General features: G+C 35.3%; 15 protein-coding genes and 1 pseudogene across 19 annotated transcripts; 6 read left to right on the forward strand and 10 right to left on the reverse strand.

Annotated features, from left to right (window-relative positions):
• Nucleotides 1–3870: 3870 nt before the first annotated feature.
• Nucleotides 3871–5437, forward strand: LOC113723871 (BTB/POZ domain-containing protein At3g22104-like). The gene is made up of 2 exons (XM_027246834.2): nt 3871–4767; nt 5012–5437. Exons 1-2 carry the CDS (start codon nt 3871–3873, stop codon nt 5435–5437), a joined length of 1323 nt encoding a protein of 440 aa, XP_027102635.2.
• Nucleotides 5438–14849: 9412 nt separating this feature from the next.
• On the forward strand, nt 14850–22178 carry LOC113725870 (uncharacterized). Its single transcript, XM_027249272.2, has 3 exons — nt 14850–15122; nt 17920–18088; nt 19050–22178. The coding sequence occupies exons 1-3, from the start codon at nt 15009–15011 to the stop codon at nt 21917–21919; spliced, it is 3153 nt and encodes a 1050-aa protein (XP_027105073.1). The 5' UTR covers nt 14850–15008; the 3' UTR covers nt 21920–22178.
• Nucleotides 22179–28721: 6543 nt separating this feature from the next.
• LOC113725871 ((3S,6E)-nerolidol synthase 1-like) lies at nt 28722–32335 on the forward strand. The gene is made up of 7 exons (XM_027249273.2): nt 28722–28964; nt 29061–29325; nt 29497–29875; nt 29973–30191; nt 30580–30718; nt 30844–31098; nt 31915–32335. The coding sequence occupies exons 1-7, from the start codon at nt 28782–28784 to the stop codon at nt 32191–32193; spliced, it is 1719 nt and encodes a 572-aa protein (XP_027105074.2). The 5' UTR covers nt 28722–28781; the 3' UTR covers nt 32194–32335.
• Nucleotides 32336–45742: 13407 nt separating this feature from the next.
• On the reverse strand, nt 45743–46921 carry LOC113723872 (small ribosomal subunit protein mS86 (rPPR1)-like). The gene has a single exon (XM_027246835.2). It carries the CDS (start codon nt 46919–46921, stop codon nt 45743–45745), a length of 1179 nt encoding a protein of 392 aa, XP_027102636.2.
• A 478-nt stretch (nt 46922–47399) lies between these two features.
• LOC113725872 (small ribosomal subunit protein mS78 (rPPR3a)-like) lies at nt 47400–48922 on the reverse strand. Its single transcript, XM_027249274.2, has one exon. It carries the CDS (start codon nt 48769–48771, stop codon nt 47650–47652), a length of 1122 nt encoding a protein of 373 aa, XP_027105075.1. The 5' UTR covers nt 48772–48922; the 3' UTR covers nt 47400–47649.
• Nucleotides 48923–50550: 1628 nt separating this feature from the next.
• On the reverse strand, nt 50551–52087 carry LOC113725873 (uncharacterized). Its single transcript, XM_027249276.2, has one exon. It carries the CDS (start codon nt 52011–52013, stop codon nt 50868–50870), a length of 1146 nt encoding a protein of 381 aa, XP_027105077.1. The 5' UTR covers nt 52014–52087; the 3' UTR covers nt 50551–50867.
• Nucleotides 52088–54321: 2234 nt separating this feature from the next.
• On the forward strand, nt 54322–55924 carry LOC113725874 (transcription factor DYT1). The gene is made up of 4 exons (XM_027249277.2): nt 54322–54711; nt 54895–55071; nt 55194–55370; nt 55577–55924. Exons 1-4 carry the CDS (start codon nt 54547–54549, stop codon nt 55646–55648), a joined length of 591 nt encoding a protein of 196 aa, XP_027105078.1. The 5' UTR covers nt 54322–54546; the 3' UTR covers nt 55649–55924.
• Nucleotides 55925–60960: 5036 nt separating this feature from the next.
• On the reverse strand, nt 60961–62177 carry LOC113721907 (uncharacterized). Of its 2 annotated transcripts, XM_072074275.1 has the most exons (3): nt 61633–62177; nt 61452–61505; nt 61109–61272 (listed from the first exon to the last, which is right to left on the reverse strand). In XM_072074275.1, the coding sequence occupies exons 1-2, from the start codon at nt 62075–62077 to the stop codon at nt 61462–61464; spliced, it is 489 nt and encodes a 162-aa protein (XP_071930376.1). In that variant the 5' UTR covers nt 62078–62177; the 3' UTR covers nt 61109–61272; nt 61452–61461. The 2 variants fall into 2 exon arrangements, with proteins under 2 accessions (XP_027101387.2, XP_071930376.1); XM_027245586.2 differs by lacking the exon at nt 61452–61505 and having other exon boundaries at nt 60961–61272; nt 61633–62176.
• A 14022-nt stretch (nt 62178–76199) lies between these two features.
• LOC113725875 (uncharacterized) lies at nt 76200–77731 on the reverse strand. The gene has a single exon (XM_027249278.2). The coding sequence runs from the start codon at nt 77369–77371 to the stop codon at nt 76340–76342; it is 1032 nt and encodes a 343-aa protein (XP_027105079.1). The 5' UTR covers nt 77372–77731; the 3' UTR covers nt 76200–76339.
• A 1199-nt stretch (nt 77732–78930) lies between these two features.
• LOC113725876 (DAG protein, chloroplastic-like) lies at nt 78931–81452 on the reverse strand. Its single transcript, XM_027249279.2, has 5 exons — nt 80956–81452; nt 79897–79994; nt 79686–79751; nt 79426–79605; nt 78931–79225 (listed from the first exon to the last, which is right to left on the reverse strand). The coding sequence occupies exons 1-4, from the start codon at nt 81330–81332 to the stop codon at nt 79433–79435; spliced, it is 714 nt and encodes a 237-aa protein (XP_027105080.1). The 5' UTR covers nt 81333–81452; the 3' UTR covers nt 78931–79225; nt 79426–79432.
• A 4357-nt stretch (nt 81453–85809) lies between these two features.
• On the forward strand, nt 85810–88100 carry LOC113723873 (uncharacterized; annotated as a pseudogene).
• Nucleotides 88101–99785: 11685 nt separating this feature from the next.
• Nucleotides 99786–102987, forward strand: LOC113725877 (transcription factor bHLH112). The gene is made up of 7 exons (XM_027249280.2): nt 99786–100372; nt 100640–101267; nt 101587–101697; nt 101820–101885; nt 101979–102044; nt 102170–102220; nt 102318–102987. The coding sequence occupies exons 1-7, from the start codon at nt 100038–100040 to the stop codon at nt 102465–102467; spliced, it is 1407 nt and encodes a 468-aa protein (XP_027105081.1). The 5' UTR covers nt 99786–100037; the 3' UTR covers nt 102468–102987.
• Nucleotides 102988–107725: 4738 nt separating this feature from the next.
• LOC113725878 (NAD(P)H dehydrogenase (quinone) FQR1-like) lies at nt 107726–109774 on the reverse strand. Its single transcript, XM_027249281.2, has 4 exons — nt 109641–109774; nt 108891–108984; nt 108227–108489; nt 107726–108122 (listed from the first exon to the last, which is right to left on the reverse strand). The coding sequence occupies exons 1-4, from the start codon at nt 109661–109663 to the stop codon at nt 107891–107893; spliced, it is 612 nt and encodes a 203-aa protein (XP_027105082.1). The 5' UTR covers nt 109664–109774; the 3' UTR covers nt 107726–107890.
• A 10521-nt stretch (nt 109775–120295) lies between these two features.
• LOC113725879 (U-box domain-containing protein 8-like) lies at nt 120296–121955 on the reverse strand. The gene has a single exon (XM_027249282.2). The coding sequence runs from the start codon at nt 121754–121756 to the stop codon at nt 120650–120652; it is 1107 nt and encodes a 368-aa protein (XP_027105083.1). The 5' UTR covers nt 121757–121955; the 3' UTR covers nt 120296–120649.
• A 9360-nt stretch (nt 121956–131315) lies between these two features.
• LOC113725881 (calcium-binding protein KRP1-like) lies at nt 131316–131660 on the reverse strand. Its single transcript, XM_027249289.2, has one exon. The coding sequence runs from the start codon at nt 131658–131660 to the stop codon at nt 131316–131318; it is 345 nt and encodes a 114-aa protein (XP_027105090.1).
• Nucleotides 131661–133582: 1922 nt separating this feature from the next.
• Nucleotides 133583–136556, reverse strand: LOC113725880 (thioredoxin-like fold domain-containing protein MRL7 homolog, chloroplastic). 4 transcript variants are annotated; one of them, XM_072074278.1, is made up of 7 exons: nt 136291–136537; nt 135845–135966; nt 134857–135737; nt 134586–134670; nt 134284–134395; nt 134081–134194; nt 133583–133965 (listed from the first exon to the last, which is right to left on the reverse strand). In XM_072074278.1, exons 3-6 carry the CDS (start codon nt 135627–135629, stop codon nt 134091–134093), a joined length of 1074 nt encoding a protein of 357 aa, XP_071930379.1. In that variant the 5' UTR covers nt 135630–135737; nt 135845–135966; nt 136291–136537; the 3' UTR covers nt 133583–133965; nt 134081–134090. The 4 variants fall into 4 exon arrangements, with proteins under 4 accessions (XP_071930379.1, XP_027105088.1, XP_027105086.1 ...); XM_027249287.2 differs by lacking the exon at nt 135845–135966 and having other exon boundaries at nt 134857–135734; XM_027249285.2 differs by lacking the exon at nt 135845–135966 and having other exon boundaries at nt 136291–136536.
• Between the last annotated feature and the right edge of the window lie 5968 nt (nt 136557–142524).

Consider the following 142524-nt stretch of genomic DNA (forward strand, 5'->3'; position numbering starts at 1 on the left):
TGGGCCTTGACAGAAGGAAGTACAGGTGAAATATTGCTGGACTATGCACAAGCTCTAAAACTGGCACTGAGTAAAGCATTGCAGGGAAGTTAAACTGGAAATCTCATCACCCAAGCTGCTACATCTTTTGAAGATCAAGAAAACTAAAGACGTCAGACTTTTTGTTCAACTGGAGGACATTTTACAGTTCAAGGTTGTTGTTTTTGAAATGCTCATTTGTTTTGTCCTCAAATGAAAGTAGTATAAGAAGTAGAATGATTAGCAAATATGCTGCTAGTTTAACACAAGACGAGGAATGTTGGATTCCGCCGTGTAGGGGTGGCAATCGGGTCAGAAACGGGTTGGCAAGTCGAGTTGAGACCCAGGTTTAATAGATAATCTGTTGATCCGAACACAACCCGTCAACTCGAAACAGGTCAAGATTCCTAGCCTGAATCCGAAAATTTCGGGTTGGCGGGTCAACCCGAATGACCTGAAACATAATTTTAATTTACTAATTTATCACTGTAGTTTCTAACAGAACCAATTTCGTACCAAACTAATTACATAATCAAGTAATAAAAATTTCGATAAAACAATCCCAAATCAATCTGAAATAAATTAAAACACTGTAAAAATATTTTATCCCAAACTACATCTAAAATAAATTAAGATATTATAAAAATAGAAAATAATGTAATGTATCATTTGTCCAAACATAATAATTCCAACTTCATACAAGTTAAATAAATTCATTTAGGATTAAGTGGTTAATACCTTTGGGGAAAAAAGAATAACTTAGTTTAGTTAGATAAAATATTTTTATATTTATTAAATTATTTTTAATTCATAAACGAGTTATTGGGTCAACTCGTGGATGACCTGAATTCGACATTTTTTTTCGGGTTCATCCTGATTCTGACCTGACGGAAGTCTCAACCAAAATCCATTAATTTCGTATTAGGTTCGCGTCGTCTTTTCAGGTCGTATCGAAAATTGCCACCCCTGACTCCGTGTCATAGTAAACGATTGTAAAGGTCAACTAGAGCCTTTGCTCAAGAATTATACAATTTAGCTCTTCATCAATAAAATCTATCGTTTTAGTTAAAAAAAAAAAAAAAAAAGAAAGAAGGAATAGAGCTGTAGAGATATCTGCTCATGTGTAACAAAATCTCTAGGACTTGGGTCCTAGGTGGTTGCCTTGCATTTGCATATGAAGTTCTGAATCGAAAAAAGCTTGTAAACAAGTAGCTTGCTGAACATTAGAGTTGGTGTATGGTTATTTATGGGTATGTTCTTGTTTGATTATTTCATTTGATTTTAGATGATCAATTTTTTTTTTTTTTTACGTTTTAGTTTGCTTTTACGTCTAAATATTTATTTTTTTAATAGTCAAAAAAAAAATAAATTCCAATACCTATCAAAGAGTAAAAGCTAATTCTAATTTTCCATGACCAGTTTTTGCAATATCTATAGCAAATGACACTAGTGAGACAGAAGGGGTTGAGGCTATTCGACGGGGCTCGTTCCTTTTCTTTTAAGAAGAGAATAAAATGCGTGAAGTTTGATCCTAAAATAGAGTGAGAGTTTTCACTGCTAAATGTTTGAAAGAGTAAAACGCTGAGATGCCAGTCCCATGAGCAGCAATGTTGGCGTACTAAATCAATGCTAGAAGTATGTACTGTATTTATTAGTTTTATTGGAGTTAGGTTTTTAGTAGTAGTTGTGCAATTTAGGACTTGTGTTTTATTTGATAATTTTTTATGCAAATGGTTTCTTTTCCAACAAGTCTAAGTAGATTACAAATAAGACATATTGTTCAAGATGTTTTCTAGAGAGAGACTATAGAATAATTTGTCATATTTTGAACGGTGGTGGCGTGACTTTCTTTTATTATTTGAGATTTCAATAATATTATTATAAGTTGAGTTTATTATTTTCTTCTCAATCTCACATTTATTTTGAGTGTCTATTTTGTTTTGTCCCTACAATTCGGTAACCCTGAACGTACCCTAAAAAAAAATTTGGGTTTTACAATCAAGTGTTTAAGATTAGAATTTCAGAAGTACATCTGATCTTTTTAAAACAGGCCAGCCACAGCCAGAGTTGAGTCGCAGTTCTGTTCATCCATAGCCCTTCTCAACTCTGTGCCATGGCATCTAAAACTTGTAAAATGCATTATTTTATCAAAGTAATAACCCAATTACAAAGCTACAGATCGATGAGCTCTGCAGGCTTGCTTGTTTAACTTTAATTAGCCGTTTTTCATTGTTGGGCTTCGTTATTGCAGTGGAAATAAATGAAAATTACTGATATCAGAGCAACTTCAGGGTGTTTTAATTAGTGGACTAGAATCCAATGGCGTTGACCTCAGCATTTCAGTGTGGAAATTACTCTTAATTGCTCGGTTCCTTTCCTACTCTAAAGGCAGAATAGTACACCACCTGGATCTATCTTTCTTGTACTTGTATTCTGGAAACAACTGTATCTTTTACATCATTGCTTCACCTTTTCATTGGAAACCTGGTATGGCTAAAAGTGAACCGAATTTTCATCGTTTGTGAGTCAAAAAAAGGCTAGTAATTGGGATGTTATCATCTCCTGATGATCATACTATTTTGATCCCCCAAAATTGACGGCAAAAAGTGAAAAAACTATCACTAGCTCTAGTAGACAAAATTGACCATGGCCCATGTACTGTACGATCACTAACATGTCCTCCTTGAAGAGAAAGAGAAAGGGAAAAAATGGTGTACCCGTACAACTGTGCATGCGTTGGGGATAACAGTAGACTGATTATTATTATTATTTTAGTAAACGGGCAGTCTATGATTTCCAAGCCTAAGGGTTTCTCTATGGTAGTTAGTCTAGGAGGCTTCTTATTCCTTCCATTGCCCCCACAATGGTTATTGACTAAGCAGCATTAGCATTCGTTAGAAGTTATATGCAGTACACACTTTATACGTCTGCTTCTTTAATTCTCTTTGCTTCTCTTCTCAGTTCTCAGCATTGACCAGTATCAATCAGCGGAGAAAATACCCTTTAGTCCACATAACCCATTCCTCCAGAGGATCCTGCATTGCAGTCTTGTATTCGCTTGTGCATCAGCTAATAGAAATGTGCTGTGATCTTGAAATTGATGTCAATAGCCAGGAGACGTTCCTCGTGGACAAGGTAGAAGTTGTGCCTGAATAGCTCTTCCTTTTGCTGTCTCTGCTTTTATTTGTTTTGTCCTGCAAAGGAACGGAATATAAGCATTTCCTGGCGGACAGCGTCTGAAGCTACCTTTTTTACCAATTTCCACTCTTTGTAATATAGTTACATCAAGTCCTTGTGCGTCCTTGTGTCTATCATTAACCATTCTTGTTCTGCAATCCTTATTTGCCATTGCCTCAGTTGTGTCATCTGACTTTTCAGGAAAATCAAATTTAACATGTCTACAGCTTACAAATTGGTAAAGAGTATGTAGCTGCAACATTGCTGAGAGTTAAAATTTTGCCTGCAGCATTTCACAGTTTTGTCATTAACTGCAGTCGCCTTATTGCACTTTTTGTTTTTTGCAGCAGTCAATGATTTTCCTTTAAAATTTTTTCAATATATTCATCTATTTTTGCATGGAACTACGGGTTCACAAAAGTGAATATATGAAGTTTTTAACCATCTCACAATTGCTCACAAATGCAGAACTTCCTTGCATGTTTTTCCGGTAGATTGAGAAAATTGTTCAGAAAGTTGACAGGCAAGAATGGTAGTCTCAAATTGATATTCCATGATTTTCCTGGCGGAACTGAAGGTTTTGAACTACTTGCAAAATTTTGCTACAACGGAGGCAGAATTAACATAACTCCCTCCAACATAATTTTATTGCATTCTGCTGGCACTTTTATGGAAATGGATACGGATATTCACGGAGCACCCAGTTTGATGAGCCAAACCAAAGAATACTTCAAGAAAATCCACCAATTTGCCTTGCCTGAGCTACTTGAATGTTTGAAGCAGTTTCAAGATCTGCAGCAAACCATGTACTCTTTAGATATGCTTGAGGAGCTTCTGGATTGTCTGGTGGAAAGGCTTTCCTTGTATTCTCTTATCATCCCGTATAGTTCATTGACGGACAGTTTTTGTATACAGTTTTCAGGCGACTTTAGTTGTCAAAGCATAGGCAACTCCAGCTCTCAAGCTTCGACTTGGTGGTTTGAGGACCTTGAATTCTTGAAAGTTGACTTATTTGAGAAGGTAGTGGAGACAATGATTGCGAAGAAATTGGACAACTACGTTATATGTGCATTCCTCTTACATTATCAGAAAGTGAAAATTACTGGTGCTTTACGAGCTGAGAAATGTAGAATCACCGAGACTGTCATCAATCTTCTTCATTTGTTGGATAGGAGCCTTATCTCCGTCAGAGGTCTATTTGACAATCTTCGGTTTTCTTTAGCGTTCAAAGTGAAAAGATGTTCCAAGAAGAAGTTAGAAAGCCTAGTTGGTTCCCTGCTGGATCAAGCAAAGTTGGATGATTTGTTTTTTCCATCTCCACCTTGCAAATGTTATGCATATGATGTGGATTTGATCCTAAGGTTACAGGAACAATTCCTGATTGAGAGCAGAGAGCAGTTTCTCGTGAATCGACTCAAGAAAGTTGCCTCTTTGATGGATTTTTACTTAGTTGAAGTTGCCCCTGATCCTCGTCTGGAACCTTCCAAGTTTGTCACATTAGCTACAGCACTACCCGAATATGCAAGAGACTCTCATGACATGACTTATGAAGCAGTGGATATATATCTCAAGGTATGATGACCCTGAACTGCATATTGTGAATTTTGTGAACTTAGATATAAGACTCCAATCAGATTCTACACAATCTTAAACATTGCACAGTCTACTACTTTTGGATGATCAGAAAACTCTCCAATTGTTTGCTGTTGCTTTTCTTCTTGCAATTCCAAAATCAATTAACAAACAAAGAAACATTGTTCAGTTTTAAATTCTTCTTTAACGTTATCTTGCCAACAATGAACTTCTCTTCTCATAGGTCCACAAGAAGCTTTCAGAAGAAGAAAAGATAAAGATTTGTTGTGTCCTGAACTTTGACAAGCTCTCAGCAAGGTCCTTGATCCACCTAGTTTACAACATGGAGTTTCCAGCTTGTGCAGCAGTCACTGCTTCTGTTTCTCAGCACTCAAAGCTTAGAGAAATCCCCCGGAAAACAGGCCATCTTGAGGTGCATGAGGATCTCAGGTCGCATCATAGTAGTGCGAAGGGAACTAGTGAGGATGAGGATCAAGTTGTTCGCATGACTAAGCTTGAATATCAAACCATAGATAACAGATTCAAAACTTGTACGCCAACAGAGACGTTTAACAGGGAAAAACAGACTAGATCAACATACATAAAGAAATTGAGTTCAATATTTCCAACCAATCTGGACTCCATCCTTGACAGGAAGCTACTTCATTAAAGTTTTCTCGAACATCTCCGAACATGTTGTATAGTTTGTGACAGAATGTCGATTGCGATGAGAAAAGTCATTCTTTTTGTGTTCTTTTCTTTTCCGGCAAAGGTTAAAACTGTGATAACATAGTGTGGAAAGCTCTGTTTCTTCCATTCAAAATATTAGGAGAAAATGCGATGAGGATCTGGGAAAAAAAAAATCCTTGCAATGTAAAATACGTTTCTATAGTCTGTATCTTGAGTTGCAGTACTTACCATAGTTGATTCTGCATTTCTGCTGAATTTAAGCAGTTTATCAAAGAAGCTACTGAATCCATGGCAATTGAGACAAAGCCATAAAAAAGACGTATAGATTAGTCCACTAGAGTAGGTCTAGTTACTTCGATTACATTATAGTAGCAAACACAAAATTCCAATGAAAATGTCAATGCCTAGTCTTCTCAGACTTGGTTTTCAGCAGTTTGTAGAAGTCAAGTGCTGGACCTGCTGGTGGTTATGAGTAATGACAAAAGGCACGAAAATTGTTATCTTCACAGAAGCATCGAACCCACTTTTCAAATATCAAAGTCTACACCAAAATCGAGGATTCGTGGCAAATGAAGCTGCAATTCAAAATGGCGCAACTACATTGAAATATAGTAGAAAACCAATGCTTCAACAATAAAGATGATGATCTTTGTCCATTGCCTTTTTCAAGAATCTGAAATGTGCATTAATAGAATCAATGGATGTTTCTAAAGAATATTTGTACTGAAGATTGAGCCAAGTCTACCACTAAAAAACACACTATGACAGCGATTAATGCGGCAAACAATTTGCACATTGAGGGCCATGCTAAGACGCATAGGAACAGAAATCAGTACCATTCATCAAAAAGAGAAAAAAAAAAAAAAAAAAGATACTGCACTTTATTTGAATGATAGCACTGATCTAGTCATCTGGGTAATTCAACTCCAGTTCATTTCTGCTAAAAAGGGCAGAAGTTGTGAAGACAAACAAAGACATTACTAATTCAATTCTGAACCAACATGTGTTTGAAAAGCCATCTTGATGAACCAAGACAGTTGAATTACACCCAAAATTGAGTCCAAACTGAAACTACTTTTCATTAGATCTGCTTCCTAATGTAATGTGGTAAGTGAATAGCATGGATCTCTTCCTAACAAGTTGATTTGATGCTAATAGTTAGCTGCAAACTGTAAAGTGAATTTCTAGTAGCAGTACAAAGTTCAAGGACTCTCAAGTAGACTGATTAGTTAGCAACCTCGAAGGTTGAAACAACCAACTACTAGTCTATTGCAGTAATATCTTAGGAAGAAAGGAAGGACAAACATTTTCGGGAACAGTAATTGTCTTTTTAGGCTTCCAATTTTGTTGAAATCTGGGTGCATTAATGAGTCAACGAAGTGAACAGCCTTTTCCCGATGCTTCTTTAAAACCAATGTGATGCCTAGGCATTTTTGCATTAATCTCTAGGAATCTTTTCTTCTAGAGTAAATTAAATACAACCTTAATCTTTTCTGGCAGTACGAATTTTATTTTGTTCAAGATGCTGGCAATATATATATATATACTCCCTCCGTCCCACTTTAATAGTCTGGTTTCTTTTTTCACACAATTTAAGAAAAAGTAGTTAACTTTGTTGGAAAAGTAAATTTAGATTACTATTTTTCTAAAATACTCTCACATTAAATATGGTACAACTTTATGGGAACTTGAATTGATGGTAAAAAAAGAATCAACTCTCATTAAATGGGGTAGATTTATAGTAACAACTACTTACATTGAATAAGGGTATTTTAGAAAAATTAAAATACAACTACATTCTTTAATTGGAAAGTGAACTACAATTTGGTACAGATGAAAAAGGAATATAGGACTATCAAAGTGGGACGGAGGGAGTATAAAAGATGTTCTTTACTGCATTAATCGAGACAAGGAAACATGAGGTTAACTAATGTATGCAACTAAGCTTGTTTGGATTGCCATTTTCCACCGAAAAATGGCTTTGTTTTCCGTGAACACATTTCTCTATCACCTTTTTACCTCACATACATCAAATCGCTACAGTAATTTTCTAACGAAAAATCCATGGAAAATGCAATCCAAACGCAACCTTAGACTTTCCATGAGAAAGAACTTTTGGAAATTTTGGCTCGCAAAAAATGAAATTTCATTCCATTTATATAGTTTCCTTTAAAGGACTTGAATATTCTCTCCGTACTTCTTTTCGATTGGCTTTCAGAAAAATAACAAAACCAATAAAATAGTGGTTGGTGATGTTAAAAAAAAGCTAGTACAACATTTAAACAGATGGATTTTGTTAGAAAATTAAGTATTAGCAGGGCAAATTAGGTGAAGTTAAGTCAAGGAGGGCAGCAATAATTGGAAGTCAAAGTAATTTATTAGTCGTTAAAGTTGATATTTCAAATCTTAAAAATCTTGAATTCAATTTTCCTACCTATTTTCCACTTTTTAAATTCCACCCCTCCTTACTAGATGACAAAATTAATATGGAACATGTTTGTTGTTAGTGTATATATATAAACAACTGTTCATACAAAAAATATTTATGAATGTTTCGTACAAATGAAATACGCTCTGAAATAAAATTTTGCTTGCAAGCATCTCTTTTACGAAAAGGACTTGTGATAGTACACCCAAGTTGTCAAATCCGAATTCAGGTCACATACATTTGTGTGCTGATATATAATTAGATACATTTACTATGCATTCAATGGGGGAAAGGAACAATACCAAGATGCTAGCAGTGGTTGTGGTTCTCAATCGTCATCATTGCACAAACAAACCAGCAACGATCTAAAGTGTGAAACCCAACATGCCTGAAGCCCAAGTCATATTGGGCCTATTTGAAAGAAATAAAGACCAACTTCATCTGTGGCACTTACCATGCAGTCATTTTCTAGACATAGTCCAACAAGTTTGTTTGGAGGAACACAAACTTTGTCAATTGGACTTTTCGAGCTGGATTTTGCCAACTTCAAACTCAAGCATCACTCACAAATCATTAGCAATTTTTGAGTTTCAGGCTTTAGGATTTTAAGCTCAAATTAAAAGGTTCAAACTCACCCACATTATTATGTGAGTTTTGGGTTCAAAATGGTTTTGGCCCAATGTCATAATGAAATAAATAATATATATTTATAATTATGAATTATCAGACTTTTTTGGATTGAATGAGTCGAGTTTGGGCTAATTCGATCCTATTGACAACCCTAATTTAGACAGAAGTATTTTTTAAAAAACCTGATCTACTGTATCATTTTAAAACACACACAAGTTCTAAAAGGGCAAAAACAAAAAAGAAATATGTCAAATGATGTACCAATGACTAAGGCGGATATAGCCATTGGGCGCAAGGAAAGTCTCCGAGAGTTATTCCGTGCAAGTTGGAGGATGAGAAAATTATTTTTTTTATTTGGGAAAAAATAGGGTGTTTTTGCCTTTTGGATAAACACTGATTTTTTAACCTCTAAAATAACTTCAGTAAGCTACCGTAAATTTAGAAAAATGCCAAAAAAATAACCCACAAACATAGGAAAAAAAAAAAAAACTTCCAAACGATGGAAGCAAACCTTAGCCCTTTTTTTGGACAAACTTTACTTAAAAGAGATTAAAAAATGTCTTGGTGCATAGATTCATAAATAGCTTGTATCCTATACTCAATAAGAGAGGTTGATTAGCTCTTCTTTCTCCCGGTGATTGTGTACTATTTTCTTCTATAAAAATATAAAAAAAATTCTTCTAAATGTAGAAGAGAGGTGAGGAAGAAGAGAGGCTTGCATATAATGTTTTCCCCTACCTTTCCTAGCGATTGCCTTAGTATTTAAACACAAAATACAGCCTAGAGGATGTGTTCTGTTACAACAGATATACCTATCGGAGACTAATTCTAAGCAGAACTAACTACCAGAAATCTAGGAGACAGAGCATCGGTTATGTTATCTTTTCATCCCCCCGCAAGATGGACGGTGGTGGAGTGAGTCCAATCTTGTTCAAAACCATGGTGAATTGTTGGCGAGACAGGGGCTTGGTGAGGACATCGGCAAGCTGATCAGAAGCTGAGACATAAGAGACTCTGAGGAGACCGTTTTGTACTTGTTCACGAATGAAATGATAGTCTAAGGCAACATGCTTCATACGCGAGTGAAAAACTGGATTGGCACAGAGGTTTGTGGCTCCAACATTGTCACAATAAATCACCGGTTGATGGGGAATAGAAATGCCAAGTTCAGTGAGGAGAGAACAAATCCATCGGAGTTCAGCGGCCGTGGCAGCAACTGATCGATACTCAGCTTCGGTTGAAGAGCGGGCAACAGTTCTTTGTTTCTTGGAGCTCCAAGATACAGGATTATGGCCGAGATAAACAATGTAAGCACTGGTGGAAGTAAAATCATCCTTGTTGCCGGCCCAGTCAGCATCGGAGAAAGCATGAAGAGTAAGAGATGACTTACGACGAAGTGTTATGCCATGATCTAACGTGCCACAGAGATAGCGAAGTAAGCGTTTGACAGCCGTCCAATGTTCATTCGTTGGTTGATGCATGAATTGAGAAAGTTTATTGACGGTGTAAGTGATGTCTGGACGGGTCAAGGAGAGGTACTGAAGACTTCCAACAATGGTGCGATACTCTGTAGGATTAGATAAGGGAGTACCAGCATGCAAGGTAAGAGGCGGACTTGTTGCTAGAGGTGTAGTGGCTGGTTTTGCCTCAGTCATCCGAGTTTTTTGAAGAAGATCAACAATATACCTTCGTTGACTAAGAAACAGACCATCGTCATGGGGAAGCGTTTCAACACCCAGGAAGTAGTGTAAGTCCCCAAGATCCTTTAAGGAGAAGCGCATAGAGAGTTGCTGAAGAAACTGATGTACAGCTTGAGCTGTGTTTCCAGTAACAATGATATCATCAACGTAAACAAGAAGATAAAGAATAACTCCTTGAGTGTTGAATATGAATAGAGAGGTATCTGCCGTGGAGTTATGAAAGCCTGAAGTGAGCAGAAATTGGCGTAATTCATGATACCAGGCGCGTGGAGCCTGTTTGAGGCCGTAGATGGCCTTGCGAAGCCTGCAGACATGGTGAGGATGATCACGGTCAATGAAGCCTGGAGGTTGAGACATAAACACCACTTCTGAAAGTGTGCCTTGAAGAAAGGCATTGTTGACATCCAGTTGGCGAAGTGACCAGCCTTGACTTATCGCAAGGCTAAGAACCAGACGCACAGTGGTTGGTTTGATGACAGGACTGAAGGTCTCGGTGAAATCAACCCCTGGGCGTTGATGAAAACCTTTGGCCACCAGACGCGCTTTGTACCTGTCAACAGAGCCATCAGGTAAGTACTTGATGCGAAAAATCCATTTACACCCTACCAAATTTTGGGTAGGATGAGATGGAACAAGTTCCCACGTGCCATTACGAAGAAGAGCATCAAATTCTGTGGACATGGCTTGCCGCCATTGAGGATCTTTCAATGCTTGATTGACGGTGGTGGGCACAAGGGTGGGATGGTGGAGTTCAGCATTGAGGTTGAGTTTTTGAATGGGTTTGTGAATGTTGTGTTTGGACCGAGTAATTATGCCTTGAGGAGATGAGGGCGTCGGGTTGGTGGTTGTGGATATAGTTGCAGCTGGAGTAGGAGGGGAGGAGATGGGTGGTAATCCAGAACTGGATGCGGGTTGCGACGATAAAGGTTGTCCTTGGGGTTGAGAGGTTGTTGGGACGGAGGGGGACACAGAAGGAATGACAGGTAAAGTCATAGAACACCATTCGGATGTGGTGGAGGAGGTGACCCGAGGGAGGGTAAGATTAGAGTTGGCAAAGGGAAACACAGACTCAACAAAACGGACATGACGAGAGGTGTACAATCGGTTGGAGGATATATCAAGACAGAGATAAGCACTTTGAGTAGAGGAACATCCAACCAAGAGACAAGGAGTTGATTTGGGTTCAAGTTTGTGAGAGGTGTAAGGACGGAGCCAGGGATAGCAGAGGCAGCCAAAACTTCGAAGTTTATTGTAGTTAGGGACAGTGCCAAAAAGTTTAAGGAATGGAGACTCATTGTTGAGAGTAGGTGTCGAGAGACGATTTATAAGATATACGGCTGTGGAAAAGGCAAAGGACCAATAGGCCAGAGGCATAGATGCGTGAGAAAGGAGAGAAAGTCCAGTTTCAACAATATGACGATGGCGACGTTCAGAATAGCCATTGTGTTCAGGAGTATGAGGAGGAGAGGTGAGATGAGAGATGCCATTGATTGTTAGGAAGGAAGAGAGGGCCTGATATTCGCCACCATTATCAGAGTAAAGCGTTTTGATTTCACAGTTGAAGAATTTTTCAACCAAGGCCTTGAAGGAAATGAAAACATTACGAGCATCAGATTTGCGTTTCAGCGGATACAGCCACATATATTTTGTGAAATGATCAACAAAGAGAATATAATATTTAAAGTTGTCAATGGAGTACACAGGTGAAGTCCAAACATCCGTGAAGACAATTTCAAGTGGAGAAGAAGTGAACAAGGTAGACACAGAGAAAGGTAATTTGTGACTCTTATTACAATGACAAGAATTGCAATGAGAGTTGAGAGAGGAAGAATTTGAGACATCCAGATTGAATGATGAGACCATGTGTTTGAGTGTCGGTAGTGATGGGTGACCAAGTCGGTGATGCCAGGCAGGGTATGTGGTCTTTGTTGTGGAGAAAGCAAGCAATGGTGATGAAGCCGAGGAGATGGGCCACTCATAGACACCATTTTTAGTTTGGCCTTGGAAGAGCATGGCTTTCGATTGAAGGTCCTTCACAAAGAAAGATGATGGTAAGAATTCAATAGAGGCATTATTTGATTTGCAGAACTGAGAAATGGAAATTAAATTACGTTTCATGGTTGGAGCACAAAGGACATTAGAAAGAGTGAAAGAGTGAGAAGAAGTAGGCAGAGAAGTTGAACCCGTGTGTGTGATAGGAATGCCAGAGCCATCTCCAATCATGATTTCATCTGGACCAGTATAGGGGTTGTGAAAGGAGAGGTTTTGAAGGTCAGTTGTAATGTGATGCGTAGCACCACTGTCCAATAGCCAAGGATCATGTGATGGGGAGTTTGAGGTAGCAACATGAGCTTGAGCTTGCCAAGGAGGGGGTGCACGAAGTGGCGGTGAACTGACAGCGCGTGATGGTGGTGAAGCATGAGGAAATTGTTGGCGGAAGAGAGTGCACTGAGGGACCACATGACCTTGACCACGGCACCACTGGCATTTGCCCAGAAATGGACGCATTGGTCGGTTGTAGTGGCTGGGAGCGGACTGCAAGGTTGGAGGACGAGCAGGCCATGGTGGGTGATTGCCCGGTGACCGCTGATTTGAGCGTTGTGTGTGTGTGAGGTGGGCAGAGGCTGGAAAACCTGGTGAGGAATTGCGCAAGGACAGCTCTTTGTTGATGAGTTTTTCATGGAGTTCATCAAAGGTGATGACCGTGTCGCGGCTGTTGACTGCATCAATGACAGATTGGAATGTGTCATCAAGGCCGTCCAAGACTTTCTCAATTAAGTCTTCATGATCAAGTGGTTTTCCAAGGGTGGCAAGTTCATCAGCTTTGGTCTTGATGGCTTGCATGTAATCGGTAACAGATTGTGATCCTTTGGAGATGTTCTTCAGGTTGTCCTTGATTTGTTTGATATGTCCACGAGAGGGACGAGCATAGGTGTTGGCGAGGGCTTTCCAAGCATCATGAGATGTTTTTGACTGAGCAATGAGCGGAACAAGGTTGGGTGACATCGTGCCCACCAGCGCGCCAAACAAAAGCTTGTCTTGTCTCAGCCATGTCTGATATGCCGGATTGGGGGAAGCTGCATTGTTGGCAGTGATGGTGGCAGGAGGAGACGGCTGCGAACCGTCAATGAATTTGTGCAGGTCATAACCTATGAGGATGGCTTCGATCTGAGTTTTCCAAGAGAGATAATTTGTGGAGGTAAGTTTGATGGAGTTGTGGATGGTGATCAAGGTTAGAGGACTGTTTGGGTCATGAGTATTTGGGAGAACAACCTGAGTATTTCCAGTTGCCATGGATGTTGCAGATCAGAACCTAATCTCGTATGAGATAGGCTCTGATACCATGTAGAAGAGAGGTGAGGAAGAAGAGAGGCTTGCATATAATGTTTTCCCCTACCTTTCCTAGCGATTGCCTTAGTATTTAAACACAAAATACAGCCTAGAGGATGTGTTCTGTTACAACAGATATACCTATCGGAGACTAATTCTAAGCAGAACTAACTACCAGAAATCTAGGAGACAGAGCATCGGTTATGTTATCTTTTCACTAAACTTCTTTTTTCCAAATTTTCTTCAGAATTTTTGGCTTTGCAGCTTAGATACCAGTTGATTGAAATAAATAAATGGATTAATTTCACTTTACACTTCCAAATTTATACCACCTTTTCACTTTATACCTTAACATCTTTTTTTAAACACTTTACACCCCAAACTCTCAATTTTGGATTTTTCGCACCCTAATCCATTTAACATCAATGATGATATGCTAAAAATGGTAAAATGAACCAAGATATCACTACTAGAACAAAAGGATATGTTATCGTTAATTTATACTATCTTTTATATTGTTAATTTGTTAACAATTTTATAATTGCGACCATACAAATCAATGATAATGTTTACAAAGTAGTCAAAATGGGTCAACTAGAGGTGTTAATTGGGTTTTAGCACCCAAACTCGACTCATAGATTATATGAATTTTTGGGTTTGGGGTTTTAAGGCTTCGGGCTCTCATATTAAAAGGATCAAATTTAGTTCACAATATTATTTGAGTTTCGAGCTCAAATTGGATTTGGCCTAAACTCATGATCAAATATATAATTATATGTAATATATTTTTATAATTATTAATTAATATATAAAATTATTAATTTTCTATATATTAATATATAAATTATAGAAATTATTATATATATTTTACATATATAATTATACTCATATGTGGGCCAAATTTTAACTGTGTTTGACTCTATTTTGACCCAAACTCGACTCATACTTAGTTCAAGCCTAATATTTAGGTCCAACTTCTATCTAATCCAATTAAAACTCAAGTTAGTGAACTTTTTTTTATTGCTAAACAGGTCGAGTTCAGACTGATCCGACCCCATTGACAGTTTTAAGGTCAACTAATTATAGATAAAACAAAATGATGCATTGTCATTAGTTTGCATAGTCCTCTATCTTGTTAATTTTGCTAGCATTATCATTGATTGGACTTAATAAGACAAACTTGAGACCTTAAAGTGCAAAGTGTTCAAAATTAAAATTTAGGGCCTAAAGTGAAAATGTGATATAAGTTTGAGGGTGGAAAGTGGAGTTAATCCTAAATAAATAAATTGTTAAATAAGGGGAAAGGCAAAACAGGGAAGTGGAATTAATAAAGAAGAAAAGAAAAAGTATTGCCAAAAGACGAAGAAGCTTCAAAGAAGCCAAGAAAAGAGCAGCTGATCTTCATTTTAAGTTCGTTCAATCAGAAATCTCCATTCAAGAGTCGAAGAAAGAAATCTAAGAAGATGTTAGAGAAGATCGGATTGCCTCCAAAGCCATCACTGAGAGGGAATATTTGGGTTGTTGACGCGTCACATTGCCAAGGATGTTCTGCACAGTTCACTTTCATCAATCGCAAGGTTTACTCTCCTTCTTTTTCGTTTCCTGTTTTGTTATATGGCGACTCCTTTTCTTAGTTCTTGATTTATTTGCTTGTTTTATCCACAGCCCTGGTGTAAATCTTTTTGTGTCTCACAAGTGTACTGCAACTTTTTCCTGTTATTATTTGAAATTATTATTTAATTCTTGTATTATGATTTTTTTTTTCAAACTTGGTTTTAATAGGTTGTTGCAATACCCTTGTCTCGAAATTGGCTCTTTCTGGTGTTTTATGGTTGAAGCTTATGATTTTGACGGGTTAAAATAATGAGTCAATCTATAATCTTGGCTTGTGATTGCTCCCAAAAAAAAAAAAAATCCTTGGCGTGTTATTGGTAATCGACTTAGTCTTGTAATTTTCGAAAATCAAAGTCCATGTTGCAAGACAATGTCATTTGTAGTCTCAGTTATTGCATCAGCTGCTGCATTTGGAAAAAGTAAGTGCTAATTGGTTTTTTCTTGCATACCGTATGTGCTTTAATCAATTTTAATGGAAATCAGACATGAATGACAGTGTTATCATCTTGTCATATTGGTGAAGGTGTATATTTTCATTTAATTAGATGTGGACTCGGTTGTTGTACTATATAATCCCTTCAGTGCTGATATTTGGGTCTACTGTTGAGAGTGATCACTCATTGAGATATATGTGTTAATATATCTGGTTGATAGGTGGTAGTTCTTCTAACCCTCGCTATATCTGATTAAAGAAACTATGTATTGTACATCTAACTGGTGTTTTTGTTGTTTTAATTGCAGAGGTGATGGTTCTTTGATTCTTTATTTGATGAGATATAAATTTATATGGTAGTTATGTAGGATAGTTTGTCAAAGAGTCCTGATTATCTTTTTCTGTTAACCGTGGAATGAAACAGCCAAACTTGATAAGTTGATTTTTGTGAAGTTTGTTTGATAAAAAAGCTAAGCTTTTGAATAGAGTTCTGAGTATATTTGATAATTTCTAAAGACATTGAGCTGAAAATAGATATTGACTCTTTAATTTGGCACAATGTTTATATGATGGAGTAATGCTGTGATTAATTAAAGTAACTCTAACAGTTGACTAAAAAGAGTCACTGCAGGAGAACATTTCTTAATATGTAACTTATCAACCAACATTTAACAGCCATTCCTTTACCTTACAAGAAATATTTTCCTCTGAAAAGAGTAAAGTAGGAAGGGCGGTCTTTAGTCTATTTGGAGTACATTGGACTAGCCTTTTATACACAATGCTTCTGCAGAAACTAGACTAATTCTGTTTCATACTGGATGAAGCAGCAACTCAGGGAATTAAAGTGATAATAGTACTAACTAAGGCATTAGGCATAACGCAGCTTTGAGAGCAGAGTTTGGCTGTGCTTCGAATTCAGCTTCCAGAATTCCCTGTTTTTCTTAAGAACTCAACATTATAGCCATCTTTCTTAGTTTATGAAAATGTTTATTTGTCTAGTTAAGATCTCTTCGTTGATCAACGTTGGTTTTGACATTCCTTCAAAGTTTGATTCTTGTTTTTTCGTTAGCTTTATATTTTTTGTACATTTTAGGAGAAAATTGACTATGGGTTATATTTTGTAGCCTAAGACATTCTCCATGTTGCATTTTGCTTTATTAACTTGATTTTTCGTAGCAGTGAATTTTAATTTATCCCACTTTTACTGCAATTCGTAAGAACCACATTTGGTTACTACTGTAAAATATCACCTAGACACCACCTTATCTAATTTTGTGATAAGTCAAGTGTACTTTGTTTTCCAAACAAAACACCTATAGGCAGGACAATGATTATTTAAGTGTTTCTTGTCTTTATCAAACATGGGCAAGGACAAAACACATATAAAAAGTTACCATAAAAGAATGCAACGAGGCATATGAGCACAGAGCCATTTTTGTTGAAGTAACTTGTGCCCAAGATGTGAGATTTGGATACAAAGAAATGCAAACATCTTTATAATCTGTGAGGTTTGACATATCTTAAAATTAGGGAAAATTGGTGATAAGAAGAGGTCTCCAGCTTTTTGCTTGAGAGAGATTCAAAGAATATGGAGACTGTACAATAATTTTACCAGACACAAACATTTTTTGACAGCTCACCAAATGGAGAGAGGTGATGCGCATGAAGATTAAGTGATAGTATTTGGGAGACTTTAGTATCTGTTAGCATATGGAAGACTCTTAGGATCACCTGAAAATCTCTAGTATAAGTCAGAGCTGATCTTGTAAAATTGTCCGTAATTGGGGTCACAGGCACTTGGAGAACTATTCGTAAGTATTAAGACAGACTATGAAATATAATCTAAGTTAATTGGTATCCCATCGATAAAAATAGGTGTGTTTTGCAGTTATCACTGTGATCCTTTGAAAAGAGTTTCTTTATATGTGAAATTTTTGCTAAGTTGCAAGACTGTGATTAATGTACGGTACTAAGCTTGTTGCCAAAGGCATTTTTATCACAATACTCTTGAAAACTTATTTAACTGTAATCATCTTAAGCTATTGTTAAACTCGAAACAAAGAAGTATTGCCTGAAGTTTTGGTCCAGGAGGTTGCAAGATCTAGATTCCCAAAATTTTCAGAAGGTTAAATGTGATCAAGCGCAAAATTCATTCTTATTGGAAGTTTGTATGATAAATGGTAGGAGTCATAATTATAATTTTATTAAGTTCTTTCTCTTTGCTGATAATTTCAGACTCATTTACTTTCAGAGGCACACCAATTTTTTATTTATATTGTTGTCCATCAAAGTCTTCACATCTTGATGGTCTCTATGTGGACTTTCAGCATCACTGCCGCAGGTGTGGAGGTTTGTTCTGCAACAGCTGTACCCAGCAAAGAATGGTGTTGCGTGGACAAGGTGATTCACCTGTGCGCATATGTGAACCCTGCAAAAAGTTAGAAGAAGCAGCACGTTTTGAAATGCGACATGGGCACAAAAATAGAGCTGGAAGAGGTATATCTAAGTGTAGATATGATTTAATGTTTTATGGTTTCCACTCCCCAATGAAAATTTATTATCAATCTCTTGACTTCTATTCCTCTGGGTTCTTGATATCACTTTTTTCTCTTCCATATCATGTTAATTGAGAGCTTAAGATGTTGGCAAAGCGCTGGTTGACATTCCAGCTTCTCTTTTGCATGCCTGTTAGCAGGATGCTATATTCTTGGCTTTTAACTTTTAGTCCCTTGCCTCCTTTAAGTCTTATCTTTCTGTTACTTTTTCCTGTCACCAGTGAAGAGCTTTTTTATCTTAATGTTTGGAATTGAGATGGATATTGTTTATTTCAATGCTTGAATTTGAGATGGATGTGGTCATTGTATTGCAAATACCATCTAGGACAAAATGCACTTGAAATATGTTGATTTGTCTACTGAAGCTGCTTCTTGTATGCATGTTGTTTTTGGTGCTTCTTTTCCGAGTTCACCTGCTCTTTTTGGTTGCTCCCTGTGAATATGAAGCACATAAATGGTGTATCATTAAAATGAAGTTGCTGTTGCTTAAATTCCAGGTGTTGTATTGAAGGTATACTTGTTGATAGTTTTGTTTCTGGGTGCCTTGTCTCAAAATTAATGGCCTGAAGAGTGTGTGTTCCTATTCTGAGGGAAAGATGGAAATGCTTTTGGTGCGTCTGTTTTTGCATAATTGACGAGCTTAAAAAGTGGTCTTGTCTTCTTTCTCATTTTGTGGATGATTCAAGGTTCTTATCTTTACAGCTGAACTCTTACTTTAGAAAATGACATTAAAAGTGTATTGAGTACAGCTGCAGTTGGGTTACAGTTTCATGTAATATTTTTCCGGTCTAATTGTTTTGATGCAATATTGGATGCACAAAAGGTAAAGTGCACTGCAGAATTGCAAAGTATAGTAACTAATAGGAGGTCTTGCTACTTATTCTCTATACTGCTGCTTGCAGGTGGCTCTAAGCATATGGCTAAGGATGAAGATGAAGTTTTGGGCCAAATTTTGGGCAATGAAGGGAAGCCACCAATGTCATCAAAATCAGCATCCATGATGGACATGCTTTCGAGTTCTCAACATCCAAGAAGTAGTGCATCATGTTCAAATATTCAAGAAATCTCCTCTCAGGATGACAGAGGAGACATGGATAAAAGCTTGTCCCATGATCAGCCTCCAGATATCTCAAGTTTGTTGGCTGATGCTACTCCTGAAGATTTACGTCAACAAGCTGTTGAAGAAAAGAAGAAATACAGAACATTAAAAGCAGAAGGGAAACCTGAAGAAGCCTTAAGAGCTTTTAAAAGGGGGAAAGAGCTTGAAAAGCAGGCTGGGGCTTTGGAGATAAGTATAAGAAAGAACCGCAGAAAGGCCTCGTCTTTCAACAATAGTTCTGAACTTTTAAGCAGCAAAGATGATTCTAAGGCATCTTCTTTGGATGATAAGCTCCCTCCTCAAAGGAGTCATGCAAAGGATGATCTTGCTGCTGAACTTAGAGAACTGGGATGGTCAGATTTGGATATCCGTGATGCTGATAAAAAGCCAACAACACTGAGTTTGGAGGGTGAATTATCAACACTCCTTGGAGGGGCGCCCCAAAGAGCTAATACAGAAAAGAGAACCCATGGCACTGATAAATCTCAGGTCATGGCCCATAAGAGAAAGGCTCTTGAACTGAAGCGTCAAGGTAATCTTGCAGAAGCCAAAGAAGAGCTGAAGAGGGCAAAAGTTCTTGAAAAGCAGATTGAAGAGCAGGAATTGCTGGGAGATGATGAGGATTCTGATGAAGAGTTTGCTGCGCTGATGCGGAGTGTGAATGTTGACAAAAATGATGATTTGTCAATTGGGTATAATCTGGATCATGGTTTTGATTTTGGTAATCTTGGGGATCTTGGTGATGAACATGGTTTTGATGGTAACCTTGAAGTCACGGAGAATGACATGGATGATCCAGAAATGGTTGCTTCATTACAATCATTAGGTTGGACTGAGGAGACCACTCATTTTGAGGAATCAGACGGTGGTATTGCACCTACTCATAGTGAAACTTTGTTGAATGAGATTCAATCTTTGAAGAAGGAAGCTCTTAATCAGAAAAAGGCAGGCAATAATAGAGAGGCGTTGGGATTGTTTAGGAAGGCAAAACTACTTGAAAAGGAGCTTGAGAGCTCTAATTCTCAAGGACCTAAGTCAATTGCCCTGAATTCTGTGATGTTTCATGAGAGTTCACCCTCCCAATCTGTGGAGGAACACGTGAAACTTAGCCATGCAGATGCTGGAAATGTCAATGAGAGGACTACTTTTAGCCTTAATATTGCGTCGAAGAGTAAAACAATGATCCAGAAAGAGCTTCTTGACCTGAAAAAGAGAGCTCTTGCTCTGAGAAGGGAAGGGAAGTTAGATGAGGCAGCAGAAGAATTGAAGAAAGGAAAGGTTCTTGAGAAACAGCTTGAAGAGATGGAAAATGTTCCCAGGGTAACACCCATGAGTTTTAGCAGTAAACAGGCTGGTGACGTGATGATCCATGATGATGGAGATGAAGGGGAAGTGACAGATCAAGACATGAATGATCCTTCTTATCTTTCATTTCTAAAGACTTTGGGTTGGAAGGATGATGATACTGAAAATCTTCCATCCATGTCTTCAAAAAAGGATGAGGCTGCTGCTGCACATGTTAATAGATTTTCTGATATTCAAGCAACTTCTAGATTCCAAGATGATGTATCTAAAAGAAGTAAGAGTGAGATCCAGAGGGAGCTTTTAGGTTTGAAAAGAAAGTCTCTTGCTCTGAGACGTCAAGGAGATGGTGAAGGGGCTGAGGAAGTCCTAAAAATGGCGAAAGTGTTAGAGGTGCAATTGGCAGAGATTGAAGCACCAGTGGATAAAAATATTCTGGCTGAACCTATTTTGCAGAGAGAAAATAATTTAAGCGATCCCTCTCTGAAAATTGATAGTCAACCTATTCGGTTGAATTCAGAAGAGGGCCCAATTCTGAATTTTGGAGGCACAGGTTTGGTAACAATTGAGAGACCGGAGGAGACGATTAGTGCAAATGAGAAGCGAAAAGTTTCAGAAGTAAACTCTGCTCAGGCTAATGTTTCTTCAACTGATGGAAATTCCCTTCAACAGGATATCCTGGCTCACAAGAGGAAGGCACTTGCCTTGAAAAGAGAAGGGAAGTTGGAGGAGGCCAAGGAGGAGCTAAGGCAGGCAAAGCTCGTAGAAAAACAGATAGAAGAGATCAAGTCTCAGCCTAGTACAAGTTCTAATGATATGCCAGGTTCTGACATCTCATATGTTGGGAAAAAAGACTCAAATCCTAGTTCAGGTGCAAAACCATTGTCCAGCCGTGAACGCTTTAAATTGCAGCAGGAGTCGCTCAACCACAAGCGTCAGGCACTTAAGTTGCGAAGGGAAGGCAGAACAGAAGAAGCTGAAGCGGAATTTGAATTGGCAAAAGCTATTGAAGCCCAGTTAGAAGAATCTGCTGCACAAGATTCAATGACGTCTTCTGCAAATGCAGCGGAAGCAGTAGATGAAGTCATAGTTGAGGATTTTCTTGATCCTCAGCTTGCGTCTGCCTTAAAGGCAATTGGACTAAATGATGCGAGCTCTGGATCCCAGGGCACTGAAAACCACGAGTCCAAAAAAAACCTTGCTGACACTGACAACTCTAATGATGAGAGAAGGGAGTTGGAAGAACGCATCAAGGCAGAGAAGGTAAAGGCACTAAACTTTAAACGTTCGGGGAAGCAAACTGAGGCCTTGGATGCTCTACGTACGGCCAAACTTCTTGAAAAGAAGTTGAATTCTTTACCTGCAAAATAACGAGGAATAGACGGTTGATATTTGTTTCAAGTCTCAGAAACTTTTGCATTCTCCCAGGACCCCAAAAAGACTTAGGTAATAAACGGTTCCTGATGTTATAGTGCAGATGAAATTCAGAAGATTGCACTTGGCTGCAGGTTGATCGGTTGTACACATGTTACACTGAGTATGATTTTTTTTTTTTTTTTAATGTCCAAACGCTGAATATTATGCTGCAGATGTACAGTCTTCATGTTTTGCAGTTCCTTGAGAAGCAAAATGATATATATATAAATTATATATATTTTTTTTAATTTCGAGGGAACAAAATGATGTTGAAGTAAACGAGCAAAAACGTAATTGCAGGAACTTTCTTTCTTCAGATTCGTGCGTCTTTTATTCTGGACCAGTATGAGAGTACGTGCCTTGCACATTATGTAGTAATTCATAGATAAATTTGTTGAATAGATTCTAAATTACAAAAGAAACATAAACTGTTGAGGTCGGATCAACTTTCACTATTTGATAAATCTCTAACAAATTTTCGTGTACGTTCTCTTTTTTTATTTTTGTGTAATTTTGCAATTCAGTACCTGTTGCTTTTGGTATGGATTCTAGGCAGATTGATCCAAAGAGATATATGAAAGTTAATGTATGTCTAGAAATAATAATAATGCAACTTAGCATTTTTTGAATTGGACAAATCCAATCAAATATTAGTCTGAAAATTTCAAATAACATGACTACTATTTCACTGCATGTGTGAAAGAAAACGACTTTAGAATGATACTCCCTCCGTCTCACTTTGATAGTCCAGTTTCTTTTTTCACACAATTTAAGAAAAAGTAGTTAACTTTGTTGGAAAAATAAATTTAGATTGCTATTTTCCTAAAATACCCTCACATTAAATATAGTACAACTTTATGGGAACTTGAATTGATGGTAAAAAAAGAATCAACTCTCATTAAATGGGGTAGGTTTATAGTAACAATTGCTTACATTGAATAAGGGTATTTTAGAAAAATTAAAATACAACTACATTCTTCAATTGGAAAGTGGACTACAATTTGGGACAGATGAAAAAGGAATACAGGACTATATGATGAATTTCACGTAAGAAGTTGGAAAATGGTAACATCAGCCTACTACGTTCAACACATCTAGTACAAGCAATCATTAATGTCAACAGTAAAAGTTATTAATGCATAAAATGTTTGGCCGGCTCCTCTTATGTATCTTAATAAATAATTTTGTTTAAGGGCCTAAGTTTGTTGTTTTTAGTTGGAATGCTAGTGAACTTTTCATTGACTGAGCATAAGATGACTTTGCTCATGAATTTCCTGTCACCTCGATCACCTTTGTTAAAGCAATCAAAGCCAACGCATGGTAAACTAATTTTCACATCACCTTTGTTAAAGTAATTTTCATGCAATTCTCATTCATGAAGCGTCGGAATGCAAATCAATGCATAACAGTAACGAACAGAGATTTGAGCATGAACTACAACCTTGGCAAGTTGAAATTTGAGATGTCAAATTGAGTTTTAGTTCCATTAGGCCGATAATGATTTGTGGCAATTTCATGCAAGAAATTTAACAAATTTTAGTTTGAATCAAGAGGAGTGGACCTTAGACTCCAAGAATATATGGTAGGCCAAACCCGTCCCATTCAAATGCTGGAAACTTAGAAAATTGGCACAGTGACGTAGGAATTGTCTGGTTATTTGCATACACAAATTAATAACGTGGTGGCGGAGAGCAAGTGTTCCAATGCGTTTTCTGCATGGCCATGAGCTTCAAAAATACGAAGCCGCTTAGCCTACTGAGAACCAATCATCACTGAATCTTAAATTGCGTGGAGTCTTTAGATTTGATTTGATAAATGACGATATGTCGCTGGGACCGATTAACAAAATTTCCGGCTTCAATGTAACCTAAATTATCGTTGTCTTTTGGTATTGGTCGATGATTTCTCTGACACATGTTTTGCAACGCATGCAACTGTTGTTCTGTCAACTAGAGAAGCACGTTAATAGGAAAAGATGAAATGCCTTTTAGACATGTAAAAATTAGATATATTGCTTCTCAAATTCAAATTTTGCATATGTGTTGTATATTCAATCGTGATAGCGTGTACATCATCAGTGTATATAAGATTTACTCTACTTCTTATATTAGAGTAGGTAAAAACCTGCAGATCTGCCTATTTATTTTGAATTAATCTTTCTTACACTGCCAGTGTATACATTAACGGGACTGGATGAATGCCACATCATTTGAATTTGAATTTATACATCAAATTTTGTATATGTGACATGCATCTAGACTTGTTATTTTTAGTGTATAAAAGATTTACCCATTTATTTTTGGTGGAGTTTTGATAAAGATACAACTAGTGAAAAAGTAAACAACTCTATTGCAACCTTTTTTTTTTTTTTTGGCTGTTTAAAGGAGAGACTCCAAATTTTGTAAGGGAAAATGGGCAAACAAAAAGTTTGAAAGTAAAATCAGAAAAATCATGGTTATTTAGTTAATATTGGACACTTGAAACTTACAAACGACAAAATAAATGATGAACGTTGAATTCATTTTAATGCCAAAAAATTGCAAATATACATATTTATTGTTAGTCACCAGCATTTCAAGAGTTTTGGCAAAGAAATAATTAGCAAGAAAAGCAATCAAGTTCATGAATTATTTTTTCTGATTCAAATGGAGATTCCAAATCTTGTTAGAGGTCACGTGGAAGAGGAAGAATTTCAAGATCACCTGACTAATCTGAACTCTTGAGACGCACTAACGGCCCAAATAAATGGTGGAGCGGAATCCATTTTAACACGCTCGTAAATGTCTTACACGCTCGTAAATGTTTTACACATTTTGTCGAGCCAATTGGATCCTTAGCTTTAATACCTTATGACTATTTTGGTCCTGTGAGCATTGCGGCGGCATGTAGGTCACTTTGATGAATCGTTATCAGTGACGAAATCTGCCGTCTCCTGTCATCGTCAACGTATCCTCTAGGCTCCAGTAAGAACGGCAAAGAATGCCCAAAAAAAAAAAAAAGTGTTGGCCCTGTCGACCGGCGCTGATGGCCAGCAGTAAGGAAGAAGATCAGTGATGGAGTGAGAGAGAAAAAGAGGAGAGGAAAGAAAAGGGGGAAAAAAAAAAAAGAAAAGGAACAAAAAAGTTTTATACATCTTAAAAAATTTTTCTATAAATTTCATGTTGAATTACAATAAAATTTTAGACAAATGTTCGAAAAATTCACTGTATGTATTGAGTACCACATTTTTCAGTTACTCCCACGATTATTTATGATGAAAAATGAATGTGTTTACTATGGTATAAGCAACTGCACAAAAAGTCATAGATGATAGGTCATTATTTATCACTAAATTTATAATTATTCTTTCCTTGATTTCAGCCAAATATTGCGTTAATTGATGGATTCTACTTATATTTGGTTAATGGTGTTAAATTGTAGAAAAAAGAGCAAAATGTGACAAAAAGGGGCAATCTTCCAATTAATTTGATGGTAACACGTTCGGGATCGATTTCCAAGTTTGATTCAAACTTTGGGCAGCTTTAGAGGAAGATTTGGAAGATTTGAATTCTAATTATTAGTCTTATGGTTGAATTAGAAAACTTGAAATATTTTCTTTTATGATTTATTTTTCTATTTAGGAAACTAGTTCTATTGGGTAGTAGATTTCCATTAGGCAGCTGAGGAGAAAAGAAAGCCAGATTTCCGTGTGATTAGGAGAAGCCAACAACGTTTTTCGTGTGGATTCACCTTACTTTCCGGGCGTGTGTGTGATTAATATTTGTTGAAAGGAGAAGCCAACAACGTTTTCGGGGGATTCTTATTATCTTTGCGGGTCGGCCGCAAAGGGGATGACGGCAGAGCCATTTGGCCTTTTGGCCAATCTTTTGTTCCCTCCAGGTTTTCTCTTATAAAACAACAATTCGGCTGGTACTTTTGGTTTTTGCTTTTGATTCGCGGGCCGTAGCTTGGTAGGCAAGTAGGAGAAAAAAGGAGCCGCCGTTATTGACTAGTGGCTCTGGCTTTTTACTCTTGCTTTGATACAATTGGAGGAGACAATCAGGATCACTCGCATGTCTTGGATGGGAAACAATTGATAGAAATAAAAGTCCCCGGTGGTTGGCGCCTCTTCCTCGGGACCGTCAGGTCCTGGGATCAAACCTCCGCAGTAACATCAGTTTTTCTATATTGTTATCATGTTAGATTTAAGTTGGGGCGTTGGACCGGATCGAAGTGGGATTAGTCGGATCGTCTTTACGGACTTGATCCGGTCACCTACTCCGTCGATAAAAAAAAAAAAAAAAAGTCCCTTGTTCGTTTCTCCTATTGGTGACCGAAATTGAGAAGTCCGATTCAGCGACTTTTCCCAATTCTCCACGTGCTGTTTGTCCTCCATTAATGGAGGGTTAATTCTCTAATCCTAGTTAGGGGGTAACTGACAAATTGATTCAACAATCACCGTAAGATCTAAATCTTTTTTAATTATTTTCTTCATTTTTTGATATTTATATGTTTTCTGCTTCTAATTGTTATAGCCCTTATGTATGATTGATTAGTGTGCAATAATTAATTGTTCATATAGGCTATTTTGCTAAATAAGGGTAATTGAATCCGTAATTATTCATTATCTCTATCTCAATAGCAACTGGCGTAATTGGGTTTATGTCAGGGGAACATATGATCTAATTTAAATAAACCCTCGTAGCGTGTTTATTAGTTAGGATTGGGCCTTTTTAATTATTAATGCAATCTAGAAATTAAATTCTACGGTCGTACCTAGGGTTGTTTCTGAGTTAGAAAAATAGTTAACGGTCGTACCTTAACTATCGAGAAATTAAGGAAATGTTGGTTGTTTATCGCGTGCATGACAACTATAATTAATCTATTAATAAATGTTAGAATTATTTGTGAATCGATGATCAGTGCATGAACCATTTCTGAAGTGTACCATTGGCTGGAGTTTCTCTAATTATTTTTTTTAATTAATTATTTTCTGCATTTAATTTATTTAGTTAGCATTTAATCCCAAAAACCCCCCATTAATCTTTACTTGCTACTGTCTACTAGTTAGTGAATTCAGTTAAATAATTAATTCAGGTATGTCGGATTAAGCAAACTTTTCGGGAATAGGATGAATCAAGCAATCCATTGCACACCTAGAGTCCCTACTCCAGTACTCGAATTGATTATTGACTGCTTCAAGTGGTAGTTAGGTTTTATTTATTATTATTGCATAAGTTCGGCACCTGTCAATAGACAAGAAAAGCGATTTGGAAAACGAAAAGCAGGATTTGGAAATATGCATGTCCAAGAAGAAGCATTTTTGAACTCTACTCGGTTGGTAAAGAAAGAAAGAGAAAAACCCACGTCTCACTAAAGTCGCCGACACTTTTTTTTTTTTCAGAGACGATAACTGTTGTATAATCTAATTTATCCTATAGGTGGGGGAGGGAGCGAATCTAAAGAGTTTCAAGGGTAATCCAAAAGGGATTGAACCATCATCGGACCAGACACCTGAATTTTTTTAAGCCTCAAGGTAGGTTTTTGAAATTATTCCAAAATCTAAATCTCAAGCCACCCATCACCAGCAAAGTATAAAGTTGCTTTAAACTTCTATATGCAGTACATGTCTAAATAATGGAATAGTATATTCATAATTATATCTGTTTGTGTTTCTGTTGATAGGTAAATATCATTATATTATCAACTGCACAGTTGTTCAGAAAGGGATAACTTGGTCAATTTATTATAGCATTGATGCTTATGGAAATGTCTTTGTATCTTTTTTTTTTTTTTTTGACAGTCGATAATAATCTATTCTATATTTACTTTAGGCTATTGGAAGGGGGTTTAACTGGACCAATGAAGAGATCGATGGAGAGTGAATCACTATCGAACCAGATGAATGCGCTACACACCTATCTAAATTTTGTAAAGAACCACATAACGTGTCCTTAAAGGACTTGGGCTGGTGGTTGGAAATGTCTTTGTACCTAAGAAGGCAGACTTACAGGCATCCAAAGTAGTATTGAAAGTGCTATAATGCTGCAATACAGTGCTAGGGTGACAAGTGTTAATCGAGAACAGTTGAAAGTGGCAAATTTAACCTATCTAAAATTTTTTAGAGAACCACATAACGTGTGTCCTTGAGGCCTTGGGCGGGTGGTTGGAAATGTCTTTGTAGCTAAGAAGGCAGACTTACAGGCATCCAAAGTACTATTGAAGTACTATAATGCTGCAATACAGTACTAGGGTGACAAGTGTTAATCGAGAATAGTTGAAAGTGGCAAATTTAATGCAACCAAATTCATTTTATTCTTTTTTTAATCGTTTTTTTGTTACATTTGAGATGCCAAATTGGAACTTAAGTTGGCTGGTTCCTTCTACAGTGTTATAGCACAAAAGCTAAATTGTCTAATTAGTGTAATTCAGTACCTAAATTACTTCACAAGTAACTGAAAAGCATGAAAAAGTTGTCGATTGTATAGAAAACTACATTGTGTGAAAGACATGCATATCTATGGAAATGTAGAAAATGAACAGTTTTTGATTGACTCTGTCAACTGTCTAATACATAGAATTTGTTGAGTATAAATGTATTTCAATTGGGACTTCAATAACGAGCACATGCACACGTATACGAGGACAGTTCCTCGTGGTGTGGGTATGATTGTCATCGGCACTTTACGGGTGGGGCCTTCTTTACAAGCTATATATATGTAGATCACGAAAGCTGAGTTGATCAATTTTTTCAAGAGACGAGAAAGATTTCAGCCAGGCTTTCTTCTAATTTTGCCTTGTTGAGTAAAAATTTCTCTCAAGTGGTAGCATCAATATCATGGCAATAAATTGTACCATTTTAGCTTCTTCGTATTATCGGACCACTAGAACGATTGGTGCACCAATTAGAGAGGTTAAACCGGCTCTAGTTGCATGTAGTGCAAGCAGACAAAGATTGAATGTCAGCCAATGTCTTAATTCAGCTTTTAACCCCTTAATATACCACGAAGATCTCGTTAATGTAAGAAAATGACCATCTATTCCTTGTACACATGTTTTTGTTTTTTTGGGGTTTTTTTTTTTTGCATTTCTTTTAAAGCAACATTTTCGGATGCAGGATGAATTGTACGTGAGACGTACACAGAAAATGATGGATGTGAGGCACATGCTCAAAACAGGAGGAGAAGATCGCTTGAAGGATTTAAGGCTGGTTGATGCAATTCAAAGGCTAGGCATCGATCACCACTGCCAAGAGGAAATTGAAGCACTGATTTGGAGGCAGCATGTATCAGCTAAATGTTGCTTCGATCAATCTGAAGGTCTTCATGAAGTTTCACTCTGTTTCAGGCTATTGAGACAAGAAGGTTACTATGTGCCTCCAGGTGGTTTTTAAATTGTTCTCCCTCAATTTACTTTTGCTCTTTCACGAATGGATTATGTAGTTACCATTTGGCTACTATTAGTGCACCGTTTGTCCTTCTCCACAAGTATTGAAAGAAAAAAATAAAGGAATTTTTGAGTCTTCAACTGACATCTAGTGTGTCATTAAACAGATGTGTTTAACAATTTCAAGGATGAGAAAGGGAAGTTCATGGCGAGTAGTGGAAAAGTTAATGTCAGGGCGTTGATGGAATTGTATGAAGCAGCTCAGCTTAGTATAGAAGGCGAAGATATACTTGATGATGCTGCGGAGTTTAGTAGCCAGCTCCTTAATGCATTGCTGAAATACCTTGATGAAGATAACGCTGCACTTGTGAAAAATACCCTGAAGCATCCTTACCGCAAAAGCATGTATAAATTTAAGGCAAATAACTTCATGGGATCAGAAGTTGAAGGTATAAATGGATGGGAGAATTGCTTGCTCGAGCTATCAAATGCTGATTTTTACATGGCACAAGGCATTCATAGACAAGAGTTGCTGCAAATCACCAAGTTAGTGGAATCATGAAATGTGTTTCATTTTGCCGCAGTCAATTCTTTCTTTACTTGAACTTTAAGTCTTAATCGGCATACATTTTCCTTATCTTAGATGGTGGAAGGATCTTGGCCTGGCCAGGGAATTGAAGCAAGCCAGGGACCAACCACTGAAATGGTACACATGGCCCATGGCTATGCTCAATGATCTCCGCTTATCTGATGAAAGAGTCGAGCTAACGAAATCCATCTCTTTCATATACATCATCGACGACATCTTTGATCTCTATGGGAAGCCTGAGGAGCTAACTCTCTTCGCAGAAGCAGTCAATAGGTAGGACTCTATAATGCATGATAGATCACTTCGTAGTTCAAAGAAGAAAATATCTGAATATCTAGGTAGAACCGATGTTGTACCATCTTTTTTTTAGCAGATGAGGGATGAAACTTAAGAAGCGGGGAGGGGATAGAGGGATTTGAACCCAGGGTTTCTAATACTAGGGTCTCAATTTTAGCCACTAAACCAATGCCTCATCAGTGACTTACTGTCTACCATGGATCGTGTGGAAAATGTTAGCTACATGGTTTGTGGGCAGATGGCAGATTACATTCATGTCTATTGAAGTATTTCCCTTTTTTTTTTTTGGAAATATCTGAACTCATAAACTCCAACTCTCTTAGGCTTAGGCTGATCATAAATCATGATGTTGAACAATGTGCAGATGGGATTTGGCTGCAGTTGACCAATTGCCAGATTACATGAAGAAGTGTTTTAGGGCACTTTATGATACCACAAACGAGGCAGGAATTAAGATCCATAAGAAACATGGCTTCAACCCTACTAAATTCCTAAGGAAGACGGTAATGTTGTTCTCGAAATATGATAACAGTAGTCACTACTCCAGTTTTGGAAGAGGAAATATTTCATTGCAATTAAATTACAAATTAATGCGCAATTAATGATAGATCCTTTTTAACTCTGGCAGTGGGCTAGCTTGTGCAATGCATTTCTTGTGGAATCAAGATGGTTTCGTTCAGGCTCCAGAGACCAGCCGATGGCAGATGAATACCTGAAAAATGGAAAAGTAAGCTCAGGAGTGCATGTGGTGTTAGAGCACGTATTTTTCCTCTTGGGATTCGGGGCAACAAACGAGGGCCCAATTGACTTGAGTGATGCATCTGCCATAATTTCTTCTGTAGCAGCAATGCTACGCCTTTGGGACGACTTGGGAAGTGCCAAGGTAAGCAACCTTCGTCGAACGGGTGGTCTATATTAGAAACATATTTTGCATACCACCAGGCACTCGAGTTTGGAACTGGAATTATTGCTTCCAAAGTGAATTTTTCCTTCAAATGTCCCTAACGAATCTATTGTTACCACTTGTAGGATTTTATACAGAAAAAAGATAACCGCTTTTTTACTGCTCAGGTTAGCTATTAATTAGTAACATCACCATCCATAAACACCGGAATTAATGGCTAACTATAATAATTAAGCATGGGTTAGAGACAGACTACTAATTTCCACCATTTGGGTTGAAGCAAAGGGAAAGGAAGGAAAGGAGAGAACTCTAGCGGAAAACAAAAAAAAGGAGAGTAGAAAAAATTAAATTTTGTGCATCTTGTTTGGATTAAATACAAAAACAAATGAAAGGAAACATTAAAAATATTATTTGGATTAGAAAAGGAGAGGAAACAAAAGGAAATTATGATGTAATGCTTACATTTTTATCCATATCTTAAAAGTATAATTTGCAAACGAATTCTAGGTTTTTTTTAATAAATTTTAAAATTTTCATTAATTTTGGCCTTTTTTTCTTCCATTTCTGCCTACTTTTGGTTGAAAAGTAGATTAATACAAAAAAAAAAAAACTAGATCTTTCAAAATAGAATACATCCAAATTTTGTCATTAGAGTGAGAGGGCCAAACGTCAACATATAGATCCTCATTCAATTGCATTATTAAAAAAAAAAAAAGATCCTGATTTCAATTGCATGCATGATCCTCTACGTATAAGAGTATAGACTAATTTGTGCGTGACTACATATTGTAACAGGATGAGGATCAAAATGGCCATGATGGCTCCTACATTGATTACTACATGAAAGAACACCAAGGAGTTACGTTAGACATTGCTAGAGAGCACGTTTTCAAGCAAATTTCTGAAGAATGGAAGCGACTTAACAAGGAATGTCTTCGTCTAAACCGGTTTTCGTCGTCTTTCCAAAGGGCTTCCCTTAATCTCGCGAGAATGGTCCCTCTCATGTACAGCTACGATGATAATCAACGCCTTCTTGACCTGGATGAGTTCGTCAAGTCCAGGCTTTACGACTGATTCATCATCACACGTACTAGCCCGGAGGACCGAATCCACGACATGAAATTGTATAATCGAAATGAAAAGAAAACTGCAATTACTTCATTGTCGATTGGGAATAGCATATCCATTACCCTTATCAGGTGCCTTGTTTGCAAAATTTGTAAGTTCGTCTACATTAGTATCTTCAATATGAACAGTAAGAAATAAGTGAAATGCCAACCAATGCCCAGCACAACCCGTCCACCTTTTCTTTTTTTTTTTTTTTGCTTTGTGGAAAGTACCACAGGTCTACTTGTTTTGTTTTCAAAAAAAAGAAAAAAAATAATAGAAGAGAAGGGATGTAATTTAAGAAGCACCAGAAAAGGATGAGAGATTAAAACCCAGAATTTTTACGCTCCGAAATCTCAACTTTACAACCCAATAGAACAATGCATCCTCAACTTGTTGAACTCAATTTTGCAGTTAAACGTTAAATCAAGAACTGATTGTCAGTTCAACCTTATAGTACTATTGTAATATTTTTGTTTTGACTAATAAATTAAAAGTTAGAAAGAGAAGAGGCTCAAAAAGTTTTCTATTTGGGATGTGGATTAGCAGAATAATTTCTATTGAGAACTGTTTATCTGAAAAATATTTGACCTCAATAATTAAAAGCCAATAAATATCTCCCATCATTTCGGCTATGATTCTTTTCGCTAAGTCGTTCTTAGTGAAGTGATCGTGGCTTTCCCCTGGCTTATGAATATATCTTTTTCATGGACCATTGTACCTTTCTGCATTATTCATTCAACAAAGCCAAAAAAAGGGAACGTGATAGTTTTTCTTAAACTGCTCCCCCTAGTCCCACTGATCGACAAGAACTTGGAAACTGAAAGGACTTTGCATCAATCTTCTTTGTTAATCATCTTTATGAATTAGGGGATTGCGGGGCCTTTTCTGGCATTGACCACATTTTAAATCTCACATGTCGCAAAAACTTACAAGCCATGATTGCGGCTGTCCGTCTGCTGCCTGAACTGAAAGGGATTTCACATGGCTAAGCACAAAGTATGTGTGGCCATCCGATGATCATCATCGACCTTGCTATTTAATCTGCCTTTTTTATGGCGTCTTGTGGGATGCAGCTTAAGTAGTCACACATAAAAGTATACATTCCTCAACGTCAAAAACATGCATTTTACCTCACTCACTTTCCAACCTATATTTTGCCTAGATTGCTTAGACTAGTCCTTTTTTGATTTATGGTGACCTTGAGAAAATTATGCAAGTGAACTACAAGTACAAGTAGTATGGAGGACTAGTTCTTGGTTTCCTTCTGTAATCTTCCAGCGAGAGTTAATTGCGTTTTACAAACAAGTGTTGAATGAGTTGATACGCCAAATCGACCACTTTGACATGATTAAAAGTTTTACAGTATGTAGCACAATCCATATTTTGATTTATTTGAGTTTTACGTCATGTTGCTTCTTAGCATGTAGTATTCAATGATTATCACATCTAGATTAACACGTCCAAATGACAATACTAGCATTAACATTCTATTGAAACTCCTGTTTATATAAAGGACGGATTTTATAATTTTTTTTTCCTTTTCCCTCCTTATTCATTTCTCTTATATTTTGTCAGAAAAAACTGAAGAACTATATGTTGTCCCTAATCTCTATTATGATTAAACATTAAATTAGTAACATTTTTTTGATAACTTTTAATATCATCTAACTTTTTTGTAGTTCTTTTTTTGTATCAAAATTAGGAATAAATCAACAATAACTTAGAAACAAAATCACTACCAAACAATGGTAGTTTCATCACTCAATTAGTCCACAAACTTTAAAAAAATCAATATGACACTTTACTCTCTAACTTAAAAAGAATTTATATCCCTTATAAAGCACTATAAAAAGTAATCTATTATAGTGATAGATTTATTATTATAGTTGATTATCAAACAACAAATATTAGTATGAAAAACTTCACCCTCATTTCTTTATAATTGTGCCAAATTACTTTACAATTATTTAGAATAATAAATTAAACTTCATAAGATAAGGGTATTTTAGGGTATTCATTAAATTTTTGACCCTATTTTAAGGTTTAGTTACTAATAGTGTCAAATCAAGGGAGGTAGATGTAATTTTTTAAACATTGAGGGAGTTAAGGGAAATAGTCAAAAACCTGAGGGAAGGTTTCTGAAATTATCCCTATTGATTATATATATATTTGGGTAATGATAACATTTGTATAACTTAATTTATCATATTTCTAATCTATCATATTCTACAGGTCTACAGGAAGAGGAAGCCTAAGGGACTGTGTAAAGGGCTAACAAGTGTATAGATCTAATTAGATCAAAGAAGTGTTCTGATACCTCATTTGAATTTTTTTCACTACAAGTGGGATTTGAATTCGAGACCTACCGTCTAAAAAGGGAGGCTAGCAGGTATGTATAGGGATGACAATGGGGCGGGGTTGGGGCGATAACATTTGTATAACTTAATTTATCATATTTCTAATCTATCATATTCTACAGGTCTACAGGAAGAGGAAGCCTAAGGGACTGTGTAAAGGGCTAACAAGTGTATAGATCTAATTAGATCAAAGAAGTGTTCTGGTACCTCATTTGAATTTTTTTCACTACAAGTGGGATTTGAATTCGAGACCTACCGTCTAAAAAGGGAGGCTAGCAGGTATGTATAGGGATGACAATGGGGCGGGGTTGGGGCGGAGGACCCCTCCCCCGTCCCCCGCCCCGTTGCCTATTAGTTCCCCCCGTCCCCCGCCTCGCCCCGCCCCGCTTCCCCCGCGGGGGCATCCGCGGGGTTAATAAAATTTTATTATATAATTTTATTATAATTAAATTTTAATAAATAATCAAGTATTAAAATATCAACACATCACCAAATTATTATTCATTGTAATTTTACAATTGAAACTCATAAAAACAATCAAACAGAAGTTATTTGAATACAATCCAATATGATGAAATAAATATAACTAAAATAGTCAAATTTTCACTTTTAGTACAAATGTAATCACTAATTCATCATTGTATTTGTGCTTTTTTTTTTTTGAGAAAAAAGTGTTATTCTATTAAGTGTAATTAGAAATTTAGTATAAATGTATTAGTAAATTTAGTATAACTAATTAATAAATTCTATTAGTAGACATGTATAATTATTCATATAATTGATAATATCAATTATATTACATAAACTAATATACATTATATAATACATCTAACTAATAATATCATTATCATAAGTTTATAACTAATTAACTTACATATAATATATAGTCATTTATATATATATTTATATATATATATTTTTTGTATTGCGGATATACCCCCACCCCCCGCCCCGTGAGCCTCCCGCGGGACGGGTGCCCCCATTGCCATCCCTAGGTATGTAGATCCGACTAGATCAAAAAGTGCTCTAACACTTCATTTGAATTTTTTTTACTGTAGATGGGATTCGAATTCCCGACTTACAGTTTAAAGAGGGATTTAGTTCCTTTTTGGTGGCCACTGAGCCAAAGTTGAATGATTTCCTATTGATTATGTACCCTGCATTATTTTGTTTCGACTTCTAATTCCAACGTTTTCCTCTCTAGTTTACTGTGCAAAATACAGCGCACGGTTGTTAGGACTTGGGAAGTTGGGATCACTCTAGTGGGGTGCTCTATTATCTCTTTTTTTTTTTTTTTTTGAAGGAACTATATTATCTCTTTTTCAAATGGCCTTTTCAGCAACTTGGAAACCACCTAGTAAAGAAGTGATAAGGATTAACACAGATGCCGCATTCTCAGCAGGAATGGACAAATGTGGACTAGAAGGGGTAGCAAGAGACCGGTAACGAGGGATAATCAAAGCATGGGTAAAAGCAGCAAGGAAAACCAATGAACCTCGGGTGGAGGAAGCTGTAGCAATCAAAATGGGAATGATAAAGACAAAGAAAGCTCAATGGAAGGCAGTTAGAACGGTCTACGGGGCTGGGTGGGCCTGAGCTCGGCTTGTTCGGTCCGATAAAAAATCCGATGAACCCCGACTTTTTAGTGAGCCGGTCTGAGTTTGAGCCTAAAAAATATGCTCGAATTAAATATGAGTCGAGCTTGGACCTTATTAGGTTCAAACCCGATATAGACCCGGCCTTTTAATTACCTACATATATAATATTTATATTTTGATATTATGCATAATTATATATTCAAATATATTATTATTAAATACTAAATATATATAAATTACAAAATACAAAAATACATCTAAAGACTTTTTCATGAGTTTTCTTGAGAGTTAATATTAGTAATGCATAATTGAATCTCTAACTTTTCTTATTGATTGAGTAAATTTTTGTATTGGCATAATATTGGTTGATTTCTTTTTGTCTACAAACACAAATCATCAAGCATGTTTGAATTCAAATCACAAGATTATAAAAAAGTTTCAACTTTTAAAGATGTATTGGTTTATGATCGCATGTTTTATTACTATTTTTCATGCATTTTGAACTAATTAAATATAAATATTGTTGAAAATTTTTTGATGTATATATTTTTTAAGAACTATTATTTGTTCATATTTAGTTTTAATATTATAGTCTTGTAAATGTTAAATTAGTTTTACAACTTAATAATTATAGTAATTGTATTAAAAAAATTAAGGAGTAATAAGTGAGTTTGGACTAAATCCGATTAAGGCTCACAATCCGAATATTATGTGAGTTGAGTATGAGTTTCATATTTATGAACTCGAAACTCATAATTCGAATCCCGAAAATGTTCCAAATTAAATGAATTGAGTTTCAACTTATAAAAATCTGACTTATTAAGCCCGATTGACAGGCCTAAAGGTAGTAGAGTTCCAATCAGATTGCAAAGCAGTCGTGGAAATGACAATGAAAGAAAGCATCAGGGGTTCAGAGTTGCTGTTTTACTAAAGGACATACAAAACATGAAAAGTTTGTTTGACAAGTATCTTTTCTTTTGTTAATAGACTAGGTAATGGATGTGACCACAATCTAGCAAAGTTTGCTGTCAAACTGGTTAGTGAAGTAGATTGGGAAGGAAACTTTCCCATGTAGCTCAAAGAGAGCGCACAAAAAGATCTGTTGCGTACAACTGAGCCTGTGGTATCAGGTTAGTAATTGAAATATATAAAAAAATGCTTTTTACCAAAAAAAAAAAAAGCCTTTTCAGCAAATGTATTTACCAGATTGCAACAACATTATTGTTTAAGTACAATATACAGAAGAGGGACCACTGATGGACTAATGAACTGCTGCCGTGGGTGTAGAATCTGAAGTGTGATTCTTTTGCCGATCTCATCAAGACGACAAGAACTTGGCATTTGCTATAGAAATCTGTGCCCTCTCTGGAATGAAGAGCGACCACAGAACTTTTTCTCTTTCTTGCTGCACATGAGGTGTTCAGCAATCAGCAGAACTGTTCTTGGGAAAAAAGACAGTGGATGACATGAAGAGATGTAGCAGGTTGGTGAACATGGAAAGGCAGAGCAAACTGGAAACTCTTTGTGTATTCACCAACCAAATTTGTACAAAACATGGTCCTGTTAGTAAAGTAACTCACTGTGAGAAAAGTCCGAAGTAACAATTATTATGGTAACAAAATTATTTTTATCTGATATAACAGATAAAAATATTTTTAGCGACCATTTAATTATCTGTTGTACTGGTCATCTAAATAAAATAGTATCTAAAATTTTGGTTAGTAAGTTTTACATAAAAAATAGTAAGTTAACTCAATAAATTAGTAACTTTTATGTCTCAAAAAGTATATTTGAATAAATATGGAACTTAACTTTTTTTTTGAAGTAAATTACCACTCTATATCCAAAACTTACTTTTTGGAGAGTAAATTTAGTTCAAATAATAGTAAGTTTTTATAGATTGATAGTAAATATTGTTGATAGAATAGCAAATTTGGTTAATCATCAAAACTTACTAGTTTGTGGCATAAATTTACTATTTTACTTAAAGAAACTTATATGAAACAAGTATTAGGAAGTTTATTTGAAATAATGTTAAGATTTTTTTATTAATAATTGAATCTTAGTGTTATAGTTAGTAATTACTCGTAATGTAAATGTATGATACACAATTATACGTATCATTTATAAATGTTATATGTTTTAAGCATTTTAAATATACTATGAATTTTTTTATTTTTTTTTTGGCATATGGCCTTATAAAATATGTAAGAATAATTTGTCATATTATAAATTTTGAATTATTTTTGAATTTGTAAAAAGTTAGAAAGTTGGATGACAGTAATAACAAATATTTCAAGTTATATATAGAATTGCACTTATCTATACATCACAATTTTCATATATTGACACCTATGAATATAATAAAATGGTACACAATTTTCATATATTAATGCCTGTGAATTTAATAAAATGAAAAATCTTAATAAATTTATTTTCTGGGTCACAAGTATAAAAATTAAAGTTGTATTAATATAACATAATCTTTGAAAATTATAGTAAAATTACCCATATGTTAGGTTCTGTGACTTTCAAACATATTTTGTATCATTTACATTATGGATTTGTATCCATATGTTTTCTATCAAACTATTTTTTTTATAGGAAAATGGTATGTAAATTATTATAAAATGTCATTTTATAATCATCATAATTTTTTATAGATAAATTTTATATAAACTGTTAAAATTATGAATTCACAGACAACTAAATCTGACTACTTTATGGCATATATTAGTCTAAATAACTAAAAAATTACTGTAATCATGTGCATGTTGATTGTTGATTTGAAATTTCTTTTATTACTAGTACAAGTTCTTCTAATCAAAGCAAAATAAAATCAAATATCTTTTCCTTTTGTATGCAGTAGTTATGCTTAATAGAAAATTATTAACCCATTTTTACAATACATAATTTCTCCTAAAATTAGTAACATTTTCCATGACCTCTAACCTTGTCAATAATACTAACCACCGACATGTAGATAATCTTAAAAGCAAAAGCCATCAATATGACAAAAAAAGAATGTTTTCATGCTGAACGAAAAAAATTGCGATTCTATATAGAATCGAAGAAATTTATCATGAATGAAAATGAATTGCAAAGTTATCACATTTCTAATTTCATATGTATCCAGAATTTCACGCAGCATTAGTTTAAAAGAACTTTCCTTTTTCACACTAAGGAACCAATCCCAGTCTCTACGTCTCTTTTATTTTTTCTTTAACCATTAAATGGGGTCAAAGTTGTTAGCAGTAAAATACTAAATAAATTCAATTCCATTTCAAACTCTAGTTAATTGTATCATAGTGTTTTACACCACAATCAATTGAGCACCAATTTCCTTTTTTTTTAAGTAGCTATTATTTATTTTATTACTTATGTTAACTATTTACATATAAAATAATAGCAATAAAATGTCAATCCTTAGATCAATGGAACTTCAATTATTGTTAATAAAATTAATCTTGCATTGATAAAAATTAGTCTACAGAATCAAAAGTCAATGGCAACAATTGCTAAAATATAGCAATTTTTAATTATGGGAAAATAAACAACTAAGTTCCCAAAATATTTCATTTTTATTGTTTAAAAAATCTCAACTTGTTGACTAAATTCAAAATAATTCTATTGTCAAAAATATTTTTTCTCAAATTAACTTTCATGATTAGATGTGAGATACAAATATGGTAAAGTATCCCTCATACGTATATCATGGATATTTCAGACTTTTAGTAAAAAAAATTTTTGTTGTTAAAATAACATTGTATCATAGTGTACTAATTATTTTAGGACTATTTTATACGTGAACTAAATGTAATTTAAATTCTACAATAGATTATATATGCATGTGATTTTCATTTATAATTATTGGATCCTATTCTTATGAACAATCTCTCAAGGAAAAAAAATCCAGATCATACTGATTTTCTTATATTAATTGTTATACATTTTGTCATTTTTATTATTATATTATTTCTCATTTGTTTAGGCTTTTACTCTTATTATTTCTTGTGTCTCAGATGTAAATTTATTAAAACTTTATCATCTTATTATATTAATAGGTGTTAAATTATAAAAATTTTGATATATAAACAAGTAATATTCTATAAATAACTAGGAAGATTTGTTGTTATTGTTATCCAAACTTTCAAACTTTTCAAAAATTGAAAATGATTAAAAACTTATAATACGACAAAATTTTATTACATATTTACAAGAATATGTGAAAATTCAAACTATTTTTCATAGTATTTTAAAATATATAAATAATTTTTTTAAGTTATACCTATAATCATGTATTATACAGGTATATTATGAGTACTTACTAACTAAGGTACTAAGAATTAATCATTAATAAAACATCTTATCGTTATTTCAAATAAATTTTCTAATACTAGTTTGAAATATGTTTTAAAGTAAAATAGTACATGTGTCCCATAAATCAGATATTTTGATTATTAATCAATTTTAGCATGTTATCAGTAAGAATTACTATTTATGTATAAAAAGTCACTATTACTTGAATTAAACATACTCTCTAAAAAGTAAGTTTGAGATATAAAGTAGTAATTTATTTATTTAAAAAGTAAGTTTAATATTTATTCCAATTTACCTTTTGAAGTATAAAAGTTACTAATTTATTATTGTTAACTTACTATTTTAGATGGGAAACTTACTTTCTTATTTTTAAATATTATCTTATTTAGGTGGATAGGCCTATCAAATAATCAAATGATCGCTAAAAGTAAATCAAAAATGGTCATATAAGTGTTATCCTATTTATGTCTCAAAAAGTAAATCGAAATAAAAATGAAAGTTACTTTTTAAAAAAAATAAATTACTACTTTATATTCGAAACTTACTTTTTTGAGAGTAAGTTTAGTTCAACTAATAGTAAATTTTTATAGATTAATAGTAAATCTTGTTGATAGAATAGTAAATTTGGTTAATCATCAAAACTTACTAGTTTGTGGCATAAATTTACTATTTTACTTAAAGAAACTTATATGAAACAAGTATTAGGAAGTTTATTTAAAATAATGATAAGATTTTTTTTATTAATGATTTAAACTTAATATTATAGTTAGTAATTGTTGGTAACGTAAATGTATAATACATGATTGTATGTATCCTTCATAAATGTTTTGTGTTTTAAGCATTTTAATAAATCTATGTATCATTTATAAATGTTATGTGTTTTAATAAATTTATTTTCTAGGTCACAAGTATAAAAGTTAAAGTTGTACTAATGTAGCATAATCTTTGAAAATTATAGTAAATTTACCCATATATTAAGTTTTGTGAGTTTCAAATAGATTTTGTATCATTTACAATATGGATTTATATGCACATTTTTATCAAAATTATTTTTGATTGGCAAATAGTATGTAAATTATTATAAAATGTCATTTTATAATAATCATAATTTTTATAGTTGAATGGTATATAAACTGCTAAAATTGTCAATTTATAAATGAGTAAATCTTATTACTTTATGGCATATATTAGTATGATCAACTAAAAAATATTAGCTTAATTAAGTGTACGTTGGTTGTTGATTTGAAAGTTGCACCCCTGTCACTATTTCATTATTACTACCAAAAGTTTTTCTAATCAAAGTAAAACAAAATCAAATATCTAATCCTTTTTATATGCAGTATTTATGTTTAGTAAAAAATTAATAAACCATGATTACATTTCATAATTTCTAATGAAATTAGTAACATTTTCTAAATAAATTAGAATAATTTGTGAAATATGTTATTTTTTCACCAATATAATCAAAAGAAATTTGCACTCTTAAAAAGCAAATGGGAAGAAAGGACGATGGCATAAGTATAAATGTGAGCAACTAGATACATATCACACCATGAGTTAGTAGATATAAAATGCATATTATTTTTTTGCATATGGAAAATACAATTTCATATATATTGACCATTAATAGAATATGTAGTTTGAACACGATCAATTGAGCTCATATTTCATTTGTTTAGTTATCATTTATTTTGTTACTTAGGTTGAATATTTACATTTGAATAGAGTATTGATATAAGAGCTTCAATTATTCCCAATGACACTAATTTTATGCTGATAAAAGTTGGTCTAGACAATTAAGTATCAATGACAACAATTGCTAGAATATATTTTTTAAATTTTTTTTTGAAAAATGACAAAAAAAATTACACTTTTTTTGTGAAAATATCAAATTGTTAATTCAATTCAAATTAATTTTATAATAAAAAATATTATTCCTCAAAGTAGTTGCTTAATTCGTATCTATGCCCGTACTAGTGTCTAATGGATAACTAAAATAGGAAATTGCAACAAAAAATAATGTTACAATAAAGGTGCAAATAGGTAGGACTTTTGCTAATTTTAACCCAAAATGATAAAAAAGATAGGCTTTTTTGTAGTTTTGAATTCAAAAGTGTCGTGGTTGTGATAGAATTCTTTGTTAAAATTTGAAACGGTTCAGAATTCCAGAGATAAGTAACAAGGTAAATTTTTACTTAAATATGGAAATTTTTTACTTTTAGTATTAGTAAGTTTAATTTAAACAAAAGTAAATTTTGTCAAATAATAAGTAAGTTAAATTACTCAAAGTGTAAATTTCTATTTCTGACTAAAACTTATCTTTCAGGCATATACTTACTAGTTTTAATTAAAAACTTACTAAAGTTAATATTAATTAGTTTAATATAATATTTAAAAAGTCGCTAAAAAACTTGATTTGTCACTAAAGGTAATAGAAACCTATAATAGTAGGTTTTCCTAATATCGTTACCATAACTATAGGCACTGTAGCATTATCCCTCGCTGTGAATGAGTAGTTGTTTTTTTCCCTTAAAAGAAAAAATAAAAAAAAAGGTAGGGGACGGTTTGATTTTGTTTGATTTGATTTGATTTTATTTCTGGGTAAAGCAAAGATCTGGCATAGATTAAATAGTAAATGAGTTCACTACAATATTTCTAAGCATACTTCCTCAAATCCTCCAACAAAATAGACTCTAAAATAAGGGGACATCTTACAAAAGAGGAAAATGATGGCAAAAGTTTTCCTCCCATATTTACGAAGAAATCCTCTACCCTGCCACGTGCTTTATCTGCACTTTCATGTAGCTAGAAATCAAGGCCCTTCAGCCACACAGCACTGGGGATGTTTTAGGGGGAATTAGAACACTAATAGTTTACAATCAGTTTCCACAATCAAACACAAGTTTCTTTAGCAGCTGAATTCAGTGATGGAGCCAGGAATTTTTTTCGTGGGATCAAAAATTTTTTTAACAAAATTATTTTAATATGTGATGTTCAAAATAATTTCTTTCTATTTAAATATATAACATATAAAAATATCAAATATTAACTCTAATTATAAAGGTATGTAAAACATAAATAACTTTTTTTGAAGAAAAAATTATTTCAAATGTGGTTAATTCATGTATATATAAACTCTTATAATATAAACTAAAATTGTAAAAAATTAGGGAGGTTGACCAACATTGTTTTACACATATATTTACCAATTATGAATTACAATTTTCAAAACTTGAGGGGGGCATGGCCACTAGTAGCTCCCTCTTAGCTCCGTCATTGGCTGAATTAGTCTTCTTTGGGACAATTCGATGCATAGGTGGTAGCATATTTCATAATTTTAAATATAAAATATATGATATAAATTGTAATAAATAATGTCATAGCAAATGCTCATATAATTTAATTTGCTATAAAATAAGTAATTCATAGAAGAATCAATAAAATATAAAGTTATTTAGTAATACACCAAACTTCAAGTATAAAATTTTATCTATGTTTAGTGTAAATATCTAACTTATTTATAAATTTTAAGTGCAAAAAATTATTAAAAATAATATTTGTCTTTAAAATGAATTATGTAATATGTTATTTTTTAAGTCCATTTTATAACTTATAGAGTATGAGGGTCATAAATATTTATTAAAAGATTCCAAATAAATTTGTTTTAGAGAAATAAAAAAAAATATAAAATTGATAACATGTTTATATATTATTAGTAAACAACTTTATCACCATATTATGGAGTAGCTTGGTGGTATTTGCGTTGTTGCAATAGCTAAGAGTCTAAGGTCGAATTCCAGCAAAGTCGTAACTTTTTCCTACAAAACCGGCTGGGTTTTCGATTTAATCCGGTCGAACCATCGATTCGTTGACTAGTCAACGGCTTGATTGCTTAAATGATCTAATTTCAAATCTAGTCCGGTCCAATGTTCGGTTCATCAATTTGATCGGTTCGACCGCCGGATCGAGCTAAATTTAATAACTATGGGTGGTAGCTTATTTTTGTGGATATATTGGCGGAGGGATTATGTTTTACTTAATCTTATTTTCACGTCAATAAACAGTTAAAATTTTGCATTATAAAAGAAAAACATGTGCATGGTTAAGTATTTTATTTTAACTAAACTAGTTTTGCAAATTATCCAAGAACGAAAAAATATACTCACAAATACGAACAAATGATCCCATGATAAGTAATGCATGAAATTGAAAAAATATGCAGTGGAAATGCATAAGTTTTGATCATAATGTTTAAGTAAAATGAATAATTGATGAAGAATATTAAAATCATTTTTTTTCCTTTCAAATAATTTTTTGAATTCTTCTGCCATTCAGAATATACATTTCAAAGAACAGCCCAATCAATGGCCCGTGTCTGGTACGAAAGAGACCTGATCATCCATGTTCTCACACGTCTCAACTCTGTATGTCTTCCCCATGGGCCTAAGCTCATCTACACCCTGCTTAGGCTTAGGCCCAAGATAGAGATTTAGAGCTAAGCCCAAATGGATCTATATTACATTACATGCTGACAAACGCAAAAATGTCCGAGCAAGAGCTTATTATACTATATAATCCAAATCCTAGCTTAAGGGTCGCTTGTTAGCTTGCTGACAAGGTTGAATTGGACTGACTCAGTGACTCTCGCCTCCAATCTGTATCAGGTGGATGCAAGTTCAGAGCCCGCTTTTACATCCGAATAATAGGTACCAGACTTGCAGCATGACCAGAAATGTGCACAAAATGACGGCCAAATCAACCACCCAACTACTGCGTACAATTGCACAAACCACAGTCAATTTAAGAAATCTCTAGAGATCAGTGTAAAAGGCGCAAGAATTGCACAGTCACTGGCAATCCAACTACCATGTAAACACATTGCACTACATAATAACGTAGATTGCTCATAAAAGAATGAACTGCGGGCCTAACAGTCGAATGAAAAATCTGAAGACTTCTCTCTTCTCATTCCCAGGCATGATTTTAGGAGTTTTACTTTGACACTTGCTCATTTGACTGAACTATAGAGCAATGCGTACATTATCTTCAGCTATGCAAAACCAGAAGTGATGCGTCTAAGAGGTAAGCCTTAAATACGATGAGTAGCCAAATCAAGAGCTACATCATACGCTACGGAAGGTTCTAAACTGAAAATGCCACTTCTTCCAATCTCCGTGCCAAAATTTCAAGTGAGAAATGAACAAACATCATTATCCCCAAGGAATTTCACTTGGGAGTCTAATATACAAGTGACTGTTTGAAATTTGCTATCTCCATGAGGATTTCTGCTTCATCATTCTTTGATCTTGCGACTAATCCATCAATGACCCTCTGAACTACGAATATATCAACCGTTCGCTTCTTTCTTATCGCATCGGCGCACAACTCAAATGCATAATCAAAATCATCCTTGTCACAAGCAAATGGAATAAGCATGCCGTATGTTGCCCAGTTCGGACGAAGTCTATGTTCATTTGCCGCCATCTTCTTATACCAAACTTTAGCCTCGTTTACGTTTCCAGCATCAACAAACCCTTTCATCACAGCATTGTAACAAAAAATATTCATCTTCACCCCCTTTTTGCTCATTTCCTCAATCAAGAGAACAGCATCTAGAATTCGACCATCGACAACCAAACCATGCAATCTTGAGTTATAACTCCCAGCATTAGGCGTCACATTCTTCTTCTCCATCAAACCCCACAACCTTTCTGCCTCCTCAACCCTGTTCATCTTATTAAATGCATCTAAAAGCGTGTTGAAAGTTACTGCATTAGGCTTGACATGATTTCTTTCCATCTCATCCATCAGCGCCACCGCAGAATCAGGAGAACCCATATGACATAAAGCTCTAACAACAATATTATACGAAACAACGTCAGGTTTCAAGGGCAATTTCTCAGGTAATTCCTTGAACAATTCCCTGACTTTATCAAAATTCTTGGAATGAACGCAAGCCTCCAAAAGGGCATTGAACGAACGAAGCGTCCGTTCACAATTCAAGCTAGGCATTTCATCGAACAGCTTCTGGGCCTCATCAAGCATTTTGGCTCTTCCGTAAAGACTGATGAGGCGGACTGCAAACATTTCATCCCTGATGTCAGGGTACTTCTTTTGGTGCTCAAGGATATCTTTGATAGCGGAGAAATGTCTGCCGTCAGCAAGGCGGCGGACAGTGGCTTCATAATGTTCGTGGTGGTATCGACGGAATATGGGATTGTCAGTGGATTTCTTGAATTTGTTCACCAATGAATTGATTTTTTTGTCTTGAGAGGAAATGGGAACTGGGGTTTCAGCTTTAGGGGTCAGTTTAGTGTTGGTGGGGGTTCGAGGGGTGGTCAGTTTATGGCCAAATGAGGTGGGGGAAGGGATTCTGGAGAACAGGCTGCGGAGACGGTTGATGTTGGTGGAAGACATTCCGGCTTGCTGCTCATTGGTTAATGTTTAATACTAGTATAAACTTTTTCCAATGAGGGAAGCCGGAAAAATCAAGCTCGGCTATGAACACTCAGCATCTTTTGTGATCCCCGCAGAAGGGTAGAGTAAAAGAACAAAGGCAGTCATATATAACAGAATTCATCTTTTGTGATCCCCTTTTGGGGTAAGTGGCATTGATCCAAGTTTGAATTGAATCTTTGGTGATTCGTCAGGAAGGTTTCAATAATTGTTCATTGTTCAATCTTCTAAAGACCATGTTTTAATGATTTTAAATCAAGCTATTTTGTATTGGTAAAAGAATATTTAAGAACTATAAAAGTGGATCAACAACTACTTCACTATATATTACTAATACTAACACGTGCAATTCAACACTAGATGGGTTGAATGCAAGTGAAAAAAAAAAAAAAAAAACCTTATTTCATAGTCAAATAATACCGTACTCCATAAACGAATATAACTTGAAATCACTATATATTATACATCTTAAACACTGAATGGCAATTAAGATTTCTGAAACTTTCATCTCACGAAGAGTTAACCAATATCCCCGTAGAATTGATATCAACGCATCTAACACCGGGCTCAACAAAAAACTATAGCAAAAGATTGCAGCAACGTAGTAAAGATCAAAAAAGGATCAGACGAAGTGTCAAAACCACACTTTTCGAGAGTTGGTGCTATCATTTTAATAGAACATAAAGTGGTTATTTCAATTTAGCCATCTTCATTAGCTTTTGTGCTTCATTGTTCTTGGATCTCTCAACTAACCCATCAGCGACCCTCTGGACTACGGAATTATAAACAGATTGCTTTGCTTTTACCGCGTCGTTGCACAACTCGAATGCATAATCAAAATCATCCTTGTCACAAGCAAATGGAATAAGCATGCCAAAAGTTGCCCTGTCTGGACCGCATCCATTCCTCATCATCTTCTTGTACCAAACCTTAGCCTCTTCAAGATTCCCAACATCAACAAACCCTTTCATCAGAGCATTGAAACTATAATTATCAGGTTTCACCCCCTTTTTCCCCATTTCCTCGATCAACTCGGCCGCGTCTGAAACTCGATTATCAGCAACCAAACCCCGCAATCTTGAGTTATAAGTCCTAACGTTAGCCAACACATTTTTCTTCTCCATCAAACACCACAACTTTTCTGCCTCTTCAATCCTGTTGTTCTTATAAAATGCATCTAAAAGAGTGTTGAAAGTGACTACATCAGGCTGAATATTACTGCTCTCCATCTCATTCATCACAACACTGGCAGAATCTACAGAACCGACGTCACACAAGGCTTTAACAACCGTATTATATGAAACAATATCAGGTTCTATCGACAATTTCTCGGGTAATTCCTTAAACAACTCAGTGACTTTATTGAAATTCTTCGAATTCACGCAAGCCCCCAAAAGGGCATTGAAGGAAACAACAGTCCGTTCACAATTCAAGCTAGGCAATTCATCAAACAGCTTCTGGGCATCATCAGCCATTTTGGCTTTACCATAAAGACAAATCAGGCGGACTGCAAACTTCTGATCCATGATATCAGGGTACTTCTTTTGGTGTTCGAGGATATCCCGGATAGCGGAGAAATGTTGCTCTCTGGCAAGGCGGAGGACAGTGGCTTCATAGTAGTGGTGGTATCGGCGGAATCTGGGATTGTCCGTGGTTTCCTTGAATTTTTTCACCAAGGATAAGGTCTTTTTGTCCTTGGAGGAAATGGGAGCCCGGATTTCAGCAGCTCGATTAGCCTTGATGGTGGTGATGATGGGAGAGGGTGATTTGGAGAATAAGCCGCGAAGACGGTTGAAGGCGGTGGAAGACATTCGAGCTGGCCGTTAAGCGCTAGGCGGTCGGTCGGTCGGTTAATCTTTTTCAAACGAAATGTCTTTAAAAGCAGAGATAGAACTTAGAAGTTCCCAAGATAAGATCCTTCCGAAAAAAAAAAAAAAAGGGGTCCCTAATGGAAGTCATGCCAGGGGACGGTTTGTAATGTCCGGCCCAATTTATCGAATTCGGGTTTGAGTCATCTAGACATAGAAACTACGGACTAACTGGGCCCACTTGCCATGCTGGACTTTTGGTCCCAGTTGAGAGTTACCTTGACTCAATCAGTCAAAAATTATATAAACCGTGTTAGAATTTTTATTATAATTTGATCGCAAAAGGCCAATGGTTTCATGGTGTGTTTGGCCGGAGGAATTCACCCAAATCCCTTGAGGTTGTTTTCATAAACTAATAAGAATAGATTTGGATTTGAAATCCGTCAAGTGTTAAAATTGAGAGAGTATTTGGAAAACACGTCATTTGAAATCCATCCCTTCACATCTCTTTGCTCTTTAATGTATTACTAACTGTTTTTATCATGGTTCAAAGAAGAGATAATGGTTAACAATATATAGTATAATCGGGGCGGCCAGTTGGTCCGAGGACCAATCCTCTTACCCATTTCATATTTAAGGTCACAATCATGACCTTGTGAATACCTTACCTACACAACAGTAATATCAAGCAAAGAGATGTATCTATCTCTGTTGCAGGAAGCACTGGTTAACTTCTGAGCTTCCGGTTCCACTTTGCTCCAAGACCATTAACACAATGGATACTTCTAAATTGTCCAAAGTAAAAGCCAGGAATATGGTCATTTCTTGTAGATTATTTCAGAAATGTCACTTGTGCAGCTTCAACACAACATTTGAACAGCCTGAACACAGAACCAGAAATCGTTTGGTTGCTTTTTAATGTCCTACCAATGTAGTTATATTCAACATGAAATGACTGGTTACACCAATGACCCTTCTGGAAAATTGAACCATTTCCCTTCGCTGTGCTAATCAGACCTTTTGTTTTTGTGAAACACGCAGACCTTGGAACACATCCAATAACTCAAGAGTACCTCCAACACCACCACCATCATTTCACAAAATTTGATGATTTAATTTACCCAAATTGAATAATGTGTTACAATATCTTTCCTACTTCCATTTTCTTCACACCTTACAAAACTTGAGCAAGAAAAATTACCCGCAATTTTGATGAGTTATACACAAGCAAGTGGTCAAGAACACAGTATTAACTCCGAGGAGGCAGCAGTGACTGTGACCTTGTTGCATATAATGCACCTACAAATCATTAGCTTCGGAAGCATCCTAAAGTAACAGGTTGAAACAGCACAACTTCGTAAGTGTCAAGTTCCTTAAAAACCATGATGGATTTTATAATGTATAAAGTACCAATCAACACAAAAATAAATACATCTCGGACTTAAAGCAACAATTAGTGAAATAAGAAAAACTTAAATCCTTTTATTCATTCCACAGTTTCCTCTGAAATGCATAATATGGTACTTCAATGCAGCACAATGAAGGGTAAACAGAAATGTACGCCATAAGCATGCAACTTAACAACAATAGCAACCATCTGAAAATCACATTTCTCAACATTGTAATGTATAGTTAGTTTTCCTTTTGAAAGTACTGGAATCAATTGAGTGATTACATGACATAGTTTCCTTTTTATTTCATGAAATTCTTTAATCAATTGAATGATTGCATGACATGATGTAAAATCAGTCCTCATGGAGAATCTAAAAAAGATCAAGCAACTATAAACTGACAAGATCAGTCATTGCATAATTCTCTAGATAATTGTATCAGAAATGAGTTCCTTTTAGTCCTCAATCCGACTGTTACCTTCTGCACAAGTCCATCGTTAAGAAAGGAAAAGAAGCAAGAAAACTGGCCTATTGGAACTGAGAGTCTTTTACAGATGCAAACAAACATAGGTTGTAGCATATTAGTAAAGCTTCAGACTTGTGAAACAATACTGCCAACATTCCTTCGACTGCCATGACATGACATTGTTCAGCCAGCAAAACAGAACAAAGGCACGGACAGCCAACAAGCGAACCTTCACTACCGCTCTACTCCTCTGATGGCAATTTCAGCATGTATTGCTTGAAACCATTCGACTTTCCCATTTGCACAACCTGCTTAGCCTTAGCTATCTTTGATTCCTTTACCAAACCGTCCACAACTCTCTGCAACAAGATAATGTCAACAATACACTTCCTCTTGAAAATATCCTGGCAAAGCTGAAAAGCCCAATCATAGTCACCCTTCTCACAAGCAAATGAAACGACAGTCCAGTATACTACTTTATTTGGAACACACTCATTAGCAACGAGCTCCCTGTACCACCTCTTCACCTCCTCTAAATTGCCCTCTTTACAGTAACCGTTAAGCAAGGCACAATAGCTAAAAACATCTACCTTTATTTCCTTAATTCCTAATTGGCCAAACAAGTCAACGGCCTCTACAATCCTACCCTGACTAACCAATCCAGTAAGCCGTGCATTGTATGTCCTAATATCTGGAACCACATTATTTGACACCATTCGACTCCACATTTTTTCACCATCATCAAACTTACTGTTTGAGTACAATGCATCAAGAATCGTGTTAAAGGTAATCAAGTCAGGCTTTAACCCATTCTTTTCCATCTCATCAACCATCGAAATGCTCTTATCCAGCGCACCCATCTCAGACAACCCTTTGATCACTGTATTATATGAAACCGTGTCCGGCTTAACTTTCAACTTCTCTGGTAACTCCTTAAACAACCCATCAATTTCATCAAACTTTCCCGAATTAACACAAGCTCCCAAAAGGGCATTCACGGATCTCACAGTTCTTTCGCAATTCCACTCAGGCATTGCGTCGAACACCTTCTGGGCATGCTCAAACATGCCCGATTTCCCATACAAACAAATGAGCCGAACCGAAAACCCTTCTTTAGAGAGGTCGTTCTTGAACTGTTTCTGGTACTCGAGAATCTCTTCGATCCACTTGTAGTGTTTGGCAGAGGCCAAGCGTCGAACTGTGTTCTCATAGACGCCGATTTTCGTCCGAAAGCGGTCGGAGTTGGAGTGTTGCTTGAACTTTTCCACGAGTCTTTTGAGGTCACGCTCTTTGAACAGATCTTCAGAGATGGCCTTGGCGGAGGCACTTGAGGGGTTGGCCACAGCAGTGGAGTAAACACGGCGGAGGAGGCAGAAGGGGGACGACATTGGTGGTTTTTGTGGCGGGTTTTGGAGGATGGAAATGAGAAATCATGCGAAGAGAAGCGAAGCCTACTATCTACCGAAACTCAGAGTTAACTACTTCTAAACGGCGTCGCTTGGGTTAAATACAATTATACAAATCATTTTTTAGAACGAAAAGTGGAGCTCACAATCTTCTAAGGGTCTGTTTGGTTGGAAGTAAAATGTTTTCTTTGGGAAAGTATTTTCCGTGGAAGTAATTTTTCATGAAAATCATTTCCCTTTCATCATTTTCAGGTGTTTGGTTAGCTTATTGAAAATATTTTCTTACTTCATTTTTCTGGTGTTTGTTTCTCTTTTGAAATATTTTTACTTTTATCTCTATTTTTACTTTCTACACATTATAACTACATACTTCTTCCCATGCAAAATAAGAAAATTTATCTCATTGTTTAACTTTAAAAAATCTTGGAGAAATGTATATATGAATAAAAAATATTTCTTTAAGCAATAAACAAATTGTTGGCCATTTAGTGTCAAATATCAATCACATGCAATGTTTATTGTGACATATATCTTGCACTCTCACTGCTGAAAGTTTCTCTAGAAAAGAATATCCCTATTATACGTAATTAATTATTAGCATAGGATGAGCAGGATGAGATTTTTTTTTTTTATTTTGAATATACTAGGGGGAGGGTTGGATTGGGTTGGGTTGGGTGGTACGGGAGAGGGAGTGTAAGGAAGAGGTCTTGGGTTCGAGTTCTCCTGTTTACACTAAAAAAAAAAAAAGGAACATACTATAAAATGTTTTCAGTAAGTTTGGAACATACTACAGGCGGGATGCATGCATTTCGCAAAACAACTTCAGTAAGTTTGGAAGGGAAGTTGTTTTCCATAAGATGAGTGAAAATATTTTACATAGGAAAATATTTTCAGTAACTTTTGTGCAATCAAATACGGGAAATTAGGAAAATATTTTCCTGCAAAACATTTTCACCTGAAACAAACGGACCCTAAATTTCAATAAACTTCTTATACCTTCCCAAGGTGGAGCTCCGAATCTATTATTCCAAAATTAACTCTCCGGAGCTCATAATAAATTTTGTATGCTAAATTTAACTAAATAGTTATCTAATACAACTGAGGAAGGGAAAGGAAAGGAAAGGAAATGTAATGTTCCACAATACTCAAAAACAAAAAAAAAACAAAAGAAACTAATTTATACTACTATTTATCAAGTTCCAAACTAACATCCTTTGACCAAGGTGTATTTAAACAAGCCAAAATAAGTCCACAAACTTGAGCGTATATCTTCACCACTCTCATTTGTATTTCTGTACAAGTGATTTGCTTTTCTCTTTATTTGCATATGCATGTAAAATTTTTGCTTCAATGTACATGCACATATGTTTTCTTAGTTGAGCAAAATTATCCAGATGGAATCGCGGAGTTTGACCATTGAATTATTAAAAATCTGGTTTTGACAACTAAATTATCTAAAATTTAGAGATTTCATACCATTCCATTAGATTTAATCGTTAAATAAGATAGATCTGAGTGCTCATACGATTCACGAGACAAGAAAAGAGGCATAGTTAACAATCAAATCTAACGGAATTGTTCGAAATCTAAACTTTAAATAGTTCGATGGCATATGTATCTTTCAGTGGTCATCCAATAGTTCGAAATCTAAACTGAAACGATTCCAAAAGTTCAATGATCATTCAGATAAATTTGCTCTTCTTACTCCCTTACATGCATATGTATGTAGATCTTAGGCTATCTTTCTCTAAATAAATCCATCTGATTATTTGAAACTTTCATCTGGATGCAATCCCTATATTTTAGGGCTTTTGGGTGCAAGTAGCATTAATTGGATGCTGGTGGCAGGCTTTATCTATCTTACTACAAGTTTCATCTACTAATGTTGGCAGTGTGACTAGGAGCACTTTATAAGAAACAGATTTTGCAGCCCATCTTGCAGCGGTACAGCGCAATGCATGCGAAAATATTTTAGTGTCCACTTTTCCCAACGTATTTTCTGTTATAGGCTTGTATGTATCTATCTAGCACTAATCTTGCAACTCTTTATAATGTCGATTTTCCAAATAGTTGATGGTAACAAACTAACTTCTCTCTGAAAATTCAATAGGAAAAGATAAGCACTTGGTCCGTACTTGACAAAATGTGAGAGTTAAACATTCTGATCAAGTGGCTAACCTGGTCCAATAGCACAAGGAATCAGAAAACTGGCGGTGTCCAATTATTGCTGCAACATTTTCCAGTCAAATTGAAAGCACTCCACGCTGCTGGCTCTGAATAGCGCACAATCTCTCTCAGTCATGCCTAAAATGAATGAGCAACTCTTACACCTCAATCGCATTAGACCATGGGAGGATGCCCAACAAACTCTAACAAAAAGATTCCCTCTTCCCCTTCTCTCTCCCCTACCAGTGTGACCACTAGCTATATAAACACACTTTTCTCTGCTGCGTTTTTTCCTTGTAACTTAAAAAAGTCATTCATAGTAGTGCCCATATAATTTTACTCAAAAGTGATGGCAGGACTTGGCGACTCTCCCTACGATGATTATTGCGCATCTGAGTGTGAGGATGAGCACAAGGAGTTTAAATCAAAGAACCTCGAGGCAGAAAGGAAGCGGCGGCGGAAGCTCAGTGATAGGCTGCTCGAGCTGCGCTCACTAGTCCCAAATATCACCAATGCAATCATCCGAAAACCCTTTTAATTTCTTTGAAATATAATTGTTTCTGTGACCTATCCAGATATGATCTCATATATGGATAGGTACAGAAGTTTGAGCTGGAACATGATTTCCACCAGATTGATTTTCTGGATGCAAACTCATTGACCAGTTGCCTAACTCAAACTTGTATGCTTTGTGCAGATGAACAAGGCTACGATAATAACTGATGCAATAGATTACATCGAGGAGCTACAGAATACGGTGAGAGATCTTAGTGACCAACTCTGTCAGATGGACATAACTCTTAAAGAGGACATGGAAAGCCAAAATAAATACGTTACTGATCCTGCGAAAGAAATGAAGAACTGGGGAATTGAGGTACCACCTTATCAACACCTTAACGGATCTTAGTAGCAATATAATATAATCGTTTTGAAGATTGCAAAACTTTTTTTCCCGTATTTTACCTACTTTATCGCTGCATTTCTTGCCGGCAACAGACAGAAGTTAAGGTTACTCGCCTTAATGGAGCCAAGCTCTGGATTCAAGTAGTTTTCCAGAAGAAAATTGGAGGATTTACTAAATTGATGGAGGCCATTAGTGTCATTGGATATGATCCCAAAGATGTTAGTGTTACTACGGTCAAAGGAGCACTCTGCGTTACTTCTTGTGTCGAGGTACGGATTAATTCTCATTTCAGCCGCTTAAAAGTTCAAACTCTTCCTCTAGAATTTGGAATGCGAATCAAACAAGTTAAGTCTTCACCAGGCCTGTGCTAATGTCACCAAAGAAAGGCATCAGTCTTTTAGAGTGTTTTTTGCATTGGAATTCATAGTTACCTATGGCCAGAGTATCGATCTCATTCTTTTCTTCTGAATTTCAGGCAATTCATGATGGATGTGTTGAAGTAGACCAAATCAAAAATTTCTTACTAGAGACCACCAGACGCATATAATACAGTCGCAGTGATCATTGTGTGAGCCCTCAGTTGCATGTTTGTCTTGCAACCAGTTAATATCAAATTGGAGTGATCTTCAAATATCCCAAGATGAAGTTCCAAAACAACGCAGGGTTTTAATTCTGTTTTCTGCTTCCTATCTGGAATATTTTAAGTGCTCGTTGGAGCTTCAGTCCAAAAATCATGTAATTGCTTTTAACCTAAATGAAAGATGGATAATTGTAACGATTCGAGTGCTTCCCGAGATAGTTATTGAATTATGAAACTTCATAAGCAGAGAACTTTGAAGTATACAAAAACACAAGAAGAGATTTGGTTAGGCTAAATCGATAATTGTATACATCTGTTTCTCAGTTTCTCTGCCTCATGCTTGGGATGAACCTCTCAATGGATTGTAGACCTTTAATGGATGCCAACAAACTGGTATTGCGAAAAGGTTTCCCATTTCTCCCTTCTTTTGCCATTTTCTCACTCCCACAGAAAATGTTCTGTATAAGTGGGAAAAACATGAAAGGATTAACCTGATCCAAATTAAATGACGTATGATATTTTCCTTGGTTCTATTGTGTGTGTAGCTATGTAGTTAATTGATTCCTTTTCTATCTTGATGGTGAAAAAAAAAACACTAATTCTACATCCTAGAAAGGATTGCAGGACTTAGAGACTCTGCGACAGACTTGGACGCACATGAGATGGTTTCAGCCACAGAGCTGCAGTGCACATTTATCTTTGTACTCCACGACCGCAGCATGAATTTTATGGCTGCTTTTCTGAGTGGAATGGTCAATGCGGTTGCTTATGGTTTCCCTGATTTCATGACCAAGAAGGAGCAATTGTATATGACAGTAGACATAAACAAGAAAAACTAACCTGCAAGGCAGAAATTTCTTGCTTATGATAGCTAGGTTATTACCATTTACCAGCTTCCACTTGATGGTCATCTCTAAAGATTGGTTTGATTATTTAGGACTGGAGATTGTGTCAACTGCATAGAGGACATGACGACATTTGCCCTTTTACCTGCTCTTCCTGAGCATTTTTTGGGGAGAAAGAAAACCACATAGAGATGGTGGGGGCTTTGGCATGGATCATGAGCATATCTCGATCCATATGCTACAGTGTAAAATTAGAGTAAGATTTTTGGTGTCATTGTATGTGAATAACTTCAGTTTTCAGTTTTCGTATCCTTAATTCTTTGGTGGTGACAGGATTTATCAAGTCGAATGACATTGATTTATTTCAAGGAATTTAAGAGTTGACAAAACATCACCATCTTTGCAATTCTTGAAGAGAGGGAAGACTACTGTGGTTGCCGAAGTTAAAGCTCGGCATGCAAATCCACGAACTCCACAATCAAAGTAGAGAATATGTAAACATATATATCTCTGCATCGGCATAGGAAGAACATACAGTCTTACTATGATTAATTTTAAATATTGTCTCATTATTTGATCTGATTTTTTTTTCACCATAGTCAAATCTAATATTCACGTAATCCATCCAGTAAATTATGGTAAGAAACTTAAATCAAGTTTGTCTTTGATCCAACATTTCCGTGGCTAAACTGCTAACCAGGCTAAAAGCAAATGCCAGAGCCTATGAGTTCAAGTCCACGAGAATGTTTAACAATCACAGAAGAAAGCATGAAATTGGATCGCTATTTTTCCCAAAAAATTTTTTTACGTTTTCTGTAAACACATTTTGTAATCAACTTTTAACCTCACGTATATCAAATCATTACAGTACATTTTTCTACAAAAATTCTATGAAAATAGCAATCCAAACGGGCTCTTAGTTTCCTTGCACAGAATAATTCTTCATTATATGGGCAATCTTGGGACAGTACATTTTTCTACAAAAATTCTATGAAAATAGCAATCCAAACGGGCTCTTAGTTTCCTTGCACAGAATAATTCTTCATTATATGGGCAATCTTGGGACTTGCGGGTCAAAAGGCAGTCGTGTTTAACCTCGCATTATTCTATTTCTGACCAGCCCTCCATCCAAGAGTGTTCAAGGAAGATCCAATGAATCTCAATATCCCAGAACGAACTTCCCCAAACCACACCTCCCTTGGTAAATTACCACCATAAGATCCAAAGATACAGCCCATTCCAAATGGAAATCTGAAATCATTATGTAAGTTTTAAAGTTCGAAGTCACTGAAGCTTCACCTACTTTCTCTTAAAATATTCCAAACAAAGGCGCGCTCAGGAATTTTTTCCTGTTTCGTCTACCATGCATATAAATCTACTCATTGATTCAGTGAACTAAGAAAACATTCTTCTGCATGCATGACCTCTCATGGCTAGGCTTCTTCTGGTTTCTCTTGTGTTATCTGAGCTATGCATCTTTATCGGATATGCGCACGGCACCAGAAGAGTAGGAGCCTTTCCAAACATCGCAGCTCCTATTCCTTCTCCAGCTCCAGCTCCAGCTCCATCAGGTGGTAGAATGAACCCGGGATCAAATGAATATCCTGCGATCACGCATATAAGAAGCAGACACCATTTTTTCGACAAATCTGTGGCTGGTGGAGACATGATCCTTGGTGGATTTGCTATTTCTTTGGCTGTTGCGATTTTTTGTTATATCCGTGTAACAAGAAACAATCAGAAACATCACGGCTGAGAGTCTAGACTGATGCCTTTATTGGTTCTAAGTTTGTAGAGGTTTTAGAAGCATAGGCACCAAAGGTAGAAGATGAGATGATTCACAAAGTGTCGACTCGTAGTAGATTTGCAGAAGAAATTTTGTCTATTAAATTCTCTTTGCCTCCCCTATTCTTGTAGTTTTTTTTTTTTAAATTGTTTTTTTCAGGTTAGGATCGATGATTAATTTCTCTTTCATTAGATTTCATCTATTGATGTTACCTGTGAGATCTGAACAATAAATAATCAGTGAGATTCAGTAAAATAACAGATCATGACTTTAAAAGATATAATCACTTCTCTTTTTTTTTTTTTTTTGGCATTTTTTGCACATAGTTTCCTTTCGTAATATTATGAGATTTAATCATATATCCTGCTAGGGATTGAATACAATGAAGCTAATCCTCATTCAGTCATCTCCAATTTTAATTTTTTTTTTTTTAGGTTAGTCTCTTGTTTTAATTTTATCACCCTAAATAATTCAGACGCGCTCTCTCTCCCATAGGATAGAAATAATGTAGATTATTCAAAAAATAAATAAATAAATAAATTAGTTCCATGTCCCTGGAACGACTCCTAATAAAAGCAGGTCTGGACTATGGTACTTGTAGATGGGTTATGGACCAATGCGATTTTTTGGGATTGTAATGATGGGCTTGCTGCTATTGGGAACCATATGGGTTGCTATGCCGGTCCCTCTCTTCTCCAATTCTTCCCTTAAAAAAAAAAAATTAAACAAGTCAACAACAACCAAACCAATTTAAACAATCATAAATCATACCTTCATCAGATTTCACTCTCTTTCTACTCAAAGACCACTTGCTTTGCATTTCATGGTTGATGAAGCATCACGTAACAAATAGTTCCACAAGTAATGTAAACAGGTTGTGCTAAAATATCTTGCTTTTCTTTTAACCTTTGCAATATGATTAGACCAGCGATCAACAATGTACGTTTTATTTTATTTAACCCATCAGTAATGAAATCAATTTTTTTTTTTTTTTGGGAGAGGGGGTGGGTGTAGGGGTAAGGGGTATAATCAGTCACGACACAATCACGAGCCTTCTAATTAGTTTTTTTTTTCCTAATAATAACAATCTACATTACTCGTATCCTATGGGGTAGGGATGCTATTGAACCGAGTCGAGATTGAGTAGCACCATGCTTGAACTCGAACTCGATTACTATCAGTGCCACTTGAGTTCGAACAAGTATATAAATTTGAGATTGAACTTGATTCGACATAATAGAAATTAAGCTCAAACTCGATTCGTTTGAACTCGAGTAAACTGCAAGCCTTATTGAGCTCAAGCTCGAGTTTTTCTTTTCTTTTTTTTTTTTAATTTTTTACATTTTAGATTTATCAGATAACCATTTTGCCATTCATCACTATTTTCACTGAACATTACTTCATGTAAATTTATTAAAATACGGGCCCATAATAGCCATTTCATAATTAAAATATATAATATATAAATAATATAGATACTCGATTAAGTTCGTCGAGCACTCGAGCAGTTATTACTGATGCTCGAACTCGACTCATTACACAAAGTGAGTAACTCAACCTAGAGTTTGAGCTCGAATTCGATCAAATCGACTTCGATCCAAACTTTTGATCCTGACAAGCTACTCGCAAGAGGTTTGATTTGCCTGCATCCCTATTATGGGGAGGAGGTGGAGTTCAATTGGACTTGTATAGGAACTCGGGGGTGAACCTTCGTGTCTGGCAATTAGTCAAAGAAACTCGAAATCATTTAGTCTTAAGAAAGCTGAACCAACATTGACCTCACCACCTAATACATGCATTCAAATATTCCTTCTAAAATACCCAAATTAAACATTTCAACTGATACTTTCACTTTCAATCATAATTTTCTAACCACATCTCTGGACCCAAAGCTGGCACTAGGTCATAAAGATATAAAAAATCCAAGCACAGAAACAAACACATGAATTCACAGCCGTTGGTCTGCCAAAAGCTTAAGAAGAAAAATAATCCTTGGACCCACAATGCCGTTCCTAAAGCTATAATATTGTCATGCAAATAAATTATACCATTTGCCAACCATTTCAAAAGGGCATCCAGGACAGAAGACTATAATGTGTCAGTGGTCTGGGACAGCTCTGTTTCTTGTTCAGGACTGTTATATCTGTGCCTTCACCAATCATTTTTCTGACAATTCTTGAAGCTGTGTCCTTCGTTCGGCCGAGGCAATTGTCATCGGACAAAATGGTTGTCTCACAAAGGTGGAATTATCCATCAGTCATGTATACATACACATGACTGGTTATGTGTTTCCAAACAACAGCCGAGGCCTGTTAAACAATTCACGGTGCAGATACTGTTCATAATTCAACATTGACTATTTAAAATTGTTTGGATCTTGTGACCTACAAAAATTCGATCCGAATTGGTAACTAGAAATGTCTTTTAGGTGTACAATTTATCTTAATTTCTTTGAAATGGTCAATTGCTGTAAATCATTTGAGAGCTAAGACCTTGAATATATTTCGTTTGGCATAGTTTGCTGCACACTAAAACAAACACTTACGTCACTGTTTTGCTTTAGGGGTTCATTCTTCTATGACAATGACGATTTGTTTCTTTTTTTTTTTTTGGCTTTCAGTGGCGATAGAATCCAAATGCAGAAAAAAAAAAAAAAAACTCTGAGAGCAGAATATGATAACTGATAAGCTCTAATGAGACCCTTCTAGATCGAGTTTGGGAAGCGGTTGCAAAGCATTGCAAGGCTCAAACTTCAGTCATTTCTTAGTCAGTTCTTTTTACATTTCTATAGCCATCTACATGACAATCCCAGTCATTCTTTTCTTCAGTTTCACAAACACAGATGCAACACCAAGATCAGATCATATCAAAATTATGGCTGAAGTTGAGCAATCAATTAGTCCTCTATCTCTGAACTTGAATTAATCCCTTCTCGCCATCAATCTTCTCCTCCACCTCATCTGCATTTCAAATCAAATTTATAAAATTAAACAATATTAAATTGATGCATTATACTACTCATTTCGACAAAATTTTTTTTTTAAAAAAAAGCATTTTGCTTCTCTATCAGAATTTAAAGGAAATTGGAATCTATTTTCTAAACGTAAATGCAGCATAAATTCCAATTTCATCAGAGAACCATAAACAGCCTAATATTTGCAATCTTCTTCTTCTTCTTCTTTATTTTTCGCTTCTAGAAAAAAAAAATAAAGAAAAGATAATCAGAGAGACTAGAGAATTTCAGAAGAATAAAAACAAAATTTGCTACGATATAGATGAAGGTAAGAAAACTGAAGAATGGGATTAAGAGAAAACATTACTTTGAGGATTGCAAACAGGAGGCTCTTCAAAGAGAGAAAGGGACATCTGTCTGTGAGCCAAGCCAATATCAAAGAGAATGAGGCCGGAAGAAGGATCATAAACTATGATATCTTTCACAGGCAACCACAAAAACAGCTCTTCTTGAGACAAACCCTCCACCCCGGTAAGTCCACCGTAGGTAAGATTAGCTCTAACCACGCTGTCAAAGAAAACCCTGGTCTCAAACTTGGCCACACATGGCTTGTCCAAGTAAACCTGAAGAAGCCCATCTTCATCAAGATCATATGATTTTACTACATCTTTAGGGAAAAGTCCGGCCGGCAAGCCTTGGCTGACGAGGAGCTCATGGATTGACCCTGATGCAAGAGGAAGAAGAAGAAAGAGGTGCAGAAGAAGTTCAGATGTCAGGTATGGCGTGAGGTGGTTTTTGCGAAAGGTGGCCATGGGTGAGGAAAGTAGGATAAAAAACTTGGCTTAAGACTATATGAAGTAGGAAGGCAAAAGAGTGGACTGTAACAGGGTTTACGGTGTGAATTGAACGGGCCACTTATATACTATGTTTATTTCTTTAATTTTCGTCGTAGACTGTTGAGATATTAATATTTGCCAAGCTTTTAAGTCTCTTAGTTAGATTTGCATAATTATTAAAGGTTTCAAAAGTATTTCTATTTTGCGGCTAGAATCGTGAGTAATAAAATAAGGTACTCATTTTTTTCAAATAAATGTTGTGATTTAATTTTCAAGGATTTGTTCCCTATCTCCGCAAATTAATAGTTGTAAATTTTATTTCCAACAAAAAAAATTTGGACATAGTTCTCAATTACGTATTTGTCATGTCTACCACATTTAATAGTTGGCATTCTTTCTTGGAATATAATTTTGTGGTTTAATTTTCAAACAAAAAATTTCTTGTCTTGAAAATTATTACATGTTTGGATTGAGATGATTTCAAATAAAATAATTTACTTCACAAATTCCAATCACCTTTTTATTTTTCCAATCACCTTTTTCATCTCACATACATCACATCACAAAAAGTGCTACAGTAATTATTTCAAATAAATCATCCAAATAAACTCCTAACCTATAAAAGTGTTACAGTATTTTTTTCTAAAATAGTATTCCTAATGGTTATTTAGTTTTCAATTAATCTTTTCTTTGTATCTATCAATCAGTGGTATTGGTTTCTTTTATTAACATAGGTCTAGTAAATTTCTTAACAAATTTTTGTTGTATTCCTCATCAAATTGAGTGTCTTGCTTAAGTCCTCAAGGGTTTTTTCATCGACTAATTGTTATCTCCAATAAGACTTTTTATGTATGCATTTCTATTTTTTGCAAATATTATGGTGGAAATTGAATTGGTGGCGGTCTCTTTTACAAAATAAATTACATGGTTTAATTTTCAACGACTTTGTTTGTCATATCTCTAATAATTAACTTTTTTTATTTACCGGTTTCTGATTCAATGACTTTGTTTGTCGTATCTCTAATAATTATCTTGTTTTATTTATCGATTTCTAATTCAATGACTTTGTTTGTCATTTCTCTAATAATTAACTTGTTTTATTTACCGATTTCTAATAAATATAAACGTTAATTCTCAACAACTTATTTTTCATATATCTGAAAATTAACAATAATAATTCATTTTTATGAAAAATGTTATGGTCCAACTTTAAATTACGTTTTTCCCCGCGTCTTTTATAATTAATTATTTTTGGCTTCTTATTTTTAGTAAAATTTAGAGTAAACTCTCTACGACTTTGTTATCGTGTCTCTAAGAAATAATAGTACATATTTAATTCTCAATGAATTCTTTGTTGTATCTTTGAGATTAATTTTACACGTTTCCTTTTTATAATTGTCGTACTTTAATTGTCGACTAAGTTTGTCACGTTTTCAACATTTATAGTTTTAGTTTCTTATTTTAATAAAGACATAGGTTCAATTCTCGGCAATTTACTTTTCATGTCTCTTGGATTTAATAATTCTAATTACCTTTTTATATTGAATTTTGAAGTTAAATTCTCAACCACTCTTTTTCGTGCTTCTAATAATTGGTTAGTTTTGCTTTGCAACTTTTGACCAGAATTGAGTTTTAATTCTCAATGTCCATTTTTGTGTTTTATAAGGATCAATAGTTTATATAATATTTTTGAAAGTTTAATTTTGGACAAGATTTTTGTTATGTCTCTCATTAATTTTGAGGAGCATAATTTAATTCTTAACAATTATTAGCCAATTAACTTAATCATTAATCATAGTATTTTTTGTGTTCAATTATGAAGAATATATTATCACACTTCATCAATGTTTCAAAAAAGATAGAAAGTGTGACATTAAAAATAAGAGTTATTCATTTATGGTGATGAATTGATATAATTTACCACCCCCCCAAAACAAAAAAAAATTATCTCGTGCACCACATAGGGAAACATTAATAGTTCGAGTAATGAATAAAACCTGTAAAGAAAAATTTGACAATAAAAAATGTAGCTTTATTACGCACTTAATTAACTAATTACAACATATAGAAGGCTTGAATGATTCCATTAGTATTTGAAACTTTGTATAAAGAAAAAGAAAGAAAATACTAATTTCTTTCTCATTTATGTTCACCCAAAAAAAAAAAAACAAAGAAGCATTGTCTAGGTTTTCAATTCTTCAATAGATTCAAAATTAGCTTTTTCTTTTAGAATCAATAAGCAAATTTTTAATTTAGGTTTCCATTGTAACTGACAGGTGCCGAACCTGTGCAATAATAAATACCTACTCGAGAAAAATACAGATTTTGTATATAGCGGTGAGTAGGGTCGAATCCACAGGGACTGGGGATAATTCGTTTCTTCTAGAGTCCAAAGTATGGGGGGTTTTTGGATCAAATACTAACTAAATAAATTAAATGCAGAAAATAATTAATTAAAAGAAATACTTAGAGAAACTCTAGCCAAGGGTATACTTCAGAAATGGTTCATGCACTGATCATTGATGCAAAAATAATCCCAACATTTATCAATAGAGTGGTTATAGTTGTCTCGCACGCGCTAAACAACCAACCCTTCCTTAATTTATCGATAGCTAAGGTACGACCGTTAACTATTTCCCTAACCCAAAAACAATCCTAGGTACGACCGTAGGATTTAATTTCTGGTTTGCATTAATAATTAGAAAGGCCCAATTCTAATTAACAAACACGCTACGAGGGTTTGTTTAAATTAGATCGTATGTTTCCCTGACATAAACCCAATTACGCCAGTTGCTACTGGGATAGAGATAACGAACAATTACGGATTCAATTACCTCTATTTAGCAAAATAGCCTGTATGAATAATTAATTATTGCGCACTAATCAATCATAAACAAGAGCTATAACAGTTAAAAGCAGGAAACATATGAATACCAATAAATAGAGGAAACAATTAAAATAAATTAGATCTCACAGTAATTGTTGAACCATATCTTCAGTTGTCCCCTTGACTAGAATTGAGAAGCTAGTTCTCCATTAATGGAGAACCAGCTGTGCAAAAGAGCTATTTGAAGTTTACAAGATTGTTCCCAGCCAAAAATCGGCCAACTAGCCCCGGAATTCAAAAGTAATAAGAACAAAGCAATTGTCCTCTTTTATTTCTGCCGTCAAAAGAAGATCCGAATTTGTTGCTAGCTGAAGTCTTTATCACGCGGGATCCGGCTCTTTCTCTTCTTTAGTTTCCTAATGGAAAAATACTACCTAATAGAACTAGTTTCCTAAATAGCAAAATAAACCACAAAAGAAAGTATTTCAAGTTTCCTAATTCAACAATAAGACTAGTAATTAGAATTCAAGTCTTCCAAATCTTCCTCTAAAGCTGCCTAGAGTTTGAATCGAACTTGGAAATCGATCCCGAACGTGCCACCATCAAATTAATTGGAAGATTGCCCCTTTTTGTCACGTTTTGCTCTTTTTCCTACAATTTAGCACCATTAACCAAATATAAGTAGAATCCATCAATTAACGCAATATTTGGTATAATAAAAGAGGAAAATAATCATAGAATTAATCGCAAAAATACAACTTATCAATTTCTCCCACACCTAAACCATGCTTGTCCTCAAGCATGAGAACAACAAATCAAGCAATCGAATTCAAACAATGGGTATTGCTCAAATCGTCTATTGCCAAAATACAATTAAAATACATGTCAAGTATTAGTGGCAATTTGCAAGGAATATCCCTCCAATTAGCTTTCAAGATCAAAAACTCTTTCAATTTATGACTAACTAATCTAAGAATATAAAATACTTAACCAGCATCCATAAGCAAATGGTTCGACTATTAAGCAAAATCTCAACATTAAAATTCATGAATCAGCGGGCTAACAACTCATTCACACACTTCCATATTTTTCACTATTAGCACATATTTTTTTTTTTTTTAGAATATCCCCACACATGAATGATGATATTTTTTTAGGGGGAACGCTTAGTTTTTAGCCATTCAAGCGTTTTGACACGAACTCCGACATTGGCCATATGAAGGAGCCCGGTTACTCAGCCATCATCGCTTAAAAACCACATACTCATAGCTATCATCGCGTTTTGACGCGAAAGTCGACATTTGTGGTGAAGACTCCCGGTTACTAGGCAACGATACTAGCGGAGTATAGCCTAATACTATTCATAAATAAGCACCAAAAATAAAATTAAATACCACACAAACCCGCTTCATTTCTCAAACATGGAGAACTAAGATTAATAGCTGAACCAATTTGCACAAAAAATGCTAGATAAATATTTACAATACTTAGAAAAGTTAACCAAAAAGTGCAAAAGTCACAAAACCTCAAATATTTACCAAAGAGATACCCTTAAAATCAACCATGTCATACTCAACACCTTAAAGTGTAAAATTTTAGCAATAGGAAAATTTGAGACATCTAACCATCGTTTATCAGGAATAATCACAAATAAGCACAAAGATAGGCAAAAATTGGACAAAATTCGACAAAGTCAAACAAAAATTCCAACAAAAATGCCTACACTTTCACTTTTCAATAAAATGCCAATATACTACTTCCCCCACACCTAAATCACACATTGCCCTCAACGTGACAAATAAACAGTAATAGCAAGGCGAAGGGCAACGGGACTTCCCTGAATACGTGGTGGAAGGTTTCGGGCGGCTATGGAATAGGTGGGAACGGTGGAGTGAAAATGGTGCTACGGTGGTGCGCGGCAGTGAAAAATTGTAGAGGGAAGGAGAGCTTCGACGTGCGTCTTGATCCAGGCGAACAAGAGTGCAACAAAGAACATCAAACCAGCAAATACTCACTGGTGGCTCCAATTGGGTCAAATGCAGGAACAATGTAGTCCAAAATCGCAACAAATGCTCTAAAGATTTAGCAATTGAAATCAAAAGGTAAAATACTCCCAGCAAGTCAATTAGACGCCACCAACAGCAATAAGCAATGGAAGTGGCACAGTAGCCTTCCAATTCAACAAACAAATGAAGAAAATACCCAACCAAAGGCACTTCAAGGGACGCAAGACAGAAATCAGCAAAGTAGAACTCAAGTGATACCAAAAATAACCTCAACAAAGCAGTGAATTCGACCAATTTGAATACGTAGAATACGGTCAGAAATGCCTCCCAAAGATCAACAGAGAGCGACAAAATTTGCCCACCCAAAATCTGTCCAAATGGCTCCAATTGGACAAGAAATTACACAACTCAACCAACCGAAATTAGCAAATAAGCCAAGAAACCGTCAAAACCAGAAATAGCAGTTCAGAATTTGGACTACAACTAAAACAAAATGTTTGGCAGTTTTCAATCAAGTAGCCCACCAACTAGAACCAAGTATCAACAAATGTAGTTATAATACCCCAACCCGTACCACTGGTGCCCAGACAGGAAAGAATTAAATTCAATGGCAGCAACTCAACCGCAAGAACTTAAACTTTAAAATTAATCAACCAGTACCACTGGTGAGTCACAGGGCAAACGATAAATCAAACGGCCAACAATCGAGCAGCAATTAACCTCAATTCAGTTCTAAATGAACCCAGAAAATGCTCAAATCATCTCCTGCGTTATCCAACAAATTTACTCAACGAAATCGTAATCATCAAGATCCCATCAACATCAAGAAATTGGAATTGAGGACCAGAAAATTATTTAAGAAAAACCTGGCACCAGGGAGGTTGGGATGTTGGCGTGGCTGAGGTGGGGGCGACCCTGAGCTGGTGGAAGGCAACAGGCCCGCGGGCTGGGCTGCGGCGCTGGCAGCGTGCGACAGTGATGACTGGTAGTGGTGGTTGTGGAGCTCGAGCAGGCGGCGGCGCGGCTCCTCAGCGAAGTGGACCGTGAGGTGGTCTGGTTGTGGGCGAAAGCTGAGCGCGAGGGAGGAAGTAGGAGGTTGACCGCTGGTGGAGATAGCCAACAGCAGTGGCGGAGGAGGATAGCAGACAAAACAGGAGGAAAGCTGGAGTGGCGGTGGTGGTGCGCAGAGCTGGAGTGCGGCGTGCTGGTGGCGCGGCTGTCGCAGAGCTCGGGCAGGCGCTCATCGCCGGCGGCTCTGGTTGAAGGAACAAGAGAAAAGGGGAAAGCAGGGGCAGCGGGGAAGAAGGAAGAAAGAAAAGAAAAAAGAAAATAAGAAAAAGAAAATAAAATGGTTTTTTTTTTTTAACTAGTCTTACCGAAATTCTCCAAAAATTGAAATTGCTTTTGTAAAAATTTTATCTCTTTTTTTTTTTTTTCAGAATAAGGAACCTCTGGCCTAGGCGTGGGCACGTCTAATTGCTATAGAGCCCGCAGATCCTGAACGAAAATTCCTTTCCCTCAAGCGTGACCACCTGGCGTGGGCACGTCTAACTGCTATAGAGTCCGCAGATCCTGAACGAAAATTTCCTCCGTCAGGAGTGATCATCTGGCGTGGGCACGTCTAACTACTATGGAGTTCGCAGAACCTGAGCGAAAATTCCTTTTTCTCAGGCGTGACCACTTGGCGTGGGCACGCCTAACCGCTAATTCCCTGCCACCAAACAACAAATCACTAAATGCAACTAACACTTAACAAAAACTTCAAGAACATAAGAAAACTAAAATAAAGAGCCTTGGGTTGCCTCCCAAGCAGCGCCTTTCTTTAATGTCTTTGACTAGACATGCTATGCTTGTTCACGGAGGATAAAATCTTCTGGCTCGCTTCAGTGTTTCATCTTCAATGTGATCCTGGTAACCCTCATAGATGGAGTAATCCTTGAGCACACGAATTGCGGGCTTCCATGGACTAGTAAATGGTGCTAAACAAGTCAACAATGATCTGCATTCTCCACTCACTTCTCCCTCACTTGCATTTATTGGTTCAAGATATTTTACCATCTCCACTCTTAACTTATTCCTGTCATGAAATTTTAAATTTTCTGATATAATAAAATCAATTTCAGTAACAGGAGTTAAAGAATAGGAGTCAGGAAAGTATTGATTAAGGAGTGGAGAAGATGTCACCGCATTTGGAGATCGTTCACTGGATTCATTCACTTGGACGGGTTGATATTGGGAGCTCATTTTCTGCACATTAACTTCCTTTTCAACTGCATCTTTAGATTCGTCTCTTTGAAGTTCTTGCAGTTCCATATCATTTGACCGGATAATTGCACTCTCATCTTCCTCAAGGCTAATGTTGATTTGTGAGGGCAATTCTTCAAGGTGAGAAGCTAATCGCTCTATCCTGGATGTCAATTGTTCCATTTGATCTGCTAGGTTACGCCTGCTCACTTGTGTCTCCTGTTGAATTTGATATGTTAATTCAACTATCTCTTCAAGAGACATACCTGACATAGATAATGATTCTTGAGACTCATACTGCTGAAAATTCATTTGCCCTGTTGTATAATCATAACTGTAGTTATCCCACCATCCTTGATCATACCCGTTTGGATTAGGGTTATACCACGTTTGAGACCAGGGTGAAAAATCTCCATAATTATTGAATGGGACACTCAGATCATCTTGATATTCGGGGCACATACCGGTTGAATGATCCCTGACATAACAAATTTCACAGGTTGCAGCAGCCATTCTTTTTTTAATAGAGTTTATTGCCTCTAAATATGCAAACTTAGAAAAATAATCAATCTCATTACCTTCCCCGAAAACAAAATCCAGTATATCACCAAAATATGGAGTGTTAGAAGCCATAAACTATATAATAAAAAAATAAAATAAAAATAAAAACAAGATGAAATCAAAAAAGAAACAAAATTAATCTGGCACCAGTCCCCGGCAACGGCGCCAAAAATTGACAGGTGCCGAACCTGTGCAATAATAAATACCTACTCGAGAAAAATATAGATTTTGTATATAGCGGTGAGTAGGGTCGAATCCACAGGGATTGGGGATAATTCGTTTCTTCTAGAGTCCAAAGTATGGGGGGTTTTTGGATCAAATACTAACTAAATAAATTAAATGTAGAAAATAATTAATTAAAAGAAATACTTAGAGAAACTCTAGCCAAGGGTATACTTCAGAAATGATTCATGCACTGATCATTGATGCAAAAATAATCCCAACATTTATCAATAGAGTGGTTATAGTTGTCTCGCACGCGCTAAACAACCAACCCTTCCTTAATTTATCGATAGCTAAGGTACGACCGTTAACTATTTCCCTAACCCAAAAACAACCCTAGGTACGACCGTAGGATTTAATTTCTGGTTTGCATTAATAATTAGAAAGGCCCAATCCTAATTAACAAACACGCTACGAGGGTTTGTTTAAATTAGATCGTATGTTTCCCTGACATAAACCCAATTACGCCAGTTGCTACTGGGATACAGATAACGAACAATTACGGATTCAATTACCTCTATTTAGCAAAATAGCCTGTATGAATAATTAATTATTGCGCACTAATCAATCATACACAAGAGCTATAACAGTTAAAAGTAGGAAACATATGAATACCAATAAATGGAGGAAACAATTAAAATAAATTAGATCTCACAGTAATTGTTGAACCATATCTTCAGTTGTCCCCTTGACTAGAATTGAGAAGCTAGTTCTCCATTAATGGAGAACCAGCTGTGCAAAAGAGCTATTTGAAGTTTACAAGATTGTTCCCAGCCAAAAATCGGCCAACTAGCCCCGGAATTCAAAAGTAATAAGAACAAAGCAATTGTCCTCTTTTATTTCTGCCGTCAAAAGAAGATCCGAATTTGTTGCTAGCTGAAGTCTTTATCACGCGGGATCCGGCTCTTTCTCTTCTTTAGTTTCCTAATGGAAAAATACTACCTAATAGAACTAGTTTCCTAAATAGCAAAATAAACCACAAAAGAAAGTATTTCAAGTTTCCTAATTCAACAATAAGACTAGTAATTAGAATTCAAGTCTTCCAAATCTTCTTCTAAAGCTGCCCAGAGTTTGAATCGAACTTGGAAATCGATCCCGAACGTGCCACCATCAAATTAATTGGAAGATTGCCCCTTTTTGTCACGTTTTGCTCTTTTTCCTACAATTTAGCACCATTAACCAAATATAAGTAGAATCCATCAATTAACGCAATATTTGGTATAATAAAAGAGGAAAATAATCATAGAATTAATCGCAAAAATACAACTTATCAGTAACCGACATTTTATCAGTAACCGACATTTGAGTCGGGGGATAGGCTTTGTAAGTTTGAAGCACATATACCCAGCTAAAAAGCTAGACAAATTGCTTGCGTCTAAACTTGGATGCAGCTGCATCTGCATGGCAACAGGCAAGAAAGTGACAATCATGTCACGTGAATAATCTGGGAGAAGAAAGAAGAAGCAGAATCTTCATCAAAGCTGACGAATAATCCCTTGTCCCCTTTTGGCGAATCCGACGACGGAAACTACGAGGTTCGAGCTGCTTTGGATCTTTCTTCTGCCTTTTGTTCTGTCTAATTAAGTATGTTTTTGTTTTGTTAATTATACAACTCGGTTCGGCGGACAAGTTATTGACGGATAATGGAGTTTAGATGCAAAAAGGGAATTTTTCACTTCAAAAAGGGAAAAAAAAAAGTGTTAATGAAATCACAAGTATACAAGAATTTCATTTTGTTTACTGCATTTTATTTTGTTAATTACACAATTCCGTGAACAAGTTATATTGAAGGCAAAAGACCAAATAAAATGTGTTAAAGAAAGCACAAAAATTATTAAAAGAAAACATATGTATATAAGCAGGATTAACCTTTCTTGCACTGTTAAATATTTTTGACACGGACATGTATAGATGCATAACGTTTAACCTTCATTAAAATTTTAGATTTTATTTTTACGCATATACCAAGTACATACACGGGATCTTGAAATAAAATCATTGCACTTAGACTGGCAATGTTCTAACCTATATACTTGACAAGTGCACTACGTATTATATATATACTCTTTGCATTTTATGTGTAGGAGAATAACATGCACTATATATATATATATATATATGCTTCCCTTGTAAACAGTAGATATTCGGGATCCAAACTCCCAATCCAATGCGGGATAGCTAGGCATCGAAAAGGGTCTTTCTTAACCACTAAAACGAAGCCTAACAATTTATTATTATTCCATTAAAACGAAGCCTAAAAATTATTATTATTATTACAGATGTTATTGTTATATACGTATGTAGATGCATACATACGTGTATAAAGCTCTCAATAACTCGGACTCGCCTTCTTGAAAGTGACAAGGTTTCCAAGCATGCTTGTGATTATTTTGCCAACAAATTGTCATGATAAAAAGTAATGCGCATAAAAATTGCCATGGCGGTCATAAAATATTGGCCACAATCCTCCTGAAATCGCGGGCTTCCTGACTAAGAACAGGACAATAAACAAATGAAATGACGCCTTTTAAACTTTGTAGCAGTAGTATATTTGTCTTAATATAGTGGCACCTAGACAGCCACTTTCTTCCTCCTCATGACTTTCCAGGTCTAGCTAATGATGATATTATGGTACAACCATTTGATTGGAATGTCTTGTGCTTTTGTCGAGGTACCTTGAGTCTTTCTTGACCTACCTGTCCGCAACTTTCCCATCTTTAACTCGTTCTCCTCTCTCCCACCCATTGTTTGACTACTGTTTTGAAATTTATCTCAAAATTAAGGGATAATTTGAGAAACCGCCCTTGAGATTTTTTACAATTTCACTTAATTCCCTTGAGGTCTTAAAAATTACACATAACTCTCTTGAAGTTACTATTTTGGTAATAAAAACTATCAAAATTTTGAATGAATACGCTCTTGAAATTGTGAAATTCTTCTCACTTTCTCATAAAGCTCCTAAAAAAAGAAAATTGAAGCATGCACAACATCACAAATCCACTTTTAACCCTAATGTCTATTGCTCTAAACCATCCATATTCCTATATCGTAAATCAGTACCACTATCTCCATGGTCACCGCCGCCACCAATCCCTAAATTATAAAACCTCAATCTAAACAAATAAAGAAATAATAAAATAAAATAATTAGCACCATCAATCTCACCAAAACAAAAAATCACGAGCTACATTAATATAAAACCCTATCATTGAAATGTTGGAGTACTAACACCAGCCTCATTCTTCTTAAACCTTTAGTACGCATCTTTTTTTATTCATCTCCAAACCCTCCAAGGAAATCTAAAATTAATTTGTAATATATTAAAAGGACATAATTGGTTATTTCATTAGTGAATCTTATTTTTGTTTCCATTTAGTGTCTCGTTGTGTGAAATGCATCCATATGCTCAAGATTGGGAGCCGATTGTTTAATTGCATGAAAAATATTAATATTTTAAGGTTATTATGGTCATTTTATAGAATTAAAGGAGCTAAGTATAATATTGAAAATCTCAAAGGTACTAGAATGAATCTGTCAAAAATCTCGGCGGAGGTTTCTAAAATTATCCCCAAAATTAAATATTAAAGATTTATAGACACATTCACATGAGAGTTGCCAGGACTATATGCCGGAATAGCGCGACGTAAAATCTTAGATGAGACTAATTTAGTGAAATTTTTTAAAGGTAAAATAGCCGTTTTATTGAAAAAGACAAAACGAAGCTAAAAAAGAGCTACAACTCAACCAAAGGAAAAAAAAAGAGCTGCCTAGCTGATCTGTATTGCTATCTAAACAAAAGAGTATACGCAAGTGAAATCTTTTCGGCGCTTTTTTTTTTTTTTTTTTTTTGCCTTTAAATGCGCCTTTTTTTTTGGGTTGCAGATTTGGGGCTAAGCTCCAGTACACGAATTCAGCACTTAGTTAGAATCAGTAGTATTACCTTTTACAGCTTTCTTTGTTTTTCACTGATTGTCCAGGCATATCTCGCAAGAATTTGTGGTAAAACAAAAAAAAAACAAACCTTCAATAGTTTAGCTATTCCAAATTGCCAGATGAATAGAACTTTTTTGGATAATCAGGACACCAGTATAGGTGAAAATGTCAATTGGTTGACTAACTCAAATTTGAAAACATGCAGTTTCACGAATTCTAAAAGCCATTTTTGAAAAATGAATACTTGCTTTAAGTAACTTGGCAAGCAATTGTCTAGTAGACGTTAGCAACATAAGTGTGTTTGGATTGTGAGTTATTTGCCAAAATATATTTGCTTACATCACCATTACAATTTCCAATACACCTTTTTATCTTTCCAATTATTTTTTTATCTCACATAAATCACGTTACAAAAAGTGCTACAGTAAAAATATCCCAAATAACTTACAATCCAAACACACTTAATTAAGTGGAAATGCCAGTAACCCCGCAGTCTGTTTGGATAGAGGATTATTTGCCAAAATTTATTTGCTTACATCATCATTACAATTTCCAACGCACCTTTTTATCTTTCCAATTATCTTTTTATCTTACATACGTCACATCACAAAAAGTGCTACAGTAAAAATATTTCAAATAATTTACAATCCAAACAGAGTAACACTCCCAATGAGATATTTTTTCCGTAAAAAGATCTTCTATCTCATTTTCTGTATTATTTCCTATTCCAACGTCTATTAAATCACTGTATATCCTTGGTAAACATCTTATTTTAATGTTTTTGATGCAGAATGGGCACAAATTTCATTTGTTTTGTGATGTGCAATGCATGATAAACCTATTGTTAACTTCAGATTATATATCAACCGCCAAATCAGAATCTACATATCGTGGAACCCAATTAGTTGCCCGTGATCAGCTTCCCAAATTTTAACCATTTAAAAATTATTCTGCACTTGAAATGACAAAAGATAAATACTTTTCTATGGAAGAAGTGAACAACAGACTGTCACTTCATCAAGTTGAGTTCACAGGATAAACGGGTAATTAATTTTCTCTATATTTTTCTAACGGTTGTTGTCGTATCACAGTATCAGAACAAGGTACTTCCACACCGTTGTCTTTTTTTTCTTTTTTTTTCTAGAGCTATCATTAGGGGTGCTTAATGGATTTTCAGTGATGTATTTATGGTATTAAATTTTTATTATTAATTCTCTATGATCAAAGCCCAGTTGTTTAAACTAATGACATGTTTGATCGAATCAGATTGATTTTTGCATGAGATTACAACGAGCCCAACAAGTTGCACCATGTATGTAGGCCTGCGATTTCCAATTCTCTTCGGCCCCATCCAGTTGAAAATCGAGTTCCAATGACTCTTAGGCCTTAGCAACGGGCAACCTTTCAAAAATAATCATGGGCAAAGGTGGAACTCTGAAAGTGGCCCAAGTAGGAGCAACAAACATTTATCAGTAAATATACATCGTCGTATTAGTCATCACTGATACGATTGAGTTGAATGTACGATACATATTTAAAATTTAAAATTTAAATTTTTAATTAAAATTAATTGTTATAATTTAACGGTGATAGTATATACACTAACAGTGTATTGACAAGATTAAGCTCTAGATATGGAATTTAAGACTGATAGTCAAATTCTTGGAAAGAGTTGAAAAAAGTCAAACTGTAGAATTACTAAAGAGAAGCCAACATCCAGATTCCAGAAGCGAATCATCATCAACTAGCTGCAACTTAATTTTGCATTCAGGTTTCTATCCTCTTCTTCCTTTTCTGATAAAATGATAATTTTGTTGATAAACTTGCTGGATTTCGTCCAGTACCAATTTCTTAACAAAATCGGGATTGTTTCTATCCTCTTCTTTGAGTTTGTTGACTTGGGCTCTCCTGTTTCTACCAGGCATATATGTATTCCGTTGCTGCCTTTTCTTGTTTGATATCTTATCCTTTTATCCTCATTTTAGTTTCTATTCTTTTTTTCTTGTTCAAGTTGGTCTTTTTCTTCTTTGCTTACCGTCGGCTGCATTAAATTGCCGCCCCATATTTTCACCTGTCTTCTAATTGATTTTCTTCATTTTTAATCTTCCATGTTTCCCTACTACATGTTTGTGATCTAAAGACACATATTGTATGTGAGAGACGCTTGAATTATGTTGTCCTTGTACCTGTTCGCTTCCAGACATTCCTCGCAGATTGTTTGTGGATGCATCCCTGTATCTGTAATTAAATCTGCAGAGTTTTCAAATCAAAGTTTGCACTGTATCTGTACCAGTCTTCAAACTAATTAGTTAAAATCTGCCCCCCAATTAAATAGATGAAACATGCATAATATGATCGTCTGCAAACATAAGTGAATATCAGAATTAAATACATGTCAATATCCATCAAAAGAAGTTGCTTGCTCTTCTGTGATTGCCGCCATGCTCATTGCTGTAGGTACTGATGTTGATCCTGATAATAACTTCCGCTTCTATCATAATAATTACCACTACCTCCATCCTGTTGCTCACCATATCCATAGGGACTTCCGAAAAGATAATCTGCTGTGCTTTTCCAGGGGTCATTTCTGTTTGCTTCATCACAAACTGGACATTTCTGCTGCCGTTCGATTTTGGCTAAGCAGGGCCAATAACCGAATATACTTTCACAAAGGTCCAGAGATTCCAAACCAGAACCATGCGGAATATATGGTACTTGCTTGTTCCATTCATGACCATATCCACCGTTTCTTCCATAATCAGATGAAGGAATTTCATCAAAATCCCGGGGTTCTCGCTCCGGCAATTTCCCATCAACATCACCAAGTTTTTCCTCCAGAGCTTTCCCAAGATCGTCGTCGTCCTTAACATTGTCATCAGTTCCCTCGGTAACAGTATCTGCACCACCATCAAGGGATTCTTGCTCTTGCTCTTTGGTGTCAGTAGGCTTGCGTCCATCATCAGGCTTCGTTGAATGGCCATCTTTTTCTCCATAAGCTGAAGGAGTGGATGCATACGAAAAGCCGCCCAACAATTCACCATTTGGTTGTGGGCTGGAACGAGGATAACAGATTGCATCTGAGGGAGGAAGAGGTTTGCCATAGGTTTGAGTTTGATCATAGCCACCGCCATAAGGTGTTGGATCATATTCATCCCACTCAGGCTCATTAAACTCTAAGGTGGAGTAAGAGATTGTGAAATTTGCCCGAGAATAAAAGGAATCAACACCATAGGAGGGAGGTCGCTCATATTGGATAAGCCTCGGTTCAGAAAAACTATGCACAGAGTAGTTTTGTACTGGTTGAGTGGCATAAGAATCAAAGAAATTGTAAGAATATAACCTCGGCTCATTCACCTCATATGAAGAATATGCTAATGAAGCTGGAGGCGGAAGAAGAGCATCATAATCACAAGTACTGCTCATATAAGGAGCCCAGTAACACTCATCGACATCTCCCTTGAAGCCATAGAAAGCCATCAGAGAAGAATGAAAGGAACTTCAATTCTTGGTAGTTGCAAAACTACCGAGGTCTGTTGAAGATGTGTATCTCAAGCAGAATTAGAATGTTAGCCATTGGATTCTTATCCACACGTACAATATGGGGGCAAGAGGCCCCCCGGGGGGGAAAGCAAACGTGAAAGGACTCGTTGTTGTTTATGTCAATAGTGGAAAAATTGAATATAGAAGTCACATTATTGAAAAGCTAGCTTTATTTCGTACACAACTTGCATTTGGCTATTTCAAATCTGTAAGACAAAACGAAAATGTCAATTTCAGATGATGACATTCCACCTTCTTGTTAAGCTGGAAGGGCTAGTTTCCAGACTTCACTGGTAGTGTCGGAGAAAAAATGGTTGAAAACTGGTCATTCAAAAGAAATTTGGGGAATTACAGTCCAGCATGCTGGCCGGAAATTTAGTCACATATTATGGTTTCTACAAAATAAGTTATTTACCTAACGTGCAAAACGGTTTTGACAATTCGGCTTCAAATCCTCAGTTGGAAAGCCCTGCGGTCACAATTCGGTCGCTTCACCCAGACTCTGCCACGTGAAAGCACGTCTTTTATCCCATAAAGTTGGCATCAGCTTCATCAATCTTAGTACGGATAACGTGAAGATTCCACGTGGAAAAGCGACCGAATTGCTACAGCGAGGCTTCGGGACCGAGGATTTGAAGCCAGTTCAGTGCACTTAGAATCCTCGGTGACATATTTTCTATGCCAATCCAATGTCATCTATAATATTGTGTCAAATGTCCTGTTATTATTTACACTTGTGTTAAACCAAACCAAGTTGAATTATTAAAAAATTAAAGTGTAAATAATAACAGGACACTTGGCGCAATACTATAGGTGGCATTGGATTGGCATAAAAAAACATGTCATCGAGGATTCCATGTGAGTTCAGTGATCAGCATACCAACCAGTTGCATCTTTCTTTCCATGTGCAGCATTTGGCTTGATGAAAATCGAGAGAAATGTCGGCTGTTTACATCTTTTTTTTTTTCCGGAAACGTTAGAAGGTTGTGTCGGCTGTTTACATCTTTTTTTTTCCGGAAACGTTAGAAGGTTGTGTCGGCTGTTTACATGCTTAATCCCATAAACACAAACTACTACCCCTTCTTTTTGACAACCTGCTCAAGAACACGTGTAATTTGAGAAGGACGATAATTTGAGACAGCAGATGGAGCATATTTTACGTATTTCATCTCGAAGTTACATATAAAACTCTTAATTCAGATCAAATGGATTGACTTCAAAGAGCTTCACAAACCGTTTCATCATGCAGTTGGTTTGTCCTGCAGCGTGAAGAATCAGATTATATATATGGCAATAACAGCTGATAAGTTGCTAGGTGGCATCAAGTAGCAACAATTGTGGAAGGCAGAGCCTTGAGTCACAAATCTGCGAAGCACATATCCTTGTGGAGGCAGTCCATCTACGGCTTCCCCTAAATGTAACAGATAAATAACGTGGTTTTGCGACTTCAAGTATTCTGCTCAAGGGATGAAAAGGCACACCATTGCAAAGTCATCTACAAACATCAGATTTGTCTATTGGGTGTATAATAACTTGATAGCAAGTAACGTAAATTGGAACTACTAGTATCCGACATCAGCTCAAACAATTTCATCAATGAACCTGAGAGCCGGTTGCTCATCACACCCTCATACAACCTTGATTCTTCTCACTCATGATGAGACTACAAGTTTGGCATCTCCAAGAAACACAGTGAACAAGAATTTGAGGTTTTCGCAGGCACTCCTAACCTTTGACTATGGGCGTCTCTGTGATAAATATTTCCTAGACGACTCTAAAATGAAAAACAACCTGCAAGGAGGCAGAGTTAACACAACAATCAAATAACATTTTAACTTAGTTGATCAGAAAAAAACACTACGAAAACAAAATATTTCTTCAGCAGAGAAGGCAAAGAAACACAAAATGCACATTCACAATCATCTTGATTGAAGACAAAAAAAAAAAAACGTTGTCCATATGGAGAACCAGGATGAAGATTTGAAACTCACAGTGAGCTCATTGTGAGGCAGATTCTGGAGTAGCTCCTTGTCTTGGTCTTCTTCGTTCAGGTGGAGGACCATCTCTTTGCCTCACATATGCTTTGCTCTTGTACTTGGATCTATTAGACTGCTTTGGCTGATAAGTAGGGTACTGGCAAGGTATTATCTCTCCATTTACATACTTGTCACCTAAAACAAAAATAAAAACTTCAGGCTGCATCTGGAATAAAATGAATCACTAAAGCAAAACAGCTATTCCTAAAACAGACCTCCATAGTCCTTGTTCTTAACATCTATATAAGAGTCTGGAAGGACCCACAGAACCCCTGGCATTCCTACAAAATATGAAAATAGAGGATGACAAGTACATCAAGATGATGAAATCCTCACCCAACCAAAGAATAAATCATGCCCACTGCAAAAATAAATAAATAAATAAAAATTGTAAACTCAAATTTTACATTTTCACACAATAATAACCTTTGAATTTCTCAGATGTTTCTTCATCTACAGTGCACTGGAATCCAGTGTATGTGGTCGTACTGAAGGCATACATATTCTTCTTTGCTTCTTCCATGCTGACAAACAGAGAGATGAGAAATTTCAAAAGATAAACATAATTTTTCACATCAAACCACATGGATGAAACTACTTCAATGTTCATTATAGTATTCTTGTAGCATCATTTACCACAACATCCTAGATGTGATGCGTCAAGACATTTTCTTGATTCATTCACATAAGTAACCCCAAACAATGTTAGGAACTTAGGAACATTTTGCTCTTTCCAATGTTGCAGATCAAGATCAATTGACAGATGTAAGGTCTCTTTCATTGCAAGGGAAATTAATTTGGACTACAACTAAAGATCGGTAACAAACTTGCACTTCAATCAACAGAGACAGTATTCATCTCCTTCCATCCCCTGTTTCATATTTAAAGTCACAGTCTTTCCCAAAATTTTATCATGAACAACACCCACATACGTAGATGACATAACGTCCTACATGCTACTTAGAGTCACTCTAGATTCATTCACAAGTACCTTCCCCAAATACAGATTAAAGCCCAACGAGGTACATTATTTCCTAACGGAAACGAATAAATAAACGGATACGATGTTTCTTTCTTGATTTATGATCTTTGCCAAACTTCAGACCAAGCTAACTCTACACAAATTTCAGCTATGTAGCTAGGCAATACAAGACTATTGTTTAAATTCAAAATCCTCCCCTTTCATACCAAAAAGAAGCTTCAATCTTTCACATCAATTCTTAGAGCTCATTCAGCATTCCAAATATCCCATTTGCACAAAAGCACACAATTTCAACCGCTCATCCAGACAAAATCAAATAACCGCACAAACAACACCCCCATCCAAATTGGTGAAACCTCAACACCAACTCACACAAATGCTGTTTTTAAGATAGCCATGCCAAAAAAACACAAGCTATAACATTATCAGGCCACAAAAAAAGGATCTAATCCAAACTAAAAGGGTGGAAAAATTCGAGAGAGAGGAAAAAAAAATAGAGTTACCTGCCAAGAACCTTGGCAAGAGTTTCAAGATAAGTATCAATCATCTGTTCTCTAGTAGGAGCAGGGTCTTTCGGGAACTCCATGACAATCAACCAATGATTATAGTCACAGCCAGGTAGCATAATAGTCTCTCTCGGCTCATTGCTGCTGCTGCTGCTTCTCCTAGCAGAGAAGTCATTATTATCAGAAGCTGCTTTTACAAGCGGGATTCTTGACAATTGGATGGATTTCTGGAGTGGGAGAGTGCATGGGAGAAACGATGGGGAGGCAGAAGGAAATGGGTTGGGGAGAGATTGCAGAAAAGTCGGGGTTTTGGGGTGGGATTGGAAGCTAGGGTTTAGGGTTTTGGTCAGGTTAGAGAGATTGAGAGTTGCCATGGGGTTCAAGGAAATGAAGTAGATGACTGGGAAAAAGGATAAGGTAGGAAAGGTATAATAGTAGCAGCAGAAAAGGGAACTAAAGAACCGAAAAGAGCAGAGATATTTTTGTGCCTCAATCGCTTATAGACAAGCCAAATGGTCCAATTTTGTGGCTAAAACATATCAAGACACTCCTCCTATCATGAAAAAGAAAAGGGGGAAAAAGAGGAAATGATCCCAATTCCAAGATCTTTTACAAACACAATGAATTTTTTAAAATGATAAAAAGATAGTCTAGATCGTTTTATTCGGTGAGAGAAATTCAATCCTTTTGGTCTATAGAGAGCAATTCAATACGCTTTAATAAAAAAAAAAAAAAGAAGAAGAAGAAGAAGAAAAGGAATTCCATAACTTATGAGGCCATATGGATTGTGATACTTCTTCTTCTTCCTTTTCTTTTTATTGGCCTTTTCTTAATAAATAAATCTTTTTGGCTAGAAAATAAAAGATGGAAAAAAATGCAATTTTCATCCCTAATGTTTGAAGTATTGGATAATTTCATTCATAAAGTTTCAATTAAAACACATTTCATCCCCGTAGTTCTATAATTTCTATCAATTTCATCTCTAAAGTTTCATGCAAACACATTTTATCCTCATAGTTTCATAAAATTGACCAATTCAGGAAATTTGAATGATCGTTAACCAATTTGGATGGAGTATCATCACATGACTAGCATGTTGGTTAATAATTGTATTATTAATACTTAATTTGGTTATTGATTAAATTATATAAATAATAATGACTGTGTTTGGGTAAGAGATTATTTTTTTAATTTGTGATACAATGTATGTGACATAAAAAAAAATAAATTAGATGATAGATAGACAATTTAAAAAAATATGTATATGATGCAACAAAACAAAATTTTGCAAATAAATAACAATCTAAACAATTCTTTATTTCACGTTGATATTTTTGTGCAATTGGTTGCAATGGAATTGTTTGAAAGATTTATCCAATTGGCTATAATGTGGTTATTTCTTTCGATGACTTCGTTTCCTCTCAATCTTTTTTGTTCAATTTGTGACTAAGAAGAGAATAATGGGGGCTGAAATTTTTTTTTTTAGTTTTTTTAATAAGAAAGTGAATTAAAAAATGATTTTTGAGGTTTTTGTTGATCCAATATTTTTTGGCATTTTACTAATGTGCATGCTGTGGTCAAGTGATAATATTCTATTCAAATTACTTGGCAATCTATCAATTGTTCTTAATTAGTTAAATTTATGCATTTATGAGGATGAAATGTGTTTGCATGAAACTTTAAGGACGAAATTCGTCAAAATTATAAAACTATAAGGATGAAATGTGTTTTGAGTTCAACTTTAGGGATGAAATTGTTCAACACTCCAAATAATGAGGATGAGAAGTGCATTTTCGCCAATAAAAGATCCATGAACGGATTATAAGTTGACTTTAATTGTGAATATTCCAACCACCAAAAATTAGAGTCTTCAATTTAATCTAACAAGTTTGTCCATTCAACCCTTGAAGTTTGTAAGAGAAAGGTGTATTGAGGACTTAATTATTTAGGCAACTGGAAGTTTTACGGAAATGGTACTTTTTTTAATTTTTATTTTTTTAAAAAGGAGGCCCAAGGCCTAATTGCACAGAGAAAAACTAATAATGAGAAATCACCACACAAAAATTGGCGGACTTCATCCAAAGTATGATCCAAAAACAAACAGTAGTGTAATCCCAACTTGCATGCTTCAGTTTAGCCATTCTTTAGGTATCTAAGCAAAGATTAACCCCTCTTCAACTTGGGATTTCAACTAATTTCAGATTTTGATGCATTTGTATCATATTTGATTTAATTTTGATATATTTCTGTCATCAGATCTATATATATTTATGTTATATTTTTTTTTATTTTGATATATTTCGGTCATTACTGCAGATTTATTAAATTGAATGATCCTGTCTATATAAAAAAAAAAAAATCAATTAGATACCCCATCGAGAATTGGACTCCACCTCCATACCTTCATAAATTTTTGGTCGCAGAAAGACAGACGCCATGTTGGTCGTGTTGTAGTACCAATTACCCAGGCTCAATTAGACAAACAAGTCTGCTGATCCAAGAGCAAAAGTTTTCAGAATTGGGTGGAGACTGTTACATGTAAAACCCACGAGCTTAAACGAAACAACATGAGCCCACAACGAACGAGGCACTGGTAACAGCCTTCAGGACCTACCAAAAATTTAGTCCAGAAACTGCAATGGTACTCAATTTGGGCCTGTGGAAATTTCTACCAAAGATAGGATCTTTTTATTAACATATATAGTAAATGTGTGAATGCAATTGCCCCAATTGAACCCAAATGCTGACGTGGCGCTTTTCCATTGGTTGATTGGTGGTAGTCCTCCAATTGATTCCAATTTGATGAGTTGTCGTCCTCTGATTCGTCGATTGGTGGTAGTCCTCCCAATTGCATATTAAATTGATGATGGCGAGTTTTGATTGGATGAAAAGTAATAGTCCTCTAATTGCATGTAGGATTGTGCTAAAATTTTGCTTCTTACTTTTTTATCCAACAAATCACATTAACAAAAAATTTGGATTCCTTTTTTTCTTTGTTGTCCGTCAAATCACATATAATTACCAATTCTTTGCAATTAATTGTTAATAACTAATTTAATGTCATGTTTCTTGTCATTCAACAGATCGCGCTTGATGAGTTGGGTCGTGTTTAATTACCGACTCCTTCAGTTATTACCAAAAAAATTATATATTTTAGGGCAAAACAAATAATAATTATCATTTTTTACCGTTGATTGTTAGCAATTATTTATTGCTTTTCGTTGGCCTTTTTTAGTCTTCCGCCAAATTGCATATATTTACTGATACTTTGCAATTCATTGTTGCTGGCTGCTTAATAATGGTTTTTCCCTTGCTGTCCAATGGATCGCGTCTAATTAGCAATTTCTTGCAGTTGTTAGGCAAAAAAAAAGGGACATTTTTTCGCAAAAAAAATATATTTATCAACTGTTTTATTTTATGGATGTTATAAAAAAAATGCCCTTTTTGCTGTTAATGTTTCGTTAGTTAATTAATACTTCAATTTTTTTCCCCGGTTAATGGTTTGCTGGTTTTTTAGCTTCTTTTTTATGCTCCGGCGGATTGTATGAGCAAAAAGTGTCCTTTTTTTCCTCCACCAAACTGCATGTATTTACTGGCGCTTTGCGCTTAATAGTGCCTTTTTTTGGTCATCCAATAAATCGTGTTTAATTAGTGCTCCCTTGCAGTTGTTAGACAAAAAAAACCATTTTTGTTCCAAAAATAAAAACAAATTTAATCTGTTTTTTTTTATTTTCTTTTATCAAATAGATGCTTTTTTGCCATTAATGCTTCGTTGGTTAATTAATAATTTCGTTTTTTCCCCTTTGATGATTCGTTGTTTATTTGGCCGCTCTTCTTTTTTTGCTCCAGTGGATCGTCTTAACAAAAAAAAATGACCATTTTTTTCTTCCACCAAACTGTATCTATTTACCAATACGCTACAATTAATTGTTAATAGCTATTTAATAATGTCTTGCTTTTTATTGTTCATCTAATGGATCGTGTTTAATTACCGGTTCCTTTAGTTATTAGGAGAAAAAATATTTTTGCCAAAACAAATAATAATTATCATTTTTTAACGTTGATTGTTAACAATTATTTATTGCCTGATCTGACCCAATATATTGGGTTAGCAAAAAAGTGCCTTTTTGCCTACTTACATTCATATTTACCTATCAATTTCTCTCTGTTAATTGTTGCCTTTTCCTCGTCACTTTTTTTTTTGTTATTGTTAATGATTACTTAATTAGTTGGCCTGCATTTTAGCTGTTCAAAATAAAATATGCCTCTCTATTAGTATTTTTTCCTTGAACAAAATCTTTTTTTTCGTATATTTGTCTAAAGAGTTGCACTTTCCGTTGCTGGCATCGATTTTTGCAATCTACTTTCTGCGCATCTTAATCGAATACATCCTCAGCCATCACTTCTGATTACTTCCATTTGGTGGAGAGTTGTATTTGATGGGAAAATTGGTACCTCTATTTTACTAAACTACCCAGCCTTTATCTTTCCGTTTGCTCAGTTTCTCTTTTTTCCTTATTTCCTGCTCATGGACATATTTGTAAAAATGAAGTGACCGTCATTGTTGCCTTCTGCCAAACATCACCTTTCAGCCTTGCTCTGTTCAGGGATAATCCGGTGTTTTCCCTTTGTACAGTGGTTGTTACCATTACCTGGTTTGTTCTAGCAGAACCTCGGCGGCTTACCATCATGATCGGCGGTAGATCTACAGCTGCTGCATCCTCCCTTCTAATCCCTTTCGGCTGCTTTTTTTCTAGACAGAATAGAGGTTAGCTATCAACTTCCTTCTTCTCTTGCTCTTGCTTCTTTTTGCCTTTTTCATTACTAATTTCCTGACTTTGTTTCAGCTTGCAAAGTTGCTATCTCTGCTGTTTTGCTGGTGAGTGCCTTGCTCCAAGAACGTTTAACTTAGTCCCTCTGCATCTGTTGAGCTTTTTTTTACAAAAAAATAATTGCTTTCCTTTTTTCCCTTGTTGCTTTGTCATTTTACTTAGTTATTGCCTTCTTTTTCCAGCAACGGTTTCTTTCTTTTCTTGCGCACCAGCTTAATGCCTTTACTTTTTTCATTGCACTCGGTCTATTAGCACGGGCATATTTTTCCTTGTTCTGTTTCTTTTCGCTATTAGCTTTTGTATGCTCGATTTTATCGTGGTACCGCCTGCTTTTCTCTGATTCTGCCCCGAAGCTTTTTTTGCAGCCAGACAGGTTAGTGTTTCTGGTTCTCCTCTCTTTCCTATTTCTTTTATATTTTGCTATCTATATTCCGTCTCTATCACTTGTATTTTCTGCTATGTGGTTGGTTGCATCTTCTTAGAGCCTCACTTCTTTGACTTGAATTGCGGGAGCTTATTTACTACTTCCCGAAACTTTTGGATGACTTTGTTGGGTTAACAAGGAGCTTTTCAACTCCTGTTCCTGTACTATTACTGCTGAAGGATGGAAATTATAGACAGCCTTGCATTTCATGCTGAACTACTTTTTGTTACTTATTTTATGTGTCCATTTCATTTGTTTGCTGCTTATTTCCTAGCTGTTGGATTTCTTATCTTCCTGCTCGTTGCTTGCTTATTAATTTTAGCTTGGACATTTACAGACTTGTTTCCTTTTTTTGTGTTTTTATTTGTTCAATCTTGTGTAACACTTGTTATATTACTTGCCGTTTGAATTAGCTAATATTGTTCATAAATTACAATTAAATTGGCCATTACTGGGCATAATTGCATTTGCACACCGCGCATCGCGCGGTGATCCTCCTCCTAGTTTTTAACTACAAGCAAGAGGACAATATTTAGTCGGAGTGTGATTTTAATTATGGGCGTAAACGAGACTAGGGGTGGGCAAAAAAATTCGAAAATCCAAAAATCCGATCGACCCGCTCCGACCCGTTCCTAAAATTAGGGTATCCGACCCTATTTTTATCAGCGGAGCAGATAGGGTCGGGTACCCATAAAATTCGGATACGGATACGGATCACAAAATCTAAAACCCGCGGGTACCCGACCCGAGGTATATTTTACAAATATTAAAAAATATAGGGACAAATTTATAATATTTTAAAGTTATTAACCCTAAGTTCCTAACATATTTCAGTCGACACTCCAGCCTTCAGTTTTCACTTCAGCGCCGCCGCAACTTCTTACCCTATAGCGTGCCTGCTATCAGGTCTGAATTCAAATAAATTGATCTTTTGTTCCTTTTTTTCGTTTAATTTTACATCTTTCTGTTGGTAATTGGGATTTATATAGTCAAGAACAAGAGTGGGAAGGAGGAATCAAATGGTGGAACTATTGGTCAGCCAATGGCCACTACAGGCAATAGGATGGGCAGAGCCATAGAGAAGCTGGAAATAGGCCGAGGGTGGAGGAAGAGAATGATGGTGGATCTGTACATCATTACAGTGATTCTGAGTCACCCTCAAATAGCCCAATGAGCCACACTGGAAGCGTCCTGGGAGGCAATGACTCCGGTACGAATTTCACTGGGAGCAGCAGCAGCAGCAGTGGTGGATGTTGTTCAGGAAGCATGAGTGAAGAGGATGAAGGTGGAGAGGATGGATGCTTGGATGATTGGGAGGCGGTGGCTGATGCTTTGGCTGCTTACAGATGAGAAGCAGCAATTGCATATTGGTACAGCTCCTGTGGATAAGAATATTGCCCATTTTGACTCTCAGTCAGATGTTGATATTTCGAAAGAAAAGCCAAAGAATGGGGTATCAGTGCAGAGAGCTCCAGTGAATTGCCGTGCATGGAGGCCTGATGATGCTTTTAGACCTCAGAGTTTGCCCAACTTGTCCAAGCACTAGCAGTACAGTTTCCCAATGAATTCAGATAGGCATTATGGCTGTGGTGGATCTGTCTGGGGTTGCAAGAATGCTGCATCCATACCAAAATCTTGCCCTATCTGCTCTGAGGATCTGGACTTCACTGATTCAAGTTTTCTTCCTTGTTCTTGTGGGTTCAGGCTTTGTCTTTTGTTCAAGGCTATTAAATTTGTTCTTTAATAGGGACGGGTACCCTATGACCCGCCCCTATTTTTCGGGTATCCGAGGATCGGGTACCCGAGGGCAAGCGGAGCGGATTAGGGTCAAAAAAGAAGTGACCCGACATGTTAGGGTTGGGTCAACCATTTGATGTTCGGGGCGGGTATCCGACCCGTGCCCACCCCTAAACGAGACTAAACAAACTGAATGTCTTTATATTCAAGTTTGATTGATTATTTTGTCGAGTTTCTAATTTTGTTCAAATTTGATTTGTTTACTTCTCACATCCAACTCAAACGAGCCTTTATGAAACTAAATTGAAATTGAACTTGAGTAGTTTTAAATTTTTAATATGTAAATTTCACTTTTATACTAATCGAGCCAAGTTTGAGTTGAATTTGAAAGTTTATTAAACACAAATACTATTTAAAGTTGATTTAATTAGTTAGCGAATCAAACTCGAAAGGGCTCTCATCAATCCAAACTTGATTCAGGTATCGAATAGTTTGATTCATTTTTCGAGTCTAATTCTAATGGTTCTTCTACTAGAGGTCTACTAATTATTTTTTTTCCTACATTGATTAGTGTCACTGATCATCATTCACAGTTGACAAAACTTTCTTTGTTGCTCCCATATTCTTTTATGTTAACACACGAACGGTGTAAAGACGAGTACTTTAACAGCTAGCTAGACTCATTATTTGCATGTTACAGTACGAGTCAACATTATCTCTATAGCATATGAGACCAAAAATTATCCAAACAGTTAGAATCATCATTATTAACAACTATTACAGTGGATTCAATTCATTCACGATTACCTAAACAGTGGAGTGTCCAATTTTGTTTTTCCCTTTTAGAATAGTAATGTTGGATTAATGTCAGTTTATGTGCGCGTAAACTCAGAGGGAAAAGTTGCAGTAGCAGTTAATATGTTTTGGTATGGGTTGACAAGCAAAGAAAGATTAAGATCCATGATGCTGATCTGATCGGAAACCATCTCTGTCATCATTTCTTTTGACACCAATTTTTTTCTCCTGCGTGTCTTGCTAATCTGCGTTGAAAACTTGAGCAAATCTTTCGTTTATATATATATATTTGACGAACGACGCAAGTCTAAAGGTTTTAGACTGCAGCAATGCCTAATGCCTACAAAAAGGATTAAGCCATTGACTAATTACCTAAAGAAAATTGATTCCTTTCAAGATTAGGTGGAAATCCAGCCGAATGAGATCAAGCAAGGAGGCCTAACTTGATACGTCAATGATAATTCAACCTCTCAAAAACACACACACAATAATTAATTTTGACTCCAACCAAGCGTGCAAAGTACTCTTTTCAAAAGTGATGAATCTGTTCACATTAATTTAACCACTAGTTAGCAATAACGGACCCTAGGTTTTATAAGCAGTTCAACAAAACTTTTGCTTACTTAAATCATTTATTGGAGAATTAAAATTCATTTTCAACAAAAAAGAGGCATGGCATCATGTATTAACCGCTGCTTTAATTATCTATTAATTAAGGATCTAATCTATTTGATAATGCCGATATTTTGGATACTATTTGGACCTCAATGGATTTCTATATGCATAGTTGAGCATAGAATAAACAACACTATGGCAAACATGATTTTATCTCAACATTTGATTATTGCCTTTAGTTCCCGTATCCTCCTAAAATAGATGTATGGTTCGATTAATTAGCAGCACTATTATTGTTCTTCGAACTACGCCAACTAAATTCCTTTAGGATATCCAAAACAAAAAAAAAGGTGATGAATTTGGTAGCTCCTAATTTGATATACTTCTTTCTGCCATCCAAGCCTAATGTTCTTATATTGAGTCCCTTTTTTTTTTTTTTGGTAATTGTTCTTCCTTTCTTGCATCACAACAAACTCAGCCTATGAAACATCTACGTGCCATTTGTTATATATGCATGTTGATGCTTCAAAATCTTGGCCTAATTTATGAGGATAATATATATGATAAAATTATTCAAGTTAGGTAATCTGTTGCACGTACACTTTTTTTTTTCGTTCTAAATTAATTGGGATTCAAGTCAAACCTGCCTTCTGCATATGATATCTATTGTTGGGTAGATAAGGCTGCTACCCTATTTTCGTAGTCAGAATACATGACATAATATGTCAAACTCAACATAGACTGACCCAATAAAGAATTTTCAGGAGCAGTTTCACCTTCCTCGCCCCCTTGAGTTGGACGTGAAAACGTAAACGCCAAGATCTCATAATAGGCAAAAATTATATACTAATTTTTTCCAAAATATTCTTTTTTTCTTGGTGGTGATATTTTTAATGTTTTTGAATAAATGCATCATAAGGTTTTGTTTCTACGAAATTTTATCGTCGAACAATTTGGGTTCTGGAAAAACTTCACTTACCTTTTTACAGATTGACAAATTTATTCGTGCTTATATTTATCTTCAGTTGCGTCTACCTATCTTATTTTAATTAATTACAAGTAATTTCTTAATATGAAAACTTTTCCACCACATTAGAGCCAGTGTAGCATACGAGGAAAGCAGATGTTCCCCCCCCCCCCCCACCTTTTTTTTAAACTGAGCTTAATTATATTTCTGGGATAGAATTGGACAAGTCAGAAAATTCACGTATGAAGTCAAATTGTGACAATTCATGAATTATCAATGCATTTCTAAACTTCCTAAGAAGTCCCAAAAATGGAGTTGGCTACATCGAAAGTTCCGTAAATGCATGAATCTTTAAACCATTAGAGGCCACTCTTCTTTATGCACTTGGTTTAGCATGAATTGTCACCATACAATTAATTGTATCGGTAGCCCCTAAAGACCTTATTGCTAAAACAAATAAAATGAAAAGTTGAAAGAGTACCGTTGATATGATTCCTGTTAAGATGTGTAGTGTATTGTAATCTTATATTGGATCACCACCAGGAGCAAGCAAGGTGAAGATTGCAACGCAACTGTTGGAGTCCCTACTTCCCCTTCCCCTACTCCTGTGCAATGAAACATTACTATCAACTTTGAATAAAGTTGGCCCGGCTTCCTTCAAAACAATTAAATCAACTTTTTTTCACTTGTTAACGAAAAAGGAGATATATATTATCTCATGTCTAGTGCCAATAAAAGAAATGAGTTTTATATCCTCAATGGATATTCCCGCTAACCTTTATTTAAAGTTAGACTTGAAGACAAAGTGACCGATCATATCATGATCATAAGTGAAAACAAATGTACCACAAAATTCAAAGAAAGCAGGGAAAACATGTGTCATGCGCGGAGCTATTACAAGTTTTTGTAGCAATGGCGACTTGTTCTATTTAGCAATCATGATTTATGACCAAGGAAGAAAAGCAACAGAAAAGAAAGAGTAGGTCCAACCCATCTCTCAACTCCATCATTCTTCCACGGAAACTAAAACACAATATGGTCCTCCATGATGCAAGCCCTCTCCTGATTCCAGCCCCCCAATTCTTCTATTAATATAAATAAGATGTTTCTCCAACCAAATGATGTAATAAGGATGTCATGGTCATGGAAAAAGAACATCCTCTGAGTAAAGGAATGCATAGGGACCAAATAAGAACATGTGAATTAGTTCCCTAAGAAAGAGAATATAAACTTGTGTGATGTTTTTGGATCATCTTCCCTGTCTCTTGTAGGTTCAAGAATTTTTTTTCCCCCTCTTTTGAATTTGTTTTCATCTCCCTCCCTCTATTTATCCGACCAAGAAAAGGATAATATCAAGTAATGGTAATAGGTAATCTGGGATTTTCGTAAATCAAACATCACAAATCGTTCACGAGGATAAAATCTTCTCCAACCCCCCCCCCCCCTCCCACACCCCCATGAAAAGGGAAAAAAGTAAGAAGATGTGAAGCTTAGGCATATATACTGCAAGTACAATGCGGGTTACCATTAAATTAGTATTTTTGTTCCGGCGAAAAGACTACTAAGTTGATTGTTGCTTCTTGTTTTTTCACAATTGATTTGATTGTTTGATTTCTGGATGTAGTAATTGATTATGTAGTCATCCTGTCCACGCATCGCATAAGCTAGTCCAACTAAGAGTATCATAACCGACGTTAAAGTATGAGAATTTGGTAATTTACTTTGTTCATAGGCAATGACTGAATTCTTTTATCATAAGTTACTACAATTATGGAATGTTCACAATTTTAACTACACCACAAGGATCGCTTCTGATTGGATTGGGGTTTCTGTAGAAAAATTTTTATATTTTTTGTGAACATATTTTTTAATCATCTTTTTACTTTACATACATCAATGCAGTATATATATTTTTTATATAAAAACTCCTAAAAATAGTAATTCTAACATGTTTGAAAAAAGAAAAAAAAAAGTTCAACTGTTAAAATTTGGACAAACTTAATGTAGCCATTTAGGTACAGGAAATGCACTGTTTTTCAGTCTCGTTGTACTTGTCAGCTGTGGAAACTAGGGCAAGGTAGGCTACAAGAAGATGAAACAAGGAGGGCTAATAAATACAAGTCAATTATCCATGTCAACCCACGAGGAGAGAACACCAAATTGCTGAAAAATTGCAAAGTCTACAAGTCAAATGATGAGTGACTTGGCAATATTACTATTTATCTATTTTCAGGTTGAAAACTTTGTCGTGCCATAAAAGTCAATCCACGCCATAGAAATATACAGGGGGGGGGGGGGGGGGGGGGGGTTCATATCCTGATGGCTAATAAGATAAGAGTTGGCTACTATACACACACTCGGAGTAGGTAAGCAATTACAAAGCTTACAAGGGTTTTAACAAGCGTTCCTTGATGGCTGATGCTGACATGAATTAAGTATTCAAAGCTACTTATAATGGGGATTGGACGGCTGAGGAAAAGAAAGGAAGTTTGGGAGTTGATTTCCCTTTAATGATTCATTCACTGAGCCTGAGCGTGCGATTTCCACACGTCTGCACACATTATACTGTATATAATAATTGAATTCCATTTCTTGATCAAGTGTTTTTGAATGACAAGCTACAAGTGTTTTTGAATGACAAGCTAAATTAGATTTTTTTTTTTTAAAAGATAGATTTTGAACCCAAAATTTTATTATTTACAGTCATTCCCCTCTTCTTTTTTTAAAAAACACACATCCTCGAGATGAGCTAGATTAAGTTGCAGCTAGCTTTTGCTCAAGTCATGCCTTTGATGTTTTTATTAATTGCGTAATCAAATGAGATTGATGGCTGAATTTTGTAGGATGAAATTAATTTAATTAACTAACAACTTTTGTCAATTATCAAACGAGTGGCGACAACAAACAGGATGCAAAACCCACTAGTACGTCCTGGTATAGAAAGGAGGACTTGGGGTAGCACTTTTGCAGCAGTTGAAGTTGATTTGCAAATAAAGCAGGTCAATTGAGGACAAATTTATCCTCCCGTTAATTAGATGAAGCTTCTAGGCGATCCATGCCAAAAAGTGATAGGAGGTGTTGGCAACTTCCAACTACTTAAGAGCAGGCTGGTTTCTGCAGCTTAGAATAAAACAAAACAGCCTATATTTGTTTTCTTGAGCTTAGAAAGGAGTCTACAATGGAAGTAGTGTGAAAGGGCTTCACAGTAACATGATGATGGCGTTGGATGATGGGCGGCGCCCAGCTTTCATGTTTTTCCCAGTCTGTCTTTGTGCCTTAAATTGACGTCCAAGAATGCACGTTGAATTCAAAAAACATATGGACCATATCGACCACTTCAACTCAATAATAAAAAGTTGTGAAATTTTGGAACGAGTTTTGCAACTCACTAGCACCTGTTCAACTCAGCACCGCTCACAAGACGAAGGAGCGGGGCAAAAATTTGATAGCAGTACCAACAAACTTAAGACGCTGCTGGTTTCTTTGTCATCAGTGCAAAATTCAAAGTTGGTATTCATTCTTTACCAAGTCGCCTGATTGACACGTGATGCCGTGGTTCTGTGTAGGTCTGTCCAACCCTTGTCTGGCATCCTTTCTCAGACTTTTTCTTTTTCTATTCTTTCGTTTTCTTTTTTCTTTTTTTTTTAAATGTTTTAGACATCAATATTACCTCAGAATGATATCATAAAGTGAGTGAGTGGTCTAACTACACATGAATATCACCTCGGAAGAAATAATAGTATGTATTTTTCTATTTGAAGATTGCCATCGTTTTTGGTCTTGTCGGTTTCTACAAGGAATGAGGGTTTATATATAAAACTTCATGGACTGAATTGGATTAGTTTGGTTTTCCGTACGTGTAATCACTACATTTAACAGTTCACCAAGTTACTTAGGCCGGCGGTCATGGTTTAGCATTACTCGACCTGCTTATTCATTCGTGAATAGTATGAAATGCCATTACTTCTTGATCAATCATCATGACGAGGGGTAAAGACGAAATAAGGATGTATTCTTACTGCAAAACAAATTATCTTCCCCGTGATGGAAGGGGTGGGGTTTATTTAATTAATACATAATTAGACAATTAATTCTTTAGAAGTTCTTTGAATAGAGGAAGCTATAACTCTTTGAGAATTTCATTGTCTTACCCCAAAAAAAAAAGAAAGAAGAAGAAGAAGCTAGCATTGCCATATTTATGAGGAAAAACTCAAAACTCATATCAACTACGTACGTTCACATCGATCCTGTCCTTGTATGGCAAGTTTTGTAACTTTGAGCACTGCGGGTTCATTGCATTTTTAGCCCATTTAACTAACTTTTAAATCCACCCGTCTAGCTTGGACATGGCCTAACCTAAGTTAACAACCAAACGAGCTAGGCCTAATCCTTGGGATTATCAAGTTCATGTTTACTTAAAAACAAACATATAGATTATCCAATTGCAAGTTGGAGCTAGGGACAAGCGTGGAAGTTTGTGAATTGACCAGCTGGTGAATGTCTGAGTAGGAGGCGATGCACTTATTTTAATCCCATAATTGTGCTCCTAAATATCATTAATGACAACTCGGTCCAACCAATTGGTGTAGCAGAATTGGTAGGAAGAGGAGTCATAAACCATGACATGAACGTCGTCATGGGTCAAGTGGTCATTTTTTCTATGGAGAGAACATTCTGCAGGGCAAAAAATGACAAGTAGAAACATCCAAAGAGTGGATGGCTGTGACCTAATTCCCTTTTCCATCAGAAGAAAGTGACCCTTATTTCTGTCTTGAACTCAGAACAGTTTGCAATTTTTTTGGGGGGGGGGGGGGGGGTGGGGGTCAAAATATACCTCATTTTGTCCTAGCTAGATAAACAATAAGATTAGTCAGAGCTAGCCTCACAGGAATACCCTCTGCTGACCCAAATGTTGCTTGTCCCGCATTAATTTGACACGATCTCCACAATTAATGACCTCCTAATTCTCTCCTCGGAAAGTTTTTGTTGTGCCATACATAGAATCTCTTTTGATCAGTGGAAGTACGGTTCATAAATGGATAAGATATTAAGTTTAAGCTGACAGATTTAAAGGCAAACTAATCAATAAAAATAGCATTAGCTTCTTATGCGTGAAAAATTAAATAAAGCTAACAACAAGTGTAGAAAGATTTTGACATCAAGACTGTAGTACTACTTTCCAAGGGCTAGAACAATTGTAGTGTCATTTTTTGATAATTAATAAATGTTAATTCAAACAAGTACAACGAACCACTACTCATGGCTTAAAAAAAAAAAAACTATATTTCTACACTCCAAAGAAAGTGAAGTTTATTTCCCATTTTATATAGTTAAAGAAGAAAAGTGGTTATATGTTGACTTGAATGGTGTAATTCTAGAAGAGTCAAAATTACTCGTTTTATAAGCATATAAAAAATAAACATATTAAACTCCTACATTTTATATTCTTCCAAGTTTATCCTTACAAATTATTTGTATAACATTCCACTTATTCCCTTTTACGGCCGACCACTTTTTTCCAAGATGGTTTAAGAAACGAATGCCACGCCAGAGGCAGTGGCAGCTGAGAGTTTGCGAGTACAACATTCTTATAGTCATTAACAACGTACTACCCTCACGAACCAATGTATGACATAATAAAAGTAGAAGAAAAAAGAACCTACTAGCCTTCTAAATCCTATTACTTTGTTTTTAAGGCCATGAAAGAATACATCATAAGAAGCTGAAAAATAATTTATAGGTATTCCTTACATAATAGAAGTCAATCCATAAGACATATGTTGAGAAAATGACATGATAAACATAAATTTCAAGTCCCAACACTTGTTTTGCTTTCGTAACACACACAAAAAAAAAAAAAAAAAAAAGACAAAGGAGAAAAAAAAAGCTTGTACCTTTCTTTCATGAGTCTATTCTTGATTTATATTTTTTCTTAAAAAAAAGTTCATTCATCAAAATAAGTAGAACCTACTTCTTTTATTCATCAAAGTTTCTTCATATTTAATCAGATGAAATTTTTCATCATTTACTTTTAAAATGTTTAGCTTTTTATCCCTCACAAATTCAAGTTAACAAAATTCGATCCCATCCTAAATTTTTTACTATTTATTTAGCATAAAATCACAATGTGATTTACATTTAGTTATTTTTTTGTGTATTAAATGGTCAGATTTTTAGTAACAAAAATGAGTATGAACTAGGACCGATCTCACTTTTTTTTTCGAGAAAAATGAATATGATTTGAATCAATGATTCATCTGGTTGGAAGATATATATAGGAGTACAATGTATCTTTATTTGTATTATTTTCTTATATATGTTATATCTATTGATTTCAGATCTATATGTATCTGTGTCATGTTTGTTTGATGTATTTTCAACCGTTAATGCGGATTTGTTTGAATTAAATGATCTTTTCTATCAAAAAAAAAAAACTCAAGCAACTTGCATATTGATTTCAAAGTTTGTACTAATGGAGTCAAATCCAAATCGAAATTGAAACTTTACCCAACATAAATTGTTATTTGTCTTTGGCTTGATTAATTGGTAAATAATTTAAACATGTTCTTACCAAGTCAAGTTCAATTTGAACATGAAGTAATTTGATTTATATTTAACCCTAATCACACGAGGCCACTCCCTTATAGTACTAGAATTATATCAGCAAATTACGTGCCCCATTAGATTACGGGTCTTGGCGAGTTGAGGATAATGGACATGTTGTGGCCAATGGGCGATCGAATACTGTTACAAGTCACAGTCAGCCGCTTGACTCACCCCACGGACGATGGGCCCACGTGTCGTGTCACGCGGGCTTCCAATCTGGACCCTACGCGTTGATTTTCTTTGACTCTACAAGCCACACCCTTGCCGGTCATAATAAGTAATAACCACAACTTTTTCTTTTTTCTTCCCGAGCGAAAAGGATGAACCAAAATAAGAAATTAAAATGCATGTTTTATTTTTATCTATATCTGAACCCTTGTTGGGAATTTGCACTTGCAGCTGCCACCGTATACATACATGTGCAGCCGCGGATAGACTGTTCAAAGCAGCGTAGAAATATTTATTTGTTGACCCTTGTGTAGTCAGAAATTTATCAATCTTGACCGTGGAAATTGTCTTTCTCTAATAGCTTTTTCTTTCTTTCTTTCTTTTTTTTCTCAATAAAACATCAATACCGGTTCTTCATTTGTCCTTCTCGGTGATTCGAACTTGTGATCTGTTAGTCATATGTGCCTAATTGGATAATTTGAAAATTTTTGGTCCACAATTACCTTATCCCTCATCAGTATAAGCTCTCTTCAACTGATGAAAACATTTAGGTTTATTGGTTAACTCCAATATATAGTTGATTTATTTTAGAAACAAAAATATTCTGCTCTTGTAATTTTAATCAAAGATTAATGTTGTTCAAACACAGCACCTTGATTTTTTTTTTTTTTGAAATTAGGTTATGCAAAGAAAATTTTCAACCTAAAAATAAAGATGTAGCGGAGAAAGTTTCATTACAGTTTTTCTTTGGATTGAAACAATAGATTATGCAGAGTTTTTTTTTTTTTTTTTTTTTGCAATACAGTGATTATTTTTGATTGTTGGAACAGGATTAAATAGCAGATTTACGTCTTCCATTTGAAAGCAATAGTCATGTGTAGCCTGGGGAAATATTGGGTATGGTTTGCGTACGTATACGGCATCTATATATATACGTATTCCAGAGGGTTTGAGTGAAAATATTATCAGTTTTTCTTTTTGTCAAAAATGAAATATCATCAGGTGATACTCTTATATTTCTACATTTAAACTTTGTTTTTTTTTTTTTGTTTGGCACAGAACAAAATATCAAACTCCAACCAATTCTTGTTAAAACTATAATGTACTACTAAAGTACACAAGAAAGAAAAAGAAACGTCACAGTTGCATATATATATATATATATGTGTGTGCGCGCGCGCGCGCATATGGTTGTTAAAGGTCCTCTCCAAATTTCATGCATTATTGAAGCTGTGGAAAATCAATCGCTGACCAATGTCTTTTTTTCAACATGTCAAAGTCAATTTCATTCTCCCGTGGATTGTGTAGTATTAGATTTTGCAAAGAAACGCGAAATTCACCGAAATCCAAGAAACAAGTGCAAAGGGTACTGTCACTGTCCTTGATTTTTGATGAAGAAATTTAATTAAATCATGGAACTCACCTAACTTGCCTTTGAATTGTTTGTTTGATTTACACAAGTCAAAACAAAACAAATCCCGCTTGGCCTAGCAGTTTACTGCCTTCCATCAATACATTGCGGTATGATTTAAGAGAAAGTGCCTAATTTATTAATTAAACAAGTTTGAGTGGACTTAAGACGAAATAATGACCGACTTTCAAATGCATCTGATGCCCGCCTTGCAGGAGTCTCTCTTTCAAGTCCTCTCAGAAATTATAGTCCGCATAATCATATGATTGACACCAATTGAGTTGAGGATATATTTGATTGGAATATCCCAATGGGAGAAACTGAACGATGCCTAGCTTGCTGCTTCTCAATTTTTGTTGGCTGTATATTTTGTCTATCTCATTAATTAGCAATCCAATTTTTCATCAATTTTAATACTGACGTCCAAAGATACCTGATTTGGAAATCTTCAGACTATCAAAAAATTTTGGATTTGATTGCAAGTTCATATCCTGTTGGTGTCTTTAGGAACAGCAAAAAAACTTTACTTCATGCAAAATTAAAGCGACTCGATCGCTATCGGCTGGGAAAAGATCATGGCCTCGGGCATACAATATCAATGAAGATATTTTGCGATCAAATCTCATAACATATAAACCATACATTCTGCAGTGTGAAAAAAATGCACTAGTTGATGCCATTTTAGTTTGATTTTTGTATTAAAACATTTGGCATTATCAATGTTATCCTTCATAAAACTGACATGAGTACCTCTTGTGAAGAAAATCTTCAGCTACTCAATTGATACCATCATTCTAGCTACTACTGCTTTATTTGTTTATTTTTTTCTCAGATCAACTCCTTAATTCTTTACGATTAATTATGCCTCATTACACTGCAGGGCATCAATTCAGATAGAAATACATATCATTCACAATCATATTGAGCCTTGAAAGGGAAGTCTACAAATGGTCCTGAAATTCTGGTTCCCCAGTATATAAAATTTGAGCCGTAGATTATAACAAGGCCAAAGGTACAATATTCGTCCGAAACTGTGATGTGGCAGCCAGATTAAATTTCATCATCATACCATCTCCCTTTGTTAATAAGCAACAAGAATAAAATAAATTCTGTCCAGAAAAAGAAATTAATATATGTATTCTAAAGTGGTCGCGAGCAGAATAAAATATTTTACTATCAAAGAATTCGATTCAAAAATTCCTTCTTCATTAATCAAAACAGTTTTTTTTTTTTCTCATGTCATAATATTTCAATATTCTCCCTTGCTTTGTCTAATCATCATCTATTAAAATGTCAACCAGATTCCGGTAGTTCCCTGTCCGTACCCTCCAACCGTTTCACATACACTAGTATGTGTGTGTGCGTGAGAGAGTCCCTATATAAATTACTCATCGCCAAGCTGCAATTCCCTTTCATACAAGCCAAACTTAGAAACAGGACAGAGCTAGCCTCAAACAAAGAAGAGGAGAAAAGCTAAGAAATCAAGAAACTATTGCAAATCAAGAAAGCGATCAGAGAGAGGAGATGGCAGATGAGTTTCAAGGTGAGGTTTGTGGTGGGAGTTGGTGGAATTCATCAAGAAGCATGTTTGGATCGTCCCCTTGTTCATCTGGGATTCTTCATGACTTGGGAAGCTTTGGATGGTCGACTGACTTTCTAGACTCGAAAGCAAGGTCTAGTGATGATCAGTCTGGTAATTCAGCTAACTCTGATGGTTCTATAGTGATTCAAGATTTGCAAAAACCCAACCAGCCTGAGTCAGCCAGCAACAACAGCAACCTCTCTATAGATTCAACCCTCCAAATTTTGGGTATTGGCCTTTCATCTCCATCAACAACTGATTGGGATCGAACTTTGATGTAAGCTAGCTAGCTCAAACTCCTTAAACTCCTCTTTTTTTTTTTTTTGTGGGTATTATGTCCCATTATTAATTATCTTTTCTTTAAAATCTCAGTTGTGATTTTTTTTAGACATTTATCCCACTAGGTTAGACATCATGGTCCATGCATTTGTTGCCAAATGCAAAGTAGCGTATAGTTAAAGATATTCACTTTTGTAATGATATGGGAAAAAGGAAGTCAAGTTGATCGATAAAGTTATGGTTCTTTCTGCTTGTCATTTTGTAGGCATGGGAGTAGTAATGGAAGGTCTGATCAAAGCAATTACCAACCCATGCTGCAAGAAGACCACAATTCGAGCATGAATTATCGGCAAGAAAGAGGGCTCGATAGTTGTCCTGCCGATCAGATCCAAAAGGACTGGAGTAGTACTCTCAAGAACAACTTTTCCACCATAGTTGAAGAAGATTCTTCCATTAACTCCTTTAAATCTTCCGGGAATCAGCCTTTGAATTCCATCACCACCACAAGTCAATGTACGGCGGCGACTTGTGCTGGTGTATCCACCAGCTTTCCAATTAGTTCAGCTTCCTACGGTTATTCTTCAACTTTGCTGCAAACCCTTTTCGACACTGAAGTACCTCAACCACAACAATCTTTATTCGGAACCCGGCCAATGAACTATCCATCTACCACAAGTTACCAGAACGAGTTTTCACCTTCTTTGCCCAAATTTTCTCCCTTGCCAAAGCTACAAAACACTAACAGCTTGCAACTCTCGACCAACCCGAACTTCTGTAATGGATCAGCTGCAGCTTTCAATGATTTGCGGGTCAACTTTTTCCCTTCAGTTCAGTCGCAGTTTCCCTCCTCAACGTTTAACGAGAAACCAAGTCTTCCGAGCATCACTACAAAGGTAAAGGGTTTTTACTTGTAGCCTTATAACCAGGGTTCCATTCTCTGGGACTTCTAGCCTTATAACGAGGGTTCCATTCTCAGTATCCCTTTTTCTTTTTTTTCTTTTTTTTTTTTTTTGGGGGTAGGTTCCATTCTCAGTACCTTTATTTCCCCTAGATCTCTTTCTTCTTCTTTATTGCCTCTCCCTTTCTTTAAAAATGAATTAAAAAATAAAAAAGATTGTGAAACTGGATTGAGAAGTCTGATGATTATAAGCCACTAGGGTTTTACACTTTTACTCAGTACTCAAAGTTGATACATTTCTTGAAAATTTTCAGGTTAGTAATGATGGAATCCGAGGTTTAGGGTCCGTGGCAAAGAAAAGTAGCAGTGAACCGGCATTCAAACGTCCTCGTATTGAAACACCATCGCCATTGCCAACTTTTAAGGTACAATAGCCCTGTTGATTAAGCTTTTGACTAAAGTGATCTTTAAGCTTTTTCTTTAATTACGAGTCAAGATCATTATAACTACAAAGAAAGATGAGACGTTTTCGGCTTTGATATACCAGGTTCGAAAAGAGAAGTTGGGGGACCGAATAACTGCCCTCCAGCAATTGGTTTCACCTTTCGGAAAGGTAAACATCTGGATTTTGTTTTCCTGCTTTTTCTGAAATTACTATTCATATAGGGTTAACTTGGTTTATTAACTATGTTGCTCTTACTTTCAGACAGATACTGCTTCAGTTCTCCATGAAGCTATTGACTACATCAAATTTCTACATGATCAAGTCAATGTAAGTCGTCCTATTATCACTTTTTCTAGAATTTTTCGCCCAAAATAAAGTTCAAAAAGTTAATCTAAATATTCAAAACTATGAGAATAACATTGATATAATTCTTTCCTCATGAATGGTTTTAGGTGCTAAGTACTCCATATTTGAAAAATGGATCACCCATTCAGCGTCAACAGGTATGGCATTACACTGCAGTATAAGATTTTCCATGGTAGTAATGTTTTCTATGACTTCCACAGACTAATGTAAGTGAATTACTAATATGCTCTGCAGGCTTCGGATAAAGTAAAGGATCAAGAAGGGTCAAAAGAAGACTTGAAAAGTAGAGGGCTTTGCCTGGTGCCCATCTCGAGTACCTTTCCAGTTGCTGCTGAGACTACAACTGATTTCTGGACTCCGACATTTGGGGGCACATTTAGGTAGAGGAGGAGGAGGAGGAGAAGAAGAAGATAATAAGCTCAAAACTTTACACGAAGGAAATCATATAGTAGATACTAGCTAATAACAAGTTAATCTCATACGAATCCTGAAAAGTTTGTTGGATGAGTGAAAACTGATCAGATTGCTGTAGTAGTATGCATGTATTGAAGAAAAAGCAAGACAGGAGAAAAGGGAAAAAGAGTAAGTGGCCCTCTCCAAGGAAGGGAAGCCAGCCAATGCTGGGCCATCTACAGGCAAAAATGATGTAGCAGTGCAAATGATTAGGTACCAGGCTGCCAGCCAAGGGAAAATTATATAGAGAGCTGTAAGTTTCAATGTTTTAAATAGCTTAATTTGATGTTGATTAGGAACAGGAACAGGTGCTAAATTTAGCTGAAGGATATAGACGAATTAGTTTCAGAGGACATGCATGTATTGTTTGTGGAGCTGGATTTAGCAGATTAAGGGAATTTTTGTTCCTGTTTCTTTATTTAGATTATTTAAATCAAGGGTTGTTACTTAATTGTCACCTTTTTCATTTGTCCAAATTACCTGATTTAACAAATCAAAGTAGATGAAATAGTGACATATTTTCTTGAATTTTCAGTACTAAAGTTTGTGGATGGGATTAGTTTTGTTTGTTATGGCTTTTGAATTGTTTATCAATTTGGAATGTTAGTGGAAGTCAGAGGGCGTCCCACTGTTCCATCTTTTAGGGTTTCTCATTATTGGTATGAGCCATATAGCTTTCTTTGTTCATGCACGCGTTGCTGCCCATGGTAGCCTTCCAACCTTTTCTATATTTTGGTACTAACAATGCTCCTTTTGCTGTTTTCACCTGCAAAACAATGGCTTATGCTCATTCAAGGACCCCTTCCTATTTTTTACAACAATTTCCTTCACCATGAATTTTGAGTATAGCTAGCTTTACATCCACGAGGTGATTGTCATCAACGAAAATTTAGCTTTACTCTTTCTTTCGTTCATTCTCTTTTTGTCTCCCGTCCAAGTTGGATAACAAATTCCACTCCAAATGGCTCATTAGTTTTTAATCAGTAGTTGTTACTTAATTCGTAGATAAACAGATTTTTTTTTTCTCATATAGAAAATAAAAACGTATGGTAACGTCTTAATTTTTTTCAAACTTTTTTTTTATTAATTCAATTTACCCCCAAAAAGATTATTCATCAAGCCATTGTTCCTTGTGTTCAATTTGTTTTTAGATAATGACTTCTTAATTAACAACATAGATGACTAAAAAAACAATGACCAAAAAGTGACCTGGAAAAGAAAATGTTTGAAAGGTAAAGAAATTAATCTAATTCAACTTTACACACCTAACTTTTTAATCATTTAATATTATGTTCCTCCAACTATGAGTTCAAGTACCTTAAACTAATCGCCATTACTTAGCCCTTTGGCACAATGTCACCTTGACTTTTTAAACTTTTTCTTTTGAGCACAATAAAATTGGAATTATATCATTGTGGCAACACAATTCAGATTTAATTTATACTCTTTGTCTAAATAACATACTATATCGATATGGAGCAAAGAAAAATTAAGAAAAAGTTAATCTTATAGTAATTAAAATGCTTTAATGTGTTCGGTTTAAATAAGATGCTAATCAGAAACTGCAGTGGTTAACTATTCTTCTTATTATTTCATTTAGTCTTTAAACATCTTAAGGTAATCTCGTTGCTAAATGCAACGTTGCCATTATGCTTAACAAACGTAAGTTCGTCTCTAACGCAAGAAATATGTGATCATGACCATGTCAAATTTTGGATTGTGATGTGCAAAGAAGAAGTAGAGGAGACTCTGAACTGTTTATCTGCTTTGTAGAAATAAGCCTGTTCACTAAGGATAACCAAAATCAGAGCGGAGCCAGCCATTCAAGAAAGCAATAAGGACACTCAAACTGGGAAAGATTGAGCAACTCAATGTACATGGGTAAATGGTGCAAGAAGTGTGCGATTTATATAAAGGTTATATATATATAGGTCCATTTCTCATGGGGACCTTATCCATCTTTATATTGGTGCAACGGTGGAAAAGTTTTGAAAAATCTCTTTCGGGACTTCATTTTCCGAAGGTTCTCAAGTCATTACTTTCAAACTAAAAGAATTTCCATCTGAAAAGAACAGTGATGCTATCTTATTTTGTTTTTATTACTTTTTTTAAAAAAAAATTTTACATGCAGTTACAACCGATCACACCAACATTTAGTGGCACCCATTTTAGCTCTAGAAGATTATACAGAAGAACATCCTCTTATGGGATGCATAAGACAAAAATTCAGGATATAGCTATTAATTAGCCAAGCTTGGACGTTCCATTAATGTATTTGGACCGCCACAAACATGATGAGAATTGACAATTCCAGTACCTAATTAATAATGGGACTCGAGATTTTCCTTCTGTAAGACATGTAAAATGGGGTACACCTGGTAAAAAAGAAAAAAAAATTTGTACAAAGATTATTTGAGAAGCTTAAATTGGAAGAATCCCACGGACAAGCGACTGATCATAGAAAAGTACTTTGACAGCATGCCGAAACTTTACTTGACAAGTAATTCTTTGGGCTCGAGGGGTATCCGCTTTATTGTCTTTCCGTGACAAACGATTTTTGGGTCGATCGGATAGTGAGTATTATACCATATATGTCTACAATTCCAGCATCAGGGATCGGTGCCTCTTCCTATAGATCAAGTGTTCATAGCAAAATATTTTTGATCCTACATATATAGGAGATAATTAGTATGAAAGAATACTATAAAGGAAAGGCATCTAGGCATCATTGTGATGTTAATAAAAAAAAAAAAGGGTACATGACTCCCGGACGTAACAATCTTGCTTTAGTGAACAAGACTTCTTTTCTCATTTTGGCCAATCGGGGGCAAATTCTACCGTCCATCTTCAATGAGAAGTCTTACTTATTAAAAGGTCCTTTGCCTTTTTATACAAAACTTTGCACCTGATCTTCCGAGGCCTGCCTTTCATTCGAGTACAGCCATAAAGTGATTCATCTGATATTAAAGTAGATGTTTGCAAACTGTGATGGCCAGAAAGGTTTCTGATCCCCTTCAACAATTTGAATATATATGTCTTCAGTGTTGAGAGATGCCAATATTTGTGATTCATCCGTATCCATTGATCGATAACTCACAATCACGTACGATCCAAAACTGAGTTTTAAGTGTACAAATTTTTGCCACTAAATTGATCAGTAGTTTGTACCATCATAAAACATGTCGTTACGTACGCTAAGATCTTTCTACAGGTGCAAACCTGCCTAACAAACTACAAAGAACATGCATATATCCCATAAGCATAACGATGAAGAAAATTTCATGAAACACCTTTGTATTTGTCTGTCCCCTTATTAATAATAAGGGGATTAAAAGATAGGTAAAGACATACCTTACTGAATGCAATTGACATCGAATATATGTTAATAAATCAAATAGAATTGGTAGCAAACTAATGTTAGGCTAAATTTGAATGGTGATTCTATTTCTTGTGCATATATCAATTACGCATAAATGTCTTTGTCCAGAATTAAAGGAGGAGGTGAAAGATAGAAGAAATGCATAGCTAGACACAATTTGTTTGTATGTTTTTGTAGGATTCCGATCCGAACTTTCATGAACACACAAGCTTTGGGGAGCTTCCAGAGTTGAAGAAGATCAGATTTCTGTCTGTTTCCTCTTTAATTAACAAGTGGTTTGCAACAATTTTCCGAAGGTGGACTGATAGGAAAGTTTGGGAAAAAGTGAAACGAGATAAAATGCTATCTAGCATGGAGGACCTCCTTTAAGAAGATGAGATGGACCACGAGTCTCCTGGAAATATTCTCTGACAGCCTTCAAGCTATACAAGGTAAATGCATGTGGCCATGTCTGTTGAAGCTATTCTCAGAACTGTGTAAAAAGCCACATGCCATCATCTGTAAAAGAGAAAAATCATTGTTTACCACCTATCGGGTGGCAGCAAATCTGTTGGTGCAATATTTTACCACCTATCGGCAGGCAAGTGATCGGCTGTCAAGCATCAGCGCCAACACAATCTAAAGATTGTCCCTCAACTGATTGGCCGATTCGATTGCTTGAACTTCTCATGCGTTATTTATCTAACATGATGAACAATGTCTTTCATCATCTCATTCAAATGCAATTGTTGATCTATAAATGGTTATGCTGCAAATTTTATTGACCCGCTATTTGGTTTCACACACACATCTGTTCTTGGTACAAAATCCACTAATTAATCTATTCGTCGTGACTCTTTGTTTATATTTCACGCCAGCTTGCTGAGTTCACAGCTTGATAACATTTTCAATTTGGTTACAATTCTTATTCAGTTAAATTAAGTAAATTTGAAGAACAGAACTTTGCCATATTATTTTTGTTAATAAAAGGGTTAACGAATCTCCACAAAATTTCTCTAATGAATGTGTAAACAAAAAATTACTAAAAAAAAATCCAAAAATCAAATGCAGAACAACATGTTTATGGGCTCCTCTTAGGCCTTTCTGTTTGGGTCGATGGACAAATCCTGGGCCATCTTGGCGAAATCCATATTAGAAAAGGAGAAGAATCTGAAAAGTTCGGAAAATGAAGTCTCGCCCAATTACATGGGGCGATAGCCACACGCAAATGGATGGGCCAATGATTTCTCCCAAAGCCCAGATCTTTAACAAATCAAACATCTTTGAATTGATTCATCTTTAACCTACCGCAATTTGCCCACAACAGTTATCCAAGAAAACAAAATATTTTTCTCATTGTTTCCGAGCTACTGCAAGCAACGTTCATTGCCTCAGTATCTGTTAAAACTTCGTGGAATTCAGCAAAGTTGCTGCTAGCCTCGTACAGTGGTTTGCATTGTTTGTTGTATTTCAACTTGATCAATTTCAGCAGACAACCATAGCGGTCTACTATTTGTGCCTCTTTTAAATTGTGCAAGAGATGCATAATATGGTAATAACAATCCTTGATCTCCAAGACGGCATCTCAAAATGGTAGACAAATAATGATCTTTCAAACGATTGTCCAAAGGGTGTCTCCTAGGCCCTGGATAACGCACCTTAATCACACTCGATTTATCGTGTGAATGTATATTAATAATTATTCTTGTCTTCGTTTGTATTTATACACCTTTTCTAATTAACTTTATACACTCAAATCTTTGGGATATGGACCCGTGTCATTCACAATCTCCACCGAGGAAACAAAAGGGGCGCTAGCTAAAATTGACAATTGAGAACAATCCAAACCAAGTATACCAATTATATCCAAGAATTTCAAAGTTCCTTAATGCAGATTAAAATTATACAAATCAAGAAAACATGAGCTCTAGGAAAAGGGCACATTTATTGTAGTAATCTGTTGATAAAAGGAGAGAGTCATATAGGATAACTGAAATCAATCGGATCCCTTCAATTTCTTGGCAATGCCTGCGATGTATTTGCCCTGGTGGAAAGCAATTTGCAGCTCAAGCTCAGTAGGCTGTCTGGAGCCATCACCAGCAAAGGTTCCAGCGCCATAGGGACTGCCACCTTTGACCTTCTCCATCTCAAACATTCCAGCTCCAGCAGTGTAGCCAATAGGAACAAAAATCATCCCATGATGCACAAGTTGGGTAATGGCTGTCAATCTGCAAATATTGTCTCAAGAATCAGTTGAATCATCTCTCATTCGCGTCCAATGTCTGAAAAAAGATGCTCTAGAAGTCGAATTATTAATCCAGTTGGTACTTACGGGGTGGTCTCTTGGCCGCCTCCTTGGGATCCCGTCGAGAAGAACATACCAGCAGGCTTGCCTGCCAGCTTCTGGGCTCCCCACAAGCTGCCTGTTGCATCCATAAATGCCTTAAATTGGGCAGCCATCATCCCGAATCTGGTGGGGAAGCCAAATATGAAAGCATCAGCCTCAGGGAGTTCATGTGGAGTAATTATAGGGACATCGCTCTTTTGGGGAGCACCCATCTTTCCAAGAATTTCCGCAGAAAGAGTTTCTGGCACCTGTTACACATTACAATAAAACTCACATCAGCGTGTCTGCCTAACGCTTTGAACTCTAGTTTGACCCAAATATGCTGAGAAAAACCATTAAAAAAAAAAACAAAAACAGATGTGCAGTCTTGACATAATTTCTAATTTGACTTTGACAAAATTCTCAAAATTAATAGTCAAGTCCAAGAATCTAATGACAGTGTTCAGGTAGGACTATGCACAAACCTCTGAATTTCCCCTAATTGAGAATGTATACTTTGACAATATCAACAGAAGCATTTATTGATATCGTCTGTGTACGAAGGCTACCAAACAACTAACATTTAGTCCATATGTGTAATCTGCAGGAGCAAAATTTGTGCAAAAAGAAGTTGCATTAATTTGGACAATTCCAGTTACGTGTCAAGTACCTGCCACAGTTTTGCCTCCACCCCTTCCACACAATCAGCTCCCTTCTTGATCTCATGGGCAAGTTTCTCAACATGTCCATAGGTTGAGTAGTAACTGCAACAAAGAAGAAAACCTTTTATAGACCGAAATCTAATTCAAAGTGGAAAACTTCAGGCTTTTAGATTTAGAAAACACGAAGCAGCATGAATCAATCCAATTTTTTTATTGGTCTTTTGCTATTGCTTTCTACTAATCTAGGAACCCAGAAAACAGTCAGAGTGAAAGTCACCATCAACCAAAATCTGCAGTTGTGGATTTACTGTAGAGATGATAAAATCAGAGAGTCAAATGCACTTGCAACTATAAAGCACATAACGAGATTATAATCCATGGACAACATTTCGTAACCTTTCCCACATATTAACATTCAAATCACAACAGCCAAACATATCAATGGACAAGAATAATTCTAAGATTCAGATGCGGTTCTTTATGTTCAGGGATAGACCAAAGTGCAACAAAACAAAATAATTGCAGCAAATCAAAGTTGTATACAAACATATAGCAATGAGTTTCAAACCAAAAAAAGATGCATGATATGATCAGGCCCACAAAACAAGATAAAGATAATATGAAATACTGAGATGAGAAAACTAGCCCCATCCCGTGATTCTTTTCATTTGAAATGGAAAAGACATCAACATAAAGGGACGACGACTGAAACAACCCTGATACATCCTAAAAGAATGTAACGAGTGAGAAAAGCGTACACAATGTAGACTTTGGTGGCCATTGGATCAAGAAACTTTCAGTGGTTGAAGAGAAGGAAAGGCAGCTCTTTTGTTTTAAAGTATACTGGGAGATGGAAGAAACGTTGGAAGATTGCTTAAACAAAAGGGTGAACCCCTGTATATATAGCGGGGAACGAGTTGACCTTTCAATTCGTCTTTCTTTTTTCTTTTCACTTTTTTAGGTGAGAGATAATTAATTTGTTTGTTACAACAATACAACTGAATCGCCTCAGAGCTGTCTCAGATTAATTTGATCTGTCGTTTTTTGAATTATTATTTGTCTCTGTTAATAATTAATGGAGTCTTCGCTTTATTTCTTTTCCTTTTTTTCTGATAGAAGCAAAATATGGTGGAATCTGTTGCCTTAAAGAAGTTTAAAATTTATGTCCCATCATATTAGTTGTTGGTGAACATTTTCTCTTTTTTTTTTTTTTTTTTGTCGACACAGAGGTGTCCGGGTCAATCCTTACGGGTCCGACTAATCCCCTGCGGCCAAGGGCCGGCGCTCTAACCCGACCCGAACGCGATAAGTGCGCGGAGGAACCTAGCGGAGCGGAGACTTGAACTTGAGATCTTAAGGATCACCGGTGAAAGGCGCTACCGCTGAACCATTCATGCGAGGCCGAACATTTTCTCTTATCAATACTATTGGAAACTTGTGCAGTTAATACAATATCTTCCTTCCTGGACTAAGGGCTCCATTGGTTGTCAGTAAAAACTGTTTTGAATGATCTAATATTTTTTGAATAAAATGTAATTTTATGTAAATTATTTATAAAACTTAACAATAGAAACACAATTATTATATATGAGATCCACATAAACAGTAACAAAATATCGCACCTATGTTGTAAGAATCTTCAAGAAATTTATAAAGAGTTGCAAAACGTTTAAAAAATGTTACACTATCCAACTTCCTTCCTTATTCTTCTTTACATTTCCTTTCATATTAGTTTTTTTTAACTATCTTTTTTTTTAACCTTCCCTACTTCCCCTATTTCCTTTCTATCCCAAACTTACCGGTCAGAATTTGAACCCTAATCTACAAGGTGGGAGTTTAACTCTTTAGCCACTAGCCCTTTACCATCCTATCACAAAGTAACTTGCCCATTAGAATTTGAACCCTAATCTACTAAGTGGGAGTTTAACTCCTTGGCCACTAGCCCTTAACTACTAGTGGTTCCATGTCATATCAGTTGTTGGTAGACATTTTACTAAAACAAATTTTGGCAACTTAAGTAATTGACAAGATATTCTCCTTAAGCTTCTTTATTTTCCTGATATTGCAAGGATATTGGTTGGACCTAAAAAGTTTTTTAGATACGAATCTACCAATTAATGGAAAAAAAATCAACAGTTGCGTATCTCTCGGACGGGACTGCAATGAATTGTAGATCGTAACACTAGCGCTAAATGGGTCAACAAAACTTGCCCAATATGTGCACTAAAGGCTTGCGTAGATGACAAGAATTTTTTTTTTTTTTAGTAAAAAAAATTGGATGAGTTCGATTTTGATTATCATATCAGGGATCAGAATATGCTCTTAAAGCCATAGGTTATTTTAAAGATGTTCTTATAGACAACACGATTTTTTTTTTTTTTTGAAAAAACAATTCGTTCTTATCAATTGAACCAACTTGTATTGGAATGCATAATGACACGTTCATTTTCAATCAGATGGATCCTAGTGGATCCTAAGTATCCTGCCCAAAAAAAAAAAAAAGAGATATAGTAGAGTAATTTCGGGTCTATCCCAAGCACAAATATTCATTGTTACCGTCGGTTCATTGATGGAGCTGCTTGGACCATTTCCGTCATTTTCCATAATAATTAAATAAACCAATGGTTGATGTCACGCTTCTCATCATTACCTCGTAATCTTTGTTTATACTATCTGCAAAATCATCTGGACGGCTCAGTTGTATATCAATGGCTAGCTTGCATTTTAGGAAGAACTCGAAGAAGGTGCAGCTGGGAACAAAGAATAAGAAAAAGTAAAAGTAGCAGTTCTAAGTAACTTTCGTGATGGCTGTTGGTTTTTGTTTCGAGAGCCTATCTTGGATTGGTCCACTACAGTTCCGCCATCAATATTCTAGACTACATCATTGACTTGACCACATTATCTTCATGGCTTCTGCGCTAGAAAAGATGACAGTCCCTGAATTTTTTTTCCTTCTTTTTATTATTTTTTTTATTTTGTTTGTTAGGTCTTTTTTCTTAAAACCACGCTCATGGGGAATGCATGGGGAACAGCAAAAGGCTTTAAAAAATTGCCTAGTGATGAATCTCAGCACGACACAATCTGATTTTATATACTCCCTCCATTTTTTTATAACTAACGTTTAAGGTTTTGCACACCAATTAAGAAAAGTTTTTCATTGTTTAAATCTATACACTACTTTCCTTTTGTACCCTCATTAATTGTCCAATTCACTCATGTTTTCTCTCACTATAGTATTAAATGGTACTGTTTTACTAGGTCAAAAGCAAATAGAGAAGTAATAATTATTAGGAATAGTAATAAAGAGCCTGTATTGGTAAAGAGAGATAAAAGGGTAAAATTGTGAAAAAATAATTAATGCTGCATGGGGATAATACAACGACAGATAAAAGTACTTAAGAGCAAATTTCTTAAACGTCAGATATAAAAAAAGGGAGGGAGTATATATATATATATATATCTTCTCCCTCGCCAAACAACAATTCCATTAACATGTTTAGGTTTCTATCTTCTGTCAGACAGATTTGCATAGTTTTGCATGCATGAACCTGTGATTAATTTGCTCCATCTTAATAATACTTCTTGTCTCGTAGCTCGTAATCAACAACACTAATACTCCAAAGCGTGAGGCAAAAAATTGTTGAGATTCTAGCAATTAGATGAAGTCATGAAGCTGGATAAAGTTGCAAATTACTAACATCTTTTGTGACAAATCCAAATACATGTTCGCTACATAAAGCTTACGGGTCCGGAAATTTAAATGAAAGTAAAAGGAAAACGCCTTATATTCCTTGAATTGGCAACAATAATACTCCCTCCCTTTTTTTATAACTGACACGTTTAAAGTTTTGCACACCAATTAAGAAAAGTTTTTCATTGTTTAAATCTATACACTACTTTCCTTTTGTACCCTCATTAATTGTCCAATTCACTCATATTTTCTCTCACTAGAGTATTAAATGGTGCTGTTTTACTAGGCCAAAAGCAAAGAGAGAAGTAATAATTACTAGGAGTAGTAATTAAGAGCCCTGTATTGGTAAAGAGAGATAAAAGGGTAAAATTGTGAAAAAATAATTAATGCTGCATGGGGATAATACAACGACAGATAAAAGTACTTAAGAGCAAATTTCTTAAACGTCAGTTATAAAAAAAAGGAGGGAGTAATTGAAACAATACTACTAATGTGCAGAATTAGATTATTCACCATGCAAGCATCATATTCCATGAACAACTGATCCCAAAAGTTGCAAATTATATAAAGTCGCATATAAAATGGTTACTAATTAATGCAACGAGCTTAGGAAATAATAATAGCTTTTAAGCAAGATCTCGAGTTTAATCCTGTAAAAAGGAGACACAAATACCGAGCGAAATTGCCCTCCTTATGAGGTCTAACGAACAACGGAGAATTCTACACCCCAAAAAAAAAAAAAGAAGAGTACATGAATGGCTGCGGAGTTGGAATCCAGCTCTTGTTAATTTCCTCGAATCTAAATCGTAATATAATCGTCACGCCCTCGTCATTATTAAAATAAAGGCCCTCCTCTTTTTTTTTTTTTTTTTGAGGTCATTATTAACAAAAGCTTACACCATCGATTTCTTCCCAACGCCGTCAATCCATAGAAGTTCTGAGATGATAGAAGTAAGTGAGCTGGCAGACGAACTGTGGAATGGTGGAAATAATTGACCAGGCAATAGGCGGCCGGATGGCGAATCTTTTCATTTGCTAAACACTATCTATCTGCTTTGCTTTTATTTTCGACGCCTAATAATAATAGCTTTGTTTGGATTGGCTTTTATTTCTCAAAATTTATTTGCTTACATCATCATTACAATTTTCAATACACTTTTTTACCTTCCCAATTACCTTTTTATCTCACATACATCACATCACAAAAAGTGCTACAGTAAAAATATCTCTAATAATTCACAATCCAAACAATAGAGGGATAATTCTATAAACCTCCCCTAAGGTTTCTGATCTAATAATTGCAACTATTCTTTTGAAATTGAAAAATTACACTTACCTCCATTGGTATTATGAAAAGACTACAATAACTTTGACAACTCTACAAATTCTAAATAAAATTGGGTATAAAGGCAAAAAAAAAAAAAAAACCTCATCTTGTAAATATTTCTTTATCCAATAGCTCTAACCTTATCTCACCCGATACATTAAATATTCAATTCTTAGGTGATTTTGAATAAACTCCTTGCTTAGTTTTATAAATAGCCGACTAGTAGGGATGCATTTGTTGAAAACGGTTTTTTCACAACTTACACTGCAAAAGCAAAAAAGGAAGTCCAAATGTTAAAAAAATGATACCTTGAAACATGGCCTAAATTTTTCTACAAAAAACTACCTTAAAATTTTGTACTTAATAAGTAATGCTGGTGTTTGATTTCTTTTGTCATTTCATTTATTTTGTAAATCAAATAGGGGGCAATATAGGATATTTATTAAAACTTTTTGTGCTTACGTCACCATTTTTTACCAAAACATACTTTCTAAAAGAGGTTTCTATAATTTTTTAAATTACAAGGGAAGTGGTTGCAATCGTTAGAAAATCGTTATAAACCTTAGAGAAGGTTTTTGAAATTATTCCATATATAAATAATCACAAAAAATAACAGTATAATTTAAGTCTATGATTAGTGTCCCCTCGGTCCGTACTCTACAAACTAGGAACTTTCATAATTATAATCTTCTTGGGATTCAAAATTAAACTCCTCGTATCCGAAGAATATGTTTACGAGGCTACCAAAGTCGTTGGAACGCTAGGAGGTGCTTTGCTTGACTTTGCACTGGTTCAAATCCAGTGCATCAAGAACTATAAACCTCTGGGGATGCTTTACTTGACTTTGCATTGGCTCAAATATATCCAGTGCATCAAGAACTATATACCTTTCTTTATTTTTCTTTTTTACTGGTTTTCTATATTTTATCAGCCGAAAAAGTTTAGTTAGAATAAAGTTGCCGGCTTTATGGAATCTTTCATGTATAAAATATTAGTTCACGAAACAAGAAACATTTGCTTGATCTTGAAGCTGCCGTCTGTGAAATGGTCTGGTCAGCATAATCAAATCTGATCGGCATATTATGTGAGAGAAGTGTTCAAATAAATTTTCCAATCAGACTTCAATGTATCTAATCAGCAGATGTAATGCCAAGCCAAGTTATAAAGTCAGTGATTAGACAAGCAATACGACATAATTACGAATGGCAAGCAACTGGCTTGCCAGAGCTACTAATTCACATTTATCATTATCATTATCATTATTATTATTATTATTGTGGTTGTTGTTGCTATTGGTTTCTTGGTGCGGAAATTGCAGGTCCCTCAGTGACCAGACAAAAGAAATTTGATGGAATCGTGGAATTACAGATGAATAATTTATGGACCTTATAATTAAAAGCATAATATATATATATTCAAAGTCGGTCATTTTTAGTGTCACTGTGGCTGAGGTGCAATATGTGGGTATGGTGTATGTATGAAGGAAAAGGAGGACAAGTTTTTCATTGACGAATTTCCGGTTTCCTACTATAAGAGAAGAAGTGAGAAAAGGTTTTTTTATATCCATATTTTCTTTTATTATTACGCTATCTGCATTACATTATAAATGTGGAAGTTGGTTGATGTAGTTATCCCACTTAAGTCATTCATTGATAATATGATCCATAACAATGTTCTAACACTTGGAAAAAGTATAAACATGAAGTTCCAAGTGCCTTAGGGTTGGTTAGGTGCACAATTATTCAATTGCAGATGAAATCACAGAAGTTAATTAAAATTTCGAGTGGTTTGACCAACTAACTACAATGCATGCCCCGATCCATCACCTCAAAGCAATTTGTCATATTGTGTCATATGGACATGTAGTGACGTCAATTAATTAAATCATTCATGCAAGGACACACATAATTTTAATCCATTTGTAGAGCCTAGTTTTGTTGATTCCAAAAAAATGGTGTGCAATTACTGGAACTTAAGCCTGCATGAGGGTTTTGAGCTTTGTTCTCTGATTAAGTTGGTAGAAAGGTTTATTGAGGTAAAAAGAAATATTTTTTTTTTTTTTTCCATAGATACTGGTTTTACACAAGAAAAGGGCTCATATAAACTCTATCTGTAGGACGTACAATTTATGCGAGATAGCTGTATGTAAACTATAGCCCGTAACAGGATGACCCATCAACACAAGCAAGTGTCTTGTATTAAATCATTTCAGAGTTACTTTTAATTTGAATCCGATAGCTTTTTCTCTCTAATTTGTGGTTCAACGTCGCGGTCGTGCAGTAGTCACATGATTGTTCCATATCTACCGCGACATATCAAATGTATATTATAGTAGATAAGAGTTATCAAATATTCAAAAAAAATTTGCGTTGCAATTTTTTGTCTCACAAAAAAAATTTTTTGGTTTCATTTCCAATTTAAAATAGCGTGAGTCAGGCGAGTTTCAATCGATATGCAATTAGTCTGAGTTGACTCGATTAGTATTGATTGAGTTAAATCGAGTCATATCGAACACAAATCCACTAGTGACTAGAAATCGGGATCAGAGTTGATACAACTCGAGTTAAGTCAAGTCGTATCAAGTATCAACTCTGTAGGTACATAATAATACGACTGGAAAATCAGCTACAACAACTCAGCCAGCATACGCCACAAAGAAAATCAGGATCCGAGTCTGAGCCTAAACACTCGACAATCGATGACGACTTTAATTTTCAGGCATAAGCACTTGGTTTAACATGTAGCCTAAGGACATAATGGCCCCCGAGTGGAAGGAAGCACGCCAGCAAGACACGTTAAGTAGGAGAAATGGCTTTTGCTTCAAAAATGCCCTTAAAAACGTGGCCCTTCCCATCATAATTTCTGAAGCATTAGGGTTAGAAGGTATTAGATTTACAAAGCATATGGAGTGTATCCTTTTTCGCTTTTATGGTAGAGTTTCACCCTCCCATCATAATTATTGCCTTGTAGTTGCCTTTTGGGAGCATAGCGCTATGAATATGTGGTGGGCTTTCTGCTCGTGTTGAGCCACTGCTGAATCCTCCAATAATTGCAAAGGAAATGTAGCTCTCCCTTCGAATGCTAACGGCAAAATATTCCATTTTCCAACTATCTAGAGGACCCTGGTTGCATGCCTTCTTACTTCTGTCCCCCCCCCCCCCCCCCCCCTCCCCTTTTTTTTTGACTAATTTCTTCCCTCCCTTTTCTTCTACTCCTTTTGCTTTATCTTTCCTTTCTTTTTTTTTTTTTTTTCTTTTCTATGGGCGTTCGTTTTGTTCTTTTCCTATTTTGTCTTATGGAGCTCACAATTACGGGGAAGCACGAGACTACACAAGACAAGATTCGGGCTTCATGAGGTAGGTAAGGTCCATTTTGTCCTAAACATGTAGAAATAGGCCATTACATACATATTCATCAATCCCCATTCGAGCTTTGCAAAAACGGTAGCCCAATGATTTTGAGAAACGAAGAATACGTTACGGATGATTTCTTGTGCTCTTGGGCTGGTAGTATTTGTCGTTGTCACAAGAAAAGTTTATTTTTGGATTGTATTTTTCATAATTTTTTATGAAAAATATACTATAATAATTTGATATATGTGAGAAAAAAAGATAATAGAAAAATGTAATTACGAAAAACGACGTAATTTTTCGACGAAAAACAACAATTCAAACAAGGCCTTATTTTGGGATAAAATTTTCGTTAGGGGAAAAATTGATTAAATTTTACTTTTAAGTTTTATTTATTCCAACAGATGAGTCTTGATCCAATCGTGTATCGGTAAGATTTTCCATTACAGCCTCCCTGTGCTGTTCAAATGCAGGGACTCAAAGTCCGATTTTTTTTTTTTAAGGTTTTTCAAATCCCAGGACAAAATAACACATAATGTAAACTAGATTTGCATGCCTGGTTGTTTGCGAAAAGTGACCAAATTCTAGTAACTTTTTTTTTTTTCTGTGATTTTTATTGCCGGACAACACCTCCATTACATGTGTTGGCCGGCAGTCACAACTCGTACTTCAAAATATAGTACACAAAAAGATATTAAATCCAAGTCAACCCTGCGTTACCATAGCAAGCGTGCATTTCTACAGATCTACTGACAACAGATCTATATAAAAATAAAAATTGGCTGATGATGTCTTGATTCAGACAATCAAATCCCTGCAAACAGACTTTCTTAACCAGGATATAAGAGATTTATGATCCACTTTCGTTGCTGACCTCCAACAAACATTTTGTATATGTGTAGGTACATGTTGTTTTAGAGGACAAGTATCCTCTTCATTTCATTTAGGGGACATAGGAAGGAAGGATCCTCCCCTTAAAACCTTCCATTCACCCCTTAGATGATGATGACACCCCATCAGTCACCTGTCTACCCTTGTTGCAAATAATTCATAATGAGCAGCACTTTTGCCAAACCATCGTTCCACTTAAGCTTTTACATGGCTCTGTCACTTAACAATGGTCTAATGAAATAATTTATCAGCACCTTGATTTGATGTCTACTCCACAACATCACATCTAGAAAACCATATACAGTTCGAAGTGGATAACATCTAGCCTTCTATTGTTGTATAGAAAATGGCGAGATGTCATATTGTCATGTCACTCACTAGAATAGGTAAACAGAGAATCCTCCATTTACCCCCTAAACGGAGGGGAACTCTGTCCTCTTTTAGTTAAAGAGAATAAACCAGCAGTGCCACTCGCTGAAAAGGTGTATAGAAAATCCTACATTTACCCCCACAGACGAAAAGGATGTATATCATCTTCAAGTAAAGAAAATCAGGGAAAGAATCAACCATGATCTCACCTATTAAGCTTATACAATGAAACAGCAGATACAGAATCTGATCACCTAGATCACAAATCCATGCTTCCTTTTCCAATATGCTATCATCACACAGATCAAAGTTTACTAGTAAACCAACGTCACATCATCAATCGGAAAACCAGCAACATGAAAGCAATTGTCACTGGTACAAGAAACGGCTAATGAAAATTGTTTGAACAGAGCGTCATCACCTCTATCAAGGCAAAAATGAAATTGCAGATGCCAAAAAGCCGAGGGGAGAAGATACCAGATCAGGTTAGGACTACAAAAATAAGCAAGGATGATACGACAAAGTAGCATACCAAAGAGAAGTTCCCGCCAAAAAAAAAGAAAAAGAAACGTAATACAATGAAAGAAAGCAGTACAAGACAACATAAGGAGCATTTTTACACAACTTCAATTCAGTTCTCTTGGAAGCTGACCACTGTAGATGAGTACAATAAGTGAAAATCGAAATGTGACCTGTAATTCTCCACTAAAATACAGGACGAGGTCTCCTAACCTCTATTAACAATAGAATATTGAAAGAGTAAGCAATAATTTTTTAAGAGCTCTAGTGGACATTTTCAAATTAATTGGTCATATCAAGGATTCCCCCGTGAACAAAATATCTTATACCGATTAGATTAATCCCTGAACTCTTAAAGGCTCGATAGAAAACAAATACAGCTACACCGTCTACAAGGCAAAACTCTGAGCTTTAAGGTGGGATTGTCTTGATGCCAAGATATTGCCTGACCTAACTAGTGACCGTAAACTTCCTAGAAAGTAGTCGATATCCATCCTATTATATTGTCCAAATCTAGTTGATTCCTTTATTTAGGACCCAATCAGAGCTAATGCTAGTAAACATGACCAAACATTCAAAACCAGCAGAATAGGTTAGTAAATGCTCTGTACCAACAGGCATTGGCAATACATTCGACTAGAGATAGACCCCTCGTGCTTATTCTTGGAAGCTTCATTCTTGTTTTACCAATCCAATGAAGAAGTAATAAAGCTGCCTACCATTATTCGTCACATTGCTTTCCACATTTTTTTCCCCTAACTAAGCAACATTTAATGAATGACACGTAATTTCAGCAATAAAATGGCAGTGACAACCCCAACACTGAAAAAATAGGGAGCAAGAACTGAGAAGCAAACGAGGGATTTACAAACCCAAATATAATCCCCTTGTCAAACAACACCAATAATCACAAGTCATCAATTTTTAGCAACTTTTCTAAGTTGCTTAGAAAAAAGAGGCTACCATCGTAATTTCAATCCAGTTCAAATTTTCATATAACGACGAGAGAGCCCTAGGATTGCACTAAACCAATTCAATCAGTATCTATATACATTCAACAATAAAGTCAAATTCAGGCACTGAAATAGTCTTAAACTCCGTTACAAAATGATGGGACCATGAGTGGCACAAATGTCTCCACTCTACTAACTTGTCAAGGCATGCACATACTGGTACCAACACAAGTTGAAGGAAGAATAATTTTCGACTAACAGCCAAAGAGAAAGGAACCATCCATGAATTTCCAATATCAGAGCTAAAAGAAAATACAAGGAAAATTGGATACCATCCTTTTTATTGGAAAAATATACAACAAAAGAACAAGATTTTCAAGGAAAAACCTAAATCTTTTGTACAAATAAGGAAAAAGAAACAAACAGTAGTATCGACCAAAAATAGTAAACCTAGACAAATTAGCCAGCCCGACCCGACCGTCCACCCACCCAAAACAACCCAACCACCTCCCCCTCCCCAAAAGGAAGAAAGAAAAAAGAAGTGTGACTAACCTCTAATAGAAACTTGAATTTTCCCAAATTCATCATAGTTACCCACCATATCATAATCACCAAAAAACTTCACGTTTCACCTCCAACCCCTAAAAAGTAAATTGGACTTTCCAATTCAGCTAAGATTTCTTCTATTCTTCCCTTGCAGTACTTGGATCAAATTTTTTGCATTTCTTCTCACCTTCTCATTATCATCTTCCAACAACCCCAAACAAATCTCAAAAATGCCTTCTCTTAAAACTTCCAAACACATTCTTTCACTACAACTACACAACAAATTTATAGTCAAAAGCCCATATTGTACCCCTCTTGAACTCCCATTTTTCAATACAAAAATCAAAATTTCCAAAAACCCATCATAGTCTAGCATTTCTTTTCTGCCCTCTGCACATTTTGCCAGCAAGCCCAAAACTTCCACGGCCCGCTCTAGTCCCGAACTCGCATTTTGGATTAGTATCGGAACGGCCCGATTCTCCACGGCCCGAACCCGATTATCAGCGAAGGAGCAGAGGGTGAACAGAGCTGTGGCGGCCTCTTTTCTCTCCCTTCCATTCCCGGCCCGGAGAAGCCCGACTAGGCCCGAAATGGCTTTCGGGTACGCCCCGATTGTGGCCTTGTTGACTTCCACCACCGCGAGGCTGGTCAACACCGTAGCTGCCACAGCACGGGAGTCACCGTAGCCAGAGCGAACAGCGGCGACTAATTTTCCGACAACCCCTTCGGCGACGAGCCCGACTTTGTTATCGTCATCCAAGCTCAAGTTAAGCAGCAAATGGAGGGCTTTTGCTTGGAGCGAGGTGTCGTCGGCGTTGACGCAGTTCAAAACAGCTGACACAGCTCCGGACTCAGTCAGTCGGCGGCGAATTGAGGAATCCCGTTTACAGAGGCGACCCAGCTGGTCGAGCGAGTCGAGCTTGCAGACCAGATGAGAAGAAACGGAGACGATGGTTTGGATTAAGGAATTCGGGTCCGGGTTGGCATGGGGTTGGGGGAGAGGGACGAGGGTATAACTGGAAATTAAGCTCCGAAGGGCGTGGTTGGGGATGAGGGAAGGTGGCTCGGAGAGGGGTAGTTTAGTAATCGGACATGTACGATGGCCGGCGTCAAGCCACCGTTGGATTGAGGAGCGATCAAAGGTATGGCCCGATGAGAGAATAACCGGGTCAGACATTATCTCGAGGGAAATGGGGCATTTAAAGTCGTCCGGAAACTGGGTTGCCATTTTTCTTTGCTCTCAAATCTTTTACCACCCCTCCCTCTCTCACCCAATCACTCAGTCTGCATATATCTGCGGTGTTTTCGAGTGTAAATGGTGCGTGTACTGTGTGTACTATGTGACACGGTGTGTGTGGAGGTGAGAGAGAGGGTTTATGAGGTTTAGTTCTAAGCTGGGGAAGTGCGAGTGCGACGCAAGTGAGGATTAATATGAGGTTGAGAAGTTTGAGTTTGGGACACTGTCATATGTTGCAAGATGACAATCTTGCCCCTCATGAGAATGACATTTGAAAAAAAAAAGTTTTTCTTTTTTGGTCGACACGCTCGTTGAGTGTGTTTGGATAGGAGATTATATATTTTACCATTTGTGATGTGAGAGCAAGCAAGTGGTTTTATAAAAAGAGAATTCTACTTGAATGAAAATACAACTTATAGGGCAGTCACCAAAAAAAAAAAAAAAAAAATGGTTAGCTTTCTAATTTTAAGAGTACTTGTGTTTGTGTCTATCATTCAGATATATCTAGCTTTTTAAAGTTGTTGTTTAGTATAGATGAATTATTTGATAAAAGATTTTAGTAGCATGCTAGATATTCTATTAGTTATGAGTTCTTATATTTGTATCTATCATTTAAATATATCAAGTTTTTAAAGTTGTTTAGTATAGATGAACTCTTTGATAAAAGATTTTAGTAGGACGGTAGATATTCTAATAGTTATAGACATATATAAAACTTCTTTAACTATTATTTGTATTGCTTGACATTTTAAATACTCATGAAATTGTCTAAAAAGCGGGATTTAAAATATAAACACAACAAACAACGATGAGATATAGGATAATAATAGAGTTTAGAAAATTAGTGATCTAAGAATAATGTGTAACTTTAAAATTCAAAAAAAAAATAATAATGTTTAAATTAATTCAAAAATGTGATTTTAAAAAAAATTATTTTCCCTTGTAGGGTCACGAATAACTACCTACATAAATTAGGCCAATAGATGCTAAACCACAATTAATTCAACATCCTACCTGCCTAGCTTAAATTAAGGGTAGAAGAGTTTTTTTTATGTTTTTGTTTAAGTAGGACTTCAAACCTCTCAAGGGGATAGGGAGAGAGAGTGTGTGTCGGAGTTGAATCAAAAAATCTCATTTTTCATTTGATTGATGTCTTTACTATTTAATTGAGTGCTAAGATAGAGCTTGAATTGCCAAGTTTTAGAGTTCCTGTGCGTTATATCAACGTAATATATGTAAGATAAAACAGTAATTAAAAAATACGTCGAAAGAATTTTTCAAAAAAAAAAAACTGAGAGTCCAAATAAGGATAAAACTTTCATTCTAAAGACATTTAGATTTGAAATATATGGACCAAACCTTTTACGCATGCCAGTCAAATGAAGTATTCTCATATTTGATTGGGATTATTTAAATTAAACCCTCCTAGTGCACATATAAAATAAACCAATGCCTGCCAAACAATGGCATGGAATTCAAAGGTGAGAATGGAAGTTGCTTAACTAACTAGCCAAGATAGGTGGTTGTTATACTTGTTAAGTTTGAAGAACAGATAACTAAAAAAGTAAACAACCATCATAATATTACCAATTAGAGGAGACATTTGATATGATATAAAAGAAAAGTCGACGACTGAAGGAGATCAGAATAAAGGTAAAGCTATCAATATAATTAATGTTTAAAATGGGGTACTTTGGAAACATCAAATAAGTACTAAGTTGAAGAGTTCAACGTAATACTACTACCATTCACAATTGACTAAGAAAAGTTATTAACTAAAACTTGACAAAGGAAAAGCTTGACGAGAAGTTTGAAACTGTAGTTTATATTGCAACAACATGTATTTTTTTTAAATATATACTACTGCATTATAAATCAAGAAGGAAAAAAGAAAAGGAAAGAGCTGCAAAGGCGAGTCTTTTTCTTTCTCTTTCTTTTTCTATTATATTAGCATGATGTTTTCGATAGACTTAGGGGCGCTTGGTTCAAACTTAGGAATTGGAATTGGAATTGTAATTGGAATCATACAAAAAAAACTTAGTATGGGTTTTGGTTTTGGACAAAAATATGATTACAAATGAGGGTGCTTGGTAAATATTGGTAAGGAATGAGTATCAAATTTAATAATCAATTTTTTACCTTTAATTTTTTTTTTCTTTTCATATCTTTCTTCTTTCTCATTCAAATGCTTATCCCACATACCCATCCACCATATAAATATAAATATATATATATATATTCATATATAAATATAAATATAAATATTTTGTTTAAAATATATTTATTTATATGTATTTATATAAATTTATAAATATGTTTATTTCAATTTTGTTTTATAATATGTATATTAATATATATTAATATGTATATTTCAATTATGTATATTAATATGTATATTATATATATTATATCAATTGAAATAAATATTATATATTTATATATAAATATTTTTGTTTAAAATATATTTATATATATTTATATTTATATTTATATTTATATATTTATTTATAAATATATAAATAAATATATAAATATATTTATTTCATTTTATTTTATAATATGTATATTAACATATATTAATATGTATATTTCAATTAATAATTATAATTTATTATATATAAAAATTATATTCATATTAATATGTATATTAATATTAATGTGTATGTTATATATATATTATATCAATTGAAATAAATATATATTTATATATAAATATTAATATTTTGTTTCAAATATATTTATATAAATTTATATATATATTTATATAAACATATAAATATATATTTCAAATTTGTTTTATAATATGTATATTAATATATGTTAATATATATTTATAAATTATATTTATATTATATATATATATATTAATATACATATTCTAAAACAAATTTGAAATAAAAAATATTATATATATAAATAAATAAATATTAATATATAGAAACAGAGCTAGTATATATTTTTAGAAAAATCCCAAAAATAATTTTTTTTAAAAAAAAAAATTTTGGAATCAAATGTGGGATTCATCAAAACCCTCCAATCTAGTTGGGGATTGAGAGTGACTGATTTTTCATGATTCATTCCAAGATTTCAAAACCCATACCCATTAGCGAAGCAATAATTCTGGGGCTCAATCTAATTCTTGATTCCTATACCCTCCAACCAAGCACCCCTTAATAGTTTTGGAAATAGTGGGGTCCTTTTCTTGCAGGGGTAATTTTGTAAAAGGATTCACTTTCTTAACTTTTTCATCAATGCCAACAAAAGCCAGATTTTGTGGATAGGATTGCATAAGGATAATTCTGGAAGTAAGCTTAAATTTCTTCCGTTTTAAACTTGGTACCAAGAGCTGTTGCGGTTACTGAAATTACAAGAATAGCCTTATAGTGTCAGAAGAAACCTTGGCCGGTCACGACTCCAGCGTTCACTTGGAAAATGACATGGAAATTTCTCAAAACATAAGTACTGGATGAGCTATGAGGGTGTTTCTCAACCTTTTTAGTATTTTGATATTTTTGGACCATTTTCAGCTTCGACCAATTTCCCACCACTCAATAAGTTAGTTGAAAAATAAGATTCAATTTCTTTTTTCAAAAATATGTTAGTTTTTAACTCTCATTTTTTAAATATTTTTGTTCCTTATTTCCTTTTCCATTAAAGTAGGCATAGTAATTATGGAAATCAAGAGAGAGAGGACAGTTAACTATTATACGAAGACTAAAACAAAAAAAAAAAAAGAAAAAGAAAAACTCCAATCGTTGTTGAGTTCAGCTATATTCAAAATTATATTGTTTACTTTTTGCAGTATATCTTTCTCTTCTCCTGCTCCTTTGAGAAGTGGGTTAGGGATGAAACAAACACAATAATATGTTTGTCACGTTAGGAAAAAGGATACAGTTAACTCTCATAATTTTTCTTAAAATAAAAAAAAATTTAAGTGAAAGGTTTTGAATTCAAAACTCTTATTTATAATTTCTTTTCTCTTACCATCCAATCCAATCCTTCTCCGGTTAACTCACATCTTGGTGAATATTGACTCCTTGCTTAATCATCTTCTATTCCTTTAAAAGAAGATTCCTATTTTCTTTTTTCTCCTAGAAAAAGAAAAGGAACTACTTTTTCACGCTGAGATGATCTGAACAAAAGTGTTCAGACAATTCAAAATTTCACTGTCCATTCGCCCACGTATGTGATCACTCTTACGTAAATATCAATTTTATCCTTTGAGAATATAATTGATGCTGCACTTTTGGATATTCGTTCCTTTGCTCACAGCGCTAATATCTTTGACTTTTGGGAGTATTAGTACTAGTTTGCACTGTCAAAAAAGGGATAATTTCTTGTACCTCCTCTAAGGTTTGTCATAATTACAAAGACCTCCTTTCAGGCTTGGAAAAGGAGCAGAGTGATACTGGTGAAGACAGAAAATTGAGAGAGAACTTGGAGTAAAGTGATGGTGATGGTGGGAAAATTATAAGAAAAGATTGAAAAAGGAGGGCTAGGTAATCGTGGTTATAGAGAGAGTTGAGAGGATACAAATTGGGAAAAAAGGGCAGGCAAAAAAGGTATTGGTGGCAAGGATGAAGATGAAAAGTGACTCTTTTTCTTCAAGTATTTTTGGTTTAAGTATTATGTCAAGGACTCAAGGTATTGTAGCCATTTTGTATTCGTATGGAAAGTAAGTGGTATTTCTCAAACTTGAGGGGAAGACTCTTGTAATTATGATAAATCTTAAGGAAGGTATGTGGAATTTATCCTGTCTGAAGAATAATACCCTTTAGGCAGTTAAAATTAGCCCTAAACTACCTTATGCGCCTAGTTTCCAAGCTTAATCAACCATCCTACCCATGCACATGCAATTTTCCTCCAAAAAAAAAAAAAAAAAAACTATCTTGTTTGAATTGCAATTTTTCTTCAAAAAAATTTTACATGTTAGGTGAACATATTTTTCAATCATCTCTTCACCTCGTATACGTCAAATCGTTACAAGATATTTTTCAATAAAAACTGTAAAAAATAGCAATCCATCTAACCAACAAATCTTGATAAACCACTCCTACAATTGCAGAATTTCTGCCCTTATTCCATGTTAAACCTTCAAATTGGACAAAGCGCATGCTTGGTAGGTGCTATTTTTGCATAGATTTTGCTACAACAAGCTTTTGCCACTTTTTGATTGTGTTTTATTGAGAAAAATTCTGAATGCGCCAAGCTTTGACAAGCTTTTCTTTGACAGATATCTATATCTATATCTATATCTATATATATAAAAAAAAAACAGTAAAAAGATTCTTCGTCTTTCTTCGTATCTAACCACAAGCATGGAAGACCATCAGGCCATGAATGGCTTTAACAGTAGTATAACTACCCTGCCAGCGACCCAAAATCCTTTTTTTTTTCCCCGAAAGGAAAAGGTGATAAATTTATTCGCACATCTGTGGATTAACTTCTACAATAAGAACGGATATGCAGATAAAGTGACTCCAGTGAAAGAAAGCTACCTAAAAGCCAAATTTATAATTTCTAGGTGACTTTTATTGTATCTTACTTCTTCCTTTGACTATCATTTTAGGCAATTACAAGGCAATATAGAATACGATAATTCAGTGGTTTGATGCCAATCTATCGTTAAGTAAGTCAAAGTTCAAGATTTCCACTCCATTAGTAATTATAAAAAATAAATACTGTCATTATCTTTTGAAATGTTAAATATGTTTGCCAAAACGGAAGTTAAAAATCACACTCAAGTAAAATTTTACTCGATGTCTACAACAATAAAATACTTTTAAACTTAGGCTCCATTTGAGTTTGTGGTGCTTTTGTTAAAAAAAAATATATATATTTTTGGAGTAGAAGAGCACTTTTAATGTGCATTGTAAACGTAATTTCTTGGATTTAATAGCGAAACTTTCCTTTATTAAAGCACTTTTAGCAAAAGTTCACAAAATGATGCTTTTAGAGCAACTTTCATATTTAAAAAAAAAATAAAATACTAACTTTAAAAAATTTATTGTAAAATTTGAACTGAATGAAGAGATACATGTGTTTTAGAAATTCAAAAGTGCATATTATCAAATAAAAAAAAGTACTCATGCAAGTATGCATCCGAACAATATGATTAAATATTTTATAAGTACTTTAATTGAAAACTCTGATAATTTAAGCACTTTTTTGATGCGTTCTTTGGAGCTTAAGTTTCCATTTGATATGGTACTCATGCTAAAGAGGATTTTTAAAAGGGATACTTGATCCTAGTTACTTCAAAACCTCGATTCGTTCTAGAAGGGAATCGCATTTTTTCTAGCTTTAGAGGGCAAGAAATAGAAAAAGTAAAATATAATCAAGCAGAGGGAAGAAATGGATTTGATAATGTAAAGTACAGGGGATAAAAGTAGAGAGTCTCGAATTCGAAACCTTCCTCCCCTAATAAGAAGGAAATGTAGTATAATGAAGGAGGTTGAGTATCTGACAAGTGTTAGAAAAGTGAGCAACTGAATTTATTAAAGAAAAGTGGAAAAGTAATGCCACGGCATTTATGAGTCGGACCGGTGAGTGAGTTTCATTCATCCTCAAAACCAATCTCAGCTCCATTTAAAGTCACGCTAACGCGTCTTAACCACACCGGTTTGACTTTTAGTTGATGGGGTCACAGAAATGTCGGAGAAAGCGAGAGAGAGATGCCAGTGACGCGGTAGAAGACATCAAAAACCACGAGCTTCGTTCATGATTCAGCCCCTCTATTATTTGACTAGGAAAGCTCAAGTAATGGACGAGGCTCTTGCGGCTTTGAAGCTCAATAGTAGTACAAGTTACTGCATTCGAATCTCTTCTAGCGACGCTCGAGATCAAATATGGCTTTGTTTGGATTATATTTTTAAAAAAATTTTTTTATAAAAAAATTATTATAACGATTTGATATATATGAAATCAAAAGGTGATTAAAAATATATATTTATGAAAAATGTAATAATTATTATTATTTTTAAAAAATTGCAATCTAAACAATGCCTATCCAAACTCAACTTCATTTTAGTATTCTAGAAACTTCATAACAAAATTAGAGGAACTTGAATCAAACAAGTTTTTGTTGAATGAGGTGCAAATCATCAAGTTCTAAGTTGAGTGTAAATTGGTTCTCAAACAGAGGGGCACCATCAAATGAATACTGCAAGGGCCTAGTTAGCTTTTAAGTAAGCCAGCGTTATCCACTATGTACCTTATGAATTTTCTCATGGCGAATATCCAACTTATAACGTGGTGCACTCTTTTTTTTTTTAATATAAATAAAAGGTTTCGAATTCAGAAACTATCGTCTATGCTAACTCGTATATTAAACTTTTTTAATTAGAATTCGAGAGATTTTACCCTTTCTTTTTTGGAAGGATTTTTTTTCGGTGGTGGGCCCGATGAAGGGCGCAGGTGTTTTTTTTTTTTTTTTTTTTAAGGGGGTGGTGGTGGTGGTGGTTATTGACGGGAATAATGGAATATACCATAGTCGCATGACTGGACGGAGATGGGCTCTTCGTCTAATAGAGGTTGGGTCATTTTCTTGGTCTCTATTGTCCGCAGTAGGGCCACAGCCAATCAATGAATTGCCCCATCCGAGGGAAATTATCCTGCGGCTGAAGGGAGGCCGAAAAGTCTTAACGTTTATGGTCAATTACAGTTTGCACCCTTAAACTATGGGGCTCACTTCCACCTTACCCCACCTAGATGCAAACTGGAGACACTACTATACTATGATTTCAAGCTAGGGCAAAAAAAAAAAAAAAAAATTCTTAGTGAGAACATTTTTGTTTGAAAGCTAGCAGCAAAAGACTAAATAGCCCTTATGTGTTTAATGACCAATATACCATTTGAATTCCCTTTTTCAAACTTTATTCATTATTGATGGAGATGTCATGTTATATGAATGTAGGCCTGTTAACGGGTCGGGTCTAGACCCGGATCCGGACCGGATCAGTGAAATTATTACGGGTATGGGTAGGGATTTAATTCCGTTTCCCGGATCCGGATTCGGATCCGTTTTGTCAAACAAAAAAACGGGTCGGATACGGAATATAGTATTCCGACCCGTATTAGACCCGGATCCGGATATAAATGAATTAATAATTTAAAAAATATATATTTATCAATATAATTTGATTAGGGTGATGTATTTTAATAAAATTAATTTGATTTCTTTTCTTATTTGATTTTTTCTTTGCATTAGTTAGAAATCAGTTTACAAATATATTTTTTTCTCATTTTTATTAGAAATTATAAAATTTGGTAAATTTGTTCGGGTAGACCCGGATCCGGATCCGGGACCCGCCGGATCCGGATCCGGAACATAGAATAAAAGACCCGTCGGGTAAACGGGGTCGGATCCGGATCCGGCATAGTAATTCGGGTCCGGGTTCGAAATAATGAATTTCGGCCCGGACCCGGCCCGTTGACAGTCCTATATGAATGTGTCTACCTAATTCAAAAAAACAAAATCCTCAAACCATGTTTGATAACTAATATAGTTATGTTCTTTAGGCTGTTTAAAGGATCAAATGCCCTTAGCGTGGACCAGTAATATGAACAAGGGGCCATAAGTAGATAGATGAATGAAAGGGGACGGAACAATAAAATGAACGTAACTTGAGAAAACTCAAATCCCCTTCACCCAAAATGGAATAGCTGACAAATCCTAGCGATAAAAAAAGAAAAAGGGAAAAAAAAAAAAAGAGAAGAGAACATTTTGACCATACATTTTATTTCGGGCTTTAATGTAGAAAAAACCTTGCGAACTACAAGGATGTACGTTCGACAAGTATGTTGGAAACACTAATTATTATGCTAACAAGATACATCATGAAAATCAACCTTCTTAAAACTTGAAAATCTTTTCAATAATTAAAAAAACAAAAAACTTGCATAAACCAATTTCTTTTAGATCACAAGTTTCAATTTACTCAAACCAGCGATTCACTAGCTATCCTTAATCTAGACTCTCTGGTTAAAGAGAAAGGTCAAATTTTGGATAGATCCGATTTTCAAAGATTCAATGATCCAAATTGTGTCACACTACTTGATGAGAATGCATGGCACAATTTGGATAATTAAATCTTTGAAAATCGGATCTATTTAGATATGAACAAAAGAGAATACGTGATTGCTTAAAAGGTTCTATACATTACAAATTTTATTTATAAAAAAAAAAAAATCATCTCTCAGCATAGTTTTACACTTGAAGTCAATCGTAACTTTTTTTTTTTTCAGTAGGTAATCTAGGGTGGCATATGGTCCAGAGCAAAATTATGGCGTTGGTCAATGGTTTCTCCATGCTAGAAACATTCACGAAAAGTAAGCAAGAAAAAGCAGGAATATCAATCATGTTAGGCGCAAGCTTTATGGCTTTAACGGGCATGGAGACATGACATGGTGTTGAACAAGGAATCCATCATCTTCACTTCTCCACTCGTCTAATCTTTCAATCAATTACCAATCCTTCCTCAGCAGTCGGACAATTTCCAAACATAAAAGCAAAAGAAAGAAAAAGTGCTCAAAAGGAGCAATCATCGCATCAAATCTGTGGAAAGGCTTCTTCTAGCAATCTTCCAGCACCACCCGTTAGCTCAGGACTCAACCTGAACATCAACATGCAAAACTCCAGCTGGTTAAGTGCACCATCACCGTCCAAATCTCCCTCTTTAATCATGCTTTTGATCTCCTCGTCCTGGAAATCTTGCAATCCAAGAAGAGCAGATTTTTTCTTGAGGCTGTCAAAGGTGATCAAGCCCTTTTTACCGTCCATGAGCAGCTGAAATCCATTACATAGCTCTTTGATCAATCCCTCACCTCCTAGCTTATCGGCCATAGTAGGCAACAGATCTTCAAAATGAATTGTCGTTGGACTTCTAGCATCCATCGGAATTATGTTAAAAGCTCCAATATCAAACAAGCAAACGATTCATGGGGCAATGGAAACTAGAAAAGTGTGGGTATTAATAGTGCTGAAACTCTTTGGTTAATTACAAGGAAAATTACGTAAGGCTATAAATATTAACAGGTCCAAGATGCCAGCGTCCATGGTTACGAGGAAAATTACATAAATTATATAAGGGCCACAGATGGACCAGAAAGATGTTTATGAACCAGTCCACGAAGCCCACTCATGACTGGGTCATAACAGAAACAGGTTGTCCACTGACAATGATTCCCCAGCTGCAAGGTGTTTTCTTCCACCAGCCCAAAAGCTTATGCACCCTGACGAAGTAGGTAGAAATTAGAAACCACCAAGCAGCAGCACAGAACCTATAGGGCAGGAACGGTGCTGACTGTTTAAGAGCACCGTTCTAGCATAGGGAAACCATTGACCAACGCCATAATTTTGCTCTGGACCATATGCCACCCTAGATTTCCCACTTAAAAAAAAAAAAAATACGATTGATTTCAAGTGTAAAACTATGCTGAGAGAATTTTTTTTTTAAAAGTAAAATTTGCAATGTGTAGAACCTTTTAAGCAATCAAGTTTTCTCTTTTGTTCACATCTAAATAGATCAGATTTTCAAAGATTCAATGGTTCAGATTGTGTCACAATATTTGAAAAGAGAGCCTTAATTGAACAGATGTAGATCTTGAACAGCTTTGTTTATGAGTACTAAATTATGAACTGCATTGAATTAGAAGATCAGTCGAAACAAGAAGAAGCAAAAATGAAATAAAAGATAAAGACTAACACTAAAAGCTTGGACAACCAGATGACCAAGAACAGACTAGTCAATTAGCTGAAGAACGCACGAAAAATTCCATATTACATTTCTTACAGTTAATAAATGTAAGTGGAGTAATCACAAACCATGAGCATAACCACAATTCCTGGATAGGAAAAGAAGGCGGCAAAATTTAAAGAGCACGTTCATGAAAAAGATCAGCATGTCTTGGTGTACCTTTCCAGCTTAGGTTTCGCAGAAGTCAGATGTGGTTTATATAATTCTCCAAGAGGTGGCTCAATGGTCAATGGAGCGATTCCAAGTATATGAAGCATTTAGGATGAAAATTCCAAATTACAAGTAGAATTACCCGAGCTTTTCTTCCGTACAATTTATGCAAATCCAAAGAGAACTTTTCAATACATTAATTTGATTGATAGTAACATGAGCTTTAAGGGGCATTATAGCAGATTAGAGACATTTTATTGATAGCAGCATTATTTACACCAAAAAATGATTCTCCTCGAGTGTACTATTATCAATCTTATATCCTTGTGATGCCACAGCTACAAAAATGTTATCAAAACTAATAGATTGCTTCCAATAATGGTGACCACTTGAGTTTCAAGATCTTGACATCTGCAAGTCATTATCTCTAAATTTGGTGCTCTCATCACAATATGACTTGAGGCATTGCTCCCACATTGTAAATCATTCAGAAGCAGTAAGGTCTGTATAGCACAAAAAATCTGCCATTGCAAAGTGCTTCCGCGTTCTTTGCTACGCGGGGATGGAGAACCATCTCAACTCTAAAGAGGCTAGTTCTGAATTGAAAAAGGTCAAGGGCTCTATTCTCCCTCAAGAACCCCCTTCTCCAAGCCTCAAACAACTCGAACTTGCAGCCTCAACAAAGGACTTTGATACTGGCCAGATAGACCAGCAGCATTACCCAGAATACTTTGGGTAAAAAAAAAAAAGAGGAGAGAGAGAGAGAGTTGGCTAAAAGTCGACAGAATGAGTTTCGTCATTTACCTTTACAGGTCCATTTCAGATACTCGCATAGGGTTCCAGAGGCTAGTTTCATCAGTTATATTCATAGAGCCAGATTGGAAAAACTACTGCTGTCATGTGACAAATATAGGCTAAGTTCACACCTTGAGGATAAGTCTACTCAAGTTGGTTCATATTAAACACAACCAGTAAGAAATGTACATAGACAACAGAGATCTAGTTTCTAAATATACAGCAAATCTACGAGTAGCTAAACTCTCCCTGGTGGTTGTGAGGAAAGGAGGAGAAATGAGGAGGTACAATTAACTTGCTTGAGGCGTAAGCCAGGGAAATACAGCAATTTAGAGTACAATACATTCTTATCTACTAAGAGGTGCCAGTTCATTTACTTGGAGTGCAATTGCTTAGCAACTTTTCTCCCTTTGGAATTGCTAACATCAAAGGGAACTTTCAGACGGTATCGCTTATCAACCATGTTATCCATGTTATCAATGAATGGTTCAACTGTTCCTGCAGATTTCAACAACTTCACTTGAGATAAATGTTCTAAATTTGAACAATACCCAAAAGATAACACAGGCAGGAAATGCCAAAAGGATGGTGCATGTAGGGGTGACAGAAGTACCTCCACTTAACTAACATGGTGGAGACAAAAAAGCATCATTAATGCACATAGGCTTTTTTGCATTATAATAGAAATGTGCAATCATCTGTACCAGCTCATCAGATCTCCGTGGCTCTGCAAATTGTGTCAGCATTTAGAAAGGCATGAAATTTCCTCGTAGCAGTATCAAGTATTTATAGCATAAAAAGGAGATGATGCAGTACCTTTTTCCCTGTACAATATCCGGTTACCGCGTAAGAACAATATTTGTGGACATTCTTTAACTTTAAGAGCATATGCCAGATCCCTCTCAATGTTGATGTCTAGCTTTAATGTCTGTTTACGGAGTGTAACAGTCAAAACTTGATGATACTATTGGCACACGTTCAAGGAGATCGATTGCATTACACTAAATGAATAAATTAAGTGCTTGTGTTAATTAATGTCCTGATGAGGTAATAATATCACATGGAAGACCAAACATGATGCGTATCCATAAAATGGAAAAATGAAGAGTATGACAAACCCGAGGAGGCAACCGTTCCTTGGCTTTCCAAAAGACCTCTGCTGCTTTCTCAAGCTCCTTCAAAACTTTCCAGTTTTCACTTGCCCTGCATTTTGAATTACAATATGAGATACATTAAAGGAATATAAGGTTTCAGGTAGATGGGAGCGAGCAAAGAGAATGGAAAATGATCTCAAGTATTTAATTGAGTCTAACAAACACTAAGCAGGCAATCAACTCTGAGTGATGTTCAAAGGCATGATGTATTAAAGGTTAAAATGTTATCACTTGCCTGTTGTATCTTTCAAAAACAAGAACAATTAAGGGGCTTGGACGAAATGCAAAGCTTTCCCATTCAAGACAATTTATCTCCTTGACCAACCCATAATCAATCTCCCCTTCCCAATCAATCTCAACACCATCTTCTCCAACAACATTTCTGATGGGATGCTGCTCAAAATATTCTGATGCCCTAATTCCCCAGCCCACATCTGCATCGAGAGGCCAATTTGGATCCTCCTCCTCCATTACCATGTTTTTCTCTCTACTCCCATTATCATGATCTTCATCGTCACTACTATGATCAGAACCACTCTCCTCATCTACCCTCTCCTTTATGATGCTTTCCTTGTCTTTCAGGATTTCAAAATCCTGTTCTTTGATTGATGCAAATGTCCGCTCCAGAGAATCACGAATAAAATCCTCAACTGCAGCTGCTTCACTCCTACGACCACGCCTTGGCTTTTTAGGAATTGTCGTGGGGAATATATTCTTCAGATTTTTATCTTTATCTTTGGGTGCTTTAGATTCACGTGTCCGGGGATTTGGCTTTTTAGGTTTTGAATCAGGATTCTGGCTGGCATTAGGAACAGGACTTGAACCAGCATTCTTCGAGCTGGCTAAACAAATCAGACTTCTAGATAACAGCTTGTGTTCCCGCCAATGTGGAAACAAGACATTTGAACAACGTGGATAGCTACATATAGCTTGAACGATTGTATCACAGGATGAAAATGATGAAAAAGAGAGGAAGGGAAGGCTAGTATTTAATGTAGCAACGAGCATTTCTTTGTTTTCACTTCAATAAAGTCAAAGTTCAGATCTTTCACAGGATCTTTTTGTAAAATTTCTCCTTACGAAAACACAGCTGAACAGAACAGAAAGTTTACCCTGCTGCCATTCATAGACACAGCACAAGTTCAAAATTTAGGTAAAAAACACGAATATGCTGGCTAAAACAAAGACAAATCAATTCTTTAATAGTAAGTTCTATGTCCAACCAAAGGATGAGCCTTTTTTCACTATATCCAGTCCCTGGAAATTTGCAATTTCGTTGTCACATATCGCAACATGGTCTACCCAGACGTCACCAGTCCCCACCAAAACGACCAGAAAACTACCCCTAAAAAAAAAACCCAACATGACAACGGAAGAAATGTAGCATGAGTCAAGTAAATGCTGAAAGAATCAATTGTAAAAAGAATTGAAGCCAGTAATTTCCACAAAATTAAAAGAACCAAGTAGAAGTAATTAGACAAAATAGAGAGCATCAAGTAAAGAGACTCCAATTTATCAATAATAAAAAAGAAGCAAATCCCGAGTTAAATGAACAGTTGAGTGGCAAATTTCCAAGTGAACGATAAACACAAAAGTAAAGGGTCTTCTAAGTTCAAACAAACATAAAATCAAATATCTTATAGACGGTCTCAGCAACACCAAAACTTACAAAGGTAGCCAACGTTTTCAGGGATATGACAAGAATAATACTGAGTACTGCTACGCATGGACAGAGAGATATCCGATGGATTCTCACGCCTTAAATTGCGCTGCTTGTAATTGCCCCATTTGGGAGTGGAGGTTTTTGGTGGGTTTAAGAATTGTGTCTGGATTGTGGATAAGCCATTTATTTTCTAATTATTCCCGTAGTTGGCCGGCTCGGTTGGCTGCAATTAGAGGTAAACACGGGTCGGATACTCATTCGGTGCACCCTGCATCTTATGGCTCAATCATTTTTTGACGCTTATCCAATCCGCATAGCAGCAGTTAGGGATGGACAAAAAAATCCGTCGATTCAAAAACTCGGCGAATTCGATCCGACCCGAAAAAAATAGAATATTCTATCCAATTTTTCTTAGTGGGGCAGATGAGGATTGGGTACCCACGAAAACGGATATGAATATGGATCATAAAAATAAACATTCGCGGGTACCCGACCCGTAGGGTATATTATATAAACATTAAAAGAATTAGGGATCATTTTATAATTTTTAATCCTAAATGTAAGTGGAGTGGCTCACAATCTCATATTCTAATAACATATGATCCGCCTTTCCTTATATTGTTTGAAGAGAGCGAATATTCTCGGTGAAACCTGAATCAAATGAACAAAATGAAAAAAAATTTGTGAAACTTTATCATAAAAATTATTTATACCTTTGATCATTTTTATTTTTATTCTACCTTCATTGATCTTTCCTGCAAATTTTTCATCAATTCAATCAAAGATTTGTGTTTGGAGTTCCAATTTTCTGTTAGCTAGATAATTAAAACATTTGTGTCTCTCATTTATTTATTTATTTGATTTATTTTATTGTAATTATGTCTCTTAAATTTGTCTCTTTTATTTTAGTGTAAGAAATTTATTTTTCTTTTTCATCACCTTTAATGCCATAAGGTCTATTCCAAAGATGTAAGAAAATTGGGAAAGATTTTTCACGCTTTTTTTGGTTATACTTTCTCCAAAAATAATTAACTCTATTCAATTCTTTTCTTGATTTGATTCCACAGTCGACTCAATTGGAGTGCAGTTTTGTACCATAACATCCTTAAGGAAGTTGGGGAAGCTACCGGATACTTATTATTCTTGTGTTCGTTGTGTTGTAGAAGGATGAAATGTGTGAGAATGGTGATGTACTCAAAATTAATATGAAATTTCCTTTTTTCTATTAGATATTTTAATTCTAATATGTACTAAATTTATGAGATCAGTTTGATTGTTGGATGAAATATGTGAGATTGGTGATGTATGGACAATGTTTACAATATCTCTACCAATATTAATTGGAAAACATGTTTTTTTTTAATTGAAAAATTTGTTGATATTAAGCGCAAAGCAATTTTTTTATTGGAAAATATTTCTTTTAAGGGCGGGTATCCTATGACCCACTCCTTTTTTTGCGTACCCGAAAATATTAGGAGTGGTTTAGGGTCACAAAATGATTGATCAAATATATTATGGTCGGGTCAACCAAATTATGTTAGGGATGGGTACCCGACTCGTGCCCACCGCTTGAGATAGGTTTGGATCAGTGAGTATTTGTCCCATCCCTCTTGTCATTTAAATTTTTTTAAAAAATGATTTATACTATTTTTTTTATATTTTACATATTCATCTAAAATTTAATGAAGACTTTTTTTTTTTTCAAAAAGAGGGTCCCACTACAAAACAAACATGCATAGATAGATACAATAAAAAGGACAAAAATTAAAAGAATTTAAAATCAACAAAATTTTGAAATAAGTAGTTTTTTAATTATATATTTCACATTAATTAAACTCTTTTCTAAAAAAAATAAGATTATGATCGCTACAAATGAATCTTGTAAACAAACTATAGTTTTTCATATTTGAAATGCAATTTGTTCAATGAAATTGTTTATTTAATTCTAAAAAGATTATTTTATAATATGTGTATAAAAATATAAAAAATAAAAAATATATATGCGGGGTGGATCGAATACCTGCGAGTCTTTAATTATGTTACCCTAACCCCCACGCAAATCTAAATAGGTACCTGATCCTCTTTCGACCCAATCAAATAATATGGATCAGGTATCCTAATTTTCGAATCGGATCAAATCAAATATGACAGATTTTTGAATTAGCGGATATAACAGATTCTAGACAAAAAAATTTTCAGGTTAGTATGTTTGGATAGGAGATTATTTGGGATAATTTTTTTTTAAAAAATATTGTTACATTTATTTTGATATGATGTATGTGAGATAAAAAAATGATTGAAAAATGTGTTGATGATACAAGTAAATCAGTGTGTGTAAATAATGTGTAAACCAAACACATTCTGCTAACCCGAAAACTCGCTATACTGTAGGAGTAATATTGGTTAGGGTAGATTATTGATTAGGCATACTCTAAAAATTTTCTATTTCTCTTGAATTGTGAATAGTTTAGGAATTGAAAAGTAATTGGGCACAAAGTAACATCAAAATATGTTTATTTTAATATTATTTTAAACATAACTGCACTTTTGCTATCGCCACATTTATCTAGTGTTTTTAAACTTGAATCGGACCGGCCGGTCTAACCGAAAGCCGGTCAAGTGCTCTATCTAAATTATCCTAAAAACTTGGTTGGCAGAAACTCGGTCAAATCCAGATTTGACCGGAAACTGATAAACCGATAAGAACCCGATTTTTTTATTTTCCCTTTTTGTTGCTTTTTTTTTTTCTTTGCCTTTGATCTAAATCCCTACTGATCTCTCACCTCTCACCTCTCTATGAAGTACAAACCCATTTTCACCTCTTCCACTCCTTCAATTTAGCCACCACAATCAGTGCTTGATATCTTTTTCTAAATAAGATTTAATCTTAGATATGGGGAAAAGACCAAAAAAAAAAAAAGAAAAGAGATGAAGAAAAAGCAGTTTGAAGAAAAAAGATAAAAGTTTGATTATTTGTTAGTTTTGAAAATAAATATCTAAGGATATAAGAATGGAAATCCTAAAAAGAAATAAGAATGGAAATAAAAACTCAAAAAAAAAATGAAAAGCATAAAGAATGGACAAGACTGCGCATGTACATTTTGTTCTTGAAGTTGCAATTAGAACCCAGAACTAGAGCTATTAAACGAACCGAACTATTCGGTAGCTCTGTTCATTTCGATTCGTTTGTATTCGTGAAAGGCTCATTCGAAACCTAAAACGAACCAAATTCAAATGATTTTTTTTGTTTGATTAATAATTGAGCAAACACGAGCTTGTTTGCCAGTTTTGACGAACATTCGTGAACATAGATATAATTGTTATCTGACAAATTTTAGGATTAATTTTATGGCTGGACTTTTATATTTGGAGGGCAAATTGCTTTGTTTTATTTGTTGTTTTTATGTTAAGGTTGGTTATATAGTTAATAAATAATAGAATTTAGTCACTTAGTGCTTTAATTGCTTTTGAGGATGATTAATGATTTGTATGACATATTTAACACTTAAAATAATCTGGATTCAAGCTTTTCGAATATGTTCGTAAATGATTCGTTTATGTTAAACGAGTCAAATACGAATTCAAACTTGAAGTTGAACATGAATTTTGCTTAACGAGCCAAATATGAATATAGATTTGGAGTTCAAAAGTTAACGAACGAACACGAATCTTGTTTGAATCGCTTAACGAACAGCGTTCAAACATGAGATACTCGATTCGATTCGATTCGTTTACAGTTCTACCCAAAACAGGCAAGACATCAATGTCTATTGTAAAGCTTACTCTTGCAATGAATCCATGTCAAGAGAACTAAAAAATCAAGAGCATCTTCAAAAATGTCGTTGGAAGAACTTAAAGATTGCTCAACCTCTTCAAATTTGTCAATCTCAAAACACTGGGGAAATGTTTCTCAAAACATTCGGAGTGGCTGCCTAAGAGCTTTTGCCATCGATGGACTTGAGGCTTGAGAGCTTATGATGCTTCTATCCTTCTTTGGATTTTTTTTTTTTAAAAAAAAGAAAAAGGAAGAGTGGAATGAACGGCTGGAGAACAGGAACAAGAAAAGATGGCACAATAGTAGAAAAGCCTTTGTCGGCGGCTAGAGGAAAAAGAGGAAGGAATTGGAGTAATATTAACGTAGGGTTCAAAAAACTTTTTCAATATTGTGTTATAACCCCTTGGGTATTAAAAACTATTAACATACCTAGAAATGTTTCATAATCTATAAATATTCTCCATAAATTTAACTTTAAACTTGTAAATATGCATTGAATTATATAAATTGTTATTTGATTGTTCTAATTTCTTTGCACTTTCTTGTTAAATAGCTTTGAAATATCAAACACATATGTATACATCTTTATTGTTGTTAGCATGCTTTTAGATATTTTACATAATATTTTAATTTCTAAATAATTTTTATTAATAACACCACATTGACGTTATGGCATCTACGAGGATGACCTTGATATATCAATCTAAACTTATGAAGTCGTAAATTACCAATTTAAAAATAAATTTTATATCTTATTTTGATTATATATTATTAATAAATATTTATGACATATTTATGATGTCATTTGATTTGGCTCCAATTGAAGCTGGTTGAATTCATTAACCCTTGACTCTTGATCTTAATCAACTCAATATCTGGTCCAAATCTGAAAACATAGCATTTATCGAGCCATTTAACCTAGAATTTGGCACAGTAGCAACAATTAAGATCATATAAGCTATGTTGCTGGATCTAAACATAAAAGGTTTATATATACCATAATTTTGATTGTCCTCACAATTATCGTAAATTGAGCAAGTCCGGATATTCTTACCTCAAATTAAACTTAAACAGAAAAATCCTAATCTTTATTTATTCACAAACACGCGCGTTTTATATACAGTTATACACTTTTTTGTGATGTTATTGCTGCTGGCTAACATGCTAGACTTTTATAGTCACTGCAAATTGACACGAATGTCCTTTTCATTAAGCCAATCTCGAGCGATTAGTCCATAAGTCCACCATTACATTTGAAAATTCAACGTTAAAATTGCTTTTGTGGATACGGGGCTGGTGTCTACTTTAAGTAAGCTAACCAAAGTTGATTGAATTTTTTTCCTTTTTATGCCAAAAAGTAGACTGAAATGGGATAATTTCAGAAACCTCCCTTGAGGTTTCTGACAATTTTATTCATCTCCTCTCAAGTTTAAAAAATTATACTTACTTCTCTTAATATAGTAAAATACTTATAATACCCTCCACTTAGTAGATAATTTTAAATTTAAGGCAATAAATTTACAAAATCTTAAAAAAATTTCTATTAATATAATCTTTTTTTTATAAATTTCTATTCTTTTGTCTCTTGTCTATTTTCTAATTAATATAATCTCTTTTTATTATTTTTAGTTTTGTGAATATTAGTAAATTGAAATTACAAAATCTACAAAGGGAGTAGATTATGTGTCAAACTAGAAGAAAATGAAGAGACTCGCAGTGATAGAGAGATAAACAACGAAATTGGTGATTGAAATCGGAAGAAGAACAAAAGATCTGAAATTTGTCATATTTTGTTTGTTGTTAAGAAAAACTTTTATACAATGTCAATAATTATATAATGATTTTTTTCATTGGATTAAATTTTTTTTATTATGATTTTATTGTGCAGGTAGAATTTATTCTCTACTTTTGAAATATTAATATTTTTAGGCCATAGGAAAGTTGTAATAGTGGTTCTAGATTAAATTAATTTATATTGAAAAGGTATTTGAGCATTGATATTTAATTTGAGGGTATAAAATTTATTGTTAATAGGGTTTTGTATGTTTTTTTTTATTGTTGCAAGTATTGATACTGCATATGTAATTTAGAATCTTTTGAATGGCTACTTGATTTTAGAACTTATGCTTGGATGGTTGTTAGTGATTTAGTTTGTTGATTTATGCAAAGTATGGAAGAAAATGATTGAGATGCTATATTTTTCTTTCTTAGTTTTGTATAAAAGGGTAATTTAAAATTTTTGAAAGAAAATCCAAGTTCTAGGACCTATATTGCTACTAAACAGTAAAAATAGAGGAGGCATATCTAATTTTTAAAACCTGAGGGGAGCTCTTCGTAATTGTGAGAAATCTTAGGGGAGGTTTGTGAAATTATCCCGACTGAAATTTCCTATCATGAGTTACTTTTCTTAGTTGTTTGCAACAGTTTTGAGCTGTTCATCTTTCTTCAATAGCATCAACCTAGCT

This window comes from Coffea arabica, chromosome 2c, assembly GCF_036785885.1.
Source record: "Coffea arabica cultivar ET-39 chromosome 2c, Coffea Arabica ET-39 HiFi, whole genome shotgun sequence".
Lineage (NCBI taxonomy): Eukaryota > Viridiplantae > Streptophyta > Magnoliopsida > Gentianales > Rubiaceae > Coffea > Coffea arabica.

Coding starts and splice junctions, on each gene's coding strand:
- LOC113723871 (XM_027246834.2), top strand. CDS start 3,871: ATGGATACGGATATTCACGGAGCACCCAGTTTGATGAGCCAAACCAAA. Junction 4,768..5,011: donor CAGTGGATATATATCTCAAG/GTATGATGACCC, acceptor CTCTTCTCATAG/GTCCACAAGAAGCTTTCAGA.
- LOC113725870 (XM_027249272.2), top strand. CDS start 15,009: ATGTTAGAGAAGATCGGATTGCCTCCAAAGCCATCACTGAGAGGGAAT. Junction 15,123..17,919: donor TCACTTTCATCAATCGCAAG/GTTTACTCTCCT, acceptor GTGGACTTTCAG/CATCACTGCCGCAGGTGTGG. Junction 18,089..19,049: donor CAAAAATAGAGCTGGAAGAG/GTATATCTAAGT, acceptor TGCTGCTTGCAG/GTGGCTCTAAGCATATGGCT.
- LOC113725871 (XM_027249273.2), top strand. CDS start 28,782: ATGGCAATAAATTGTACCATTTTAGCTTCTTCGTATTATCGGACCACT. Junction 29,326..29,496: donor AGGTTACTATGTGCCTCCAG/GTGGTTTTTAAA, acceptor GTCATTAAACAG/ATGTGTTTAACAATTTCAAG. Junction 30,192..30,579: donor TTCGCAGAAGCAGTCAATAG/GTAGGACTCTAT, acceptor AACAATGTGCAG/ATGGGATTTGGCTGCAGTTG.
- LOC113723872 (XM_027246835.2), bottom strand. CDS start 46,921: ATGTCTTCCACCAACATCAACCGTCTCCGCAGCCTGTTCTCCAGAATC.
- LOC113725872 (XM_027249274.2), bottom strand. CDS start 48,771: ATGTCTTCCACCGCCTTCAACCGTCTTCGCGGCTTATTCTCCAAATCA.
- LOC113725873 (XM_027249276.2), bottom strand. CDS start 52,013: ATGTCGTCCCCCTTCTGCCTCCTCCGCCGTGTTTACTCCACTGCTGTG.
- LOC113725874 (XM_027249277.2), top strand. CDS start 54,547: ATGGCAGGACTTGGCGACTCTCCCTACGATGATTATTGCGCATCTGAG. Junction 54,712..54,894: donor TAGTCCCAAATATCACCAAT/GCAATCATCCGA, acceptor TGCTTTGTGCAG/ATGAACAAGGCTACGATAAT. Junction 55,072..55,193: donor TGAAGAACTGGGGAATTGAG/GTACCACCTTAT, acceptor TGCCGGCAACAG/ACAGAAGTTAAGGTTACTCG.
- LOC113721907 (XM_027245586.2), bottom strand. CDS start 62,077: ATGGCCACCTTTCGCAAAAACCACCTCACGCCATACCTGACATCTGAA. Junction 61,273..61,632: donor TCCTGTTTGCAATCCTCAAA/GTAATGTTTTCT, acceptor TTTGAAATGCAG/ATGAGGTGGAGGAGAAGATT.
- LOC113725875 (XM_027249278.2), bottom strand. CDS start 77,371: ATGGCTTTCTATGGCTTCAAGGGAGATGTCGATGAGTGTTACTGGGCT.
- LOC113725876 (XM_027249279.2), bottom strand. CDS start 81,332: ATGGCAACTCTCAATCTCTCTAACCTGACCAAAACCCTAAACCCTAGC. Junction 79,995..80,955: donor CTTGCCAAGGTTCTTGGCAG/GTAACTCTATTT, acceptor TCTGTTTGTCAG/CATGGAAGAAGCAAAGAAGA. Junction 79,752..79,896: donor AACATCTGAGAAATTCAAAG/GTTATTATTGTG, acceptor CATATTTTGTAG/GAATGCCAGGGGTTCTGTGG.
- LOC113725877 (XM_027249280.2), top strand. CDS start 100,038: ATGGCAGATGAGTTTCAAGGTGAGGTTTGTGGTGGGAGTTGGTGGAAT. Junction 101,886..101,978: donor TGGTTTCACCTTTCGGAAAG/GTAAACATCTGG, acceptor TCTTACTTTCAG/ACAGATACTGCTTCAGTTCT. Junction 102,045..102,169: donor TTCTACATGATCAAGTCAAT/GTAAGTCGTCCT, acceptor GAATGGTTTTAG/GTGCTAAGTACTCCATATTT.
- LOC113725878 (XM_027249281.2), bottom strand. CDS start 109,663: ATGGCCACCAAAGTCTACATTGT. Junction 108,985..109,640: donor GCCACCAAAGTCTACATTGT/GTACGCTTTTCT, acceptor TCTTTGTTGCAG/TTACTACTCAACCTATGGAC. Junction 108,123..108,226: donor GGCGGCCAAGAGACCACCCC/GTAAGTACCAAC, acceptor CAATATTTGCAG/ATTGACAGCCATTACCCAAC.
- LOC113725879 (XM_027249282.2), bottom strand. CDS start 121,756: ATGGCAACCCAGTTTCCGGACGACTTTAAATGCCCCATTTCCCTCGAG.
- LOC113725881 (XM_027249289.2), bottom strand. CDS start 131,660: ATGGATGCTAGAAGTCCAACGACAATTCATTTTGAAGATCTGTTGCCT.
- LOC113725880 (XM_027249287.2), bottom strand. CDS start 135,629: ATGCTCGTTGCTACATTAAATACTAGCCTTCCCTTCCTCTCTTTTTCA. Junction 134,671..134,856: donor GTTTTTGAAAGATACAACAG/GCAAGTGATAAC, acceptor TTCAAAATGCAG/GGCAAGTGAAAACTGGAAAG. Junction 134,195..134,283: donor GATATTGTACAGGGAAAAAG/GTACTGCATCAT, acceptor CACAATTTGCAG/AGCCACGGAGATCTGATGAG.